The sequence below is a fragment of the Artemia sp. Qi Xiang Cuo genome, chromosome 2 (genome assembly GCF_049724085.1).
Source record: "Artemia sp. Qi Xiang Cuo chromosome 2, ASM4972408v1, whole genome shotgun sequence".
Taxonomy (NCBI): domain Eukaryota; kingdom Metazoa; phylum Arthropoda; class Branchiopoda; order Anostraca; family Artemiidae; genus Artemia; species Artemia sp. Qi Xiang Cuo.
Genome location: NC_142795.1, coordinates 8,839,614 through 8,983,792, shown reverse-complemented (window position 1 = coordinate 8,983,792; position 144,179 = coordinate 8,839,614). Strand labels below are relative to the sequence as shown.

The following is a 144,179-nucleotide window of genomic DNA, read 5'->3' as shown; positions in this document are numbered from 1 at the left end:
TTCTTTTGGTCCTTTTTTTTCCATTGCTGAAGAATTCAGAATTGAAGCTGAAGCATTCAGACCTACACTATAATTAGTAATGTTTTATTTTTTATTTTTGTGTTATTCATTGGAAAATTAAAAAAAAAATTCTAAAAGTTTTATTTCTTTTTAATTGCTCAGCAATTACTGGCATTTTAATGCTATAAGAGAGAGAACCTGTGTGGGGTCACTATAATACATAAGTACCTTTCTGGCTATTAAAAGAATCAACATATCAATATTTTTCCTGTGTGTCGGTTTCATTTTTAAGTGATTTACCTACTGGGCTTGGAAAGTGTCGCATAGGCAAGCGGGTGAGATTCTCCAAAAGATTTGGGAAAGTAATCTTAGACACCTGGACACCATTGAGGAAGGCTCATCTACAAATGGAACAAAAAACGATAGCCGGACGAAAGAACAAGCTTTACGGAGGTTGAGGAAATCATCTCAATATGGATGATGATTAGTATCGGTGAACCTTTGATAGAAAAAGACGTCCATTGTATTACACATATTGGCTGAGATATCTTGCGTAAAATTGCTCTCTGTCAAGACATTTTGTCACTAGAGTGAAGGGGATCTGATTAAGTTCGTTGGTTGGGACGGAAAAATGACCACGGGAAAGGAGAAGGTGACAAACGACACTAACCTAGATTGCCTGGTCTTTGTACCAGGAGATACACATCCAATGAAAGCTTTTGTGTGAAGGATACCTTGTTTGGGCCCGACGCCGGAAAGGCTATTTAGCTTTACGGTCTCCTGTTCAAGTTCCTTGGGAAGTTCAGTTCAGTTAATTTAATTATGATTTTACATAACAGATACCCTCAATCCAAGTGGTCGTCAAAGAAAGATATGAAAGCATTTGGAATGAGACTAAAGTATAACCAAGTCTCAAGTCAAGGGAAATGGGAGATTTAATAACTTCGCCACTGATTTGACACTAGTTGAAGAAATTGAGAAGTCTGCTTTCTGGCCCAATTGTGATAAGGGGATATATGTTTCTCAAACTGGTTAAAAAAAAGGAGCAAACCCTTCTTGCACAAAAAAAGTTATGACTTTCACCCCCTCCTCCCCTCTGGGAATGGGACAATGAATGCTGGCAAATCAATCATTCATCATTCTCGGACCATCGAATAAAAAAATTCTTTTTCTATGTGACTCAAAAGCAAAAAAATCTTAAAGGAGAAATAAAGAAAACAATTTGGCTCACCTTTACCTAATAACACAGGTGAAACCAAGGAAGACCCACATACAGAGGTGAAAACACTTGCTTTCAGTCAAGCAGCCCCGCTGACAGTAATCGAGAAAGGTGAGGAAATTAATGGTTGATGGACTTCTGAGTTAAATGACAGAAGAAAAATCTTTCAAAGCTAATGAGAATTGCAACCCAAACAATCTACACAGGAAATTGGCAGATATATCTGGAAGGTCCAAAACTCTATAAGAAAAGAAATAAGAAGAGTAACGAGAATCTAATTAAGGAATTTTCTTGAAAACATAGACCTGAAAGAAGTTAGTATCAAGCTAGAGAAGACTAAAGTAGAAAGGAGGGTGCTACTCGTGACCCTACACCATATATGGGCATGGACAGGGAGAATGATTGCATAATCGAAGTGGCTCAATGACCTAAATTTCCAAAGGTCGATTTATTTGTTGTTGTTGTTGTTTGGCCAAGTGCACGCTCGGGGCGAATGTTAAGATCCAGGAATGATTGCGTAATCGAAGGGAGAGAATTCCCAAGAAATTGATTACATAATCGGTAGAACACTAACAGGAGCTCGTGACGGGAATCCATTTATGGACATAGAATGACGTAATCGACTATGACAAATGGATTTCTGAGAAATTGATTACATAATCGGTAGAACCCCATCAGGAGGTCGTGACGGGGGTCCATATATGGACATATAATGACGTAATCGACTAGGACAAATGAATTTCTGAGAAATTGATTACATAATTGGTAGAACCCTATCAGAAGGTCAAGACGGGAGTCCATATATGGGCATAGAATGACGTAATCGACTAGGACAGTTGGATTTCTGAGAAATTGATTACATAATCGGTAGAACCCTATCAGGAGGTCATGACGGGGGTCCATATATGGGCATATAATGACTTAATCGACTAGGACAAATGGATTTCTGAGAAATTGATTACATAATCAGTAGAACCCTATCAGAAGGTCATGACGGGAGTCCATATATGGGCATAGAATGACGTAATCGACTAGGACTAGAGTTTTTGTTAGAGTTCTAGTTTATTTTAGTTTTAGTTAAGAGTTTAGAGTTTTTAGCTTAGAGTCTTAGCTTAGAGTTTTTGTTGAAGTTCTAGTTTCGTTTAGTTTTTATGGTTTTTGTCAGTGAGAATGAAAAAACAGGATTTTTCTCACTTTGATGGATGTTTTCTGGATGGTTATGTGTGTTGGTCAATTTATTTGTTGTTTTTCATGGATGTCAACATCAATTTATGTCTGTTTTTATGGTTTTTGTCAGTGAGAATGAAAAAAACAGGTTTTTTTTCACTTTGATGGATGTTTCTTGGATTGTTATGAGTGTCGGGCAATTTATTTGTTGTTTTCTTGGATGACAACATCAATTTATGTCTGTTTTAAGGTTTTTGTCAATTGATTACATAATATCTCCGACAAGTACAGTAATTTATGGATGTTGAAAGGTCGATTTATTTGTTGTTGTTGTTGTTGTTTGGCCAAGTGCACGCTAGGGGAGAATGTTATGATCCAGGAATAGGAAAAAGGATCACGTGTATCCTTCTAAACCAATCAGAGACTCGGTTACATCTCCTTCTTGACCAATCAGAGGCTTGCTTACATATTAGCGGCGGAGGATTGCAGAGAATATAAGGAAAGGATTTTTGCTATAGTTTTTATTAGTCTGTGAATAGAATTCAAAGGAGTGAAAACAGTTTGACTTTACTCATTTGGATATTTGTTTCTAAACTTTTATATTTTTATCCTATTTTGTTTTATTTCACTAGCATTAACCAAACTTCACTTCTTGCATGTTCCCCAGATATTAGAACAGTACCTTTTTTTCCTGAATTGCTTTAGTATAACAGTGTGACATCCTTTTCACTAATAAATATCCATAATTTTCTGAAGGCCTATAGGATATATGCTCTGAAAATTCAATCAATTATTATTATTGTTGCTGGTTTGCCCGTGAGTCCAGGCAATTTGATGTTCATATGTTAGTCCTAAAACTCAGCTGCCCTTGCATGAGACTATAGGCAGGCAGACCTTATGTCACTTGTTCACCTGCAAATCCAGGCAACTTGTTGGGTCAACCAATTTTGAATGAATTTTTTTTAGTGTAACTGTCTGAGCTTATAAACTGGGTTGCCTGTCTAAGACTTTAGGCGGGTAGACCCTATGCCACTTGTTTGCACACAAGGCCAGGCAACTTTTCAGTCAACCAATTTTCAATTAATTCTGTTTTAGTGTAACTGTCTTGGCTTATAGATTGGGTTTTCTGACTGAGGACTGCAAGTCCAGGTGACTTAGTTGTCATGTTAATCCTAAAACTTCGTCAAAAGGCCTTAGACTCTAGGCGGACAGGCCTACTTGGAATGTCTACTTGAATTACAATAGAGGTGACTAAGATTTTTGGGCTGACTCACAACAGACAATGTCCATGTTTATCATTCTCCATGTTTAAAGGAAACACAATATTGCCTATTGTTTTGATTTTTGTTTAACTCTTAACAAAGTTAGGTGTATGGTTAGGTTAGGCTAGATTAATTTAGGTTAGGTTAGGTTAGCCTACGTACGCGCGCGTACGTAGGCTAACCTAACCTAACTTAACCTAACCCAACTTAACCTAACCTAACTTAATCTAACCTAACCTAACATAGCCATACACCAAACTTTGCCTGTCTCTCACCTAACCTAACCTAAGTGAACTTAAAATAACCTAACCTTTTGCCTGTTTCTCACTATTAGTTTGTTACATAGTAGGGCTGTTGTCTTCTATGAAAACAGTAAATAAGGTTGTAGCTATAACGATCACACTATAAGCTCGCTTTTACATTTGAAGTTATCTCTGTGTGTGTGTCGTCTCTGTGTGTGTGTCATCACATTGTGTGTGTCGTCTCTCTGTGTGTGCTGTATCTCTGTGTGTGTCATCTCTATGTGTTTTTCGTATCTGTGTGTGTGTGTGTGTAAGTTTGTGTGTGTGTGTGTAAGTTTTTGTGTGTGTCTGTGTAAGTTTTGTGTGTGTGTGTAAGTTTTTGTGTGTGTGTGTGTGTGTGTAAGTTTTTGTGTGTGTGTGTGTAAGTTTTTGTGTGTGTAAGTTTTTGTGTGTGTGTAAGTTTTTGTGTGTGTAAGTTTTTGTGTGTGTAAGTTTTTGTGTGTTTGTGTGTAAGTTTTAGTGTGTGTGTAAGATTTTTTGTGTGTGTGTAAGTTTTTTTTGTGTGTGTTAGTTTCTGTGTGTGTGTGTGTAATTTTTGGTGAGTTTTTAAGTTTTTTTTGTGTGCTTATTTGTTTGGGTGTGTGTAAGTTTTTTTGCTTTCTTTAGTTCTTGTGTGTTTGTAAGATTCATTGTTTGTGTAAGTTTTTGTGTGTGTGTAATTTTTTGTGATAGTGTTTTTTTTTATGTGTGTTTGTGTGTGTGTGTAAGTTTTTGTGTGTGTGTAATTTTTTGTGTGTGTGTAAGTTTTTTTGTGTGTGTGTGTGTGTGTAAGTTCTTATGTGTCTGTGTAAGTTTTTGTGTGTGTGTCAGTTTTTGTGTGTGTGTGTAAGTTTTTGTGAGTGTGTAATTTTTTGTGTGTGTGTGCGTGTAAGTTTTTGTTTGAGTGTATGTTTTTGTGTGTGTGTCAGTTTTTGTGTGTGTGTGTAAGTTTTTTTTTGTGTTTTTAAGTTTGTTTTTGTGTGTGTGTTAGTTTTTGTGTGTGTGTAATTTTGTTTGTTTGTGTAAGTTTTTTTGTTTTGATGTTATTTTGTTTGTGTGTGTAAGTTTTTGTGTGTGTGTGTAAGTATTTGTGTGTGTGTGTGTGTGTGTGTGTGTGTGTGTGTAAGTTTTTTGTGTGTGTGTGTGTAAGTTTTTGTGCGTGTGCTCTAAACTTTTAACTAAAACTAAAATTAACTAGAACTTCAACCAAAACTCTAAGCTGAGACTCTAATCTATGACTTTTCACTATAACTAAACTTCAACTCTAACTAAAACTCTAAGCTAAGACTCTAGGCTAAAACTCTAAGCTAAGACTTTAGGCTATAATTATAAACTATTAACTATCACTAAACTAAACTTCAACTCTAACTAAAACTCGAAGCTAAGACTCTAAGCTAAAACTCTAAAGTCTTAACTAAAACTAAACTAAACTTCAACTCTAACTAAAACTCTAAGTTATGACTCTAAGCTAAAAACTCTAAACTCTTAAGTAAAACTAAACTAAACTAGAACTCTAACAAAACTCTAAGCTATGTTTCTAAGCTAAAAACTCTAAACTAAAACTAAAGTAAACTTCAACTCTAACTAAAACTTTAAGATAAGACTCTAAGGTAAAACTCTAAACTTTTAACTATAACTAAACTAAACTAGAACTCTAACAAAACTCTAAGCTATGTCTCTAAGCTGAAACTCTAAACTCTAAACTAAAACTAAAGTAAACTTCAACTCTAACTAAAACTTTAAGCTAAGACTCTAAGGTAAGGTTTTTGTGTGTGTAAGTTTTTGTGTGTTTGTGTGTAAGTTTTAGTGTGTGTGTAAGATTTTTTGAGTGTGTGTAAGTTTTTTTTGTGTGTGTAAGTTTTTATTTGTGTGTGTGTAAGTTTTTGTGAGTGTGTAAGTTTTTTTTTGTGTGTGTTAGTTTTTGTGTGCGTGTAAGTTTTTGTGTGTGTGTAATTTTTTGTTTGTGTGTAAGTTTTTGTGTGTGTGTAAGTTTTTTTGTGTGTGTGTATGTTTTTGTGTGTGTGTATGTTTTTATGTGTGTTTGTGTGTGTGTGTATGTTTTTGTGTGTGTGTTAGTTTTTGTGTGTGTGTAAGTTTTTTTTTGTGTGTGTGTGTGTAAGTTCTTATGTGTCTGTGTAAGTTTTTGTGTGTGTGTAAGTTTTTGTGTGTTTGTGTAAGTTTTTGTGTGTGTTTAAGTTTTTGTGTGTGTATGTAAGTTTTTGTTTGAGTGTTAGTTTTTGTGTGTGTGTTAGTTTTTTTGTGTGTGTGTTAGTTTTTGTGTGTGTGTAAGTTTTGTGTGTGTGTGTGTGTGTAAGTTTGTGTGTGTGTGTAAATTTTTGTGTGTGTGTATGTTTTTTTGTGTGTGTGTAAGTTTTTGTGTGTGTGTAAGTTTTTGTGTGTGTGTGTAATTATTTGTGTGTGTGTGTGTGTGTGTGTGTGTGTAAGTTTTTGTGTGTGTGTGTAAGTTTTTGTGTGTGTACTCTAAACTCTTAACTAAAACTAAACTAAACTAGAACTTCAACAAAAACTCTAAGCTGAGACTCTAAGCTAAGACTCTTAACTATAACTAAACTTCAACTCTAACTAAAACTCTAAGCTAAGACTCTAGGCTAAAAGTCTAAGCTAAGACTCTAGGCTATAATTATAAACTATTAACTGTTACTAAACTAAACTTCAACTCTAACTAAAACTCTAAGCTAAGACTCTAAGCTAAAACTCTAAAGTCTTAACAAAAAATAAACTAAACTTCAACTCTAACTAAAACTCTAAGTTAAGACTCTAAGCTAAAAACTCTAAACTCTTAAGTAAAACTAAACTAAACTAGAACTCTAACAAAACTCTAAGCTATGTCTCTAAGCCAAAACTCTAAACTAAAACTAAAGTAAACTTCAACTCTAGCTTAAACTTTAAGCTAAGACTCTAAGGTAAAACTCTAAACTTTTAACTAAAGCTAAAATAAACTAGAACTATAAAAAAACACTAAGCTATGACTAAACTTAAACTCTAAACTCTTAACTATAACTAAAGTAAACTTCAACCCTAGAAAAAACTCTAGTCTAGCACTATAATTTAAAACTCTAAACTCTCAACTATAACTAAAAAAGAACAGAACTCTAACAACAACTATATTCTAAGACTCTAATGTAAAAACTCTATACTCTTAACTATATCTAAAATAAACTTCCACTCCATCTAAAACTCTAATATAAGAATCTCAGTTAAAACTCTAAATTCCTAACTAAAACTAAACTAAACTAGAACTTCAACAAAAACTCTAAGCTAAGACTCTAAGCTAAAACTATGTTTTTATTTTTTAGTTTTTACTTATTTCCACTTGATTTGGGAAAATTGGCTCACACTTTTCCCCCCAGGCTTTTGACGAAATTAAGCTATTGGCAGCTTATGAGGCTATTTCTTGTTTTGTTAGATTGAAAAGGGACAAAACTGAATTACAATATCAATATGATCAAGAATTGTTTATAAGTCAGGTTGGCTGAGTGGTTAAGGCACTAGACTTAAGATCTGGTCCCCATACGGGGTCGTGGGTTCGAACCCCACACCTGACAATTTTTTTTATGTACTTTTTTTTCTTGCATCATGTCTTATGATTTCACTAAATAACTTCTTTAAAAGGATTTATGCAGAACCTAATTTGTTATGGCCTTTAATAGATTAAATAAAAAAAAACAGTTTTTTAACTGAAAGTAAGAAGCGACGGGGGCTCGGGTGACTCTTTGGGGCCCAGGGGCACTTGGGGGTCGAAGGGGGGCCGGTGGACCATTTGGGGGGGGGGGGGTTGGGGCCCTAGCTAACCTAACCTGAAAGTGTGATTTCAGAGATATTCTTTAACCATTTAGGGTTAACTTACCTTTTTAGGGATGAGCATTTAGGGTTCTCCTACATGCTGAACCTGAAAGTGTGTTCCCTGACATACTGGATCTGAAAGTGTAATTTAAGAAAAATTCTTTAACCTTTTAGGGTTAACTTACCTTTTTATGGATGACTATTTAGGGTTTTCCAACATGCTGAACTTGAAAGTGTGTTCCCTGGCATGTTGAATCTGAAAGTCTAATTTTCATGGCGATGGACTATTCTAAAGAATAAAAACGTCTCAGGCTTAAGGTATTTATTGCTTAAACATATTTTAAAACATATGAAAAAATACATAATGACTTATTTTAAAAAAAAACTTAATCCAGTTGATATGACGAAGAGCAAGTTTAGGTCTTTGGATATCTGATGCATTTTTCCATGTCAGGCATCTTTTCCGGTATCCATTGAGCGAAATATCTAACTTCATCTTCTGGTTCATGTACTGAATGCAGGTATTTCTCACATTTGAAGTTTTCTAAATTTGATAATGCTATGTTTTATCACATTTTTCTAGTAAGCGTTTATCAGTTGGCACGTGTCCCTTAACATAAACAGCTTTCCAACCGAAAAAACTACTTATTTCCTGAATTTCCTCTTGTACGTGTTTTATTTAATAGCCATTTTCATTATGTGGTCTTATGGTTTTAACGTAAATGCCGTTTTGAATTATAAAATTTAGTGTTGGACTCCATCTGTTTTTCTCGTACTTATACATATTGTATCTGACGTTCCATTTATAGCTATGAATTTCACTTCGTTGATTGTCTAGGAGTAAGAAAGCTGCTTCGAAAATAATGCCAGTTGAGGAATATTTCAGACCAATACATTCTGTATCAATCAAGCCAAACATTATTATATCTGAAAAAAAGGGCTTAAATTAAATAAATATGTAATGTTTCTGAAACTCTAACAAATACAGCTCACTTTCTTAGAATAAACTGTGAAGGAGGGAGTGTGTTCGAAGATCCCAACTTGAAAACTGTGAAAGTGATGGACAAATAAGTAACGTTTTACATTTCAGCATCCGCCCCTCTGAGTAAATATTTGGAGGGGTCAATTTTCTGAGGATTAAATCAACGCATTGTTATACAAACATTCAGTTTGAATACGTAAAAAGGGATTGAAGCAGGCTGTAGTAGCTTCTATCACATTAAGAAAGGTCATGGATTAATCACCTTGTGGAAATTTGCCGTAAGTAAAGAGAAATCGTTGTCGAAAGCAACCTAAACTCTGAAAATCATAGTTTGATTATAATAAATTAAAATTTTCTCAGAAATAACTCAAAGCATTATTATACGAACGTTCAGTTTGAGTAATATTAACACATGAAAAAGTTGTTCAATTTTGGAAATTGGATATAGGTTAATAATGATGGAAGTTATATATTGAAATTCAACGCGTGAAATTCAGGCTATAGTCACAATCTAGAAAATGCGAATATTCTAATTTTTCCTACGAATTTCGAAGCACTTATACAGTTACTTATTCTGTACATAAGTAACTCTAATATCTAAAGTCATGTTTTACCCAGCTTAATGAAGGGGTCCCTAAATGAAGACCATGTAATGATAAAAGGGTTCAAAGATGCATGAGTTCTGTTCTATAGGTGGGATTGCTCCTGTAATCAAATGTTTTTCCAGATAAATTGAGCTTAATTTTAGTACCCCCCCTAAACTTACGTCATTGCATTCTACCCTTCTATTTCAAACTTAAAGTACCAAGGACACCTAAAATGAAAACTAATTCATTAAATTGGTCAAGTGCAAACTTACACAGCCATATACGTCTTAAATTAGTGTGAAAAACCAATAATTCACTTTTTAAGGAAGAAGATTACATGTTTACATAATGTGGTCAAATACGAAAGTTCGTGGACATTTTCAAAAATACACAAAATGCACTATTAAACATCTAACAGTGAGCAAAAAATAAAAAAATCGTCATATAGCTTGAGAAAGTGTAGTCTTCTGGCATGTTCTGGTAAATCAGAAATCGGAACCTAGTTCAGCAAAGCTCTTTTCTTTGAAAAATACTTTTAAGGAATACTTCTTGAAAAGAGCTTGGCTAGACTTGGCCTATCTTTATGTTACTAGGATTTTTGGCATTCCAGGATCTTTTAACCATGAAGCAGTGTAAAGGTAAACATTAATGATTCTAAAAGAAAGTATCAATATATAGGCTACCCTACTGGTAGTTTTGCAGACCTAATGACTTCCACTGATAGCCTACCGTATGTATGCTAAGGTAAGACACCTAGTAGGCTGTATGATTTTCTTGAATATTTTGATATAAATCTACCTCATAGTTACTATATAATAGTAGCATATACCTTTTATGCTTTTTTTATATTAGAAATACAAATTATTTGGGTGAGCACTGCTTGACTTGGCCTATTAAAGTCATTGGTTCTTTATACTCTAAGCAACAAATATTGTCATTTACTCTTATATACAAAGCACTATAAAATCAAAACAATAGGCAATATTCTGTTTCCTTTAAACATGGAGAATGATAAACATGGACATTGTCTGTTGTGAGTCAGCCCAAAAATCTTAGTCATCTCTATTGTAGTTCAAGTAGACTTTCCAAGTAGGCCTGTCCGCCTAGAGTCTAAAGCATTTTGACCAAGTTTTAGGATTAACATGACCACTAAGTCACCTGGACTTGCAGTCCTCAGTCAGAAAACCCAATCTATAAGCCAAGACAGTTACACTAAAACAGAATTAATTGAAAATTGGTTGACTGAAAAGTGTCCTGGCCTTGTGTGCAAATAAGTGGCATAGGGTCTACCTTCCTAAAGTCTTAGACAGGCAACCCAGTTTATAAGCTCAGACAGTTACACTAACACAAAATTCATTCAAAATTGGTTGACCCAACAAGTTGCCTGGATTTGCTGGTGAACAAGTGACATAAGGTCTGCCTGCCTATAGTCTCATGCAAGGGCAGCTGAGTTTTAGGACTAACATATGAACATGAAATTGCCTGGACTAACAGGCAAACCAGCAACAATAATAATAATTGATTGAATTTTCAGAACATATATCCTGTAGGCCTTCAAAAAATTATGGGTATTTATTAGTGAAAAGGATGTCACACTGTTATACTAAAGCAATGCACGAAAAAAGGTACTGTTCTAATATCAGGGGAGCATGCGAGAAGTGAAGTTTGGTTAATGCTAGTGAAATAAAACAAAATAGGATAAAAATATAAAAGTTTAGAAACAAATATCCAAATGAGTAAAGTCAAACTGTTCTCACTCCTTTGAATTCTATTCACAGACTAATAAAAACTGTAGCAAAAATCCTTTCCTTATATTCTCTGCAATCCTCCGCCGCTAATATGTAAGCAAGCCTCTGATTGGTCTAGAAGGAGATGTAACCGAGTCTCTGATTGGTTTAGAAGGATACATGTGATCCTTTTTCCTATTCCTGGATCATAACATTCTCCCCAAGCGTGCACTTGGCCAAACAACAACAACAACAACAAATAAATCGACCTTGGAACATCCATAAATTACTGTACTTGTCGGAGATATTATGTAATCAATTGACAAAAACCTTAAAACAGACATAAATTGATGTTGTCATCCAAGAAAAACAACAAATAAATTGCCCGACACTCATAACCATCCAAAAAACATCCATCAAAGTGAGAAAAATCCCGTTTTTTTTATTCTCACTGACAAAAACCGTAAAAACAGACATAAATTGATGTTGACATCCATGAAAAACAACAAATGAATTGACCAACACACATAACCATCCAGAACACATCCATCAAAGTGAGAAAAGCCCTGTTTTTTCATTCTCATTGACAAAAACCATAAAAACTAAACTAAACTAGAACTTCAACAAAAACTCTAAGCTAAGACTCTATGCTACAAACTCTAAACTCTTAACTAAAACTAAAATAGACTATAACTCTAACAAAAACTCTAGTCCTAGTCGATTACGTCATTCTACGCCCATATATGGACTCCCGTCATGACCTTCTGATAGGGTTCTACTGATTATGTAATCAATTTCTCAGAAATCCATTTGTCCTAGTCGATTACGTCATTCTATGCCCAAATATGGACCCCCCTCATGACCTCCTGATAGGGTTCTACCGATTATGTAATCAATTTCTCAGAAATCAAACTGTCCTAGCCGATTACGTCATTCTATTCCCATATATGGAGTCCCGTCATGATCTCCTGATAGGGTTCTACCGATTATGTAATCAATTTCTTATAAATCCATTTATACTAATCGATTACGTCATTCTGTGCCCATTAATGGATTCCCGTCACAAGCTCCTGATAGGTTTCTACCGTTTATGTAATCAATTTCTTGGGAACTCTCTCCCTTCGATTACGCAATCATTCCTGGATCTTAACATTCGCCCCGAGCGTGCACTTGGCCAAACAACAACAACAACAAATAAATCGACCTTTGGAAATTTAGGTCATTGAGCCACTTCGATTATGTAATCATTCTCCCTGGGGATTCCATGCCCATATATGGTGTAGGGTCACGAGTAGCACCCTCCTTTCTACTGACTAAAAAAAGGACACCCGGGTTTGCATAGATAGTGTCTCGAGGGAAGATCGCACTCCCAAACTGAGCCCAGAAGAAACCCTGGACCGTAAACCTAGTAGTTATTAGCCCTAATCCAAGGTATCACAGGTTTTAAGGGTTGATTGAATCAAAAAGCTATGTATGTTTTCCAACCTCTCCAAGGCTCAGGTGCTCAAAGGATTTATCTCATCATGCTCCAAAAAGAATGGAAAATATAGAAATGCATTGAATCGCAAGTAGAAGAAGGAGTACCAGAACTAGGGGGAGTCCATACATGGGAATTGACCTACTAATGGGAGTGACGCAACACGCTCAGTGAATACAACCGGGGCAAGATCTTTGACCTCCAATCAAAGGACTAGAATCCTTGTACGAACACGATCAACGACCAGGACATGTAACATCCTCAGATAAGGAAATTTCACTTCGTGAACATTCTTAACAGGAAGTTAGAAATACTGACGGGACACGATATCGGTTTGACTCAATGTCTCTATGAAACATGTTTATAAATTGGGAACGTGTCATAGGAATTTAAAATGTATCTTTGCACAGTTGCTAGAACATAGGAAACGTCAGAGATAAATTAACATTTTATGGGATTTGAAAGTAGAAACGAAAAAAGTAAGGCATCTCAGGGAATGCTAACTCTATTAAGAGACACATTTTTTTTTTTATTTGGAGGTATGTATTGAGAATAATCATTTTAAATATCTGAAACTTTGGTAGCCTTGATGTAGCATTCTCCTTCCCAGCCTTTTACCAAGGACATTAAATCTCGTCCAGGCTTTACCCAAGGACAATAAATCTCGTCCAGGCTTTTACCAAGGACATTAAATCTCGTCCAGACTTGTACCAAGGACATTAAATATCGTCCAGACTTTTACCAAGGACATTAAATCTCCTTCCCAGTTTTTTACCAAGGACATTAAATCTCGTCCAGACTTTTACCAAGGACATTAAATGTCGTCCAGGCTTTTACCAAGGACATTAAATCTCGTCCAGGCTTTTAACAAGAAAATTAAATCTCGTCCATGCTTTTACCAAGGACATTAAATCTCCTTCCCAGGCTTTTACCAAAGACATTAAATCTCGTCCAGGCTATTAACAAGGACAATAAATCTTGTCCAGGCTTTTACCAAGGACATTAAATCTCGTCCAGGCTTTTACCAAGGACAATAAATTTCGACCAGCCTTTTAACAAGGACATTAAATCTCGTCCAGGCTTTCACCAAGGATATTAAATCTCCTTCCCCGGCTTTTACCAAGAACATTAAATCTCGTCCAAGCTTTAACCAAGGACATTAAATGTCGTCCTGATTTTTACCAGGGACATTAAATCTCATCCAGGCTTATACCAAGGACATTAAATCTCGTCCAGGCTTTTACCAACGACATTAAATCTTGTCCTTCCTTCTAAACTAACTACAATAGCAACATTTAACCTTATATTATTAGTATTTTCAAGGGTTTTTGGTATCCTTGATGGAGCATTTTCCTTCTAATCTAGTTACAATAGCATCATTTTACCCTATATTATTAGTATTTTCAAGGGTTTTGGTAGCCTTGAGTGAGCATTCTCCTTCTAAACTAGCTACAATAGCAATATTTTACCCTATATATTAGTATTTTCAAGGGTTTTGGTAGCCGTGATGGAGCATTTTCCTACTAAACTAGCTACAATAACAACATTTTACCCTATACTATTAGTATATCCAAGGGTTTTGGTAATCTTTTTTCACTCCCAACATTACTTTACGACTTTTTGCATACCCCAACACCAAGAAATACTTTTCAAAAGACTTCATTATATTATTTCAGAACAAGTTCTTTTCGTAATATTCCTCCTAAACCTGTTTTAAAAGTTGAAGTACTCATCTTTTTTCACTACCAACATTACTTTACTACTTTTTGCAACCCCCAACACCAAGCGATACTTTTCAAAAGGCTTTATTATATTATTTCAGAACAAGCTCTTTTCTTAATATTTCTCCGAAGTCTGTTTTACAAATTGAGCTACTCATCCTTTTTCACCCTTAACATTGCCTTACGACTTTTTCGCATGCCCCAACACCAACACATTCTTTTCAAAAAGCATGGTTGTATTGTTTCAGATCAAGTTCTTTTCTTAATATTCCTCATACTCCGCGATACTCCGCGATGAAGTACGCATCTTTTTTTACTCCCAACATTACTTTACTACTTTTTGCATGCCCCAACACCAAGCGATACTTTTCAAAAGACTTTATTATATTATTTCAGAACAAGTTCTTTTCGTAATATTCCTCCTAAACCTGTTTTACAAGTTGAAGTACTCATCCTTTTTCACCCCCAACATTACTTTACGACTATTTTGCATACCCTAACACCAAGAAATTCTTTTCAAAAGGCTTTATTATATTATTTCAGATCAAGTTCTTTTCTTAATATTCCTCCTAAGCTTGTTTTAAAAATTAAAGTACTCATCTTTTTTCACTCCCAACATTACTTTACGACTTTTTTTTTAATAAAGCTGGGTTTTAGTTTTCAGAAATGAGAACGTCCGCGTTTAAAATGCATCTGGTTTTATTAATAATATTTGATTTTCTAATAAAGTTGGGTTTTAGTTTTCAGAAATAAGAACAACCATGTTTAAAATATATACTTTTTGCATGCCCCAACACCAAGCGATACTTTTCAAAAGGCTTTATTATATTAATCCAGAACAAGTTCTTTTCTTAATATCCCTCCTAAACCAGTTTTACAAGTTGAAGTACTCATCCTTTTTCACCCCCAACATTACCTTACGACTATTTTGCATACCCCAACACGTACAAATACTTTCCAAAAGGCATGATTATATTGTTTCAGATCAAGTTCTTTTCTTATATTTCCGCCTAGGGCTGTTTTACAACTTAAAGTGCTCATCTTTTTTCACTCCCAACCGTACTTTACGAATTTTTTTTTAATAGAGTTGGGTTTTAGTTCTCAGAGATAAGAACGTTCACGTTTAAAATACATCTGGTTTTATTAATAATATTTGATTTTCTAATAAAGTTGGGTTTTAGTTTTCAGAAATAAGAACAACCATGTTTAAAATATATCAGATTTATTAATTATCAGATTTATCTCATCCGGACTTTTACCAAGGACATTAAATCTCGTCCAGGCTTTTACAAAGAACATTAAATCTCGTCCTTCCTTCTAAACTAACTACAATAGCAACATTTTACCTTGTATTATTAGTATTTTCATGGACTTTTTGGTAGCCTTGATTGATCACTCTTCTTTTAAACTAGCTATAATAGCAACATTTTACCCTATATTATTAGTATTTTCAAGGTTTTTTGGTAGCCTAGATGGAGATTCTCCTTCTAAACTAGCTACAATAGCAGCATTTTACCCTATATTATTAGTATTTTCAATGGTTTTTGGTAGTCTTGATGGAGCCTTCTCCTTCTAAACTAGCTACAATAGCAACATTTTACCCTATATTATTAGTATTTTCAGGGGTTTTTGATAGCCTTGATTGGAGCATTTTCCTTCTAAACTAGCTATAATAGCAGCATTTTACCCTATACTATTAGTATGTTCAAGGGTTTTGATAGCCTTGATGGACCCTTCTTCTTCTAAACTAGCTGCAATAGCAACATTTTACCCTGTGTTATTAGTATTTTCAAGGGTTTTGGTAGCCTTGATGGAGCATTCTCCTTCTAAATTATCTACAATAGCAAAATTTTACCCCATATTATTAGTTTTTTCAAGGGTTTTTGGTAGCCTTGACGGAGCATTCTCCATCTAAACTAGCTACAACAGCAATATTATACCCTATATTATTAGTATTTTCAAGGGTTTTGGTAGCCTTGATGGAGCATTTTCCTTCGAAACTAGCTACAATAGCAACATTTTACCCTATACTATTAGTATATCCAAGTGTTTTGGAAATCTTTTTCATTCCCAACATTACTTTACGACTTTTTGCATGCCTTAAAACCAAGCATTACATTTCAAGAGGCTTTATTATACCATTTCAGTACAGTTTCTTTTCTTAGTATTCATCCTAAACCTGTTTTAAAAGTTGAAGTTCTCATCTTTTTTCACTACCAACATTACTTTACTACTTTTTGCATGCCCCAACACCAAGCGATACTTTTCAAAAGGCTTTATTATATTATTTCAGAACAAGTTCTTTTCTTAATATTCCTCCTAAACCTGTTTTACAAGTTGAAGTACTCATCCTTTTTCACCCTCAACATTGCTTTACGACTTTTTTGCATACCCCAACACCAACAAATTCTTTTCAAAAGGCTTGATTATATTATTTCAGATCAATTTCTTTTCTTAATTTTCCTCGTAAACCTGTTTTACAACTTAAAGTACTCATCTTTTTTCACTCACAACATTATTTTACGAATTTTTTTTTATTAAAGTTGTGTTTTAGTTCTCAGAAATGAGAAAGTTCACGTTTAAAATACATCTGGTTTTATTAATAATATTTGATTTTCTAATAAAGTTGCGTTTTAGTTTTCAGAAATAAGAACAACCATGTTTAAAATATATCAGATTTATTAATAATATTTTATTCTTTTTAATTAAGTTGGATTTTAATTTCCAGAAATACGAACATCCCCGTTTAAAATAAATCTGATTTTATTAATAATATTTGAGTTTTTTAAAATTAAGTTTGGTTTTAGTTTTCAGAAATATGACCAACCCCGTTTAAAATACATGCGATTTTATTAATATCTTCTGAATTTTCTCAATGAAAAAAAGAAGTTACAGATCAATTCTTGATTTTCTCAGACATAAAAAATTTAAAGTTCTGTTCTTAATTTTTCCATAGAAGATAGAAAAAAGTTATACTTTGATTGTGAATATTTACCATGAAGATAAAAAGTTCCGCTTTAATTTTAAGTTTTCTCAACGAAGTGAAGAAAAGTTCAATTCTCTTCTAAATTTTCTCAATGAAAAGAAATAAGTTACAGATCAATTCTATTTTTTTCCAGAGAAATAACAAGTTCCAGTTTAATTCTAAGTTGTCTCAACGAAGTGAAGAAAAGTTCAAGTTTTCGTCTGGATTTTCTCAATGAAAAGAAATAAGTTACAGTTGAATTCTAATTTTCTAAAATAAAAAGATTCCACTTCATTTCTGATTTTTCTCAAAGAAATGAAAAACAAATTTAAGTTCTGTTCTAAATTTTTCTGTTGAAGATAGAAAAACTCATACTTTGATTGTGAATATTCTCCATCAAGACAAAAAGTTCCACTTTAAATCTGAGTTTTCTCAATGAAGGAAAGAAAAGTTCAAGTTCTCTTCTGAAAAAATTTCTCAATGAAAAAAGATACGGATCAATTCTAATTGATCCAAATATAAAAGGGTTCCTCTTTTCTTTTCTGAATATTCTCAAAAAAAAGTTACGGATCAATTCTAATTTTTTCCAATGAAAATAAAAATGTTCCACTTCAGTTCTGATTTTTCAAAAAGAGAGGAAAAAAATTTAAAGTTTTGTTCCAAATTTCTCGTAAAAGATGGAAAAGAGCTATACTTTGATTGCGAATATTTGCCATGGAGATAAAGAGTTCCACTTTAATTATAAGATTTCTCAAAGAAAAGAAAAAAAGTTTCAGTTTAATTATAATTTTTTCCAAAGAAAAAAGGTTCCACTTCAATCCTTAATTTTCTACAGACGTAAAAAATTTAAAGTTCTGTTCTAAATTTTTCAATAGAAGATAGAAAAAAGTTGTACTTTGATTGTGAATAACATTGGAGGTGATCTCTTACTAGGTTGCTAGCTACCGCTGCAACCCGAATATTCTCCTTGAAGATAAAAAGTTCCACTTTAATTCTAAGTTTTCTCAACGAAGTTAAGAAAATTTCAAATTCTCTTCTGAATTTTCTCAATGAAAAATAATAAGTTACAGATCAATTCTATTTTTTCCAAAGAAAAGAAAAAGATTCCACTTCAGTTCTGATTTTTCTCAAAGAGTTGAAAACAAAATTTAAAGTTTTGTTCTAAATTTCTTATTAAAGATAGAAAAAGTTATGCTATGATTGTGAATTTTCGCCATGAAGATAAAGAGTTCCAATTTAATTCTGAGTTTTCTCAAAGAAGTGAAGAAAAGTTCAAGTTCTCGTCTGAAGATAAAAAGTTCCACTTTAATTCTGAGTTTTCTCAATAAAGTGAAGAAAAGTTCAAGTTCTCTTCTTCATTTTCTCGAAGAAAAAATTAAGTTACAGATCAATTCTAATTTTTCTAGAGAAACTAAAAAGGTTCCACTTCAATTCTTAATTTTCTCAAAGACGTAAAAATTTAAAGTTCTGTTCTAAATTTTTCCATAGAATATAGAAAAAAGTTGTATTTTGATTGTGAATATTCTCCTTGAAACTAAAAAGTTCTACTTTAATTATACGTTTTCCTAACGAAGTGAAGAAAAGTTCAAGTTCTCTTCTGAATTTTCGCAGTGAAAAAAAATAAGTTACAGATCAATTCTATTTTTTCCAAATAAAATAAAAAGTTTTCACTTCAGTTTTGTTTTTTCTCAAAGAGGTGAATAAAAATTTAAGTTCTGTTCAAAATTTCTTATTAAAGAAAGAAAAAGTTATACTTTAATTGTGAATATTCGCAATGTAAATAAAGAGTTCCGCTTTAATTCTGATTTTTCTCAAATAAGTCCAAAAATTTTCAAGTTCTCTACTGAATTTTCTTAAAGAAAAGAAAAAAGTTAGCTCAATTCTGAATTTTACCAAAGAAGAGAAAAAGTTCCACTTCACTTCTTAATTTCCTCAGATATGAAACAAATTTAAAATTTCTGTTCAAGATTTCTCCGTAGAAGATAGAAAAGAAGTTACAGTTGAATTCTGTATATTCTCCATGAAGATAGAAAAAGTTCCACTTTAATTCTGAGTTTTCTCAGAGAGGTGAAGAAAAGTACACTATGGGGATGGAAAGGCTAGCGTACAAGAGGGAGCGATCAACAAGATAAGAGATATCTTATCCAATTTATGTCTAATACAATGGACGTCTTTTTCTATCAAACTTTCACCGATACTAATCATCATCCTGATTGAGATGATTTCCTCAACCTCTGTAAAGCTTGTTCTTTCGTCCGGCTATCGTTTTTTGTTCCATTTGTAGATGAGCCTTCCTCAATGGTGTCCAGGTGTCTAAGATTACTTTCCCAAATCTTTTGGAGAATCCCACCCGCTTGACTATGTTACACTTTCCAAGCCCGGTAGGTAAATCACTTAAAAATGGAACCGACCCGCAGGAAAAACATTGATATGTTGATTCTTTTAATAGCCAGAAGGGTACTTGTGTATTATAGCGACCCCACACAGTTACACTGATCAGATCTGTCTGCATTAAACAGGTTTGTTTGTTTGCATTCGGAGATATTTAGCTTAGGCTGAGTGAGGCGAACTACTGCATAGGTAGCCTATATTTTAATTTGTACTTGTGCAGGTAAATGTGCATTATATGGTACAGACGAAAGAAGTCAAGTTTGTTTAATGCTAATGAAATACAATAAAATAGGATGAATATATAATAGTTCAGAAAAAAATTTGGGCTATATATTTGCACATTAGGACGGGGGGGGGTAAAGCATAGCATATATTAAGTACGTAACCTAACCTAACCTAGGTAACTTTACCCCCCCCCCCCCTCCTAAACCCCAAAAAACAACAGTTTAAATATTGTAAACGTAAAGACAAACCAAGCTTTGCCATCCATTTATCTCTTGCAAATACCCGTTGGACGGGTTCCCATTAGTAGTTCTTTGTACAGTATATGGCGTTGTGTACCATAAAATGCACAAGTACCCTTGTGCATTATATCCAACACACGAAAGAAGTCAAGTTTGGTTAATTCTATTGAAATAAAATATTTTGGTTAGGTATCTAAAATAAGACTTTCTAGGCGGCCTGCTGAAGACTTCCATTATTCTTTGTTGTATTTTCCAAAATTTTGTTATTATATTTTTTTTAAATATTTTTATTATATTTAGGTATATTTCATTAGGATTAACCTAAAACCACTTCTTGAGTGGGGTGTACAATACCTGCAAAAAAGTCTTTAGTTTATTTTTCGTTTTCCCGAGTTCAAGTAATTACTTATCTTGGTTTCATTTATGTAATCGATTGCTTTTTGTTGCCTCATTCTATATTATTCGAAGTTAAAAAAAATATACAAAGTTTAATTCTAGTTTTGTTATTTATCTTAAGCAAATACAAGACTTGTTCTGACTTTCTGATCAAAAACATGACCTGAAACATCCTTGTAAAGCGAACTCGATTAAATTTGGAAGTTATTAGATTTAAAACACTGCCAGGAAATTAACATTAAGATGCCTAGATATAACAATAATTAATCACTACATCTTGTTTAAGTTTTAGCTGACGCTCGATTTCAGAATTAACATTCGTCAAGCTAGTCAGCTTTTCAAAAATTGTATTTGTAACTAGTAAATTTATAAGTAATATTGAATTCTGAATTTATCATCTTTGTAGACTAAATAATTCTAAATTTTATTCTGTATTTTAAAATTGGCAATACTCATGATAATTTTTGAAAAGCATTCCGCAGGACAATCATAATCGATAAAATGTTTTCTAATTTATTTTAATATGAGTTTTGGCTAAAATTTAAACATAATAGATATAAAACACATATAATATTAAAATAAATAGCCTACCCAATCAAGGAGCTCAATCATAGATCATCACGGTACTAAGATGCTAATTAAGTCATATGCAATGAGTGTTAACTTAGGATCTAGTTTGTGAAAATGGAACATGATCAAATAAACAAAAGAACGGCAGAGTTGGTTGCCTAAAAAAAAGTTTTACTTTTAATTTCATTTTTGTTCTTCTTTCATTAATGAATCAAAACCCAAATTAAATGGATTATCTCAATAAAATAAACATAAACAAGTATGGAAATATCCATCATTTTATTGAAGTTGGCACACAATGTTTTATCGGAGTAGGGCAGATCAAAGGTGATTCAAGGAGAGGGAAAGAGAGGGCACTTGACCCTGGCGCATATAGTTTAAAAGGAATTACGCCTAACAGTGTAAGCTTCTGGTGAAGTTTATCTTTTAATTTTGTTGAATTTTGTTGCATTTAAGTTTGTATGCATTTTATGGAGATTCTTGATTCTTTTAAACATTCAATCTGCATTTTATTTATTGATTTCATTTTAAATAAAATTTAGCTATGAGTTTAAAGTAACTCAAAAAAGGGGGCAGTAGAAAAGGGGCAAAAGGGAGTAGAAAAGGGGCATTAGTAAATAAAAATATCTTTCTAGAATTTCTGACTAAATTCCAAGTTCGTATTTTACTGATTCCGGCCAAAACCCTTAGGATTTGTGGCAGCCAACTTTTTATAGTTAAAGACAATTAGTTTGCATGAGTATGATCAGTCTTATTGTTTTAAATTTATTCAGGGTTTCACTTATTCTGAGAATTTGTTTCTGCTTATTTTAAGTTTTAATACTAGGCCTACTCTTTACTTTTACTCAATCTTTAAAATGGATCTTTTTAAATTAATTGCAGCCTATGAAATAATTAAGACAATAATTTTTAGGAGAGTGAGCATAAGAGTGTGTATTCTTTTAATGTAAAATATTAAAATTACTGAAATGGATGGTGGGGGCTGTTTACCCCCACCCTGTGAAGTGGCTTCAACTGATGGGATCGGAAAAGTAATTTCCAGGGGTTTTTTACTTTTCTTTAAATGCCTTTGTTCAATTAAGCAGTTTATTCTGTTTTTTTCTTTTGGTCCTTTTTTTTCCATTGGTGAAGAATTCAGAATTGAAGCTGAAGCATTCAGACCTACACTATAATTAGTAATTATTTTTTTGTATTTTTTGATTATCTATTGGAAAATTAAAAAAAAATTCTAAAAGTTTTATTTCTTTTTAATTGCTCAGCAATTACTGGCATTTTAATGCTATAAGAGAGAGAACCTGTGTGGGGTCGCTATAATACATAAGTACCTTTCTGGCTATTAAAAGAATCAACATATCAATGTTTTTCCTGCGGGTCGGTTCCATTTTTAAGTGATTTACCTACCGGGCTTGGAAAGTGTCACATAATCCAGCGGGTGGGACTCTCCAAAAGATTTGGGAAAGTAATCTTAGACACCTGGACACCATTGAGGAAGGCTCATCTAGAAATGGATCAAAAAACGATAGCCGGACGAAAGAACAAGCTTTACGGAGGTTGAGGAAATCATCTCAATATGGATGATGATTAGTATCGGTGAAAGTTTGATAGAAAAAGACGTCCATTGTATTACACATACATTGGATAAGATATCTTGCGTAAAACTGCTCTCTGTCAAGACATTTTGTCACTAGAGTGAAGGGGATCTGATTAAGTTCCTTGGTTGGGACGGAAAAATTACCATGGGAAAGGAGGTGGTGACAAACGACACTAACCTAGAATGCCTGGTCTTTGTACCAGGAGATGCACATCTGATGAAAGCTTTTGTGAGAAGGATACCTTGATTGGGCCCGACGCCGGAAAGGCTAGTTAGCTTTACGGTCTCCTGTTCAAGTTCCTTGGTATGTTCAGTTCAGTTAATTTAATTATGATTTTACATAGCAGATACTATCAATCCAAGTGGCCGTTAAAGAAAGATATGAAAGCATTTGGAATGAGACTAAAGTATAACCAAGTCTCAAGTCAAGGGAAATGGGAGATTTAATAACTTCTCCACTGATTTGACACTAGTTGAAGAAATTGAGAAGTGTACTTTCTGCCCCAATTGGGATAAGGGGATATATATTTCTCAAACTGGTTAAAAAAAGGCAGCAAAGCCTTCTTGCACAAAAAAAGTTATGACTTTCGCCCCTCCTCCCCTCTGGGAATGGGACAATGAATGCTGGCAAATCAATCATTCATCATTCTCGGACCATCGAATAAAAAAATTCTTTTTCTGTGTCTCAAAAGCAAAAAAATCTTAAAGGAGAAATAAAGAAAACAATTTGGCTCACCCGCAATGAAACAGTGGCCAGAAAGTATGACAGTTTACCTAATAACACAGGTGAAACCAAGGAAGACCCACATACAGAGGTGAGAACACTTGTTTTCAGTCAAGCAGCCCCGCTGACACTAATCGAGAAAGGTGAGGAAATAAATGGTTGATGGAATTCTGAGTTAAATGACAGAAGAAAAATCTATCAAAGCTAATGAGAATTGCAATCCAAACAATCTACCCAGGAAATTGGCAGATATATCTAGAAGGTCCAAAACTCTTTAAAAAAAGAAATGAGGAGAGTAACGAGAATCTAATTAAAGAATTTCCTTGAAAACATAGACCTGAAAGAAGTTAGTATCAAGCTAGAGAAGACTAAGAAAAAGGACGCCCGGGTCTGCATAGATAGTGTCTTGAAGGAAGATTGCACTCCTAAACTGAGCCCAGAAGAAACCCTGGACCGTAAACCTAGTAGTTATTAGCCCTAATCCCAAGTATCTCAGGTTTTAAGGGTTGACTGAATCAAAAAGCTATGTATGTTTTCCAACCTCTCCAAGGCTCAGGTGCTCAAAGGATTTATCTCATCATGCTCCAAAAAGAATGGAAAATATAGAAATGCATTGAATCGCAAGTAGAAGAAGGAGTACCAGCACTAGGGGGAGTCCATATATGGGAATTGACCTACTAATGGGAGTGACGCAACACGCTCAGTGAATACAACCGGGGCAAGATCTTTGACCTCCAATCAAAGGACTAGAATCCGTGTACGAACAAGATCAACGACCAGGAAATGTAACATCATCAGATGAGAAAATTTCACTTCGTGAACATTCTTATCAGGGAGTTAGAAATACTGACAGGACAAGATATCGGTTTGACACAATTTCTCTATGAAACATGTTTGTAAATTTGGAACGTTTCATAGGAATTTAAAATGTATCTGTGCGCAGTTGCCAGAACATAGGAAACGTCAGAGATAAATTAACATTTTATGAGATTTGGAAGTAGAAACGAAAAAAGCAAGGCATCTCAGGGAATGCTAACTCTATTAAGAGATACATTTTTTTTAATTTGGAGGTATGTATTGAAACTAATTATTTTAAATTTCTGAAACTTTGGTAGCCTTGAAGTAGCATTCTTCCTCACAGGCTTTTACCAAGGACATTAAATCTCGTCTAGGTTTTTACCAAGGATATTAAATCTCGTCCAGGCTTTTACCAAGGACATTAAATCTCGTCCAGACTTGTACCAAAGACATTAAATATCGTGTTGGCTTTTACCAAGGACATTAAATCCCATTCCAGGCTTTTACCAAAGACATTAAATCTCGTCCAGGCTTTTACCAAGGACATTAAATATCGTCCTGGCTTTTACCAAGGACATTAGATATCGTCCAGGCTTTTACCAAAGACATTAAATCTCATCCAGAACTTTACCAAGGACATTAAATATCGTCCGGGCTTATACCAAGGACATTAAATCTAGTCCAGACTTTTACCAAGTACATTAAATGTCGTCCAGACTTTTACCAAGGACATTAAATCTCGTCCAGGCTTTTACCAAGGACAATAAATCTCGTCAATGCTTTTACTATGGAGATTAAATATCCTTCCCAGTCTTTTAACAATGACATTAAATCTCGTACAGTCTTTTACCAAGGACATTAAATCTCGTCCATGCTTTTACCAAGGACATTAAATCTCCTTCCCAGGCCTTTACCAAGGACATTATATCTCGTTCAAGCTTTTACCAAGGACATTAAATCTCGTCCAGGCTTTTACCAAGGCAATTAAATCTCGTCCAGGCTTTTACCAAGGACATTAAATCTCGTCCAGGCTTTTACCAAGGACATTAAATCTCGTCCCGGCTTTTACCAAGGACATTAAATCGCGTCCCGGCTTTTACCGAATAACATTAAATCTCGCCCAGGCTTTTACCAAGGACATTAAATCTCGTCCAGGCTTTTACCAAGGACATTAAATCGCGTCCCGGCTTTTACCGAAGAACATTAAATCTCGTCCATGCTTTTACAAAGGACATGAAATCTCGTCCAGCCTTTTACCAAGGACATTAAATCTCGTCCAGACTTTTACCAAGGACATTAAATCTCGTCCAGGCTTTTACAAAGGACATTAAATCTCGTCCTTCCTTCTAAACTAACTACAATTGCAACATTTAACCCTATATTATTAGTATTTTCGAGGGTTGTTTGATAGCATTGACGGAGCATTTTTCCTCTAAACTAGCTACAATAGAATCATTTTACCCTATATTATTACTATTTTCAAGGGTTTTTGGTAGCCTAGATGGAGATTCTCCTTCTAAACTAGCTACAATGGCAGCATTTTACCCTATATTATTAGTATTTTCAATGGTTTTTGGTAGCCTTGATGGAGCATTTTCCTTCTAAACTAGCTACAATAGCAACATTTTACCCTATATTATTAGTATTTTCAAGGGTTTTTGATAGCCTTTGTGGAGCATTTTCCTTCTAAACTAGCTATAATTGCAGCATTTTACCCTATACAATTAGTATTTTCAAGGGTTTTGATAGCCTTGATGGAGCATTCTCCTTCTAAACTAGCTACAATAGCAATATTTTACCGTATATTATTAGTATTTTCAAGGGTTTTGGTAGCCTTGATGGAGCATTCTCCTTCTAAATTATCTACAATAGCAAAATTTTACCCCATATTATTAGTATTTTCAAGGGTTTTTTGTAGCCTTGACGGATCATTTTCCATCTAAACTAGCTACAATAGCAATATTATACCCTATATTTTTAGTATTTTCAAGGGTTTTGGTAGCCTTGATGGAGCATTTTCCTACGAAACTAGCTACAATAACAATACTTTACCCTATATTATTAGTATTTCAAGGGTTTTGGTAATCTTTTTTCACTCCCAACATTACTTTACGACTTTTTGCATACCCAAAAAACAAGAAATACCTTTCAAAAGACTTTATTATATTATTTCAGAACAAGTTCTTTTCGTAATATTCCTCATAAACCTGTTTTACAAGTTGAAGTACTCATCTTTTTTAACTCCCAACATTACTTTACTTCCTTTTGCATACCCCAACACCAAGCAATACTTTTCAAGGCTTTATTTTATTATTTCAGAACAAGTTCTTTTCTTAATATTCCTCCTAAACCTGTTTTTCAAGTTGAAGTACCCATCCTTTTTCACCCCCAACATTACTTTACGACTTTTTTGCATACCCTAACACCAAGAAATTCTTTTCAAAAGGCTTTATTAAATTATTTCAGATCAAGTTCTTTTCTTAATATTCTTCTTGAACCTGTTTTACAAGTTAAAGTACTCATCTTTTTTTTACTCCTAACATTACTTTACGACTTTTTCTTATTGAAGTTGGGTTTTACTTTTCAGAAATAAGAACGTCCACGTTTAAAATACATCTGGTTTTATTAATAATATTTGATTTTATAATACAGTTGGGTTTTAATTTTCAGAAATAAGAACATCAATGTTTAAAATACATCAGATTTATTAATAATATTTTATTCTTTTTAATAAAGTTGGGTTTTAATTTTCAGAAAAACAAACATCCCCGTTTAAAATAAATCTGATTTTATTAATAATATTTGAGTTTTTTTAAATTAAGTTTGGTTTTAGTTTTTAGAAATAAAACCACCCCCGTTTAAAATACATGTGATTTTATTAATATCTTCTGAATTTTCTCAATGAAAAAAAAATAAGTTACAGATCAATTCTTGATTTTCTCAGACATAAAAAATTTAAAGTTCTGTTCTAAATTTTTTCATAGAAGATAGAAAAAAGTTAAAATTTGATTGTAAATACTTGCCTTGTAGATAAAAATTTCCGCTTTATTTTTAAGTTTTCTCAACGAAGTGAAGAAAAGTTCAAGTTCTCTTCTGAATTTTCTCAATGAAAAGAAATAAGTTACAGATCAATTCTATTTTTTTCCAGAGAAATAACAAGTTCCAGTTTAATCCTAAGTTGTCTCAACGAAGTGAAGAAAAGTTCAAGTTTTCGTCTGGATTTTCTCAATGAAAAGAAATAAGTTACAGTTCAATTCTAATTTTCTCCAAAGAAAATAAAAAGATTCCACTTCATTTCTGATTTTTCTCAAAGAAATGAAAAACAAATTTAAGTTCTGTTCTAAATTTTTCTTTCGAAGAAAGAAAAAGTCATACTTTGATTGTGAATATTCTCCATCAAGACAAAAAGTTCAACTTTAAATCTGAGTTTTCTCAAAGAAGGAAAGAAAAGGTCAAGTTCTCTTCTGAAAAAATTTCTCAATGAAAAAAGTTACGGATCAATTCTAATTGATTCAAATATAAAAGGGTTCCTCTTTTCTTTTCTGAATATTCTCAAAAAAAAGTTACAGATCAATTCTAATTTTTTCCAATGAAAATAAAAATGTTCCACTTCAGTTCTGATTTTTCAAAAAGAGAGGAAAAAAATTTAAAGTTCTGTTCCAAATTTTTCATAAAAGATAGAGAAGAGTTATTCTTCGATTGCGAATAACCGCTATGAAGATAAAGATTTCCACTTTCATTCTACGATTTTTCAAAGAGAAGAAAAAATTTACAGTTCAATTCTAATTTTTTCCAAATAAAGTCAAACAGGTTCCACTTCAATCCTTAATTTTCTACAGACGTAAAAAATTTAAAGTTCTGTTCTAAATTTTTCAATAGAAGATAGAAAAAACTTGTACTTTGATTGTGAATAACATTGGAGGTGATCTCTTACTAGGTTGCTAGCTACCGCTGCAACCCGGATATTCTCCTTGAAGATAAAAAGTTCCACTTTAATTCTAAGTTTTCTCAACGAAGTGAAGAAAATTTCAAATTCTCTTCTGAATTTTCTCAATGAAAAATAATTAGTTACAGATCAATTCTATTTTTTCCAAAGAAAATAAAAAGATTCCACTTTAGTTCTGATTTTTTCTCAAAGAGGTGAAAAAATTTAAAGTTCTTTTCTAAATTTCTTATTGAAAATAGAAAAACTTTATACTATAATTGTGAATATTCGAAATGAAGATAAAGAGCTCCACTTTATTTCTGAGTTTCCTCAAAGAACTGAAGAAAAGTTCAAGTTCTCCTCTGAAGATGAAAAGTTTCATTTTAATTTTATGTATTCTCAATAAAGTGTAGAAAAGTTCAAGTTCTCTTCTGAATTTTCTCGAAGAAAAAATTATGTTACAGATCAATTCTAATTTTTCTAGATAAAATAAAAAGGTTCCACTTCAATTCTTAATTTTCTCAAAGACGTAAAAATTTAAAGTTCTGTTCTAAATTTTTCCATAGAATATAAAAAAAAGTTGTATTTTGATTGTGAATATTCGCCATGAAGATAAAAAGTTCCAGTTTAATTCTAAGTTTTCTCAAAGAAGTGAAGAAAAGTTCAAGCTCTCTTCTGAATTGTCTCAATAAAAAAATAAGCTACAGATCAATTCTAATTCTTTCTAGAGAAAATAAAAAGGTTCCACTTCACTTCTGATTTTTCTCAAAGAGGTGAATAAAATTTAAAGTTTTGTTCTAAATTTCTTATCAAAGATAGAAAAAGTTATACTTTGATTGTGAATATTCGCCATGAAAATAAAGAGTTCCGCTTTAATTCTGATTTTTCTCAAATAAGTCCAAAAATTTTTAAGTTCTCTTCTGAATTTTCATAAAGAAAAGAAAAAAGTTAGCTCAATTCCGAATTTTACCAAGGAAGAGAAAAAAGTTCTACTTAAGTTCTGAATTTTCCCAGATATGAAACAAATTTGAAATTTCTGTTCTAAATTTCCCCGTAGAAGATAGAAAAGAAGTTACAGTTGAATTCTGTATATTCTCCATGAAGATAGAAAAAGTTCCACTTTAGTTCTGATTTTTCTCAGAGAGGTGAAGAAAAGTACACTATGGGGATGGAAAGGCAGACTTTTAACCTGTTTTACAAGTTAAAGTATTCAACTTTTTTCACTCCCAACATTACTTTACGACTTTTTTTTAATATAGCTGGGTTTTAGTTTTCAGAAATGAGAACGCCACGTTTAAAATACATCTGGTTTTATTGATAATATTTGATTTTCTAATAAAGTTGGGTTTTAGTTTTCAGAGATAAGAACAACCATGTTTAAAATACATCAGATTTTATTAATAATATTTGATTCTTTCTAATAAAGTTGGATTTTAATTTCCAGAAATGCGAACATCCCCGTCTCAAATAAATCTGATTTATTAATAATATTTAATTTTTTTGTAATAAAGTCGGGTTTTAGTTTTCAGAAATATGAACAACCAAGTTTAAAATATATGTGATTTTATTAATCTCTTCTGAACTTTCTCAATGAAAAGAAAGAAGTTACAGATCAATTCTTGATTTTCTCAGACATAAAAAATTTAAAATTCTGTTCTTAATTTTTTCATAGAAGATAGAAAAAAGTTATACTTTGATTGTGAATATTTGCCATGAAGATAAAAAGTTCCACTTTAATTTTAAGTTTTCTCAACGAAGTGAAGAAAAGTTCAAGTTCTCTTCTGAATTTTCTCAATGAAAAGAAATAAGTTACAGATCAATTCCATGTTTTTACAGAGAAATAAGAAGTTCAAGTTTAATTCTAAGTTTTCTCAACGAAGTGAAGAAAAGTTCAAGTTTTCGTCTGGATTTTCTCAATGAAAAGAAATAAGTTACAGTTCAATTCTAATTTTCTCCAAAGAAAATAAAAATATTCTACTTCAGTTCTGAGTTTTATCAAAGAGATGAAAAAAATTTTTAAGTTCTGTTCTAAATTTTTCTTTCGAAGAAAGAAAAACTCATACTTTGATTGTGAATATTCTCCATCAAGATAAAAAGTTCCACTTTAAATCTAAGTTTTCTCAACGAAGTGAAGAAAAGTTCAAGTTCTCTTCTAAATTTTCTCAATAAAAAGAAATAATCTACATATCAATTCTAATTTTTTCCAAAGAAAATCAAAAGATACCACTTCAGTTCTGATTTTTCTAAAAGAGATGAATAAAAATTTAAGTTCTGTTCTAAATTTCTTATCAAAGATAGAAAAAGTTAAACTATGATTGTGAATATTCGCCATGAAAATAAAGAGTTCCGCTTTAATTCTGATTTTTCTCAAATAATTCCAAAAATTTTTAATTTCTCTTCTGAATTTTCTTAAAGAAAAGAAAAAAGTTAGCTCAATTCTGAATTTTACCAAAGAAGAGAAAGAAGTTCTACTTAAGTTCTGAATTTTCCCAGATATGAAAAAAATTTGAAATTTCTGTTCTAAATTTCCCCGTAGAAGATAGAAAAGAAGTTACAGTTGAATTCTGTATATTCTCCATGAAGATAGAAAAAGTTCCACTTTAGTTCTGATTTTTCTCAGAGAGGTGAAGAAAAGTACACTATGGGGATGGAAAGGCAGACTTTTAACCTGTTTTACAAGTTAAAGTATTCAACTTTTTTCACTCCCAACATTACTTTACGACTTTTTTTTAATAAAGCTGGGTTTTAGTTTTCAGAAATGAGAACGTCCACGTTTAAAATATATCTGGTTTTATTTATAATATTTGATTTTCTAATAAAGTTGGGTTTTAGTTTTCAGAGATAAGAACAACCATGTTTAAAATACATCAGATTTTATTAATAATATTTGATTCTTTCTAATAAAGTTGGATTTTAATTTCCAGAAATGCGAACATCCCCGTCTCAAATAAATCTGATTTATTAATAATATTTAATTTTTTTGTAATAAAGTCGGGTTTTAGTTTTCAGAAATATGAACAACCAAGTTTAAAATATATGTGATTTTATTAATCTCTTCTGAACTTTCTCAATGAACAGAAATAAGTTACAGATCAATTCTTGATTTTCTCAGACATAAAAAATTTAAAATTCTGTTCTTAATTTTTTCATAGAAGATAGAAAAAAGTTATACTTTGATTGTGAATATTTGCCATGAAGATAAAAAGTTCCACTTTAATTTTAAGTTTTCTCAACGAAGTGAAGAAAAGTTCAAGTTCTCTTCTGAATTTTCTCAATGAAAAGAAATAAGTTACAGATCAATTCCATGTTTTTACAGAGAAATAAGAAGTTCAAGTTTAATTCTAAGTTTTCTCAACGAAGTGAAGAAAAGTTCAAGTTTTCGTCTGGATTTTCTCAATGAAAAGAAATAAGTTACAGTTCAATTCTAATTTTCTCCAAAGAAAATAAAAATATTCTACTTCAGTTCTGAGTTTTATCAAAGAGATGAAAAAAATTTTTAAGTTCTGTTCTAAATTTTTCTTTCGAAGAAAGAAAAACTCATACTTTGATTGTGAATATTCTCCATCAAGATAAAAAGTTCCACTTTAAATCTGAGTTTTCTCAATGAAGGAAAGAAAAGTTCAAGTTCTCTTCTGAAAAATTTCTCAATGAAAAAAGTTACGGATCAATTCTAATTTTTTCAAATATAAAAGGGCTCCTCTTTTCTTTTCTGAATTTTCTAAAAAAAATTACAGATCAATTCTAATTTTTTCCAATGAAAATAAAAATGTTCCACTTCAGTTCCGATTTTTCAAAAAGAGAGGAAAAAAATTTTAAGTTTTGTTCTAAATTTCTCGTAAAAGATGGAAAAAAGCTATACTTTGATTGCGAATATTTGCCATGAAGATAAAGAGTTCCACTTTAATTACAAGATTTCTCAAAGAAAAGAAAAAAGATACACTTCAATTCTAATTTTTTCCAAAGAAAATCAAAAAGGTTCCACTTAAATTCTTAATTTTCTCAAACACGTAAATAATTTAAACTTCTGTTCTAATTTTTTCCATAGAAGATATTTTCAACGAAGTGAAGAAAATTTCAAGTTCTATTCTGAATTTTCTCAATGAAAAGAAATAAGTTACACATCAATTCTATTTTTTCCAAAGAAAATAAAAAGATTCCACTTCAGTTCTGATTTTTCTGAAAGAGATGAAAAAAAAATAAAGTTCTGTTCTAAATTTCTTATTAAAGATAGAAAAAAGTTATACTGTTATTGTGAACCTTCACGATGAATATAAAGAGTTCCACTTTAATTCTAAGGTTTTTAAAAGAAGTGAAGAAAAGTTCAAGTTCTCTTGTGAAGATAAAAAGTTCCACTTTAGTTGTTATTTTTTTCAATAAAGTGAAGAAAAGTTCAAGTTCCCTTCTTAATTTTATTAAAGAAAAAAAATAAGTTACAAATCAATACTAATTTCTCTAGAGAAAATAAATAGGTTCCACTTCAATTCTCAATTTTCTCAAAGACGTAACAAATTTAAAGTTATATTCTAAATTTTTCCATAGAAGATAGAAAAAAGTTGTATTTTGATTGTTAATATTCTCCTTGAAGCTAAAAAGTTCTACTTTAATTCTAAGTTTTCTCAACGAAGTGAAGAAAAGTTCAAGTTCTCTTCTAAATTTTCTCAATAAAAAAAAATAAGCTACATATCAATTGTATTTTTTACAAAGAAAATAAAAAGATACCACTTAAGTTCTGATTCTCCTCAAAGAGGTGAAAAAAAAATTTAAGTTCTGTTCAAAATTTCTTATAGAAGATAGAAAAAAGTTATACTATTATTGTTAATATTCACCATGAATATAAAGAGTTGCTCTTTAATTCTGAGTTTTCTATAAGAAGTGAAGAAAATTTGAAGTTCTCTTCTGAATATAAAAAGTTCCACTTTAATTCAGAGTTTTCTCAATAAAGTGAATAAAAGTTCAAGTTCTATTCTGAATTTTCTCAAAGAAAAAAATCAATTCTAGTTTTTCTAGATAGAATAAAAAGGTTCCACTTCAGTTCTGATTTTTCTCAAAGAGGTGAAAAAAATTTAAAGTTATGTTCTAAATTTCTCGCAAAAGATTGAAAAAAGTTATACTATGATTGCTAATATTCACAATGAAGATAAAGAGTTCCACTTTAATTCTGAGTTTTCTCAAAGAAGTGCAAAAATGTTCCATATCTCTTCCGAAGATAAAAAAGTTAGCTCAATTCCGAATTTTACCAAAGAAGAGAAAATAGTTCCACTTCAGTTCTGAGTTTTCTCAGATGTGAAAAAAAATTAAAATTTCTGTTCTACATTTCTCCGTAGAAGATAGAAAAGAAGTTTAAGTTGGATTCTGCATATTGTCAATGAAGATAGAAAAAGTTCCACTTTAATTCTGAGTTTTCTCAGAGAGGTGAAGAAAAGTACACTATGGGGGTGGAAAGGGTAGCGTACAAGAGGGATTGATCAACAAGATTAGAGATATTAGAAAACTGAATGATATTAACGGCATTAAACGAATTTTCGATGTGGTTTGCTCTTTACTAAATTTCTAATGGGCCTTGGAACATGGGCGTAGGAAGGGGGACAGGGGGGGGGTAGCTGCCCCCCTAGACCTTCAAATTTACATTAGATATGGCTGAAAAAGCAGATGGTTTGGAAAAAGCAGTTGATAAAACTCCATCACACTATTGACTGCCCCCTCCCTAGACAATATGCTGCCTAATGCTGCCTACGCCCATGCCTTGGAAGGTTGCACTGAAAATGAGGGACTGTAAATCACTGATTATTGATTTTCAACCATTTAGATTTCTATAGTAACCTTTTTATACTTCTCGGACTTTGTACTCCAAATTGCATTACAAAATGTAATTTATTTTGCCACACGGTACTTTCCTATGGAGTAATCAAGATTAACTAACCAAGATCATGTAAAAATGACCAAGAGCTAATGAGCCATTGAACATATCTCTACAATGCTGTAGTAGCTTGCTAAGTGTGCTAGTCAGTCCACGATTTTTGATACTTACTATGGGGGTGGAAAGGGGAGCATATAAGAGGGAGGGTTGCAAAACTCAGGATCAAGATGTTTGACCATGCATATTATGACTGCACCCTTTTCATATTTCTGAAACTTTACAATGCAAATACAGCAACGAAAAGTACCATTTTTGGTGCCATATGGCACTTAATGTCGGTGTTACCAGGAAAAATTTATGAAAAATGTGTAGATATAAAAATTGGCTTTCAAAAGACCATTAACAGCTCCTTTTGATCTTGCAGTAGCCTGCTATTTATGTTAGTCAGTAGTCGATTTAAAAGAAATATTAATGGCGTTTCGAGGGAAAATATACAAGATGATAATTGTAAACCTTTAGGGTTTGGCATCCGCTTTATTCTTTCCAGCCACTCCACCACAGAAATACCACCCAAGTTTGATATTTTGTGACAGTATTGCCAAGTCAAATCTTACAATTCTATTTAAACATCTTTTTATGATATTCCGGTGTCTGGCTAGTGGCGGCAAAAACAAACAAACAAAAAAAAGAAGAAACATCGGTGGTAACCACCAACGAAAAAAAAGTGACGAAAAAAAAGAAGAAACATCGGTGGTAACCAAACAAAAAAGGGGTTAACCTTGTTGTTGAGCTTGGAGGGCTATAGTTTACCAGTAAAATATCAGAGGCAGCGCTATAGCGTTGCCTTTAGTAAGGGCCATAATGCTTCAAAGTATTTTTTTTACCAGAGTCAGTTCATATGGAAGAGGTGGTCGTATAGACTTTGGAGGGGGCTCGCTCATGAAATTGGAAATCAGAAATTCTAGTGATCCATCTAAGAGTACAAAGTGATTGGAGGTCAACTAGCTCTCCCCCTCCCACGCTCTTTTTTCCATATTTATTATAACATAATTTTGAGATATCAATTTTTTTTAAATAGTTCAATTATCAGATAATGAAAACTCTGGGGTTGGTACAACCCCCCAGAGCATGGGGGCATGTGTTGTAAGCTATGCACCGGGGACATATAAAGTTTCTGTCGAAGGGATGGTCGTATAATCTACAAAGAGGGTTCATTCCATTGGAAATGTAAAGTCTTAGTTCCCTATTTAATATTCAAAAGTGCCAGGGGGGCAGCTAGACCCCATGCCATCTTTTACCCGAATGCATCTTATCGATTTTTTTAAATAGCCGTTTTGTTACGAATAGACCAAAGATCTAATAACAAAAACTCCAGGGCTGAAACAACCCCCTCCCCTTCCCCAAGCCCGGCACAAGTGTTTTAAAATATATCCCGGGAGTGGTAAAGTTTTTATGGGAGGGGTGGACGAATAAACTTCAGAGGGAGGTCGTTTGACTGGAAATCAAAAGTTGTAGTTACCTGTTTTAAGAGTCAAAAATGATCAGAGAGCAACATGCCTCCCAACGTCCTCTTTTCTCAAAATGCATCTGGTCAGAAATTTGAGATAGCCATTTAGTTCAAAATAGTCCAAAGATTCTATAACATTCCCTTCGGGGTTGACACAAGTAGAGAGCTATCTTATACTCCGGACAGGACATAATTTATGCATGTTTTTATGGTTTTTGTCAGTGAGAATTTGAAAAACAGGAACTTTGTCACATTTATGGATGGTTTTATGGATTTTGTCAGTGAGTGTGAAATAACAGGAACTTTGTCACATTTATGTCTGTTTTCATTGGATGGTTATGTGTGCTTGTCAATTTATGGATAGTTTTATGGATTTTGTCAGTGAGAATGTAAAAACAGGAACTTTATCACTTCCTTCTTGTTATTGTTCAAGCCAGATGTTATGAGTTTCTGGGAAACAGTATTTGTTATTGTTGTTTTGAGCACACGATAGAGTCATAAGGGGGAACACGTGGTTAATGGGGTCAATGTGATTGTTGTTGTTTTGGGCACGCTCACAGCGAATACCAAGGTCCATGTTGTGATTGTTTCCGAACCAACTTTCTTTTCTGGTCAGTCTAAAGTTGGCAGTCAGAGTGAAAGGATTGAAAAATGAATAAATTTGAGAAAGAGAGAATGAGATCAAATCTACTATTTATAGAAAAACATTTGATTTTGGATAATGATTTTCTCACCGTTTGGAATAACCCCCATGAGACTATTGTATGAAACTTTTAAAATGTGACTCAAATGCATATACTCATTTTATTGATATATTAATTAGAACCAAGTAAAATCCTATTGTGGATAAACTTTTGAAATCATTGTCGATGTAGATGATTCCTCCTCTGAATAAGGTAGCGTTACAAAGGTACTCCTATCCCATTTCCTACACTTTGAATTTATGGCGCGAGGACAATCAGTTTTGTTCTAGCTGTGAGAGAGTTGACATCGGAAACCAAAATGTTCTATATATGCCCATTGTGCATGTATACTCTTGGCAGTTGGACTCAATGCGAGAATTGTACAATTATTGATGACTATAATGAAAAGTGTTAATTATGCAATCCTCGCAAATTACATAGAAGCTATGCAGTACAAATTAAAGGATGTAATTCATGTCTTGAGGAGGTGTGTAACTCTCATCCTAGCGGGCACCTCTGCTTCAATTGTCACAATGATAAATGCGATCAGTGGGAGAATACTTACCCCGGTATGATTGGAAACAATCCTAAACGCGATTTTAGTTTATTTCTACGGGATTGGTATCGTCCTGGATTTAAATTATTCTGGGAGGAGGAATCTGGTCTATGATTCAACTGTTGGGGTAACAAGACAATCTGGTTTCTACTTAATCGCTGTGACGACACTGCTTACTATGTTTATAAACCAAGCGATTTTTATTTGGCAGTCACCGAATGTGATTCACCACTTGAAAACACAGTATGTAATATTTCTTCAAATAGACAGATTGAAACTCGTGAATTTCATAATATGAATGCAAATAGTATCATTGACTATACAAAGAGATATGACAAGAGTGAAGATGCATTGTACTGCCGAAAATATGACCCTGACTTTGTACTCAATCAAGATTAATATACAGTGAATCCAAATGATTTACCAGCATTAGTGGTTCACGACAATTGCCTAAACATCGATGAAGAAATCTAAAAGTGAAGATTTGAAGACATTGTTGTATATATGCATTTTATTAATAAACAAATTCACAAACATTTTTTAAGCACTTTACTCTTAGGGCACTGAAATCAATATTAAATACACTTGTAAGAATATTTTCCACTAGAAAGTCGTTCAGACGCGGATTGTCACCATAAATATGGAGAAACTGCTTGTAAGTATAGCCCCGACATCGGAACACAAAATATAGTAGCGCATGGAAGCCACAGCTTTTAGTCGTTAGATCCTGCACCCTCTTTCGATTTTGAATAATAGTTTTCCTACTGCTCTCAATATAGTTGCTGATGTGGGGTGTGTAGAATGTATAGGGTAGGCAAAGAGGATCAGAAAATTCGATATTCTTCAATGTTTGATAGATACACAGCCAATGACCCGTCAGCACAGTCGATGGACTGCTATTAACAATAGTTGAGGTAGTGTTCGCACTTTGAATTTTTCCTAGATAGTCTGAGGGTAGACAATAGGATTTGTACTGGGACATGTAGGGATCCATATTAAATACATTGATTATTTGACTGGTGTTCATGGCGCCAAGTCTAGTAGAACGCTGCCGTTAAGAGTGATTTCCTAATAGGTTTCATATTGATTTAGTGAGATTAGGGCAATACTCTCATCCAGTGGGTTGGCAAATGTACACTCTAAGCGCACAGTCCCCATGCGTACTATACTCATATCCTGTGCACCAGACAAATCTAATACAATGATATCATGTGTTTTAGCAAACATATCTTCGGTTATACCATTTTCAAATAGTTGCGAATCATGATCTAGGGTTTGCATGGTCAACTCATACAATGTTCTATAGGATTTATCAAAAGATAGATTGTAGAGTGGGATACCGTTTACTTTGCACACAAGAGATGTTACTTTGCACATCTCGAATTTATGTGGGCATTCAGTCCAGGATCCTATTGCACTACCACTCTTTACAAATGCCAAAGCCAATTTTGATGGTATTTCGCCATTGATAAAGGATGAATCGGTGAAGGTACGTGACCCCATGGCAATATGACGTTGATTGGTGATTGTATGAGGAACAAGTAGTTTAATATTATTTCCATTGGCTCTCAGTTTTTCCACGGCCAAAGCAACAGAACTCATAACCTGCTGTTTGCGTACATGAAGTATTGCTGAGGTGAGGGAGAGGCTTACATCGGGATTGGCGGCAAGTTCCTTTCTCAATATGAAATTGGATGGTGCAAGCGTCAATTTTATATCCACTTTAATATTGGGTGGTAGCCATTGGGGTATATTAAATATTTCATGATATATTTTTCCAACTAGATGTAATTCACTAGTTGTAGCATTTTTAAGTGCATCTGTACTATCAGTATTAGTAATATATTCATATCCATTGTAGGCGCCTCTCAATTCCTTGTATGACTTGGGTGTCATCAGCATGAATTGGATATAACTTGCATAATTGGAGAGATTGTTGCTTGTGCTCACCAGCGTGCCATTGATGTAGACGCTAATTTGACGAAATAAATTATGTAGAATACAGTTTTCATAGGATATCCCATTGACTCGAATTGGCATTGTATTGTCGGATTTCCTGACTTTTATTTGTGAATCTATTAATGTCGAAGATATGTCCATAAATTAGTCTTTATTATAATAAATTTGAAATTGGATATTATCGGAGAGGGGTTGTAGCGGATAGAATTGTTCATAGTATCCATGCTTGACACTCACATCAACATTTTCAGCATTGAATAGATTCAATGAGGCTGTGATTGAAGGTTGAGAATCCTTATTTGGTAGGTAGGACATCTTAAGAGAAGAAATCAAGTTTCGATCTAACAATTTTCTTCCTGGGCCTTCTGGTTACACTACGTATCGGCTTTTTCCTTCTTTTCTGTGACAAAAGGGATGTCTTTCGTTTCCGACCTGAGTAGAGACTGATGAGTTATGCATTGTTTCTTGACCTTTTTAAACCTTTACCATTTTGTTTTAATCCCTCGCCAAGGGTTCGCGCACTGGACCTAAGATTTTCCGTAGCACTTTTTTTAAAATCCTTGCCAGAGCCCCAATCGTATAGTGTAGAGGATGCAAAATCTGTCACAGCCGGTACAAGATATTTTCTAGCCAGTGGTAGTGAAGAGCGAAACAGCTTAGCAAACCAGCTACCATGACCATAGCCAGACATTGACGAGCGACCCTTGTAATAGTCCATTCCATTGCCCTGTTGTCTTGGACCAAGAGTATTAACATAGCAGTCTATATCAGGACAAGTGAATACCACTTTTCTATTAGACATCTTGCTGTTGAACGATGGGACGAAAATGACATGTAATCACAGCCAAACCTTTTGAAATTGCTATGGGATCACCTAATTCAGTTCTTAGTGTTAACTGACAGAGTTCCAAATAGGAAGTGTTTACGGGGATATACTGAAGATGCTTTATATTGTAGTGATGAATATGTTCTCGATTGTTTTTTCATTCAAGAACTCGTAGGAGGGGAACATTTGAATTACCAACCCAAGATTTTTTCACAAATGAGGCGTAGAGAAATATACAAGTGTCTGTCGAGAAAGCAGGTAGATTGTCAGAAAAAATAAAATTTGCGTTTACAGTCCTTTTACCGTTGATTATTCTGAGCTTAAAGCCAAGAACATCCCTTAGATTATCATTGAGAATAACATTTTCGCTGGCAATAGGTGAACTAATGCAGACCTTGCCCTCCTCCTTTGAATAGTTGAAATGAAAAGCTCCTTTTTTACGGGCGGAAATTCTTTTATTGATAGAACGACATAAATCATTCATACAGGTGAGTTCCTCGTAGGGTAATTCAATATATTGATAATCCAACCAATTGTTTTTTTGAATTTGTTCTTAATCACCTGGTGGCGGTGGCCAATCAAAGGGTTTAATTTTTATTTCAAATTCACGATCTTTTCTCAGGATGTCATAAGTATTTTTGAGAATACAGTCGACAAGAGCCACTTCATACTTTCCGTCAAATTTAATGATGGGGGAGAGTTTTGTCCAAAAATCACTTGTTCTATTCAAATCGTTGTAGAGAGGATCAGAAAAATTGTACAGGAAGGTTACATATAAATCATTAGATATTGTCAATGTAATCCGCACTAACCCAAGAATCAAAATTTGAGTTGTATACTATCCAGCGAAAATGTACCTGTTTCTTGCCCAACTGAGTACGACTCTTTAATATCTTTTCAATTTGATAAATGTCACTAGTTTTTCTAACTTTTTGCATTTCATATTCATAAAAGCCGCCAATAATCTCATCATCTTTGGTATATCGCAGCCCATAAGTTATTATTATAGTATGGATAATTTCTGACGGTTTAAAAATTTCGGTGCTTCGTAAATAATTCCCCTTTTAAAAAACACCGCTAGTTCTATTAATTCAAACAGTATCACCAACAATGAATTTCTTTTTCTTCTCATTGCAATTGGAGTATTGCTTTAGAAAAGCATCAAATGTATTCTCACTGTAGTGAACATCCCGAGAGCTAGAGTTGGACAGAGATCGATGTGGTCGATGGTTGTATATCTGAATGATTTTATCTAAATCATGAATAAAAGCCGGTGTATTTTTCAATGTACAATATCTTGAAATTAATAGACGAATCGTTCTTATTAATTGTTCAGCCAATGCAGCCTTTATCGGACTGTCACTATGATAGAGTGTCGTATTATATTTGAAAAGAACCTTTTGCACAAGAGGATTAACAAATTCACTGCCACGATCTGATCGAATTTTTCTATACGAATCCTGTTCGAGAATAATGTCAATGGCCCGAGCAAATTCAACACCTCTCTTTGATCGCTGCGGGATGGCATTTGCATAGCGACTAAAGATACTGATTGCCATCAGAATATATTTGTAGGGTGCATTGTGACGCCGTTGAACTGCGTCTAAAGTTAAAAGATCCATTTGCATTATATGCAGAGGGAAAAAGGCTTTAGTTTGTCGATATTGTTTACTGAGAAGTCTATGATTCCGATGTAGTGTGTAACTCGGTTCATTTTCTAGATACTCTTTTGCATTTTTCAATCTGGTGCCGGAGACAACTTTAGAAAGCGTTTTGGGAGAACTTAAACTTCTCGCCTCACCAATATTTTCATAGACACCTTTCAAAACTTCATCCATTTTGAACGCAAACACGTAGTGTAAAGTCCACTCCCCTTTTGCACACTGGAGGGCGAACCAATTCGTCTTCGCTTTTGACTAGCAGCCACAGGTGTTGTAAAATCAGTGGTGCTAGTATCTTCAAATATTGAATCTTCTTCTTTTTTAAATGGTGTTGTTGGAGGACTATCTTCTCTTAGTTTCTTTAGAATTTGCTTATTGCCAATAAGACTTTTGGGAAAGTTTGATACACTTAGAAAGGTGTATAGATTATCGTCAAAGGTTAAAAGTCCTTTACGATTCGTTACCATATCACAAATTAAATCAACTAGATTATAACTTTTTCCCCGAATTATAATTCGTTTCCCTATGCTGTCGACTTGAACTTGATCACCAGTTTACAACACGAGATAAGATAATACTCTTTTACTCTGTTCTCGATACGACAATGGCAATAGATTTCCAATTTTTAATACAATCGAATTCAATTCTTTCTCCTTTAATTGTACAGAATCTTGAGATGTTTCTTGTTTAGAGGGATCGGCGACGGATCTCTCACGATAAGGTTTATGTTTGTCCATACGTCGCAAAGCATCTTGGAGTAAAAGCAGTTTTTTATCATCGGCAGTATTCTCATCATTAATGAATTTGTTTAGATTGTCTTCAAAATGCTTCGCTGGCGAGAGGATAAGTTGTTATGGAGTCAATTTATAATTATTTGCCATCGAGAGAAAACGGATTAAAAGACCCACAATTGTCGATAGTAGAAGCGTGAAGAAACTACCAACCGCCTGAAGGAGTCGCGTCCTCTTTAAATTTTTTCCCATGTTTTGAAAAGCCCTGGTACGTTCCATGGAACGCTGGTTCTTTTTCCGGTTTCTAACACCTTCTTGCAGTTTGACATTTCCCGCAGTTAAATTTAAAAAAAGTTCAGATATTAGATTAATGAAATCATTGTCGACACCATGTTTGAGTATGGCCTTCCTAAGCAAGGGTTTTGAAGTGCTTAAAACGGAAAATAAATGCCGTTGTTCGTGTAGTTTCTTCAGTGTCATGATAGCGACTAATAGCCTTTTCCACTGTTCACCGGAAAATATACTGTAATTTCATTATCGAAAATGTCGGTGACTACACGAAGATCCTCTGGCGTGCTCTGATTAAGATCCAATAAAATGTAACCGTAGGGCTTGCTAGTCGCTTGAGTGTACGCTGACAACATATTTTTTGGTGTGCGGGGTTTTATGTTTTTATTGAGTGTTATGAGCGAGCTATAAACGTGCACGACTCGATAGATAATATATATAATACAATTCAAAGCAAGGGTTTACATGCATTTGCTCTAATGAAAGATATTATGTAGAACCATGGTTATAGAAATGTTCTCATGATGAGATCAGACATTGAACGATTGCAACCTTTCCTGTGAGAAGTGTTCAATGGATTCAGCCAAATCATCAATAAACAGCCATGAGTTCGGTTGAATACTATTGAAAACATCAAGTCCTCTAATGAATTGTATTGGTATGGTTGCGGTAATAGCATTTGTTTTATCATAGGACTCTTGCCAAATACTATGGCAATAGTAGATTTTTTTCTGTTTTTCCAAAAACATTTTATCACAATTTTGAATTATTCTAGCTAAAAGTGTTGTGTTCCCCGACATTGAGGGTCCACAGAGAAATGATCTGAAGGGTGTTTTAAATTTATACATGTTGTTGACAACAGTCAGACTATGACTAACTGTAAATCATATGTGCCCAATGAATAAGTAGTAATTTTCCCATAGATCTATCTATTCAAGAACAACAAAAACAATATTTCATGGCAACATTTATTACAGCAAATATGATAACACTTGTTCAACATGACACTTGGTCAACCTGAAAACTCTTTTTTTTCATCATGAACTCGGCAATGATAACACTTTTTAATTAACACTTTTCTGTACAACACTTTTGTACATTAACACTTTTCTGTACAACACTTTTGTCCATCTACAGCACTTTTCTGTACAATACTTTTCTATACAACAACAAAATACACTTGGAACTAGCACAGTTGAAAATTAGAGTGAATGGTGGCCCCCCACCCCCGGGCGCCGGCCGTGGGGAGGGCCCCCCACCCCCCGGGCGCCGCGATGGAAAAACAATAGTTGTCGTCACTGCTACGGGTTAGTGGATGGGTTAGTGCTTGGGTTAGATTAGTTGGATAGGTTAATTTATGAAAGGTTGAGTGGTGGTGGTTAGTGCTTGGGTTAGATTAGTTTATCCAGACCAAGTTGATTACGATAGTCTACGCATTCAACTCGATCTGAAATACGATAGTGACCATGAGGCAGGACACTCACACCATTCTCGAGCACATAGACCTTGTCGGATATACACGACATTTTTTTCCACTCTCACAGCATAATTTCTATACTGTAGAGAGCGAATTGCAAGCACTTTTGCTATTGGCACTAGGCTACTTTCTACACAGTCTCTGTACACGCTCATGCTGAAATTGCTCTTTACAAAGTGTGTAGGCACCCCTTTACATGTCTTCTGTTCATCCCCACTATGTGTTTCCACGCAATAAACTTTGGGACCCGGGAACACCCCCCTGGATATCAAATCACTCCCCGTCTCTGATTTTAATTTTAATAGTTGGTTGGGGGCTTGACGTTTCAGCAGCTCGGGGTAGAGTGATGGATTCCAGTTGGTGAAATCCATCCGCGAGCTGATGTGCACCCCATTTTTCAAATCAGCCAATAAATATTCAGTCCCATTTACCATTAACAGCGAAGAAACTGTATCTCCAGAGTAAACTTGAACCTCCCCTTCCCGTGGCCAGTGCACCTTGCATACATTGTAAAAGAACGACAACATTAGCTTTTTGGAAATTTCTAGTACTGAACTACCTCCTGCGATATTCTTGTTCAGTACTACATTTCGCTTTTTCCTGTGTAGAAGAACCATGCCGGCCTCTATGCTCGTGAATGATGTAAAATTGGGGTCGGCAATAATTCGTGCACACTCTAGAGGGTCAGTTACGACGTCGCAGCGAGATCTGCTGCGTACGCTTTCACACATTTTGCCAAACGCTGAATTTAGAATGAGCTTGTACAATTCCTTCTCTACCTTTGAATTTGCCCTAGAACGTTTATCGACAAAAGTATCGATAAACGTTTTCAAATAAGGTTTCTGATTGAACTGCAGGACCCTGTGTATTTTGGTGACTTTGAAACCGTTGTTCACTATCCAGTGCAAACTCACATGGTGAACAACGATAGTCTCCTTAGGGTCCAAATCAACAATGAGTTTCTGTTTGGAGGGGGTCCACTACATCCCCATCTCTTCAACCACTGATCGGGGGTTAGGGATCAATGAGTCCCTGGTCAATGGTCAACTCATACATGGAAAAGCAAAATCGTTGACAGACTCGTGCAGTGCCAGCAGAATTTGACCGTAAATTTCAAAGAAACATTCTTGTGGCCCATTCTCCTCGATGGTGTTAATGTGGGGGAACTCAAAAGGATTCTCAAACCATTGATAGTTCCCATATGGTAAAGAGTAGTGAGACATTGCCGAGGGGTACAACGAGTTCATGTCCAAGAACACTGTATTTGACTTTACACCGGTGCTTTGTCCACTCGGATCGATTGATAAGACGCGGTCCCCATGAAAAACATACCCTCCCCTCATTGAACGCTCTACAAAATGGTGTTGATCTACATCTGTGATTAGGCCTATTTCCTCCCTGCTAATTTTTTAAAATTAAATCCATTACTAAATGTGGTGTAGAAAAATAATATCCTATATCTAACCCGAACTCTGAATAGATCTGGTCTGTATTCTTACAGACTATATCCAACAGAGTTAGAACGTCACTGGCCAAGTACTTTCTACAATAATCCCACCCATTTTTACAATCCCCCTTAGCCCACACCTTCTTGGCAAACTCGTACTCCTCGACTGTGCATTCACTGTTGGTCAGTGAATAGTGAAAAGCTTCGATTGGAGGAAGTTTCTCCTCGCTTAAGTGAATACTAGAGCAGTAATAATTATATGAATAGATATCTGTGCTGGTTAATAGGTTTTACATTTCACTGTCTGGAAAGTGCTGTTTAAGAAAGAGAAATCTATAAAATTTGTTGCTTTTCTGCACTTGAATTAGTTGACTTAAGGATTTGGGGAAAAAACTAAAAGAATCTAAAGACCTAATTTTATTCCAGCACGTACGCTCATTATCCACTACCTGCCATTTCAGTTCGAGAAGCAATAACTTCTCGGCCGATTTGGGAATAATGTTATAGATAAATGAATTATTTACCCATGGGCTTCTGCTCCCCCTCCCTCCCTATGCATACGTGCCAGTGCTGATAAAATAAATTTTAAGTCATAGTAAGAATTATGAATAAAAAGAGGAATAAAAAACTGCTGGCTAACATTTAAATTACATGATTGATGCGCTACCCCCCTAAAATTACTACCCCCGATGATATTTCCTGCCACAAGTGAGCATGGTCTCTGACTTTCCCCCGCCCCCCTCTTTTGCCTTTAGTCCCCTTATCCTCCTCTACAAACTCCCCCTTACTAACCCAACATATTTTTTGATTTTTAATTGCGAGACGATCCTCTGCAGACAGCGCCATTGGATAAGGCGTATTTCTCAAACAAAAAATAGCGCCAGTAGCCGTGTCAATTAGTTTAGTTAGTGCATTGGCCATGAACTCGTCTCCCTCATCCAATGTCTCAACTATTCCTAACAACCGCATGGTGTTAGAACTATCTCTTTGCGCATGTGCATAGGACACTGCAATGGCCTGGTGTTCTTTGATACGGTTTGGATATGGTGGGTCATTCACCTCCACCAGCTTAGCTTCACAATCCAAAGATATTTTGTTGCATTGGAGAAGGGTATTTTGAAAATTTTTAAAGCGTAAAATTGCCCTATCCCCTGAAACCGTTTCCACTGTCTGGTACCCATGCCGTCTACAATGTCTCATATGATTTTGCAACTTTAGTTCAGTCCAAAATCGAGACAGGCATGTTGGACAGTAAAAACATACCCCCTTATGCTTACCACCCCCAGACGTCTCCTCATGTCAGTTAAGAACTCTAGGGTTAAAATGACCGATTGTGTTCGGTTGACTAGGTGGCGTGTATAGCAACCAAACCCAGTGTTTAACCAAATCAACTGACGGGCCCCTTATTGGGAATACCACCCCCTTCTTTTTGAACGAGTCCCATCTTCATATTCAGTTTCGTACTGTACCAGAGTAACACCTATATTTAAATGGGCATTGGCTCTTTCAAACATATCAATAGATTTCAGCGTTACTGGATATTTTCCTTCTAGGCATGAGAAATCTACAACTGGGAAATCGGACCCGTCCTTCCCATGTACTGCCCAGTGATCTAAATTTTTCTTAGTAGGGTCACGTGCTAAACGCTCGAATGCTGATGTGAGGAAAGCATACCAGAAACACTTTTGACCTGTTTCATAACAGATCCGCTAGACACCCTTACATCCCTCTAGATCTTGATTACATTGTAAAATTATCTCACTTTACCACCCCCCACTTAAAATACAATATTTATTACTTTTGAAAATATTAACGCTTAAATTTTCAACAAATCAAACTACTGAGCCGCTCCCTTTTTCATTATAGTTATCGAGATGCGCTATAAATTGTCCTAGCCACTCACAAAAAACACCCTAAAAATTTTCCAAATTTGGATAAATAATGCGCATCTCGGAATGTATGAAATGATAGTAAACCTCGCTTTTCCCCTCATTCAAATAAAAAATCTTTAAAACAATTAAAACCTTAATTGAATCCCTACCCCCCCACAACTGAATTTGGTTCTCCAGCAGTGCACGAATTTTATCTACATAGGCATGCACTATTTCTACAGGATCAAAAACAAAATTTCCCCCCATAAGTGTACTAAAGGGATCCCCAAACGTTGCAGTGAAAACAACTATATTATTGTGTTGGATAATTGAAAATCGGGGGAAGATGTACCCCCTCCCCCTAGTTGTTCAACAATATTCGGGCCATGTTCCACTTCAGTTGTTTGAAGTGGAAGTAGGTAATCAGTGGGGGATAGAGGAGGGTTCCCAGTGAAATCATCTAAAAGCTGCAAAGTGTTCGGGCTCAAGTCCCCCAGCTCAACTGTACTAGCTTCTACATTAAAAAAAATCATCTAAAAACTTATCAATATTAGCTGGTATTTCAATGATATCATCCCATGTTTCATTGTCTTGAAACTCCATTGCCTCTTCTTCCCCTTCTTCACTGGACGGTGAATATGGGACCAATGCACCAACCTATAAATGAAAAATAGATTATTTTCAAATCATCCCTACTGTTAAAATTATTATTGCTTAAAAGCATTTGGTTAATTCAACTTAAGATAATCTAAGATATGACATAGAAGGTTTTTTTTTTTTTTTTTTTTTTTCGTGGCGCACCTCCTGCGGGGGGCATCCTGTGACACTTTCCTGACCCGCGGCACATCCCCGCAGCGCTTCATGCAGCGCCTCCCACAGCTCTTCCCAGTCCCCTTTACATAATGCCCATCAAAATTTTTCTCTAATTCTCGCGCGAGTGTTCCAGGCTGGAACCGTTAGCTTGAATTCCCCCTCACTAAAATAGAAATATTCAGTGTAAATTAGAACGTCAATATGTGACAAATGGAATAATCTCTCTTAAAACTATGTGAATGGAAATTAAAAGTTCTAGTGCGCTTTTTAAGTGACCAAAAAGATTCGAGGGCAACTAGGCTCCCCCTTTTCAGCAATGTCATAAATAGCAATTATTATTTTTGGTGGTATAACTTGTTTCGCTCTTACATAGAATTCCAATTTCCTAATTTTGCAGACAATTCACAGCTAATACAATAGAATTATGTTAAAAGCATTGAAAGCCTAGACTTGGTGGCCCAACCATCATTGATGATAGAACAAAACCGGAAATTGAGATGAAACAGATCTATTTATATGCTTGTTCGGAGAGCTTATGTCAAAGATTAAAGCAAGATAATATTCAAACATGAACGGAATAGCATTTTGAGTTTCAATGGTATCTAAACTATATGTGAAGCGATAGCAACAGAAAACAGAGCGGTTTCCTAGCAAAAAATACATTTAGATATGTACTAGGGGTTAATATCTCGCAGAGATAAGTTTATATTGGGATTGAAAAAGAAAAAACATTGGAAGAAATAGATAGGTAGGAAAAAAATGCTTACATTTGCATAATCCGTCTGAGCTTGGGTGCCAGATGGTCCAGGTAACGTGTGTTGGAGGGTAACCTCATGATCTTGTGCAGCTGGGCCAGCAATATCATATGGCTGTGCAGTCGGGACAGCTTCTGAGACCCTTGAAAAAGCTTGCGAAGGTGGGGCTTCGGCATTGAAGCTATTCGCCCACTCTCTCTTTGGTTTTGTGAGGCTGAACTTGGGCAGGCAGCGTGGAGTTAGCGGGTTTTGCCCAGCGACCATAGTGCATGACAGTAGCCTTCGCAGGGGGCACATTATTACCCCTTGATTTCTTAGCGGGTGGCGGCGAGGAGCATTCTTCGATATTTGCACCAGACATAGGTCTCATCAATGTAGGGCCCGCAAATTCTTCATAATTTGCCTTAAAGAAGAGAAGAAAAATTAGTATTAAAATAATTTCCCCCTTTTTACAGAAAGAAAGTTATTAACCATAATTTTGTTTAGAAAAGCATTTTATCTCATTTTAGCAAAGCAAAAAACCCATATTCTCCCCCCCTAAATTTAGGAAAATTAACCCATCCTATGTCTACCCTCTCATTGAGTTAATCATGCGTTTTATTCAAGCGAAATGCATATCTTATTACCTTTTATTCAAATGTTATAGCTAAAATCACTAAATGACGAAGAAACAATTATCTTTTCTATTTTGTCACTAATAAAAGCGCTAACCCCCTCCCACAACAAAAATCCTGGATTCGCATCCGGGAATATAAAGGAAACTTTATTGAAAGCTTGAAAAAATTAAAAACATGGCTAGATACGAAACACATATATTTAAAAATTAGTTTTATTTTCAATGGGTGCACATGTATACACACCGAATCCCCCCCCCTTACTTTTAATGCGAAGAAATAGTTTGTTTTCATTTTACAGCGAAGCTGTTAGAATTGATGGCATTGCCCCCCTTCCTTTTACGTAAGGCACTTTACAGCGAAGCTGTTAGAATTGAAGGCATTGCCATCCCCCCTTTTACGTAATATTGTTAGTCTTAATTTGAAAATAATCTGTTTCTCTACTTCTATACAGGCTACGAATCCACAATCTAATTATTGCCTAAAATCGTTTTAATTTGACAATCAAAACAAACCTTTGGCTAGACCGATACCGTGAACACACCGGAAGAGGGGATGACAAGCTAATTATAGCTTCATACTGGAACCTTATGTCAAAACATAGCGGGTTAATAGTTAAGAGATAGGCAGAAGTTAATAAGGCTTACAGAAAGGCTAAATTTACCGAAAAATTATTTCTATCGCAAGGGTATTTGAGTGTAAAAGAATATATTTTATGTTTTCTATCAAATATAAAGATTGCATGGTTTGTTGGAGGGGGGGGGGGTTGAGGGTAAAGGAATATATTTACGTTTTGTATTGAAAATAAAGATTGCATGGTTTGGGGGGGGGTTGAGGGTAAAGGAATATATTTACGTTTTAGCTGAATATAAAGATTGTATGGTTTGTTGGGGGGGGGGGGATTTAGCTGGAAATATAGAGGGAAGGAATTTATCGAAAAAGTATTTCTTTTTGCGAGAATTTGGGGTTGTAAGACAATGGGGGGGGGGATATTGTTAGACCCTAATTTGAAAATAACTTGTTTCTCTACTTCCATACAGGTTGTGTAGGCCTAGCTTAATTATTGCATCATTGTGTTTTAATTTTGACGGAAGAATAGTTCCGTTGACCGCGTTTGTAAACCGGAAAGGGTGTCAGCTAATAATAGGCCTCGTGCTGGAGATTGTGTCAAAACAGAACGGGATTTTCATTAAAAATTGACAGAAGTCAGTGGTCGCTTTAGCTGGAAAATAAAAAGTGGAATTTAACGAAAAGGTATTTCTATTGGCAAGAATTGTACTTGTAAAAACAGTGTGGGGGGGGGGGGGTTAGGTTTTGAGGGTAAAGGAATATATTCACGTTTTCTAGTGACTATAAAGATTGCATGGTTTGGGGGGGGGGGGGCTTTGAGGGTATAGGAATATATTTACGTTTTGCATTGAGTATGGTTTGTGGGGGGGGGGTTTGAGGGTAAAGGAATATATTTACGTTTTGCATTGAGTATAAAGATTGTTTGGTGGTTAGGTTTGTTGGGGGGGGGGGTGTGAGGGTATAGGAATATATTTACGTTTTGCATTGAGTATGGTTTGTGGGGGGGGGGGGTTGAGGGTAAAGGAATATATTCACGTTTTCTAGTGACTATAAAGATTGCATGGTTTGGGGGGGGGGGGTTTGAGGGTATAGGAATATATTTACGTTTTGCATTGAGTATGGTTTGTGGGGGGGGGGTTTGAGGGTAAAGGAATATATTTACGTTTTGCATTGAGTATAAAGATTGTTTGGTGGTTAGGTTTGTTGGGGGGGGGGGGTTTGAGGGTATAGGAATATATTTACGTTTTGCATTGAGTATGGTTTGTGGGGGGGGGGGGTTTGAGGGTAAAGGAAAATATTTAAGTTTTATCTGAATATAATGGAGGGTGACCAAGGAAAAATCCTTTTAAAATAAAAATTCAATGAAATTGATAATTGCGACTGCCAAGGCCTCAAGCTCATCAATTATGTCAATTGTTCTATCCATTGTGTCACAATACTTTCTGATAATTGAATCACATTGCATGCCCGTTATATACGAAATCTCAAGGTCAAATTGTTATGTAAACAAAGCCCTCTGATTGGCTGAGAATCGGGGATCTAACTGTTACCATGGAAACTCACAACATTTGGCTTGAACAACAACAACAAATACTGTTTCCCGGAAGCTCGTAACATCTGGCTTGAAAAATAACAAGAAGAGAGTGACAAAGTTCCTGTTTTTCCATTCTCACTGACAAAATCCATAAAACCATCCATAAATCGACAAACACACATAACCATCCATGAAAACAGACATAAATGTGACAAAGTTACTGTTATTTCACACTCACTGACAAAATCCATAAAACCATCCATAAATGTGACAAAGATCCTGTTTTTCAAATTCTCAGTGACAAAAACCATAAAAACATGCATAAATTATGTCCTGTTCGGAGCATAAGATAGCTCTCTACTGACACAACCCCCCAAAGCCATGGGGAAATGGTTTTAAGTTATACCCCGGGGTATAAATATTTTTATTGAAAGGGTAGCCATGTAAACTTTGGAGAGGCTCATCTGATTGGAAGTTTAATTACCCTTTTAAATAGTCAATAGTTATTGGAGGGCAAATAGCTGCCCCCATACCCTCTTTCTCCCAAATTCTTCTGATACATCTTTTGAGCTTGCCCTTTTGTTCAAAATGGTCCAATGAAAATAGTCTAATGCTTTTAGGGTTGAAACAACATCCAGAGCCTGGAGGCAAGGGTTCGAAGTTATGCCTCATGACCATATCATCTTTTTATTGAATTGATGGTCGTACAACCTTTTTAGGAAGCTTATTTGATTTGAACTTGAAAATAGTAGTTCCTTTTAGAATCAAAAGTAGTTGGAGGGCAACTACCCCCCCCCTCCAACCCCCTGCTTTCTCCAAACGCATATGATAAAAATTTTGAGATAGTTATTTTGCTCAAAATTGTCCAAAGATCATATAGTAATGCCTTCGAGATTTCCACAACCCTGCAGAGCCCGGGATATATAAGTTATAACCCCGGGGGCATTCAAGGTAATCGGACAGTAGCCAGACCCTCTCCCCTTCACACCCATTTTACCTAAATGCTTCCGATCAAAATTTGAGCTGGCCATTGTGTTCAAAATAGTCTAAATTTCCAATAGCTATGGTTCCTGGTTTAACCCAATCCCCAACTCTCGGGGAAAGGGCTATAGATTGAGCTAGTTGCCCATCGTTAACATATAAAGTTTTATGGAAAGTGTGGTTGTATAAACTTTGGAGGAGCTTTATCTCACAACTTTTTTTCCCCAAATACTTCCAATCAAAATTTTGAAATGCAAATTTTGGTCAAAAAAGTCCAAAGGCCTAAAAACTGTGCTTCAGATATTTCGCTTTTAACCAAAATTACCAATGATATTTCACTTGGTAATGTTGCTTTTACGTTGTTGTTTGACTAGACTCACCTTTCTTTTTCAGTCCTTACTTTAATCATAAAGTTATCTTGCAAGTAATGTGTTGCAACTGTACCAAAAATTTTTACGTGATAAAAAACTAAAGATATTTTATGTTTTCGGCTTGTGGCTGCTACTAGTATACCCCAGCGCATCAATGGGAATAAGCTATATTAAGTTCTAAAAGTTAATGAAAAGAGATCACAGCTGTTTAACCATTATGAAGCATAAATCTGCAGCTACAAACAGATGAAATTTGGCGGATCGCGCAAAATCGTTGTTTTTCCCTGAAAGCAGAGCAGGCTGAACCAAGGGTAAGCAAGCAAGGTCAAAGCAAGGTTAGATTAGGGGCAAAACTTTGTCTGACTTTAGCACGAACGAACTATCTTAGCAGTATTTCATCATATGTAGCACTGTAGCCCGTGCTTCAATTTTTAGCACTTTCGTGATACAATTTTTTATTTTTGTCATGGAAAAAATTATATGGATTTTGCAAAAAAGCAGAGGAATTGACAGAAAGTGGGGATCATATTTTTCCACATTTGTTTCGAAAGATTTGCACGAGGTTTGGTTTAACCAGGACCACCTTTTTGCCATTTTTGTTTCAAAAGATTGGCGCTAAGTTCGAAATAACCGAATATAAAAAGAGAAAAAATTGATCTAAAACTAATCCAACTACAATTAGCGGGCCATGCGCTTTTAGCGGCTCAGGCCACGACACGGTGTCCGGGTTGCAGCGGTGGCTAGGAACCTAGTAAAAGACGATCACCTCCAACACTCAGTAATATAATAACCCATAACTCCTAAAAATAGAGTTAGATCAAAACAAGAAGTAGCCTACACTATTAGAACCACCTTTTTCGAAATCCTGGTATATAAAATTTACCGTCCCTTGGCTTGAATAACAAGAAAAATACATTGTTTTGAAAATCAAAAAGTGGCTGCAACCAGGATATTCTGCATCGAGGGCATCTTTTTTTTTCTTTTTTTTTCGTTTTACATAATTCGTTGTACGTTTTATATTGGTGTGTAGGGGGAAGGGTATGGCTGCTGTCCGAATACTTTTGACTTAAAAATAAAGCAAGAACTTTCAATTTCTCCATAATTTATACAGCCACGCTTTCCATAAAAACCTTATATGCCCCCGGGATCATAGTTTATAATTGCCGGGTTCTGCAGGGTTGTGTCAAACTCAAAGGCATTGCTATATGATCTTTGGACAATTTTGAGCAAAATGTCTATCTAAAAAATTGGATCATATGCATTTGGAGAAAAGAGGGTGTGTGTGTGGGGGGGGGGTTAGTTGCCCTCCGACCACTTTTGATACTAAAAGGAACTACTTTTTTCAAGTTCAAATCAAATAAGCTTCCTCCAAAGTTTGTACGACCATCAATTCAGTAAAAACATGGTATGGCCAAAGGCATAACTTCGAACCCTTGCCTCCAGGCTCTGGATATTGTGTCAATCCTGAAAGCATTGTATTTTCTTTGGATTATTTTGAACAAAAGGGCTATCTCAAAAAATAGATCCGAAGAATTTGCGAAAAAGATGGCATGGGGGCAGCTATTTGCCCTCCAATCACTTTTGACGCTTTAAAAGGATAATAAAACTTCCAATGAGATGAGCTCCCTCCAAAGTTTATATGGCTACCTTTTCCATAGAACCTTTATGCCCCGGGGCATAACTTAAAACCCTTTCCCTATGGCTCTGGGGTGTTGTGTCAACCCCGAAGGGATTGTTATTTAATCTTTGGACTATTTTGAACAAAATGGCTATCTCAAATTTCCGATCAGATGTATTTTGAGAAAAGAGGACGTTGGGAAGAATGTTGCCCTCTGATCATTTTTGACTCTTAAAACGGGTAACTAAAACTTTTGATTTCCAGTCAACATGCCCCCCGCCGAAGGTTATTCGTCCACTCCTCCCATAAAAACTTTATCTGCTCCCGGGATACAACTAAAAACACTTGCCCCGGGCTCGGGGGAGGGGAAGGTAGGGGGGCTGTGTCAGCCCCGGAGTTTTTGTTCTAAGATCTTTGGTATATTTGCAACAAAATGGCTATCTAAAAAATTCAATCGGATGCATTTTGGTAAAAGAGGGCATGGGGCTCTAGCTGCTCCTTGGTCACTGTGATTATTAAATAGGGAACTAAAACTGTCAGTTTCCAATTGAATGAACCCCCTTTGTAGCTAATAAGACCATCCCTTCTATAGAAACCTCATATGTCTCCGGTGAATATCCTACAAAACTTGCCCCCCATGCTCTGGGGGGTTGTATCGACCCCTGAGTTTTCACAATCTAATAATTAAACTTTTTAACAAAATACCTATCTCAAAATTTTGTTATGATACATTTGGGGATAAAAGAGCGTGGGAGGGGGTGGGGGGCTAGTTGATCTCCAATCACTTTTGACTCTTAAATAAAGTACTAGAGCTTCTGATTTCCAATTGCATGAGCGAGCCCCCTCCAAAGCCTATACCACCATCCCTTCCGTATGATGTGCCTCTGGTGAAAAAAAAACAAAATATTGAAGCATTGTGGCCTTTACTATAGGCGACGCTATAGCGTTGCCTCTAATCTTTTACCAATAAACTACCGCCCCCCAGCCTCAACAACAAGGGAAACCCCTTTTTTGTTTGGTTACCAACGATGTGTCTTTTTTTTTTTTTTTTTTTTCGGCACTAGCCAGACACCGGAATATTATAAAGAGATGTTTAAAGAGCATTGTAAAATTTGACTTGGCAATACTATCACAAAGTGTCAAACTTGGGTGGTATTTCTGTAGTGGAGTGGCTGGAAAGAATGAGGTGGATGCCAAATCCTATGGGTCGTACCCCACTCCCCACGGCTGGCTGGTCTCCAATCACTTTTGACTTATAAAAAAAGGACTTGAACTCACAATATCTGATCTAATGACCACCGTACGAATTTACTGCGACCAAGAGGCGGAGGTGCGGATGAGGAAAGGGCAATCCCCTTTCTACACTGAATAAATTCTTCTCATTTGGGGGTTTAATATTACTCTTAACTTTCATATGAACAGTATGGACCTGAAATATTCCCAGAAATCATAAGGGAGTAGATATCAATTTTAAATTTTTGATATGTTTTTGTAAAGTTTCTTTTGTACACCCCCCCCCAAAAAAAAATCCTGGTTACGGCCTTTGGTATTATACATCGTTTTCTACTTCCACCCTCCCCTTGTCTCTCACTTAGAACAAATTCTATATTTATCTGATGGCTCAAAGAGAGCTGGAATGTTTTGTTATTAAAACGCACCCTTTGAGGTATCACTCTCCCTCCCAAACTACAAAACAATCAGAAAATCCCAATGTAGAAGTTAAGTGCCTTTTTAAGTTTTCAAATATGTCCATTTCTTACAGTATTTGCTATTGAGATACCTACGGAATTTTTGCGGGGGAGTCATCTGCAGGGATGGGGGGAGGGGTTGTCAGGGGAATTTTCAGTGTGGATTAAATTTTCCTGTCAGTTAGGATGTAAATTCTTGGGTTATTTTGCGGGGGGTTATTTTGTGGGGGGGGGGGGGTAAACGCCTAAAACCAAAGGATTTAGATATGACAATTTTAAGCTGTCATACTGACAACATATGCCTTCAAAGCATTGGTATACATTTCAAAAAATCATTTAGAAGATCAATTTGAAATTTTAGGAACATGCTGCATATTATCAAGTAAATGTTTTGTCCTTTAAGTATCTTAAAGCTATATCAAGAACTGTCAAGGGGTGCATTGTCAAAAAAGCTACCATACTTGGTAAGACTACAGAATAGGAAATCTAATGATACTACTTATTGTATTAACTAGCTTATTTTATTTCCTTGAAAGGAGCTTACCTCTACAATGTTACCAAATAAACGAACATGCAACCATGACCATCCTTCTTGCAAAATATAACAAATTTCGTAGTTTCGGTGATAGAGAATCAAACCCTGTTCGTCAAGGTTCTCCGCTCTGCTGAATTGAAGTTAAAATTTTGATGAACAATTCCCCTCCCGAAGAAAAGCAATGCCTTAGTATTGTCAATCGGTCTAAATCTCAAGCATCACCTTATTACCAAGGCCGTATCCAGGGGGGGAGGGTTACCCGGTTTGAAGCCCCCCCCCCCCGAAATTTTTGACCGAGTCGAAAATAAGTCGAAAATTAGTAAAACCTAGGTAAAAATCAGTACAATTAGTCGAAAACTGAGTCGAAAATTAGTAACCACACCCCCCCGAAAAAAATCCTGGATCCGCCCTTGCTTAGTACAGTACAGTACTTGCTTAGAAAACAAGCATATCTGGCAACACTGCTGGTGAGAGTAAACTGATTTCTATTTTCTACATAAAAAAAACTCACCTTCCCTAAACTAATGACATTAGCATTATGTTGAAAGGATTGACCTCTTTTATCACAAACTAGGAAGGAATGTATTATATAAATTAGGTTGTTATTATCAGATTATCTATAAGAAAAATTCAGGTATATTTGAATATCTATGAGAAATTAAAATGTGCATTTGAATAGGAAATGCCACCTTAAGAAAATGTGTTTCATGTCTAATATTAAGTTTTATAATGGAGTAATTTTACCAACAAAAAATTCATAAATTTCTTGAATTCGAGCTTTTACTTCCCGTCAGGTTAAAATTCAATGTCTCATTCTGGTAGGAGTTGGTGTTTAAACTCCAGGAAGCCTCAAAACAAGCCTTTATGGCCAGAATTTTTTAACTTTTCTTGAGAAGTCCTTGGCTCAAAATAAAGAGGATGGAGCAAATTCCTCATCCGCAGCTCCATCTCATGGTCACAAAAACTTCGGAGGGTGCTCATTCGAGCAGAAATTGAGAGTTCTAGTCCTGTTTTTATAAGTCAAAAGTGGCTGGAGACCAGCCAGCCACGCTGGTTTTTTTTTTAGGTTGGGGTGGGGGGGGGGGTATTAACCCCCTGTAAAATAACTCCCCCCCCCCAGCGTTTAGCCTCCCATGGAAAATACCCTTCCCCCAGCATTTACCCCCCGGAAACTACTCCCCTGAAAACATTATAGCGGATTTGCATGCAAAATGTGTTAGGTACAATTATTCTCAATATTATGAAGTACGAATTTTTTTTTACTTCAAACTGTCCAACTATTTTATCCCCCCCCTTATGTGCAAATGTATATCCCAAATTACATATTTATATATTTCCCATCTATTCTGTCACTTGTCTTTGTCTTGTCTCACGCTAAGCTGAAAGAAACAAACGAAGAACCAGTTTGTTTTCGAGTTTTACACAGCGTAAACTTGAGTGAGTGGCGTATAATACACAAGTACCAAAATTCCTTCCACCTACGGAAAACAAAAACTCAAATAAAATTCTCAAATTTGAAAAGCCTTGTTTTCCATGAAGGGTATTTTCCGGGGAGGGGGGTAATTATCATGGGTATTTTACGTGGGGGGGTGTTTCCCATGGGGCAGGAGTATTTTTTGTTTAAACTCCGGGGGGACTTCTCAGGTATAAATTTCCCCTCTCTCCTGAAAATACATTTTTTAATATCTTTTGCTTCCATTTCCTTCAGAATCGTTCCTCCCATAGATTTTGCAGGGGGAGGGTATTTTCTGGGGGGGGGGGAGAATTTTCCATGGGGCAGGGGTATTTTTCGTGTAAAATCCGGGGGGACTTCTCAGGTACAAATTTCCCCTCTTTCCTGAAAATACATTTTTCAATATCTTTTGCTTCCATTTCCTTCAGAATCGTTTCTCCCATAGATTTTGCATCTTTTACGTTTACAGATGATGAAGCACGGACACCAGGGGCTCAATGTATCGAACTATCTTTTCGAAGTCCACTAGATCTCTAGTTCTCCTCGAATATATCGCTTCTGCGGGATTTTCAATATTCAACTCATCGTTAACGAGAACCAAAGTAGGCATAGGAGAATTTCAAATTGTCCACTGCCATTCAGTCCTGCTTTTAGCTCTCGTCAGACTGCCAATCGTGTTTATACTTCTCGTTGAAGTCTGTTCGATCACCAAATCGAAACAAATTGCCACCCAGTAGTTGTCAATTATTCGGATGAACATATTCTCCTGTAAAGTTCTGTACTAACCTGGGTTGTCTTTCCTCCATTGAAACATTGACAGCATGAACAGCCCTGTCGTTGAGCTCTCAGGCACTTTCTAAGGATTCCAAGTAGGTCCAAATTCTGAAACTAAAGTTTTGGACTCAGTTTATCGTTCTTCTGCACTTTGAACTCTTTCACTGATAAGCTCTGGTGCTTCCGACAGCTACTCTTCCTCAATGGTATCAACTTCAAGGAGCGACTCGTGTGCCTGTTTTGCCTTTCCAAGAGATTCTAGTAGCATGCCATTGTCATCAAACTCTCTTGTATCCAGTTTTTATGATAAAAGGTTCATATAAGGGGCAGTAGAGATGACCCTATAACTCGTGTCACGCACCCCTGCTGCCACCTACAACTTTTTTACATAATTTATGCATGTTTTTATGTCTGTTCGTTGTCAGTGAGAATGAAAAAAACAGGATTTTTCTCACTTTGATGGAGGTTTTTTTGGACGGTTATGTGTGTTGGTCAATTTATTTGATGTTTTTCATGGATGTCAACATCAATTCATGTCTGTTTTATGGTTTTTGTCAGTGAGAATGAAAAAACAGGAATTTTGTCACATTTATGGATGGTTTTATGGATTTTGTCAGTGAGAATGAAAAAACAGAAAGTTTGTCACATTTATGGATGGTTTCATGGATGGTTATGTGTATTGATTATTTGATGGTTTTATGGATTTTGTCAGTGAGAATGAAAAAACAGAAACTTTCTCACTTGGAAAACCATAAACCACGTGGTCCTGTCACGAGTAGCACCTGTGCTGTCGACCTCAATTCACCTATCGTGAATCAATAATTCCCCTTAGAAACATTGTCAGTGAGAATGGAAAAACAGGAACTTTCTCACTTGGAAAACCATAAACCACGTAGTCCTGTCACGAGTAGCACCTGTGCTGTCGACCTCATTTCACCTATCGTGAATCAATAATTCCCCTTAGAAACAACAAATTAATTCCCATTTCTTGACAGATCAATCAACCAATGACATCATCTGTCAGACTTTAAAAATTTTCGCCTAGAAACGATTCTCCAGGAATAGATCCAAGTCATTAATGTCTTTGCCTCGGAAACAACTCTTTTGGGCGAACTCCAAAGGATATTAATAACCAAACGCCATGGAAACAATTCTCAAAGAAACATCTTAGCGATGAATTGTTTTAGCGCAGGAATCAGGTTTCTTATTAATTTGAAATGCATTAGCGCAGAGAAGCCAAAAACAAAAGGAACACGCTGAATTACGTTTAGAGATAATTTTGGCGAAACCGTTTTAGACAGGCTATGGAACTATTTCGGCGAAACAGTTAGAGACATTTTAAAAGAAGATTTTAGGAAAGGTTTTAGAAGAGAATTTGAGGGTCAAACTCTGTGGTCGTTATAATACACAAGTTTAATTTTAAGTGTTGTGAGGTCCTCTACCCCAACCCCAAAGGGTTCCGATCCCTCTACCTCAACCCCGAAGGAAGCCCCCTGTCCTCAAAGGTCCCCCCAAGCTCCCAAAGAGCCCCCACACCCCCAAACGCCCTCCTCAGACCCCCAAAGGCCCTCCCCGGGCCCCCCAAAGGTCCCCAAAGCTCCCAAAAGACCAACGGGGTCCCAAAGTCCCTCCACCAGTCCCCAAATGTCCCCCAGGCTTCCAAAGGCCCACCCAGACCCCCAAAGGCCCTCCCCGGGCCCCCCAAAGCCCCATCGAGCTCCCAAAAGACCAACGGGGTCCCAAAGGCCCTCCACCAGTCCCCAAATGTCCCCCAGGCTCCCAAAGGCCCACCCAGACCCCCAAAGGCCCTCCCTGGGCCCCCCAAAGACCCATCGAGCTCCCAAAAGACCAACGGGGTCCCAAAGGTCCTCCACCAGTCCCCAAATTTCCCCCCAGGCTCCCAACTGACCCCCCGGACTCCCAAAGGCCCTCCCCCGGCCCCCAAAGGCCCATCGAGCTCCCAAAAGACCAACGGGGTCCCAAAGGCCCTTCACCGGTCCCCAAATGCCCCCCAGGCTCCCAACTGGCCCCCGGACCCCCAAAGGCCCTCCCCCGGCCCCCAAAGGTCCACCGGGCTCCCAAAGGACCAATCGGTTCTCAAGTGCCCCCCAAACCCCCAAAGGCCCTGCCTGTACCCCAAAGACCCTCCCCCGGTCCCCCAAGGTCCCCCGGGCCCGAGAAGCGCCGCGGGCCAGGAAAGCGCCGCAGGGGGATGCGCCGCGGGGTCAGAGGATGCGCCGCGGGGATGCGCTGCAGGGATGCGCTGCAGGGATGCGCCGCAGGGATGCGCCGTAGGTCAGGAAAGCGCCGCGGGATGTGTCGCAGGGATGCGCCGCGGGTCAAGGACGCGCCGCTTGGGAATGCGCCGCAGGGATGCGCCGCAAAAAGTAAACTAAAAAGTAAAAATTTCGAAATGTTCCCCCTCAAACAACAGCCCTGAGCCCCCCCCAACGCCCACACTCCATTTTTTTAATACTTTTTATGGGGTTAGTATAGCTTGTCTGAACATGTTCAAGCACTAATTTAAGTAATAAACCCCAAGTTAAAATATTAAAGAGCACCCTCCCTACTAAATCAATACTTTCTTAAATTTTTTAACATGGTATTTTTTTTAAACTTTTTTACGTATCTTAAAATGACATGAAATATGCTTACGGCTCCACCAATCGTACTCTGTGCTTGTTCATGGACACGACGCGGCCTTTCCACTGGTACTCTGTGGCAGGTTATCGACACTACCGAGTTTATTGCATGCATGAAATCAGTATTTCTTACGCAGTGGAAGGATCAACACACAATTTATATCTGTAAAAAGTGAAGATGAATTATTCGACGAAAGTATGTACACATGAAAAAATCATTGTCGTGTTGAACGCAGACAAGGAGAAATACCTGAACTATGAAACGAGTGCAAGCGGAGATCTTATTGGCAATGTATGCATACGTTGTCATAACAGCGAGAAGTTAAATTTCTTTGGAGTACCCAAGAATTTCAATCGTGTAAACGGCGGATATGCAAGAGTAACATTACCAGAGAAATTAGTGCTCAAAGAGAATGCAAACTTAAAAATAATTGTCGATGATCGGGGACAACTCCTTGCTACGTCTTCTGGTAACACATTACCTGTTGATAAATCCTATCATCCTCTTTCCGGTATTAGCATTTTAAAGAGAACAAGAAGAAGACAAGCATACCCCTGCACCAACATCATAAATCATATCTTGTCAATGTGTCAAAACTGCCATCTATGTAAAAATAATGTGACAATAGACAGTGAAATCGCAGGCAGAATAAAAAGGGCATTAGCAGACAATATCATCAATGAATATAAAGATGAATTGACGGAAAGTGAAACGCAAGTGTACTAATAATGTGTAATAATGTATTTAACGTATTTTTATATTAATATTCTACATGTCCTTATTACATTAAAAATATCATTTGCATTATTTTGTTAAGTGTTCATTATTTTAGGGTATGCTAGAACGTCAAACGTTAAGAATATCTAAAAAGGTCAGAGATGAAAGAAAAAGAATTTTTAGAGATAGAGAGACTGCTAGCAGACTCAATTTTCTCAATGAAGTGAAGAAAAGTTCAAGTTCTCTTCTGAATTTTACCAAAGAACACACTTCAATTCTAATTTCTCCAGAGAAAACTAAAATTTTCCACTTTAGTTCAGATCTGTCTCGAAGAGATGAAAAATTTAAAACACTGTTCCAAATTTTCTCAACGAAGCAAAGAAAGATCAAGGTCTCTTTCGAAAGGTACCAGATAACAAGCTTCATTTCGAAGTTCCCCAGAGAAAACTAAATCTCACACTGCAGTTCCAAATTTCATAAAGACAGACAGAAATTTAAATTTCATTACTAGTTTTTTGGTTGGAAGATAGAAAAAGTAATACTCTACCTGTGAATATTTTTATTTAAGATGAAAAGTTCTAGCTCAATTTTAAATTTTCTTAACGAAGTGAAGAAAAAGTTCAAGTTCTCTTCGGAATTTTACCAAAGAACACAATTCAATTCTAATTTCGCCAAAGAAAACAAAAATCTTCCACTTGATTTCTTTATTTCACAAAGACATAAAGAAATTTAAAGTTCAATTCTAATTTTTCGGCGGAAGATAGAAAAATTAATACCGTTCTTGTGAATATTTTCATCGAAGATAAAAAGTTCTAGTTCAATTTAAAATTTTCTTAACGAAGTGAAGACGAATTCAAGTTCTCTTCTGAATTTTACCAAAGAACACACTTCAATTCTAATTTCGCCAAATACAATAAAATATTCCACTTAATTTATATATTTAACATAGAAATAAATAAATTTTAAGTTCAATTCTATATTTTTCGGTTGGAAGATAGAAAATGAAATACCAGACTTGTGAATATTTTCACAGACGATAAAAAGGTCTCGTTCAATTTTAAATTTTCTCAACGAAATGAAGAAAAGTTCAAGTTCTCTTCTGAACTTTACCAAAGAACACACTTCAATTCTAATTTTTTCAAAGAAAAGAAAAATCTTCCACTTCAGTTCTATATTTCATGAAGACATAAAGAAATTTAAAGTTAAATTCTAAATTTTTCGGTGGAAGATAGAAAAATTAATAACATACTTGTGAATATTTTCACGGAAGATAAAAAGTTCTAGTCCAATTTAAAATTTTCTCAATAAAGTGAAGAAAAGTTCAAGTTCTCTTCTGAACTTTACCAAAGAACACACTTCAATTCTAATTTCTCCAGAGAAAACTAAATTTTCCACTTAAGTTCTATATTTCACAAATACATAAAGAAATTTAAAGTTCAATTCTAAATTTTTTGCTTGAAGATGGAAAAAGCAATACCATACTTGTGAATATTTTCATGGAAGATAAAAAGTTCTAGCTCAATTTTAAATTTTCTCAACGAAGTGAAGAAAAGTTAAAGTTTTCTTCTGAACTTTACCAAAGAACACACTTCAATTCTAATTTCTCCAGAGAAAACTAAAATTTTCCACTTTAGTTCAGATCTGTCTCGAAGAGATGAAAAATTTAAAACACTGTTCCAAATTTTCACAACGAAGTCAAGGAAAGTTCAATTTCTCTTCGGAATTTTACCAGCCAACCGCTATAATTCTAATTTCCCCAGAGAAAACTAAATGTTCCACTTCAGTTCTTTATTTCACAAATACATAAAAAATTTTAAAGTTCAATTCTAATTTTTCGGTTGGAAGATAGAAAAAGTAATACTATACTTGTGAATATTTTCATGGAATATAAAAATTTCTAGCACAATTCAAAATTTTCTTAACGAAGTGAAGAAAAATTCAAGTTCTCTTCTGAATTTTACCAAAGAACACACTTCAATTCTAATTTCGCCAACTAAAACAAAAATCTTCCACTTGATTTCTTTATTTCACAAAGACATAAAGAAATTTAAAGTTCAATTCTAATTTTTCGGTTGGAAGATAGAAAAAGTAATACCATACTTGTGAATATTTTCATGGAAGATAAAAAGTTCTAGTTCAATTTTTAATTTTCTCAACGAAGTGAAGAAAAGTTCAAGTTCTCTACTGAATTTTACCAAAGAACACAATACATTTCTAATTTTGCCAAAGAAAACTACATCTTTCACTTTATTTCTATATTTCACAAAGAAAGAAAGAAATTTCAAGTTCAATTCTAAATTTTTCGATTGGAAGATAGAAAAAGCATTACCATACATATGAAATATTTTCATGGAAGATAAAAAGTTCTAGTTCAATTTAAAATTTTCTCAACGAAGTCAAGGAAAGTTCAAGTTCTCTACTGAATTTTACCAAAGATCACGCTTAGATTCTAATTTCTCAGAGAAAACAAAAATCTTCCTCTTCAGTTCTTTATTTCACAAAGACATAAAGAAATTTAAAGTTCAATTCTAATTTTTCGGTGGAAGATAGAAAAATTAATAACATACTTGTGAATATTTTAATGGAAGATAAAAAGTACTAGTTTAATTTAAAATTTTGTCAATGAAGTGAAGAAAAGTTCAAGTTCTCTTCGGAGTTTTACCAAAGAACACGCTACAATTCTAATTTCTCCAGAGAAAACTAAAATCTTCCACTTCAGTTCTTTATTTCACAAAGACATAAAGAAATTTAAAGTTCAATTCTAATTTTTCGCTTGGAAGATAGAAAAAGTAATACTATACTTGTGAATATTTTCACGGAAGATGAAAAGCCATAGTTCAATTTTAAATTTTCTTAACGAAGTGAAGAAAAAGTTCAAGTTTTCTTCTGAATTTTACCAAAGAACACAATTCAATTCTAATTTCTCCAGAGAAAACTAAATTTTCCATTTTAGTTCAGATCTGTCTCGAAGAGATGAAAAATTTAAAACACTCTTCCAAAATTTTACACAGAAGATAAAAAAGTTCAAGTTCTCTTCGGGATTTTACCATAGAACACAATTCCATTCTAATTTCTCAGAGAAAACAAAAATCTTCCACTTCAGTTCTTTATTTCACAAAGACATAAAGAAATTTAATGTTCAATTCTAATTTTTCGGTGGAAGATAGAAAAATTAATACCATACTTGTGAATATTTTCATGGAAGATAAAAAGTTCTAGTTCAATTTAAAATTTTCATAATGAAGTTAAGAAGAATTCAAGTTCTCTTCAGAATTTTACTAAAGAACACACTTCAATTCTAATTTCGCCAAAGAAAACAAAAATCTTACACGTTATGTAAAAATTTCACAAATAAATAAAGAAATTTAAAGTTCATTTCTAAATTTTTCGGTGGAAGATCAGAAAATGCAATACAACATTTGTGAATATTTTCATGGAAAATAAAAAAGTTCTAGTTCAATTTTAAATTTTCTCAACGAAGTGAAGAAAAGTTCAAGTTCTCTACTGAATTTTACCAAAGAACACAATACAATTCTAATTTCTCCAGAGAAAACTGAATTTTTCTCTTTAGTTCAGATCTGTCTCGAAGAGAGGAAAAATTTTAAACACTGTTCCAAATTTTTCACAGAAGATAAAAAAGTTCAAGTTCTCTTCGGAATTTTACCAAAGAACACAATTCAATTCTAATTTCTCCAGAGAAAACAAAAATCTTCCACTTCAATTCTTTATTTCACTAAGGCATAAAGAAATTTAAAGTTCCATTCTAAATTTTTCGGTGAGAGATAGAAAAATTAATACCATACTTGTGAATATTTTCACAGAAGATAAATACAATACATTTGAATATTTTCCCGGAAGATAAAAAGTTCTAGTTCAATTTAAAATTTTCTCAACGAAGTCAAGGAAAGTTCAAGTTCTCTACTGAATTTTACCAAAGAACACGCTTCAATTCTAATTTCTCCAAGTATGGTTAGGTTAGGCTAGATTAGATTAAGTTAGGTTAGATTTAAGTTAGGTTAGGTTAGCCCACGTACGCGTCACTTAGGTTAGCTTAGGTTAGGTGAGAGACAGGCAAAAAGTTAGGTGTATGATTAGGTTAGGTTAAGTTAGGTTAGGCTAGGTTAGCTTACGTTACGTGCGCGTTACGTTAGGCTAGGCTAGGTTAGCCTACGTAACGCTAACCTAACGTAGGCTAACCTAACCTAATCTAACCTAACCTAACCTAATCATACACCTAACTTTTTGCCTGTCTCTCACCTAACCTAAGCTAACCTAAGTGACGCGTACGTGAACTAACCTAACCTAACCTAATCTAACCTAACTTAATCTAGCCTAACCTAACCTAACCAAACTTGGAGAAATTAGAATTGAAGCGTGTTCTTTGGTAAAATTCAGTAGAGAACTTGAACTTTCCTTGACTTCGTTGAGAAAATTTAAAATTGAACTAGAACTTTTTATCTTCCGGGAAAATATTCAAACGTATTGTATTTATCTTCTGTGAAAATATTCACAAGTATGGTATTAATTTTTCTATCACTCACTGAAAAATTTAGAATGGAACTTTAAATTTCTTTATGCCTTTGTGAAATATAGAATTGAAGTGGAAGATTTTTGTTTTCTCTGGAGAAATTAGAATTGAATTGTGTTCTTTGGGAAAATCCGAAGAGAACTTGAACTTTTTTATCTTCTATGAAAAATTTGGAACAGTGTTTTAAATTTTTCCTCTCTTCGAGACAGATCTGAACTAAAGTGAAAAATTCAGTTTTCTCTGGAGAAATTATAATTGTATTGTGTTATTTGGTAAAATTCAGTAGAGAACTTGAACTTTTCTTCACTTCGTTAAGAAAATTTAAAATTGAACTAGAACTTTTTATCTTCCATGAAAATATTCACAAGTGTGGTATTGCTTTTTCTTATCTTCCACCGAAAAATTAGAAATGAACTTTAAATTTCTTTATGTCTTTGTGAAATATAGAAATCAAGTGGAAGATTTTTGTTTTCTTTGGCGAAATTAGAATTGAAGTTTATTCTTTAGTAAAATTCTGAAGAGAACTTGAATTCTTCTTCACTTCGTTATGAAAATTTAAAATTGAACTAGAACTTTTTATCTTCCATGAAAATATTCACAAGTATAGTATTACTTTTTCTATCTTCCAACCGAAAAATTAGAATGGAACTTTAAATTTCTTTATGCCCTTGTGAAATAAAGAACTGAAGTGAAAGATTTTTGTTTTCTCTGAGAAATTAGAATTGAATTGTGTTCTTTGGTAAAATCCCGAAGAGAACTTGACCTTTTTTATCTTCTGTGTGAAATTTTGGAAGAGTGTTTTAAATTTTTCATCTCTTCGAGACAGATCTGAACTAAAATGGAAAATTTAGTTTACTCTGGAGAAATTAGAATTGAAGTGTGATCTTTGGTACAGTTCAGAAGAGAACTTGAACTTTTTCTTCACTTCGTTAAGAAAATTTAAAATTGAACTATAACTTTTTATCTTCCATGAAAATATTCACAAGTGTAGTATTACTTTTTCTATCTTCCAAGCGAAAAATTAGAATTTAACTTTAAATTTCTTTATGTCTTTGTGAAATAAAGAACTGAAGTAAAAGATTTTAGTTTTCTCTGGAGAAATTAGAATTGTAGCGTGTTCTTTGGTAAAACTCCGAAGAGAACTTGAACTTTCCTTGACTTCATTGAGAAAATTTTAAATTGAACTAGTACTTTTTATTTTCCATGAAAATATTCACAAGTATGTTATTGATTTTTCTATCTTCCACTGAAAAATTAGAATTGAACTTTAAATTTCTTTATGTCTTTGTGAAATAAAGAACTTAAGTGGAAGATTTTGGTTTTCTCTGAGAAATTAGAATTTAAGCGTGTTCTTTGGTAGAATTCAGTAGAGAACTTGAACTTTCCTTGACTTCGTTGAGAAAATTTTAAATTGAACTAGAACTTTTTATCTTCCGTGAAAATATTTCATAAGTATGGTATTGCTTTTTCTATCTTCCAACCGAAAAATTTAGAATTGAACTTTAAATTTCTTTATGTCTTTGTGAAATATAGAAATAAAGTGGAAGATGTTTTTTTTCTTTGGCAAAATTAGAAATGTATTGTGTTCTTTGGTAAAATTCAGTAGAGAACTTGAACTTTTCTTCACTTCGTTGAGAAAATTAAAAATTGAACTAGAACTTTTTATCTTCCATGAAAATATTCACAAGTATGGTATTACTTTTTCTATCTTCCAACCGAAAAATTAGAATTGAACTTTAAATTTCTTTATGTCTTTGTGAAATAAAGAAATCAAGTGGAAGATTTTTGTTTTCTTTGGAGAAATTAGAATTGTAGTGTGTTCTTTGGTAAAGCTCCGAAGAGAACTTGAATTTTTCTTCACTTCGTTAAGATAATTTTAAATTGAGCTAGAACTTTTTATCTTTCATGAAAATATTCACAAGTATAGTATTACTTTTTCTATCTTCCAACCGAAAAATTAGAATGGAACTTTAAATTTTTTTATGTCTTTGTGAAATAAAGAACTGAAGTGGAAGATTTAGTTTTTTCTGGGGAAAGTAGAATTATAGCGTGTTGGCAGGTAAAAATCCGAAGAGAAATTGAACTTTCCTTGACTTCGTTGAGAAAATTTGGAACAGTGTTTTAAATTTTTCATCTCTTCGAGACAGATCTGAACTAAAGTGGAAAATTTTAGTTTTCTCTGGAGAAATTAGAATTGAAGTGTGTTCTTTGGTAAAGTTCAGAAGAAAACTTGAACTTTTCTTCACTTCGTTGAGAAAATTTAAATTTGAGCTAGAAATTTTTATCGTCCATTAAAATATTCACAGTTATTGTTTTGCTTTTTCCATCTTACAGCGAAAAATTTAGAATTTTACTTTAAATTTATTTATGTCTCTTTGAAATATATATCTTAAGTGTAAAATTTAGTTTTCTTTGGCGAAATTAGAATATAAGTATGATCTTGGGTGAAGTTCAGAAGATAACTTGAACTTTTCTTCACTTCATTGAGAAAATTTTAAATTGAACTAGAACTTTTTATCTTGCATGAAAATAATCACAAGTATGTTATTAATTTTTCTATCTTCCACCGAAAAATTAGAATTGAACTTTAAATTTCTTTATTTCTTCATTAAATATAGAACTGAAGTGGAAGATTTTTGTTTTCTCTGGAAAAATTAGAATTGTAGTGTGTTCTTTTGTAAAGTTCAGAAGAGAACTTGAACTTTCCTTGACTTCGTTTAGAAAATTTAAAATTGAACTAGAACATTTTATCTTCTGTGAAAATATTCACACGTATGGTATTGCTTTTTCTATCTTCCACCCGAAAAATTTAGAATTGAACTTAAAATTTCTTTATGTCTTTGTGAAATATAGAAATTAAGTGGAAGATTTTATTTTATTTGGCGAAATTATAAATCTAGTGTGCTCTTTTGTAAAGTTCATAAGATAACTTTAATTCGTCTTCTCATAGAAATTAAAATCTAAAAATTAGCTAAAAAATATTCTAGTAGGTTTAAATACTCTAAATTATGGTATTAATTTTCCATAGTCCGAAGACAAATTAAAAATAAACTTTAGATTTATGAATGTATGTTTAAAATATATAAATCAAGTGGAAGATTTTAGTTTTCTGTGTAGAAATTAGACTTGAAGTGCGTTCTTTGGTAAATTTCAGAAGAGAACTTGAACTTTTTCTTCACTTCGTTAAGAAAATTTAAAATTGAGCTAGAACTTTTTATCTTCCATAAAAATATTCACAAGTATAGTATTACTTTTTCTATCTTCAACCGAAAAATTAGAATTGAACTTTAAATTTCTTTATGTCTTTGTGAAATAAAAAACTGAAGTGTAAGATTTTAGTTTTCTCTGGAGAAATTAGAATTGTAGCGTGTTCTCTGGTAAAATTCGAAAGAGAACTTGAACTTTCCTTGACTTCGTTGAGAAAATTTGGAACAGTGTTTTAAATTTTTCATCTCTTCGAGACAGATCTGAACTAAAGTGGAAAATTTTAGTTTTCTCTGGAGAAATTAGAATTGAAGTGTGTTCTTTGGTAAAGTTCAGAAGAGAACTTGAACTTTTCTTCACTTCATTGAGAAAATTGAGTCTTCTAGTAGTATCTCTATCTCTAAAAATTCTTTTTCTTTCATCTCTGACCTTTTTAGATATTCTTAACGTTTGACGTTCTAGCATACCCTAAAATAATGAACACTTAACAAAATAATGCAAATGATATTTTTAATGTAATAAGGACATGTAGAATATTAATATAAAAATACGTTAAATACATTATTACACATTATTAGTACACTTGCGTTTCACTTTCCGTCAATTCATCTTTATATTCATTGATGATATTGTCTGCTAATGCCCTTTTTATTCTGCCTGCGATTTCACTGTCTATTGTCACATTATTTTTACATAGATGGCAGTTTTGACACATTGACAAGATATGATTTATGATGTTGGTGCAGGGGTATGCTTGTCTTCTTCTTGTTCTCTTTAAAATGCTAATACCGGAAAGAGGATGATAGGATTTATCAACAGGTAATGTGTTACCAGAAGACGTAGCAAGGAGTTGTCCCCGATCATCGACAATTATTTTTAAGTTTGCATTCTCTTTGAGCACTAATTTCTCTGGTAATGTTACTCTTGCATATCCGCCGTTTACACGATTGAAATTCTTGGGTACTCCAAAGAAATTTAACTTCTCGCTGTTATGACAACGTATGCATACATTGCCAATAAGATCTCCACTTGCACTCGTTTCATAGTTCAGGTATTTCTCCTTGTCTGCGTTCAACACGACAATGATTTTTTCATGTGCACATACTTTCGTCGAATAATTCATCTTCACTTTTTACAGATATAAATTGTGTGTTGATCCTTCCACTGCGTAAGAAATACTGATTTCATGCATGCAATAAACTCGGTAGTGTCGATAACCTGCCACAGAGTACCAGTGGAAAAGCCGCGTCGTGTCCATGAACAAGCACAGAGTACGATTGGTGGAGCCGTAAGCATATTTCATGTCATTTTAAGATACGTAAAAAGTTAAAAAAAAATACCATGTTAAAAAATTTAAGAAAATATTTATGAATTGGGGAGGGGACTCTTTAAGGTTGGAAAATGGGTTTAGGAATGACATTATGAATGGAACTTGTTCAGAAAAGATATAATAAAGCCATAAAAAGTATTAAAAAAATGGCGCGGGGGCTCTTTGGGGGGCCCGGGGAGGGCGTTTGGGGGATAACATTTCGAAATTTTACTTTTTAGTTTACTTTTTGCGGCGCATCCCTGCGGCGCATCCCTGCGGCGCATTCCCAAGCGGCGCTTCCTTGGCCCGTGGCGCATCCCTGCGACACATCCCGCGGCGCTTTCCTGACCTGCGGCGCATCCCCTGCGGCGCATCCCTGCAGCGCATCCCTGCAGCGCATCCCCGCGGCGCATCCTCTGACCCCGCGGCGCATCCCCTGCGGCGCATCCCCATGCGGCGCTTTCCTGGCCCGCGGCGCTTCTCGGGCCCGGGGGACCTTTGGGGACCGGGGGAGGGTCTTTGGGGTACAGGCAGGGCCTTTGGGGGTTTGGGGGGCACTTGAGAACCGATTGGTCCTTTGGGAGCCCGGTGGACCTTTGGGGGCCGGGGGAGGGCCGTTGGGGGTCCGGGGGGCCAGTTGGGAGCCTGGGGGGCATTTGGGGACCGGTGAAGGGCCTTTGGGACCCCGTTGGTCTTTTGGGAGCTCGATGGGCCTTTGGGGGCCGGGGGAGGGCCTTTGGGAGTCCGGGGGGTCAGTTGGGAGCCTGGGGGGAAATTTGGGGACTGGTGGAGGACCTTTGGGACCCCGTTGGTCTTTTGGGAGCTAGATGGGCCTTTGGGGGGCCCGGGGAGGGCCTTTGGGGGTCTGGGTGGGCCTTCGGGAGCCTGAGGGACATTTGGGGACTGGTGGAGGGCCTTTGGGACCCCGTTGGTCTTTTGGGAGCTCGATGGGGCTTGGGGGGGCCGGGGGAGGGCCTTGGGGGGGGGGGGGGGGCCTTTGGGAGCCTGGGGGACCTTTGGGGAGGGGTGGAGGGCCTTTGGGACCCCGTTGGTCTTTTGGGTACTTTGGGGACCTTTGGGGGGCCCGGGGTGGGCCTTTGGGGGTCTGAGGAGGGCGTTTGGGGGTGTGGGGGCTCTTTGGGAGCTTGGGGGGGACCTTTGAGGACCGGGGGCTTCCTTCGGGGTTGAGGTAGAGGGATCGGAACCCTTTGGGGTTGGGGTAGAGGACCTCACAACACTTAAAATTAAACTTGTGTATTATAACGACCACAGAGTTTGACCCTCAAATTCTCTTCTAAAACCTTTCCTAAAATCTTCTTTTAAAATGTCTCTAACTGTTTCGCCGAAATAGTTCCATAGCCTGTCTAAAACGGTTTCGCCAAAATTATCTCTAAACGTAATTCAGCGTGTTCCTTTTGTTTTTGGCTTCTCTGCGCTAATGCATTTCAAATTAATAAGAAACCTGATTCCCGCGCTAAAACAATTCATCGCTAAGATGTTTCTTTGAGAATTGTTTCCATGGCGTTTGGTTATTAATATCCTTTGGAGTTCGCCCAAAAGAGTTGTTTCCGAGGCAAAGACATTAATGACTTGGATCTATTCCTGGAGAATCGTTTCTAGGCGAAAATTTTTAAAGTCTGACAGATGATGTCATTGGTTGATTGATCTGTCAAGAAATGGGAATTAATTTGTTGTTTCTAAGGGGAATTATTGATTCACGATAGGTGAAATGAGGTCGACAGCACAGGTGCTACTCGTGACAGGACTACGTGGTTTATGGTTTTCCAAGTGAGAAAGTTCCTGTTTTTCCATTCTCACTGACAATGTTTCTAAGGGAAATTATTGATTCACGATAGGTGAATTGAGGTCGACAGCACAGGTGCTACTCGTGACAGGACCACGTGGTTTATGGTTTTCCAAGTGAGAAAGTTCCTGTTTTTCCATTCTCACTGACAAAATCCATAAAACCATCAAATAATCAATACACATAACCATCCATGAAACCATCCATAAATGTGACAAACTTTCTGTTTTTTCATTCTCACTGACAAAATCCATAAAACCATCCATAAATGTGACAAAATTCCTGTTTTTTCATTCTCACTGACAAAAACCATAAAACAGACATGAATTGATGTTGACATCCATGAAAAACATCAAATAAATTGACCAACACACATAACCGTCCAAAAAAACCTCCATCAAAGTGAGAAAAATCCTGTTTTTTTCATTCTCACTGACAACAAACAGACATAAAAACATGCATAAATTATGTAAAAAAGTTGTAGGTGGCAGCAGGGGTGCGTGACACGAGTTATAGGGTCATCTCTACTAGGGGATATCTCCACTAGACCATGGCTTCACTCAGTACGAGAAACAAATTTGCCTTGTAACACACAACGCCAAGTGTTGGGTAAGTATACTTGACTTAGGATTCCTGGAGTAGCCGAGTCAGCCATAAGAAGGCCAATGGCTCATAGAAAATTCATGCACTTATAAAATCCACCAAGGATAGTTATAGCATTTGTTAAAGCACTTGTTGTAGACTCTGTATCGATGGTACACTTCGCCTTTCAGTAAAGCGGTTGCTCAAAGGCAATGACTAGAGATTTTCCAACTCGACCAGAATATTCTTTATCCTGCATAGGTGTAGAATAAACACAGGAGATATCTCTTGGGTTGTGGCTAATCATTGGCTAAAAACGAATATTCAACTTTCCTGCATCAGGTGGCTTTTGCAAGTTGGCCTGGATGAGGTGATGAAGTGGCCTGAATGAGAAGGCTAACCAACTCATGTATGAATTTTTGAAAAATCCAAAGGTGCATCAAAGCATTTCAACCTCCCGTTCATTGTCATGAGTGTCACCACGGTTTGTTAAACAAAAAAGAGTCCTTCGTTACGACTGGGTAGGTTTTTGGGAAGTGTTGAATTGTACGGTGCCGATTTACTTCATCTCATCTCCACTTACTTGTTTTTCGTACTGAAAGCTCCGTTGCCGGGCAACTCACGTGTAGACACTTCAATAAGTCCCATTCCATGAAAGGTATTCAGCTTGTCAATAGTAGCAACATCATGATCGACATTGTCTCTTATGTAATTGAAAAAAAATGTGCTTACTGTTCGGATTCTCCCAGCAACGTTTGATTTCATAGTGCAGATCTCACAAATTTTTTACCTCTGAGTGCGAAGATGATAAGCCGACTTTGTGTAGTGTGTCAAATGAAAATATGGATAAAAAATGGTGATGCAGCTGCGAAGCCGGCCCTTCTACATTTTTGCAAATTGGTGTCTCTGTCTTTATTATCTTTACTTGTCAAAGTTTGAGAAGGGAGACACTAAACCCTTTCATTTATTTTTTCAAGTCTTAACTCGTTAGAGGCCTCCTCTTTAGGGGTCAACTGGGGGTCTTACTTTAACAAACACGCTAGTTTTTCTTTTAGAATTAGAATTTCAAATTAAATCAAATGAATTTATACAATTGTTCCTTGTGTCTTTGATCATAGCAATTTATAAGAAAGTATTTGAAAAAGTCTCTTAAAAATTAGAACTATGAATTAATTCTCAAAGATATCTTGCTATTTTCCATGAGATTTTTGAAATTCCCAGGGGACAGAATCAGGTCAAAACTAGCTGTAAGAGCAATGAGGATTTACTAGATAATGTCAGACGAGCTATGATGTCTTTTTAAAATTGTACTTTCATTTTACCTAAGGAAAAGATATACATGGTAGCCAATATGAATCTAGAGCAAAATCCTGGGGGGAGAAGCAATGTGACAGGGGTGCCAATAAATCACCAACTAACAAGTTTATTGAAAAAGAAATGAAAAACAGAAAAAAAACGGAATGAGGACACCAGAAATATATTGAGGCAGGGAGAGGGGTGGGGATAACCTGTTTCTGCCTGTGCATAGTGGTACATTTCTAATTATGGAAGGCTGAGTTTTGATTTTTGTTTGTTCTGTAACATTTGGCTATTGTCAGTTGAATAATTTTTTGGCTTATCTTCGACTTTTACACACTGAACTGTTTACTTATCTATTTCCCCTGTATGGTAGGAGCGAGGCTCAAGGTCCTTTCTAGCAATAACGTATACTTGAACAACTGTAGAAGACCGCTTTACTCCATCCATAACAGCTCTTGCAGCAATTTTTGACGGTATGTGTCCAATCGGTGATCTTGTCACCCCTTCTAAGTGGCTCAAGTACTTTTATCTTTAAAACAACATCATTATTTTAGCTTCACTGTCTCTATATCATTACTACTATTACTAACAACTCACTTCAGCACCAAGCTGCCTGAAAAAACACAGAAACACGCGCTCTTCTTCCATCTCAGTTCATTTAAATCTTCCCTCTTTTCATCCTCCTAAGATGTTCCAATTTCCTTTAAATCCTTTCTTTCAACCTCTTCACACCCCATTCAGGGTATAACCAGATATTCGTTTAACTCTAGATGAATGGCCGAAAGGGACGATCCTTGCCATTCTGTTTACTTCACCTGCAAAGATGTGTCCTATCCATCTTGAGATGTGTCCTATCCATTTCAAACTTTGGCTCACTGTGGCCCTAGTACAGTCAATCTAGCGTCAAATAGGACTCGACCGCAAAGAAATTGCAACAGAAATGATTTTTACACCATCTTGTAGAGAAAAAAAAAACTGTACAACATATCAAAAGTTGAGAAACCCAGTGGGGTGCAAAATAAGTGTTTTTTAGCGTTTTCCGTTTGTTTTTTGTTGTTTTTAGTGGAAATTTTCTGTTATCCTAGAGCTTAGCATGTACTTCATGGGAGACATGTTTCTGAACTAGTTTTGTGTGCTGAATTCGAATATCACATCAGATTCAATTTATGTCCCACCGTTAGTGTTTCACATTCATCACCAAACAAGAAATTCGTATTTCGTGGCCATAATTCCCTTTTTTCGTCCTTTGGGGCGAATGAAGTCAGGAATAACGTCACCCTATCGACTGAATACTATATTTTTGGAAAGTTCCGTACATTCTAAGATTGTCGTTGTTGGAACCCTTGGTTCCAGTTTTGTCAGATAAATCTCCCTCCCAGATTCATTTCTTTGGGCCCCTTAATTATTTTCCTTCCTTTTGTAATAAATGTTAATTTTCCTATTATTTTTTGACGCCATTTTGGGTCCTCTTAACTGCGTACGTGTTTAATTCACCACGAGAGAAAAAGTGCGCAATTAGGGAGATTGGCCAGTATATTAGGAGCCCTGGGATTGGTTGGAAAGATTCATTTACCGCCCCTAGTAACCCCCACCGCGTGCTGCGGTTAGCGGGCTGGGAGAATTTGTCCTTTTTCAGTTCAGTTCTTTTTATACGTGTAACTGTGAAAATAGTAAGAATTTTTCTATGTACCTATTTTACTTTTCAGCTTAGGCCAAGACTAAAGGGTTAATTAGAAAATCTTATCGGTAAACTTTGGCTTTAAATGTGGCCATAGACCACCCGATCACGTTAGTATAAAGGAAACGTTGGGGTAAGAGCGGGAATCTCACTAACATTTGGGCCGACAAGGGGTTCTCCCCTTCGAGTAAGTGGCATAGCAACCTTTTTTGCACCATTTTTGCCTTTAAAAGTGGTGACCCCGCACATACACCCCAATAAGTGGTGCCAGCGGTAATTAGCACTACGAACATTGGTGGCAGCAAGAACAGGAATTATTAACAGAGTTGATAATAGAAGAATTTTGCGCTTTCGAAGAGACAAGTAATTTAGCCTACAAAAGTAGCCTATTGTGGTTACAGAGGCTATATATAAAAAAATCGCAAAGAGAAATTTTTATCTGAGCTGTGCTTAGACGGCTAATAATAAGTAATAAAATTTACGAATCAATATATCACGCAACTAATTAGTATTCAAAAATGTAAGGCTAAAATTGCTGCGTGTTCTCTTCCGGTTCTCTCGCGGAAAATTGTTTTACAATTTTCCGAGAGAGAACCGGAAGTTCGAGCGAGAGGAACGGAATAATTTTCATTTAGACTGAAGAGGTAATTTGAAGTTAACGGAATTTTGAAATTATGTCGGACAGAGATGAGATTAACTCTAGACCGAAAAGGGCGAGTGAAGCCCATAGAAAAAGTAGGAAAATAGAAAGAAAGGCTAATATGGAGGCCATATTAGAACGGAAAAGATCTCAGGCCATAGACCACCCGATCACGTTAGTATAAAGGAACCGTTGGAGTAACCGTGGAAATCCCACTAATTTGGGGCCAAAGAGGGACCGTCCCCCCTCCAGTAAGTGGCATAGCAACTCTTTGCGCCATTTTTGCCTTTAAAAGTGGTGACCCCGCACAAAGAACCTCCAATAGTCGTCATTAAGGTTTAACAGCATATACGGCCATCTAGCGGAAAATTTCGTAGCGTATTTCGCTAAGGTCGGTATGACCGGCAGAATAGCATCTTGTGAATTTGAGAGTACAGCGTAGGTGAGTAAATTTCCTACTTGCAATTTAGAACAGCCTACTACTGATAGTAAAAAACAACTAATTAAACTGAAGCCAATTTCTATTACAATAAAAGGTTACAGACATTTTCTTTTTTTTTGTACAGCTTCATCTTCGAGTAAAGATTAATAAGATGATCAGACGACGAGATGGCACTTTGCAAACATAGGTTTAAACTTCTGTCTGTATTTCTATTCCAGGTCTATGGCGACTGAAAACGAGCGCTGTTTGATATGTCTCAAAGAGATTTTCGAAGAAGATGAGTATACTACACTCACAGAGACTGGGGCTGCCGCTATCAATGGGTCCAGTCGCTTGCGGAAAACCACCCTCGTTGCAAATGCTGGAGAAAAAGCCCAGATCGTTTGCAGACGGAATTAAAACCACCGATTCTACATCGAAAGGGACAACAAAATTCGTAAAGAAGAGTGGCTTGCACAGATCTCGTCCGAAAAGTGTGCTCTAAGATTTGACACTTCCACATTCATGTTTAAGGACTGTTGCTTTTTTTGTGGGACGGTAATTGACTTTCCGGCCACACACAGGAAAAACCGTGAGATCTTTTCCGTCCGAACAGTCGACTTCAATGAAAAACTAAAAGAAATCTGTGAAATGAGAAGTGACGAATGGGCAGTCGAAGTGTTTCGCAGAATATGCACAGTGTCAGATCTCCATGCAGCTGATGCAGTTTACCATCAGATCTGCAGTACAAATTTTCGAACAATGCGTGCTCGTCCGAGCAAATTCGATGCAAGTGGCAACGAGCCTGAGCGTAAGAAAAGGAGATCTGGCAGGCCAGAAGATAATGTCAAAACAGAAGCATTTTTAAAGGCTATGGTGTACTTAGAAGTGAATGATGAGGAGCAAATAACGATTAGTGAATTAGTTGAAAAGATGCGCGAGAATATGTATGAAGATCTGGAACCTTACAGTAAGGTTTACATGAAGAAGAAGGTCGGCGAGCACTTTGGATCTTGAATTGTATTTTCAACTGTAAACGGCAAACCAGATGTTGTTACTCTTAGAGAAAATGCAGCAGATATTCTGCAACAGTATTATGCCAAGTCGAAATCTGGAGATTTGAAGGGGCAAAAAGAACAAATTCTGATTGCTGCAGCAAAGCTGATGAAAAGCGACGTAAAAGATATTCCGACGAACAAAGAAAGTTATGACCTTTTGGAAAGGGTGTCGTCAGTTTCTGATGCTATAGAATCTGTAGAATTTGTACCTGACAGTCTCAGAATTGTGCTTCGTGAACTTTTTGTTGGGAATAGCTTAGATCTGAAAATTGCTACGATCGGCCATGCCATTGTCCAAGCAATTCGACCGCGAGTGCTGATCGCACCATTGCAATTGGGTCTTGGTGTCCAAATGCACCACCATTTTTCATCGCGATACCTCATTGACACTTTAAACTCACTTGGGCTTTGTTCTTCATACTCAGAAGTAACGATGTTTAAAAGAAGTTCAGCGGTTCATGCAGTAACTGACCTGGATGGAATGATGTCTCAGGGATTCATCCACCACATCGCTGACAACGTTGACCATGACATTTGCACCATTGACGGCAGTAACACCTTCCATGGCATGGGGATCATCGCCTCAATAACCCCCGCGCCCAAGTATTTGCCGAGGAAAATTCTCCGAACAAGTCCGTCAGCGGCAGACATAAGAGACGCATACAAAATCCGTGTGCTTCATGTCAGATGTGACAGACAGTGTTCTTTCAAAAATCAGATACGTTCGTATTCCTGACTTCACTGCATTGGATCCCAGTGCTAGTCTCGATACTCTCTGGCTTTCGTCGTGGTATCTGAAGACTCCAAGGTCGGGATGGAATGGGACACATCAGACTGTCATGGTTGGAAACCATCCGGGGAAAGCGTCTGTAATATTTCTCCCGATGATTGATCTGTCTGCCAGTGATGACACCTGTGTGTACTCTACCTTGATGTTCATCGCAGACCAAGCTAAACGCCATGGATTCGCCCCAGTCGTGACCTTTGATCAGCCATTGTGGTGGAAAGCTATGAATCGCTATTGGGCCGGCTTGTCGATGGATCTAGTTATTGAACAAGAGCTTATGCGCTCGTTGAAAACAGCAGGCGGACTGACTATGGGTACGGGCATGACCGAAACCCAGAGGTCGCTGTGGGTTTTAGCACGCCCAGCCTGCTCTGCTGTTAACCTCCTAATGAAAGATCTGACGCAAATTCTCTAAGGGACAAGCGAGCAGCACAAGGAGAACGCAGGCCCCAGACAAGAACAAGACTTCAAGGATACGCAGGTGATGGTCACGTACTTTGAAAATGGCTCACCATTCGGAGGGGATACCCAGCTTAGAAGCATTGCTACCGGTTTGACTTCATATGAATCTGCAAACGTTGACTGTGCGAAGGCTGTCGGGCTAAAAATCCTTGATGCTATGACTGGAAAAGTGGCGAAGGATTTTGTCTTCCGAAGAAAGGAACAGGCAGTCCAGATAACAACAAAGCAAACAGCTGGAGGAGATTGCAAGTGACTGGATCCAGCTTTGCTATTCCAACGCTTCATTGCGTTAGCCAAAATTACAAGACTTCCTGAATCAGAGTGCTTCCGGTATGAACTTTGTTCGTATCCCGCTGCTCTGTTTGACAGCTCATTTATGCCGAGAGTGCCGAACAAGGCCGAATTCACCAAGGCCATTGCACTTGCATGCAAACTCGAAGAAATTCCGTGTGTGCTGAACGACGGGACACACTACTTACTTGACGGTGGATCTCTATTGCACCGAGTCCCATGGATAAAAAATAACACGTAAGCGGGTATCATACAGAGCTACTCTCTGTATATTTCGCGGAAGTACCCTGGCGCAACTGTTGTTTTCGATGGGTTTGATAGTGGACCTTCCATCAAAGATATGGCCCATTCGCATCGTAATCGAACGATTGGTCGCGAGATTTTCTTCACGAATGACATGCGTCTGAAAGTTAAGAAAGAAGAATTTCTCGGGAACAAGAAAAACAAGTCAAGATTCATTAGTGCGCTTGTAGTTCATCTCCGGCAAAAAGGCTATTTTGTAGTCCAAGCCCCCAATGATGCAGACGTGCCTATTGTAAAAGCTGCTATCGAATCAGCTAAACAGAAGGTAACTGCCGTTATTGGAGAAGATACGGATCTTCTGGTCCTTCTCTGGTACCACTGTGATGTCTCCACTAACAAGGTGTACTTCGCCCCAGAGCCAAAGAAAAATAAAGAGCGAAGGTGCTGGGATGTTCATGAAATGAAAAAAAGATTAGGCCAAGAAGTATGTGGTCTGATCCTCTTTGCCCATGCATTCCTTGGATGTGATTCTACATCACGTGTCCACAACATCGGAAAAGGTTTTACCCTGAAAAAAGTGATAGAAGACGAAAGTTTCCGAGAATCTGCCAAGGTCTTTATGAAGAAGGCAGTGACAAAAATCGAAGTCAAGGAAGCCGGAGAAGACACACTTCTTATAATATATGGTGGAAAGAAGGGGGGAAATCTGAACGAGCTTCGAAAGCAGCTCTTCGAAAGAAAGCTCGTCACAGCAACGGCTTTTGTTCCCCCAGAGCGGCTACCTCCCACGTCCAACTCTGCAGCATTTCACAGCTAGAGAGTTTACTTTCAGGTACACGTCTGGAATGACGACCGTAATCTAGAATTGGACCCTCAAGAGTGGGGCTGGAAGGACCGAAATGGTACATTATACCCTGTGATGACGGTCCTACCCCCAGCACCTCCCCAACTTCTTAAGATTGTTAAGTGTTCCTGCCGTTCAAACTGCACCTCTGCTCGGTGCACTTGTGTCAGAAACGGCATGTCTTGCACTCTCGCGTGCAAAACTTGTCAGGGAGCAGAATGTGATAATTTTCCCAAATCAGAAGATCTCATCGACGATCTCGACGACGAAGTTTCAAACTACACTGCCAGTGATTAATGTCGCAAGTCATTTGAAAAATTGCCTGCCTTTTACGAATGTGATTTTTGTTACCTGTGATTTTAGTCAGTTAATACATTAAGAGATGATTGATTATTTTGAAGAAACCTTTTGGTGGTGAATGTAAAACACTGTCGGTTGAACATATCCTTGATCTGATGTGATATTCGAGTTCATCGCATAAAACTACTCAAGAAATGTGGTCAAACGACTATGTTATAATAGAATCGCGAATTTCGTGAATGGTGATGAATGTGAAACACTTTTGGTTCACCGTATCTTAAATCTGATGTAATATTCGAGTTCAGCACATAAAACTACATCAGAAAAGTGTTTCCCATGAAGTAAACTCTAAGCCTTGAGAAAATCAAAAATTTAGGCTTAAAAACGAAAAATAAAACACAAAATGCTAAAAAACACTAATTTTGCACCCCGCTAGGTTTCTCAACTTTTGATATGTTGTACAGTTTTTTTTTTCTACAAGATGGTGTAAAAATCATTTCTGTTGCAATTTGTTTGCGGTCAAACCTTATATTGACTGTACTACCCAGGAAAGAGGGGTAGATGAACGATCTTCGTACAGCTTAGTGTCTGAAACACAAGTAGTTAAACGGGTACCTAGAACAACCTGTAGACAATTCCACTGGAAAATTCCTAACAAATCATCCTTTGTAACCCCAAGTGTCCATATTTTAGAACCATACTTGATCACTGTCGTCGTTGTAACTTCCAAAATTCTAATCTGGGTTTGCAGACTTATCTTCGTATCCTTCCACATTTTTTCTCTGCTATGAAAAAAAATCCATGGCTTTGGCTATTCTACTGTTAAATCTACCATGCATCCACCATCTTTACTATTAATACTACCTAGGTAAGTGAAGTTATCCACCTGATCCATCTTTATCTTAACCAACATAAACTCTTCGTCTTCATTTATTCCTAGTCTTAGAAACTTAACCTTAACTTTCAGACCTAATCTCGGACCGTTAACTCTCAAAATTTCCAAAAAAATCATTCACTTTTACAAATATTTTCATCTAGGACATTCTAATCATCAGCATAATTGGCGTCTGAGGGGGAAACTTGAGGGGGCAGAAGCCCTCTTGTACCTTGAAGTACAGAAGTTTACCGGAGTCTTTTTGAACTGCCTGACTTATATTGCAGTTACCAGTTTTTGTGCTTGAACGAAATTCTTTGAGACAAATGGAAATGGCTTGACTTTTCTTGCTTCGAAAACTGGTTTTGGAATGTGGAGATTTCGATTCCTGGATATCAGAAAAAGCCAAGAATTTGGATGTGTTTTTGTTTAAGCTGTTTCATTCGTAATCATATCTCAGCTTTTGGAGTGTCTTGTAAGTCCCAAAAATCAGTGCAAGTGCCCTATAAATCAACAAACTTTTTGTTTGAAGTTTCTCTGATAAACAATTTATAATGACTAACACTTTTTTCATTGCGTGTAAAGTTGAGACAAAAGAGGCGAGCTGATTTTGTTCTGTAGCCCTTTCGCTTCCCACGCTGCCTCGCCATCAGAACTATCAAAGACTGTGGCTAGCACAGCAGCAATACAGTCAAATCTGGCATACACCTTGGACATAGAATGGATTACGTAAAACAACAATTCCAGAAGGTCCTCTGAAACTCCAAAACTTTTACCCACTAATATGTTGAGATTCCGCAAAAATTCATTTGAATTGTTGTTACATGATATAAATACTATTACCACTAGTAACTACTCACCGCAGCACCAGGCCACCCAAGGCCAACACAGCTGCACACGCTCCTCCTCCATCCCCATCTATCCGTAGTCTCCCTTTTTACACCCTCCTAAGAAGTTCCCATTTCTTTTAAATCTTTTTTCATGACGTCATCCCACCCAAGACGTGGACGACCTGATCTCCGTTTAGCCCTAGATGGTCGGCCGAAAAGGACAATCTGTCATCCTTCGTCTGCACAACGTGCTCTAGCCATCTTAACCTTTCTCTCATTATAGCCCTTGAAAGAGGGGTTGAACCACATTTTTCGTACAGCCTACTGTTTGAAATATGGTCAGTTAGCTGGGTACGCAGAACAATCTGTAGGGAATTTCTCTGGAAAACGTCTAGCAAATTTTCATCCACTTTTCGGAGCGCCCATGCTTCAGAGCCATATTTGACAACTGTCATCACTGTAGCTTCTAATATTCTAATCTTGGTAGGAGACTTATCTTCCTATTCTTCCAAACTTTTTTTAACTCTGAAAAAAACACCATACGCCTTGGCTATTCTATTATTAACATCTTCACAGCTCCCACCGTCTTTACTAATAATACAACCAAGGGAAGTGAAGCTGCCCATCTGATCAATCTTTTCGTTACCCAATATCACCTTTTCATTTTCACTTATTCCTAGCCTTAGTGACGTAGTCTTCTTAACATCAATTTTCAAACCTATTCTAGCACCCTGAACTGGCAAAACCTCTAAAAATTCATTCATTTTGCTCACACTTTCATTAAAGATGCTTAAATCATCAATATAGTCTATGTCCAGAAGAGTCCCCCCCCCCGTTTGATTCTGTGGTCTGCCATTGCCTTTCCTATTCTCCTTAAGACAAAGTCCATCAAAATGATCCATGAGGGGGATAGAACACAACCCTGCTTAATTCCTGATTTAATACAAAAGTAGCTGCTAACCTCATTTCCTACCTTAACCGCAGAAGTGTTGTTCTCGTACATAGCACTACTTTAATGTATTTGTTGGATATACCATACAAGTATAAGACCTTTGCTAAAGCTCTTCTATCAACAAAATCGAACGCTTGCTCACAAATCTAAAAAACTGAGGACCAAAAGTTTTGACAACTCAGACACTTCTCAATTATTAACCTAAAAGTGAAAATTCGGTCAACACATCCTTTACCTTTTCTAAAACCGCACTGTTCTTCTCTTAAAACTTTGTCTAGAGCATCTCTCAGTCTAAAAAGTATCTACACCAAATTTAACTAGGCTAGGATACCATTTATCCCTATTTCTACCGACCTGGGTGTTAAAATCTCCAAGTAAAAACATCATATTTCTACCTGGGACCAAGTAAAATTCATCTGAGTCACTAGTAAATCCGTAAGTCGGTTCTACAGGAGAATATACTACTATAACTGATACCTTGAGGTTTTTAGTTATAACATGAGCAATTACTATTCTATTATTAATACCTTCCCAGCCTAAACAAGACTTAGCAGCTTCCTTATTTATCATGAGCCCTACTCCCTGTCTATGCAGCCCTTCCTTCTTGCCTGCGTAAACAAATTCTATATCACCTAATTTCATGTTTCCTACCCCTGGGATATGAGTTTCTGAAACTCCTAATAAGTCCAGTTCTAATCGTCTGAATTCGTCGGTCAAAATGTTGATACGATAGTCATTTTTTAACGTCGTAACATTCCAAGTTTCAATTTTCATGTTCTTTAAATCATGGAATTTATTTTGGCCTCAGGAAAAGCAACGATCCCGGATACCAGTGCAGGATGGGGATCACATATCTTCTCAAGTCTACACCGAAGCACTTAAGCCTGTTTAAAACCAGAGAGCAAGAAGTTCCTGGGACCTCCAAGATGAAGAATGGAGGCTCTGTGCTATCCTGGGTCCATCTTGGTCACAACATGGTTTTCAGCACTTGGCGATGCTCTTCTATCAAGAAGAGTCGAAATCCTGCACAGACAGTCTCAAGCCTATTACCTCCGACTCATTATATATTCATGCCTACAAATATTATGCTACTTCGGGGTCACAGTCCATAGTAGATAAATTAGCTAGGAAGAGGATTTTCAGCCTGAAAACGCCCGTCAAAACAGACCAAGTTCAGAAGAATTATCCATTAATCAGAATGCAGTGCGAATCCACACTAAGATTTTCTAAAGTTTCACAATTTGAGGTGGATTAATACTCTTTAGATTAATAGTTTTACAAGAATGGGACCGACGGGACTTTTCAAAATAAGGCCATCAAAAAGTAACAAGATTATTTGATTGCTGTCAAACAACTAGGCACAGGGGTGACAAATAAAAACAGCTAGCTAGCCCATCTCGCTGGTTTAATATAACAGACAGCTAAAATAGAAAATAGTAATGATTTAGAAATATAGCCCCAACTTTCAAACATATAGAGAGGATGTCCCCCCCCCCCCCAAATTATTGCCTGGATAATTCTAATACTAGTACTACTACTTCTGAAAGCCTCTTGCAACACAAATCTGATAAAACGATTGCGTACGCTTCTCCCCCCCCCCATGTTAAAAGTCACTTTTTTAATCTGTAACACTAATTTTGTACTTCCTTTATATATTTTGTTATAACGCTCTCCCCATTCTACCCACTTTATTTGCTCATCTCATCGTTAAGGTTTGACCTAAACTACATTACTATAATTATTATTGTTATCATATTGCTATATTACAAGAAAACTGAATTACCGATTATTATATTTTTTACAATCTATCACTACTATTTGTATAGCCTATGGTCTATTACTATTACTCTGCTATCTCTACTATTACTATTATTCTACTATTACTATTTTTATAGGCTATGGTCTCTCGCTCGTTTAATTTGACTTAGCCATCATTATTTTAATTTGTTGAAGCCTAACCCTAGATAGTGGTAAAGCAGATGTTTCTTAGAGCTTATTATTTAGGTATTTAGTTGCTCTGACGATTGCTTAAGACTATCCTTAGATGATTCCTCTGGAAAGTGCTTAGCATTTCATCTTCAAATTTCCAGAGCACTCGCTTCCCAGTGTCTTCATTAAATTTCTTGAGCGGGGATGGGGAGGCATGCGCCACCGGGAGAATTGTTTCAAACGAGATTTGAAGAATATTCCTCATTGTCGTATTTATATACTTTTTTATATCTTTTGATTCCTACATTTCCACCAAGCCTCTTTTCCCCATGGAAGAAATCCCTATAAAAAGATTTTTTTCCATCAACTCACTTTGAAAAATATCCCCAGAAAAGGGTAACGACCTTGATAGATATTATGCAATGAAATTCAACATACATGAGAACCCTAAGGCCATCATGAACAAAATATGAAATTTATTTTAATTTTCCAGAGATGAATGGTCACTCAAGTGACCATCAACAGTCCGTATTCGTGGATTATTAACAGATAAATTATAAAATTAATTTGTTCATCATTGAAGGGCAGTGCGGTCTAAGAAAAGAATACCTAATTTAAGGTGCTACGTCGAAAATACGTAGTATATATGGGGAAATGAGACCAACTCACTAAACAACTATAAACTCAACATTTCGTTTGCAACTAGAAAACACGGAAGGCTTTGCCACCTTCACTGGAAATTTGTTTTACTGAGGGGCAAGATTAAAGAAGGAAATTTACATCAAGACTTGGAATGAAATTATGTCATTGAACTCTCTCTGACAATAATCTAGCAAATAATCCAGAAGCTCATTATTTTTTAAATGACCCGAAAAGTTATTTATTTTATTCTGTTTAAATATGCTAGTTTCAATTTTAGTATTTCTACTGATGATGGTCGCTTTATCGAAATATCTGGTCTTTTATACCTTTTTTTTCACTGTCTAAATAAATAGATTTATCCCCATTTGAATGTTTATTTGTTCGTTATAGAACAGCCGTGTGGTCTAAGAAAAGGATACTCAAATTAAGGTGTTACGTCGAAAACACCTCTCAAAAGAAATTCTGGATACGGCCCTGATACGCAGGTATACGAATTTAAACATTTAACGAATTTTAATCGTATACACAGTAAAATAAAATTGTATTATTATGTCCACAGTAATACGATTAAGTGAGCTAGGTGTTCACTCAATCTGGGCCAATCTCTCAATACTAACCTATATAAATCAATTACTGAAATGTACAAAAAAAAAACAATAAATGAAAATATGATATATTTATTCTTGAAGAAAAAACGTTGATTTAAACGAACAGTGTTACAAAAAAAGTTTACAGAGCACTTGTACTTGAAACACAAATGTGCGTTGAGTTTGTTCTCCTTTTCGTGAAGTGAACATAATCTGTGCTTGGTTTGGAGTGAAGTCTATCTTTAGTACGCTTCTTGGCAAGTCGTTAAAATCCACTAGGAACTATATAAAGAAACTCTTACAGTCGAATGGAGAAATTTGAAACATTATACATTATTGAGATATCTTGGTGTGCACATTCACAACTAACTTGATGAGCTCTTGTGATTGTCCTGGATGGCCATTCAAGAAAAACAAAAGTGGAATTTATAATAAGAAGCCTTTAGGTTATGTCCGGTAATTGTGTTTATCTTAAAATCTATAACTCAAATTACCAAACATACCCAAATATAAGGCAACTTGAGGCACTCGGAAAAATGGAACTGATACAGTTGTGAAAATGTGCGCTTGATGACTCGCAGCCCTTTCAATAGAATAGCGATAGTATATATGACGCTTACCAGCTTCTGCGTCAATATCAATTTTATCTAGACTATTATAAAAGTCAATGCTACCGGCACATGAATATCGACCAAGAAGAGTGGCGTGGGTTGTAAAAACAGTAGACACTTTTATATTCCATAGTCGAGTCATTACAAGTCCAATTCCCGAGAGCCACTATTCAAAATGGCAAACAATGTTTGGGGGTATCTCAATGTCTTTACTAGTGAAATGGCTAAAGTTTCCATTGGAGTCTGTATCACTATTAGGATGCGAAATCACGCTTTGGTCAAACCGTTCCTGCTTATGTTTGTTCAAGTTATAGGATATGGAAGCAATATCAAATAATAATACCAAAGGGTTACCATCCACTAATCAACTGTCCGTATGAATTTTAAAACCATTATCTCTCAGCTTTATGACAGCGTCGTATAATGGGTTCGGAGGAAACTCGAACTCCTCGACTTCTGTTCACCACTTTCATTGATGATCTCCACTTTGTATTATTGGGCGGAGGCAGATAGGTGTTCCGGAACTGCCCGATATGTAATAGAATTGTGAAAATCTAAAAAAGAAACAAATTAGAATTAATCAAAGCAAAGAGTATTAAAGACCCGGTAAAGTCATATAAAACATTCAAAACCTTAAAATTGAGTAATATAATTCCACTCAAACATCTTATTATCAGAGGCAACACTATAGCAATGCATATAGTAAAGGCCACACGGCAACAATGTTTTATTATTATTTATTTATTTATTATTTTTTTTATCAGAGAAACTTCATAGTAGAAGGGCCTTATTGACTCCGATCCCTCACCCCTGCTGCCACCTATAACCTTTTTTTTACATAGTTTATGGATGGTTATGTGTGTAGGTCGATTTATTTGATGTTTTATGGATTTTGTCAGTGAGAATGAAAAAACAGGAAGTTTGTCACATTTATGTCTGTTTTCATGGATGGTTATGTGTGTTGCTCGATTTATGTCTGTTTTTATGGATGGTTATGTGTGTTGATTATTTGATGGTTTTATGGATTTTGTCAGTGAGAATTGAAAAACATGAACTTTGTCACTTTCATGGACTATAGAGTCATTAGGGAGAACACATGGTTAATGAGATCAATGTTTTTGTTGTTGTTTTGGGCACGCGATAGAGTCATTAGGGAGAGCATGTGGTTAATGGGGTCAATGTTGTTGTTGTTGTTTTGTGCACGCGATAGAGTCATAATGGTGAACAGGTGGTTAATCGGGTCAATGTTGTTATTGTTGTTTTGGGTACGCGATAGATTCATTAGGGGGAACACGTGGTTAATGAGGTCAATGTTGTTGTTGTTTTTTGGGCACGCGATAGAGTCATTAGGGAGAACACGTGGTTAATGGGGTCAATGTTTTTGCTGTTTTTTTTAGCACGCGATAGAGTCATTAGGGAGAACACGTGGTTAATGGGGTCAATGTTGTTGTTGTTGTTCAATGCAGATGTTATGAGTTTCCGGGAGATCGCGTGTTTCCAATATTTGTTGTTCGAGCCAAATGTTACGAGTTCCCGGGAAACAGTCAGATCGCATGTTTCCAATATTTGTTGTTCAATGCAAATGATATGAGTTTCCGAGAGATCGCGTGTTTCCAATATTTGTTGTTCGAGCCAAATGTTATGAGTTCCGGGAAACAGTTAATTAATGTCTGACAGATAACGTAAAGTTAATTAATGTCTTTGGATTTTGAACAGAAATGTTTCCGAGAAACAGTTAGATCACACATGATGTCATGATTGTTTGAATTGTCTCCGGCGCGAAGTTTATTAATGTCTGGAGTTCTTCCAGAATAATCGTTTCCGAGCAAATGTTTTGATCTTAGAGCGCGAAACGGTTTCCAAATAATTGAAATAAGCCAGCGCAGGGATGCTAAACAAAAGGAACATGCTGAAATTCCGTTTGGGGATAATTTTGTCGAAACTGTTTTAGCTATTTTATGGAACTATTTCGACAAAACAGTTAAAGACATTATAAAATATGATTTTTGAAGAGATTTTAGAAGAGGATTTAATGGTGAAACTCTGTGGTCGTTATAATACACAAGTTCCATTTGAACAGTGTTGTGAGATCCCACTACCCCAACCCCAAAGGGCTCCAATCCCCCTACCCCAATCCCAAAGGGTTCCAATCCCCCTACCTCAACCCCGAAGAAAGCCCCCGGTCCTCAAGGGTCCCCCCAAGCTCCCAAAGGGCCCCCACACCCCCAAAGGCTCACCCCGGGCCCCCAAAGGCCCTCCCCCGGTCCCCAAAGGTCCACCGGGCTCCCAAAGGACCATTCGACCCTCAAGGGTTCCCCAGACCCCCAATGGCCCTCCACCCGTCCCCAAAGGTCCCCCGGACCCCCAAAGGCCCTCCCCGATCCTCAAAGGCCCCCCAGACACCCAAAAGGCCCCCGAACCCCCAAAACCCTCCCCCGGTCCCCAAAGGTCCACCGGGCTCCCAAAGGGCCCCCGGACCCCAAAGACTCCTGAGCCCCACATTATAATACTTTTTTAAGGCTTTATTATATCTTTTCAGAACAAATTATTATTTTAGGGAATTATTTCGGCGAAACAGTTAGAAACATTTTAAAATATGATTTATGAAGAGATTTTAGAAGAGGATTTGAGGGTCAAACTCCGTGGTCGTTATAATACACAAGTTCCATTTGAATAGTGTTGTGAGGTCCTCTACCACAACCCCAAAGGGCTCCGATCCCCCTACCCCAACCCAAAGGATTCCGATCCCCCTACCCCAACCCCAAAGGATTCCAATCCCCCTACCTCAACCCCGAAGGAAGCCCTCCGTCCGCAAGGGCCCCCCCACCAAGCTCCCAAAGAGCCCCCAGACCCCAAAGACTCCACGGGCTCCCAAAGGCCCTTCCCCTGTCCCCACAGGTCCACCAGGGCTCCCAAAGGACCATTGGTCGCTCAAGGGCCCCCCAGACCCCAAAAGGCCCTACTCAGGCCTCCCCAGGCCAACCCCAGTCTGCAAGGGCCCCCCACACCTCCCCACGCTCAACTCGGGCCCCCCAAGGTCCTCCCCCGGTCCCCAAAGGGATCCTGGGCTCCCCAACTAACCCCCCAACCTCAACGGCCCCGGCTCCCCAAACACCTTCCCTGGGCCCCCAAGACCCCCCCCCGGTCCCCAAAGGTCCCCCGGGCTCCCAGAAGACCACCCAATCCCAAAGGGTCCCCGGATCCCCAAAGACTTCTGAGCCCCCCATTATAATACTTTTTTAAGGCTATATTATATCTTTTCTGAACAAGTTCCTTTCATAATGTCATTCCTAAACCCATTTTCCAACCTCAAAGAGTCACCTCCCCATTTCGTAAATACTTTCTTGAATTTTTTAACATGGTATTTTTTTAACTTTTTTACGTATCTTAAAATGACATGAACACAAAAAACTCACACACACACGCACAAAAACTTACACACACACACACAAAAAACTTGCACACACACACACGAAAACTTACACACACACGCCAAAACTTACACACACAAAAACTTACACACACAAACAAAAACTTACACACACACACACACACTTACACACACAAAAACTTACACACACACACAAAACTTACACACACTACAAAACTTACACACACACACACACACACACACACACACACACACACACACACACAAACTTACACCACACACACAAAATCTTAGACACACAAAAACTTACACACACACACACAAAAACTTACACCACACACGCAAAAACTTACGTGCACACAAAAACTTACATGCACACAAAAACTTACACACACACACAAACTTACACACACGCACAAAAACTTACACACACACACACACACACAAACTTACACACACACACGAAAACTTACACACACACACGAAAACTTACACACACACGCCACACACACTTACACACACACACAAAACTTACACACACACAAACACACACACACATACACACACACACACACACACAACTTACACATGCACACAAAAACTTAAATGCACACAAAAACTTACATGCACACAAAAACTTACACACACACACACAATTAGACAAAAAAATTACGATATTTATGCACAGTTATGTCTAAGCAATAAATATCTTAAGCCTCAACCGTTTTTATTCTTTAGAATAGTCCATCGCAATGAAAATTATACTTTCAGATTCAACATGTCAAGGAACAAACTTTCAGGTTCAGCATGTAAGAGAACCCTAAATACTCATCCCAAAAAAGGTAAGTTAACCCTAAACGCTCAAAGAATTTCTCTGAAATTACACTTTCAGGTTCAGCATGTAAGAGAACCCTAAATGCTCATCCCAAAAAAGGTAAGTTAACCCTAAACGCTTAAGGAATTTCGTCACAAAACTTACACACACACACAAGAAAACTTGCACACACACGCCAAAACTTACACACACAAAAACTTACACACACACACACAAAATAACAAACACACAAAAAAAACTAACACACACAAAAAAAAGATTACACAAGCAAAAACTTACACACACACACAAAAACTTACACCCACATTCAAAAACTTACATGCACACAAAAACTTACATGCACACAAAAACTTACACACACACACAAAAACTTACACTTACACACATTAAACCTAAGGAAATTTATGTATTTGGAATCAACGTATAAAGCCAATCATTTTCATGTATCTATAATTACTAAAATTCTGTTTTTTAGAGTTATGGTTACTTTCGGACCAGTTGTACTTTAATTTCAACTTGTTTCCCAAAAATTGTTTAAAATTTAGCTTTTTTTTAGCTGTTTTCGTTTTTTCTTTATTATTCGACTTGATAGGAATTGTGCAACAGGATGGTCGTTGAAATTTCTTAATGACTGAAGATTTTTTTAACAAGAAATGACTGAAAAGTGTTTTGGGGGGAGATGGATTGATTGGCAGAAGGATCTATTAGGATAGTTATAGTGGAGGCAGAGCTGCTAGCGAAAAACCCGCGTGGATGAGTTGAAATAAAAAATATTAACAAGAAATGGCTGAAAAGTGTTTTGGGGGAGATGGGCTGATTGGCAGAAGGAGTTATTAGCGAATTTATAGCGGATGGTAAGTTGTTAGCGAAAAATCAAAGCTGATTGTACTTAAATTATTTCAAGATATACACATTTGAACTATAAATGTAAATTTGAGTCTTTCAGAGAACTTTCAGGAATGCGTCTACATGCTAATCAGTTCATGATAAAAATATGACCCCCCCACCTCCGTGCCACGGGGACTGAAAGCATGATACGAGTGAGACCCTCACCATCAAGGTCAGGTTAGATTAGGTTAGGTCACCTAACATTTCTAGGTTAACTTACATCTGGTTAAGTAGCGCGCCACTTAACCTGATGTAAGTTAACCTAGAAATGTTAGGTGACCTAACCTAATGCACACAAAAACTTACATGCACACAAAAACTTACACACACCATTAGACAAAAAATTACGATGTTTATGCACAGTTATGTTTAAGCAATAAATATCTTAAGCCTCAACCGTTTTAATTCTTTAGAATAGTCCATCGCCATGAAAATTATACTTTCAGATTCAACATGTCAGGGAACAAACTTTCAGGTTCAGCATGTAAGAGAACCCTAATTGCTCATCCCAAAAAAGAGGTAAGTTAACCCTAAACGCCCAAAGAATTTCTCTGAAATTACACTTTCAGGTTCAGCATGTAAGAGAACCCTAAATGCTCATCCCAAAAAAAGGTAAGTTAACCGTAAACGCCCAAAGAATTTCTCAGTAATTACACTTTCAGGTTCAGCATGTAGGAGAACCCTAAAAGATCATCCCAAAAAAAAGTAAGTTAACCCTAAAGGCTTAAAGAATTTCCTCACAAAAGCTTACACAGACACAAAAACTTACACACACACACAGCACACACACAAACATACACACACACACACACACACACACACACACACACACACACACACACAAACTTACACCCACACACACACACACACACAAAAACTTACACACACACACACACGCCAAAACTTACACACACAAAAACGTACACACACACACACACACAAAAAGTTACACACACACACACACGAAACACACACACACACGAAAACTTACACACACGCGAAACACACACACACACACACACACACACACACACACACAAAAACATACACAGGCACACGAAAACTTAAATGCACACAAAAACTTCCATGCACACAAAAACTGTGTGTGTGTAAGTTTTTGTGTGCATATATCTTTTAGTGTGCATATAAGTGTTTGCGTATGAGTGTAAGTTTTTGTGTGTGTGTGTAATTTTTTGTGTGTGTAAGATTTTGTTTGTGGTTGTAAATGTTGTTTATGTGCTTGTAAGTTTGTGTGTGTGTGTGTGTGTAAGTTTTTGTGTGTGTAAGTTTTCGTGTGTGTGTGTGTAAGTTTTGTAACGAAATTCTTTAAGCGTTTTTGGGTTAACTTACCTTTTTTGGGATGAGCATTTAGGGTTCTCTTACATGCTGAACCTGAAAGTATAATTTCAGAGAAATTCTTTGAGCGTTTAGGGTTAACTTACCTTTTTTGGGATGAGTATTTAGGGTTCTCTTACATGCTGAACCTGAAAGTTTGTTCCCTGACATGTTGAATCTGAAAGTATAATTTTCATGGCGATGGACTATTCTAAAGAATAAAAACGGTTGAGGCTTAAGATATTTATTGCTTAGACATTAGTGTGCGTAAATATAGTATTTTTTTTGTCTAATTGTGCGTGTGTGTAAGTTTTTGTGTGCATTTCTGTTTTTGTGGGCCTGTAAGTTTCCGTGTGCATGTGTTAGTTTGTGTGTGTGTGTGTGTAAGTTTTTGTGTGTGTGTGTGTGTAATCTTTGGCGTGTGTGTGTGTAAGTTTTCGTGTGTGTGTGTATATTTTCGTGTGTGTGTGTGTGTAATTGTTTGTTTGTGCGTTTAATATTTTCTGCGTGTGTTTAAGTTTTTGTGTGTGTGTGTGTGTGTAAGTTTTTGTGTGTGTGTGTAAGTGTTTGTGTGTGTGTGTGTTTGTTTTCAGTTGTGTAAGTATGTGTTTGCATGTATTTTTGTGTGTGCTTTTTTTTTTGTGCGTGTTGGTTTAAGTATTTGTGTGTGTGTGTATGTTTTTTCGTGTCTATGCTGGATTGTGTTTGTGCAATATTTTGTGTGCGGTTGCTTGTGTAAGTTTGTGTGTGTGTGTGTGTGTGTACGTTTTTGTGTGTGTAATTTTGTGAGTGTTTTCTTTAGTTTTTGTGTGTTTGTAAGATTTTGTGGCTAAATTCTTTAATAGTTTCTGGTTAATATACCTTTTTGAAATACTAATTTATTGGTCTCTTAAAAATTAAAAATGAAAGTGCAATTTCAGAGAAATTCTTTGAGTATTTAGGGTTAAGTTACCTCTTTTTTGGGATGAGCATTTAGGGTTCTCTTACATGCTGAGCCTGAAAGTTTGTTCCCTGACATGTTGAATCTGAAAGTATAATTTTCATGGCGATGGACTATTCTAAAGAATAAAAACGGTTGAGGCTTCAGATATTTATTGCTTAGACATAACTGTGCATAAATATCGTAATTTTTTTGTCTTATTGTGTGTGTGTGTAAGTTTTTGTGTGCTTATAAGTTTTTGTGTGCATGTAATTTTCCGTGTGCATGTGTAAGTTTTTGTGTGTGTGTGTGTGTGTGTGTAATTTTTTGTGTGTGTGTAAGTTTTGGAGTGTGTGTGTAATTTTTCGTGTGTGTGTAAGTTTTCATGTGTGTGTAAGTTTTTGTGTGTGTGTGTGTGTAAGTTTTTGTGAGTGTGTTTAAGTTTTTGTGTGTGTGTAAGTTTTTGTGTGCATGTAAGTTTTTGAGTGTGTGTGTAAGCTTTTGTGTGTGTGTATAAGTTTTTGTGTGTGTGTGTGTGTGTGTGTGTAAGTTTGTGTGTGTGTGTGTGTTTGTGTACGTTTTTGTGTATGTAAGTTTTGGCGTGTGTGTGTAAGTTTTTGTGTGTGTGTAAGCTTTTGTGACGAAATTCTTTAAGCGTTTAGGGTTAACATACTTTTTTTGGGATTAGCATGTATGGTTCTCTTACATGCTAAACCTGAAAGTGTAATTTCCGAGAAATTCTTTTAGCGTTTAGGGTTAATTTACCTCTTTTTTGGGATGAGCATTTAGGGTTCTCTTACATGCTGAGCCTGAAAGTTTGTTCCCTGACATGTTGAATCTGAAAGTATAATTTTCATGGCAATGGACTATTCTAAAGAATAAAAACGGTTGAGGCTTAATATATTTATTGCTTAGACATAGCTGTGCATAAATATCGTAATTTTTTTGTCTAATTGTGTATGTGTGTAAGTTTTTGTGTGCATGTAAGTTTTTGTGTGCATGTAAGTTTTCGTGTGAATGTGTAAGTTTTTGTGTGTGTGTGTGTGTGTGTGTGTTTAAGTTTTTGTGTGTGTGTAAGTTTTGGCTTTTGTGTTTAATTTTTCTTGTGTGTGTGTGTTAGTTTTCGTGTGTGTGTAAGTTTTGTGTGTGTGTGTGTGTAAGTTTTTGTGCGTGTGTGTAAGTTTTTGTGTGTGTGTGTGTGTGTGAATGTTTTTGTGTGTGCATGTAAGTTTTTGTGTGTGGGTGTAAGTTTTTGTGTGCAGTGTAAGTTTTTGTGTGTGGGTGTAAGTTTTTGTGTGTGTGTGTAAGTTTTTGTGTGTGTGTGTAAGTTTTTGTGTGTGTAAGCTTTTGTGTGTGTGTGTAAGTTTTTGTGTGTGTGTGTGTAAGTTTGTGTGTGTGTGTGTGTGTGTACGTTTTTGTGTGTGTAAGTTTTGGCGTGGTTGTGTAAGTTTTTGTGTGTGTGTAAGCTTTTGTGACGAAATTCTTTAAGCGTTTAGGGTTAACATACCTTTTTTGGGATTAGCATGTATGGTTCTCTTACATGCTAAACCTGAAAGTGTAATTTCAGAGAAATTCTTTGAGCTTTTAGGGTTAACTTACCTCTTTTTTGGGATGAGCATTTAGGGTTCTCTTACATGCTGAGCCTGAAAGTTTGTTGCCTGACATGTTGAATCTGAAAGTATAATTTTCATGGCGATGGACTATTCTAAAGAATAAAAACGGTTGAGGCTTCAGATATTTATCGCTTAGACATAACTCTGCATAAATATCGTAATTTTTTTTGTCTTATTGTGTGTGTGTGTAAGTTTTTGTGTGCATGTAAGTTTTGGTGTGCATGTAAGTTTTCGTGTGCTTGTGTATGTTTTTGCGTGTGTGTGTGTGTGTGTGTGTGTGTGTAAGTTTGTGTGTGTGTGTTTGTTTTGGCGTGTGTGTGTTTGTTTTCGTGTGTGTGTGTAAGTTTTTATGTGTGTGTGTAAGTTTTTGTGTGTGTGTGTGTGTAAGTTTTTGTGTGTGTGTGTAAGTTTTTGTGTGTGTGTAAGTTTTTGTGTGCATGTAAGTTTTTGTGCGCATGTAAGTTTTTGCGTGTGGGTGTAAGTTTTTGTGTGTGTGTGTAAGTTTTTGTGTGTGTGTGTTGTGTGTGTGTGTTAGTTTGTGTGTGTGTGTGTGTGTGTGTACGTTTTTGTGTGTGTAAGTTTTGGCGTGTGTTGTGTCAGTTTTTGTGTGTGTGTAAGCTTTTGTGACGAATTTCTTTAAGCTTTTAGGGTTAACTTACCTTTTTTGGGATGAGCATGTATGGTTTTCTTACATGTTAAACCTGAAAGTGCAATTTCGGAGAAATTCTTTGAGCGTTTAAGGTTAACTTACCTCTTTTTTGAGATCAGCATGTATTGTTCTCTTACATGCTGAGCATGATAACTTGTTCCCTTACATGTTGAATCTGACAGTATAATTTTCATTGCGATGGGCTATTCTAAAGAATAAAAACGGTTGAGGCTTCAGATATTTATCGCTTAGACATAACTCTGCATAAATATCGTAATTTTTTTTGTCTTATTGTGTGTGTGTGTAAGTTTTTGTGTGCATGTAAGTTTTTGTGTGCATGTAAGTTTTCGTGTGCATGTGTAAGTTTTTGTGTGTGTGTGTGTGTGTGTGTGTAAGTTTTGGTGTTTGTGTAATTTTTGGCTTGTTTGTGTTAGTTTTAGTGTGTGTGTGTTAGTTTTAGTGTGTGTGTAATTTTTTGTGTGTGTGTGTGTTTTAGTTTTTGTGCGTGTGTGTAAGTTTTTATGTGTGTGTAAGTTTTTGTGTGCATGTAAGTTTTTGCGTGCGAATGTAAGTTTTTGCGTGTGTGTGTAAGCTTTTGTGTGTGGGTGTTAGTTTGTGTGTGTGTGTGTGTGTGTGTGTGTGTAAGTGTGTGTGTGTGTGTGTGTGTGTGTGTAAGTTTTTGTGTGTGTAAGTTTTGGCGTGGTTGTGTAAGTTTTTGTGTGTGTGTAAGCTTTTGTGACGAAATTCTTTAAGCGTTTAGGGTTAACATACCTTTTTTGGGATTAGCATGTATGGTTCTCTTACATGCTGAACCTGAAAGTGTAATTTCCGAGAAATTCTTTGAGCGTTTAGGGTTAACTTACCTCTTTTTTGGGATGAGCATTTAGGGTTCTCTTACATGCTGAGCCTGAAAGTTTGTTCCCTCACATGTTGAATCTGAAAGTATAATTTTCATGGCGATGGACTATTCTAAAGAATAAAAACGGTTGAGGCTTCAGATATTTATCGCTTAGACATAACTCTGCATAAATATCGTAATTTTTTTTGTCTTATTGTGTGTGTGTGTAAGTTTTTGTGTGCATGTAAGTTTTTGTGTGCATGTAAGTTTTCGTGTTCATGTGTTAGTTTTTGTGTGTGTGTGTGTGTGTGTGTGTAAGTGTGTGTGTGTGTGTAATTTTTGGCGTGTGTGTGTAAGTTTTAGTGTGTGTGTGTAAGTTTTCGTGTGTGTGTAAGTTTTTGTGTGTGTGTGTGTGTAAGTTTTTGTGAGTGTGTGTAAGTTTTTGTGTGTGTGTAAGTTTTTTTGTGAATGTAAGTTTTTGTGTGAATGTTAGTTTTTGCGTGTGGGTGTTAGTTTTTGTGTGTGGGTGTAAGTTTTTTTGTGTGTGTGTGTGTGTGTGTCAGTTTGTGTGTGTGTGTGTGTGTGTACGTTTGTGTGTGTGTAAGTTTTGGCGTGGTTGTGTAAGTTTTTGTGTGTGTGTAAGCGTTTGTGACGAAATTCTTTAAGCTTTTAGGGTTAACTTACCTTTTTGGGATTAGCATTTATGGTTCTCTTACATGCTGAACCTGAAAGTGTAATTTCAGAGAAATTCTTTGAGCGTTTAGGGTTAACTTACCTCTTTTTGGGATGAGCATTTAGGGTTCTCTTACATGCTGAGCCTGAAAGTTTGTTCCCTGACATGTTGAATCTGAAAGTATAATTTTCATGGCGATGGACTATTCTAAAGAATAAAAACGGTTGAGGCTTCAGATATTTATCGCTTAGACATAACTCTGCATAAATATCGTAATTTTTTTTGTCTTATTGTGTGTGTGTGTAAGTTTTTGTGTGCATGTAAGTTTTTGTGTGCTTGTAAGTTTTAGTGTGCATGTGTTAGTTTTTTTGTGTGTGTGTGTATGTGTGTGTGTGTGTACTTTTTTGTGTGTGTGTAAGTTTTGGGTTGTGTGTTTATGTTTTCGTGTGTTTGTGTTAGTTTTCGTGTTGTTGAGTAAGTTTTTGTGTGTGTGTGTGTGTAACTTTTTGTGCGTGTTTGTAAGTTTTAGTGTGTGCGTCATTTTTAGTTTAAATTTTTGTTTTTGCATGTGTGTGTAAGTTTGTGCGTGTGTGTGTTAGTTTTTTTGTGTGTGTGTGTGTGTGTGTAAGTTTGTGTGTGTGTGTGTGTGTGTGTAAGTTTTTGTGTGTGTAAGTTTTGGCGTGGTTGTGTAAGTTTTTGTGTGTGTGTAATCTTTTGTGACGAAATTCTTTAAGCTTTTAGGGTTAACATACCTTTTTTGGGATTAGCATTTAGGGTTCTCTTACATGCTGAACCTGAAAGTGCAATTTCAGAGAAATTCTTTGAGTGTTTAGGGTTAACTTACCTCTTTTTTGGGATGAGCATTTAGGGTTCTCTTACATGCTGAGCCTGAAAGTTTGTTCCCTGACATGTTGAATCTGAAAGTATAATTTTCATGGCGATGGACTATTCTAAAGAATAAAAACGGTTGAGGCTTCAGATATTTATCGCTTAGACATAACTCTGCATAAATATCGTAATTTTTTTTGTCTTATTGTGTGTGTGTGTAAGTTTTTGTGTGCATGTAAGTTTTGGTGTGCATGTAAGTTTTCGTGTGGATGTGTTAGTTTTTGTGTGTGTGTGTGAGTGTGTAAGTTTTTGTGTGTGTGTAATTTTTTGATTGTGTGTGTAAGTTTTTGTGTGTGTGTGTAAGTTTTAGTGTGTGTGTAAGTTTTTGTGTGTGTGTGTGTGTAAGTTTTTGTGCGTGTGTGTAAGTTTTTGTGTGTGTGTAAGTTTTTGTGTGAATGTAAGTTTTTGTGTGAATGTAATTTTTTGATTGTGGGTGTAAGTTTTTGTGTGTGTGTGTGTAAGTTTTTGTGTGTCTAAGCTTTTGTTTGTGGGTGTTAGTTTATTGTGTGTGTGTGTGTAAGTTTTTGTGTGTGTAAGTTTTTTTTGTGTGTGTGTGTTTAAGTTTGTGTGTGTGTGTGTGTAAGTTTTTTTGTGTGTAAGTTTTGGTGTGTGTGTGTAATTTTTCGTGTGTGTGTGTGTAAGTTTTGTGTGTGTGGGTGTAAGTTTTTGTGCGTGTGTGTGTGAGTTTTTTTGTGTTCATGTCATTTTAAGATACGTAAAAAAGTTAAAAAAATACCATGTTAAAAAATTCAAGAAAGTATTTACGAAATGTGGAGGTGACTCTTTGAGGTTTGAAAATGGGTTTAGGAATGACATTATGAAAGGAACTTGTTCAGAAAAGATATAATAAAGCCTTAAAAAAGTATTATAATGGGGGGCTCAGGAGTCTTTGGGGATCCGGGGGCCCTTTGGGATTGGGTGGTCTTTTGGGAGCCCGGGGTACCTTTGGGGACCGGGGGGCCTTTGGGGCCCAGGGAAGGCGTTTGGGGATCCGGGGCCCTTGAGGATTGGGTGGTCTTTTGGGAGCCCAGTGGACCTTTGGGGACCGGGGGAGGACCTTTGGGGGCCCGGGGAGAGTCTTTGGGGGTCTGGGGGGGCCCTTGAGGACCGGGGTGGGCCTTTGGGGGCTCGGGTAGGGCCTTTTGGGGTCAGGGGGCCCTTGAGCGCCAATTGGTCTTTTGGCAGCCCGGTGGACCTTTGGGGACAGGGGAAGGGCCTTTGGGAGCCCGGGGAGTCTTTGGGGTCTGGGGGTTCTTTGGGTGCTTGGGGGGGCCCTAGAGGACCGGGGGCTTCCTTCGGGGTTGAGGTAGGGGGATTGGAACCCTTGGGGGGTGGGGGAGGGGGATCGGAGCCCTTTGGGGTTGTGGCAGAGGACCTCACAACACTATTCAAATGGAAATTGTGTATTATAACGACCACGGAGTTTGACCCTCAAATCCTCTTCTAAAATCTCTTCATAAATCATATTTTAAAATGTCTCTAACTGTTTCGCTGAAATAATTCCCTAAAATAATAATTTGTTCTGAAAAGATATAATAAAGCCTTAAAAAAGTATTATAATGTGAGGCTCAGGAGTCTTTGGGGGTCCGGGGGCCCTTTGGGAACCCGGTGGACCTTTGGGGACCGGCGGAGGGTTTTTGGGGGTTCGGAGGGCCTTTTGGGTGTCTGGGGGGCCTTTGAGGATAGGGGAGGGCCTTTGGGGGTCCGGGGGACCTTTGGGGACTGGGGGAGGGCCTTTGGGGGTCTGGGGGACCCTTGAGGGTCGAATGGTCCTTTGGGAGCCCGGTGGACCTTTGGAGACCGGGGGAGGGCCTTTGGGGGCCCGGGGAGATCCTTTGGGGGTGTGGGGGCCCTTTGGGAGCTTGGGGGGACCCTTGAGGACCGGGGGCTTCCTTCGGGGTTGAGGTAGGGGGATTGGAACCGTTGGGGGTGGGGGTCGGGGGATTGGTGCCCTTTGGGGTTGGGGTAGTGGGATCTCACAACACTGTTCAAATGGAACTTGTGTATTATAACGACCACAGAGTTTTACCATTAAATTCTCTTCTAAAATCTCTTCAAAAATCATATTTTATAATGTCTCTAACTGTTTCGTCGAAATAGTTCCATAAAATAGCTAAAACGGTTTCGCCAAAATTATCCCCAAACGGAATTTCAGCGTGTTCCTTTTGTTTGGCATCCCTGCGCTGGCCTATTTCAATTATTTGGAAACCTTTTCGCGCGCTAAGATCAAAACATTTGCTCAGAAACGATTCTTCTGGAAGAACTCCAGACATTAATAAACTTCGCGCCGGAGACAATTCAAACAATCATGACATCATGTGTGATCTAACTGTTTCTCGGCAACATTTCTGTTCGAAATCCAAATACATTAATTAACTTTACGTTATCTGCCAGACATTAATTAACTGTTTCCCGGGAACTCGTAACATTTGGTTCGAACAACAAATATTGGAAACACGCGATCTCTCGGAAACTCATATCATTTGCATTGAACAACAAATATTGGAAACACGCGGTCTGACTGTTTCCCGGGCACTCGTAACATTTGGCTCGAACAACAAATATTAGAAACACGCGATCTCCCGGAAACTCATAACATCTGCATTGAACAACAACAACAACATTGACCCCATTAGCCACGTGTTCTCCCTAATGACTCTATCTCGTGCTAAAAACAACAGCAATAACATTGACCCCATTAACCACGTGTTCTCACTAATGACTCTATCGCGTGCCCAAAACAACAACAACAACATTGACCCCATTAACCACGTGTTCCCTCTTATGACTCTATCGCGTGCCCAAAACAACAACAACAACATTGACCCCATTAACCACGTGTTCACCCTTATGACTCGATCGCGTGCCCAAAACAACAACAACAACATTGACCCCATTAACCACGTGTTCTCTCTTATGACTCTATCGTTTGCCCAAAACCACAACAATAACATTGACCCCATTAACCACGTGTTCTCCCTAATGACTCTATAGTCCATGAAAGTGAAAAAGTTCCTGTTTTTCAATTCTCACTGACAAAATCCATAAAACCATCAAATAATCAACACACATAACCATCCATAAAAACAGACATAAATCGACCAACACACATAACCATCCATGAATTCAGACATAAATGTGACAAACTTCCTGTTTTTTCATTCTCACTGACAAAATCCATAAAACATCAAATAAATCGACCTACACACATAACCATCCATAAACTATGTAAAAAAAAGTTATAGGTGGCAGCAGGGGTGAGGGATTGGAGTCAATAAGGCCCTTCTACTCTTCATATGGAAGAGGACGTCGTAGAAACTTCAAAGGGGGCTCATTCGATTGGAAATCAAGAGTTCTAGAGCCCTTTAAATAGTCGAAAGTGATTGGAGGGCAACTAGTCCCCCCACGCCCATCATCCCCCCAAACACATCAAATCAAAATTTTTGAGATAGCCATTTTGTTCAGCGTAGTTAATTTCCAGACAGAAAATATGTTTTTGAGGGGGACACTCCCCCACAACCCTTAGGGCAAGGGTTGTAAGTTATGCCCCGGGGGTATATAAGGTTCGTATAGAAGGCGTTGTCGTAGAAACTTCAAAAAAGGTTCATTTGACTGGGAATTGAAAGGGATAGTGCCCTTTTTAATAGTCGAAAGTGATTGGAGGGCAACTAAACCCCCTTCACGCCCACCTTTTCTCCAAACACATCCAATCAAAATTTTTAGATAGCCATTTTTTTCAACGTAGTTTTAAGTTCTTTAAATTAGGTCTTTTAGGATGACAACCCCCCCCCCCAGTCCTCAGGGCCAGGGTTGTAAGTTATACCCTGGGGGTATATAAGGTTTCTATAGAACGTCTTGTCGTAGAAACTTCAAAAAGGGCTCCTTCGATTGGAAACTGAAATGGCTAGTACTCTTTTTAATAGTCGAAAATAATTGGAAGGCAAGTAACATCCCTTCCACGTCCACCATTTCCCCAAACACATCCAATCAAAATTTTGAGATAGTCATTTTGCTAAACGTAGTTTTAAGTTCTGGAAATTAAGTCTTTGAGGATGACAACTCCCCTACAACCCTCAGGACAAGGATTGTAAGTTATGCCCTGGGGGCATATAAGGTTTTGTATAGACAACGTCATCGTAGGAACTTCAGAAAGAGCTCATTCTATTAGAAATTTAAATGAATAGTTCCCTTTTTAATAGTCGAAAGTGATTTTAAGTCAACTGGCACCCCTTCCACGCCCACTATTTCCCCAAACACATCCAATCAAAATTTTGATATAGACATTTTGTTCAACGTAATTGAAAGTTCTGGAAATTATAAGTTTGAGCAGGACAATCCCCCCCACAGTCTTCAGGGGCAAGGGTTATAAGTAATGCCCTGGGGGCTTATATGGTTCTTATGGAAGGAAAGCTCGTATAAACTTCAGACAGGGCTCATTTGATTAGAAATTGAAAGTTCTAGTTCACTTTTTAGCGTCAAAAGATACTGGAGGGTAACCAGCTTCCCCCTCCCAAACCCTTTTTTCCCAAATGCATCCAATAAAAATTTTAAGATAGCTGTTTTGTTAAAATTAGTTCAAAGATCATATAACAAAAATTCCGGTGTCGACACAACCCCCCAGGGCCCGGGGCAGGTGTTTTATGTTATGCCCTGGGGGCATATATGGGTCTCATGGAAGGGATGCTCGTGTCAGCTTCAAAGAAGGCTCATTTGATTGGAATTTGAAAGTTCTAGTTTACTTTTTAAGAGTCAAAAGAGATTGGAGGGAACCTAGCCCCCCCCCTCCACGCCCTTTTTCCGCAAACCCATCCGATAAGAACTTTGAGATATTTTTTTTTAAATAGTTCAAAGACCATATAACGAAAACTCAAGGGTCAACACAGCCCCCCAGGGCCCGGGGGCAGGTGTTTCATTTTATTCCCCGGGGAAATATATGGTTCTTACTGAAAGGATGCTCGTAAAAAATTCAGAGATGGCTCATTTGATGTGAAATTGAAAGTTCTAGTTCAGTTTTTTAGAGTCAAAAGAGATTGGACGGCAACTAGCCTCCTCCCCCCACGCCCCCTCTTCCACAAATGCATCCAATTCAAATTTTGAGATATCCATTAAGTTAAAAATTGCTCAAAAGTCAGATAACAAAACTCAGGTGTTGTCACGACCCCCAGGGCCAAGGGGCAGGCGTTGTAAGTTATGCCCTGGGGCATAGGCTATATTGTTTGTATGAAAGGGATGTTTGTATGAACTTCAGAGAGGGCTCATTTGATTGAATATTGAAAGTTCAAGCTCACTTATTAATAGTCAAAAGAGATCCGAGGGCAGCTAGCCCCCCCCCCCCAATGCCTTCTTTTTCAAAACCCATTTGATGAAAATTTTGAGATAGTCATTTTGTTAAAAATAGTTCAAAGGTCGGATAAGAAAAAATCCTATGTCAATAAAACCTCCCAGGGCACAGGGGAAGGAGTTCTAAGTTATACCCTAAGGGCAAGTATGGTTCTTATGAAAGGGATGCTCTTATAAACTTCATAGAGGGCTCATCTGATTGGAAATTGAAAGTTCTAGTTCACTTTTTAAGTGTCAAGAGAGTTAAACTAGCCCTCCCCCCCGCTTTTCCCCCCCAAACTCCTCCGCTACAAATTTTGAGATAGCGAGTGTTTTGGAAATTGATCACAAATTAGATAACAAAAACTCCCCCTAGAGCCCGGGGGATAGGTGTTGTAAATGTTGTCCTAGGGGCGTATATGGTTCTTATGAAAGGGGTCTCGTATAAACTTCAGAGGGGGCTCATTTGATTGGAAATTGAAGTTCTAGTTCACTTTTTAAGAGTCAAGAGAGTTAAACTAGCCCCCCCCCCCGCTCTTTTTCCCCAAACCCGTCCGCTACAAATTTTGAGATAGCGAGTGTTTTGGAAATTGATCGAAAATTAGATAACAAAAACTCCCCCCAGAGCCCGGAGGATAGGCGTTGTAAGTGTTGTCCTAAGGGCGTATATGGTTCTTATGAAAGGGATGCTCGTATAAGCTTCAGAGGCTCATTTGATTGGAAATTGAAAGTTCTACTTCAATTTTTAGGAGTCAAAAGATATCCGAGGGCAACTAGTCCCCCCACGCACCCGTTTTCCCCCAACCCCATCCGATAAAATGTTTATAATAGCCATTTCATTCAAAATAGTTCAAAGGTCAAATAAGAAAAATTCCTGTGTCGACGGAAACCGCCAGGGCCCGGAGGCAGGCGTTATGAGTAATGCTCTAGGGCTAATTTGATTGGAAATTGAAAGTTCTTTTTCAGAATCAAAAGAGATCGGAGTGCAACTAGCCCCCCCCCCCCTCCTCCACGCCCTAAATACGTCAGATAATAATTTTGAGATAGACATTTTTTTTTAAAATAGCACAAAGTTCTGATTAAAAAAACTACGGTGTTGACACAGCCCTTCAGGGCTCTGGGGTAGGCGTTTTAAGTTATGCCCCGGGGGCATATATGATTTTTATGGAAGGAATAGTCGTATAAACTTCCTAGAGGGCTCATTTAATTGGAAATTGAAAGTTGGAATTCACTTTTTAAGAGTCAAAAGTGATTGAAGGGCAGCTAGCCTCCCCCCACACTCCATTTGGTTTTTCCCCAGAGACACTTGATATAAAAGGGGTCGTCGTATAAACTTCGAAGGGGGCTCATTTGATTGGAAATTGAGAGTTCTAGTGCCCCTTTTAAGAGTCAAAAGTGATCAAAAGGCAACTGGCCCCCCAAGCCCTTTTTCCCTAAATACATCTGATAAAAATTTCAGGTAGCCATTTTTTTAAAGATAGATCAAAGATCATATAATAAAAACTCCTTTACGTATTGTCATTTCATTCAAAATAGTTCGAAGGTCAGATAAGAAAAACTCCTGTGTCGACACAACCCCCCAGGGCCGGGGCAGGCGTTTTAAGTATTGCTCTGGGGGCATATATGGTTCTTATAGAAGGTATGCTCGTATAAACTTCAGAGAGGGTTCATTTGAATGGAAATTAAAAGTTGTAGTTCATTTTCTTAGAGTGAAAAAAATCGGAGGGCAACAAGCCCCTTTCGTCATCCAATCCTTTGGATTTATCGGATGGATAAACCCACCCGATAAAAATTTGAGGTAACTATTTTGTTAGAAATAGTTCAACCATCAGATATTAAAACTCCAGGGTCGACAGAACCCCCGGGGCCCAGGGTCAGGCGTTGTAAGCTATACTCTGGGGATATATATGGTTCTTATAGAAGAGATACTCGTATAAACTTCAGAGAGGGTTCATTTGATTGAACATAGAAAGTTCTAGTTTACTTTTAAAGAGTCAAAAGAGACCAAAGCATAATCTTGTTCCCCCACGCCCTTTACAAAAAAAAATTAAACAAGGAAACGGGTTTTAATTTCTATAAAGCAGTGAATACAAAACACTTAATTAAAAAAAAAAATACTCCGAATATTTCGGCCCCACATCCGGGAGCCTTTCTCAACGGAAAAAAAAACCATAAAAATCTCTTATATTTTTTCTTTTGTTTGTTTAGTATGTTTTTTATGTTGATGTAAGAAATTTTTGTTTTTTTTTCCGTTGAGAAAGGCTCCCGGATGTGGGGCCGAAATATTCAGAGTATTTTTTGTTTAATTAAGTGTTTTGTATTCACTGCTTTATAGAAATTAAAACCCGTTTTTCTTGTTAATTTTTTTTTTTTGTAAATGGAAAAGCAGTGTGGTCTAAGAAATTATTTACGTCTAGCCTACGCATGGCAAAAGACCAATTCAATTTTATTATTTTTGAATTTAGCAAAAAAACATGCCAATATAATTACACAACAAAAGTTTTTAGAAAAGTGCAAAGTAAATAAAATAATTATAAAATCATTCTGTTTTAATTATCATTTAAATACATATAATGAAGAAAAGCACACGAGAAAGGTAAATTTACTAAACTTAAACCATGTGCTGAAAGATAAACGTTTCCAGAGATCACAAGTTGTAAAAGAAAGATTTTTTAAAACGTAGCCTTGGTGATTTTCTTAATACAAATGATTTCCAACAAATTATATCAATCTTTAAAAAATTCTTTTGAACATGTTCTAAAATTATCCAGGGAAAGACTAAACCAAAAATTTTTGCAGTTAAAAAGGAAACAAGAAAAACAAAAAATATCAATGAATAAACATAAATATTTCCCAGGCCCTGGGGTGATTAATTTAAGCAAAAAGGAGTTAACCAAACAACAAAAGGAAATCCTTGAGAAATGTATAAAATTTCAACTAAATCCTAAAAAAGTACCGATAGAGGAAATTATTTCAAAGATTGAAACAGGGATTCATAAGTTTCCAAAAGATATAAATAATGTAGATGAGTTAAGACTAGGGGTCGTGAATATTTTAACAAATTTTGGTAGTTATCAAGAAAACGTTAAGAACAAAGATATAAAAGTTTTAAAAGATTTAAAAAAAGATGATTCTCAAATAATAACGAAAGCGGATAAGAGCAATACAGTAGTAATCCTAGAAAAAGATGATTATGATAGTAAAATAGAAACAATTCTAAGTGATACTTCAACATATAAAAAACTTAACTCAGACCCAACTGAATTGTATGTTAAAAAATTAAGAAAGGATTTAGAAGACCTTAAAACAAATGGAAGTATCACACCACAGATGTATTATAAGTTCTTTCCAAGGGGATCAGTCAGCCCAAGAATATATGGTTTGCCAAAAATACATAAAACAGGTATCCCTTTATGACCTATTGTTTCAACAACAAATTCACCAACGGTAAAAATCAAGAAATGGGCAGCAATGACACTTAAACCATTATTATATCTCCAAAATTCGTATATAAAAACTTGGAATTTTTAAAAGATAAACTTATAAGTGTAGAAATATCAGAAGAATCTAGATTGTTCAGTTTTGATATAAAATCCATGTATACGTATATTCCTTTCGATAAATTGTTTAGTATTTTATCCAAAAAACTTGAGGAACGTAAAAATGAGATAGAAGAATTATCTTCGGGAATTGAACTGGAAACTATATTAAATTTAGTCACAATAACTAGCAGGTATGCTAATTACTTCACGTTTAGAGATAATTTTTACCATCAAATAAGGGGATTGGCAATGGGAGGGCCTTTAAGGCCGTTGTTAGCAAATATTTATGTAGAGTATGTAGAAAATTTAGCTATAGAAACATATTTTTTAAAACCTAAATTTTTGGGCAGATATATGGATGATATTTTAGTTATTTGGAATTATGGGGAATCACAAATTGAAGGTTTTTTGGAACATTTAAATAATCTGAGAGGAGAATTAATTTTTACAATTGAAAAGGAAACAGAGAATAAGTTACCGTTTCTAGGTATTTTGATCCATAGAAATAATAACGAACTAGCGTTTTCAATTTACTGTAAACTAACTAATAACAACCGGTATTCGTCTCTCGCATCAAATCATCCGGTCCAGGTGAATAGCGGATTGGTTATTACTTGAGCTAATATGATATTAAAATTAGCACCACGAGAAGATATAAGTAATGAACTAATTTTCATTAGGGATATTCTAATAGATCATGGATACCCTGAAAAGATGATTTCCCAAATAATTGAAAAAAGGAAAAAAAAGTTGACGGAACCAAAAATATTAGAAAAAGATGGGTCAATTCAAGAAACAATTTACATAACTTTATCTTTTGTCCCAATATTGTCACAAAAATTAAGAGAAGAATTAAAAAACATAATATAAATACAGCATTTAAATCAGTTAAATAAAGGGAAAGACAAGGTACCGAGAAATTTGCAAAAGGGAGTATACAAAATTCCATGCTCTTGTGGTAAATTTTATGTGGGAAGAACACAACGGATTTTAGAAAATAGGCTACAGCAAGACAAGAATGCCATAGATTACGCTCTAAAACAAAACAAAACACCAGAAACGTTTGAGTCAGCTGCTGCAGAACATCTTTATAATTTTCCTCATCACAGTATTTTATTTGATCAAACAAAAATAGTAGATACGTCCGTAGGACTTTTACAAAGCTTCAGGGAAATTATAGAAATAAAAAAGATAATATTTGGGGGTATTAGTATCAATAGAGATGAAGGGAATCTTAGGATCTATTTGATTTTTAACAATTTCGTTAAAAATCAGGCTAAATTTTCATCCAGAGATATTTATAATAATAGTTCAGATACGAATGATGACCTTGAGGGCAAAGGCCAGACTGGGTTAATCATTGCGACAGATAAAAAAGCGATAGCTAAGATTGCAAGCAAACGAATCTCTTCAATTTATAATTCAAACATTTGGTGATGAACCTGTGAGATCTATTTAAGGGTTATGGGCCGGGGGTTAGCTGACCTTTTTTGTTTTAGTTTAAGTATAAATATATTTTCATTTTTTGATAGATTTCCATTTATATTCTGTGAGAAGGCGTGTTCCAATCAATATAAGCATTCGATTTTGTTTATACGCCAGTGAATGGAATTTTTGATTTAATATGTGAGTTTTCTTTTCCTATTTATTTATATTTTTTATTTTGTTTGTTTAGTATTTTTTTTATGTTGATGTAAGAAAATTTTTTTTCCGTTGAGAAAGGCTCCCGGATGTGGGGCCGAAATATTCGGAGTATTTTTTGTTTAATTAAGTGTTTTGTATTCACTGCTTTATAGAAATTAAAACCCGTTTTTCTTGCTTAAATTTTTTTTTTGTAAATGGAAAAGCAGTGTGGTCTAAGAAATCATCCACGCCCTTTTTCCCCAAACCCATCCGATAAAAATTTTGAGAGAGCAATTTTCTTAAAAATAGTTCAAACATCAGATAATAAAAACTCCGAGGTTGACACAAATCCATTTTTTCACTTTGATATTGTTCCTTTGATATCAGTTTTGATACTTTGATGAATATTTGATATTTTTTTTTAAGTTTGATTTTGAAATAAGGAATTTTTATAAACTTAAAATTTTTTGCAATCAAAAACGAACAAAAATTAATTTAAAAAACTTGCCGAAAAATAAGTTTTTCAAAGAAAAGTAAAGGCCATTTTAAACTTAAGCTCGGCTGATAGAAATACCCTTTAAAATTCAAACTCAATACGACCAGAAATTACTATTAAAGAATAGATGAAACCCAAAACGAACAGAAATTAAATAAACAATCATAGCAAAAACATAAAACAAGTAATAATATAGATGAACAAATAGATCTTAAAGCGAGTAATGCTTATATTGAATATGAAAATCAAGCTTAAGACGAAAAAAATATTTTCCTATTGAAGCACAAATGAGACTTAAAACGAACAGAAATTAAATAAGCAATCAATGCAGACAAACATATAATGGATATTAATAGAAATTAATAAATAAATCTTAAAACGAGTGAAAGTTAAATTGAATTTGCAAATCAAGCTTGAAACGAACAAAAATCACCACAAACAAGATTTTGGGTATGACCTCCTTCTCTCACTGTAAAAGTCTAAAACTTACTGCGTCATTGGTGTTTTCTTGAAAACTATACGTGTCTTGAACAGTCTTTTAAAGTATAAGCAACGTCAAATTGAATATTTGATGTATAATGATATTAACTGTTGAAAGATCCATCTGTTGAAGAATTTATTTCACTGTAGTTGTATTATTTTTTTTTTTCAATGCTGTAAGAACTGGAAAACAAAATATTTGTAATATAATCCGTTTTCTGTCAAGCGCCAATGATGCAGTAGGCTTTTGGTTTTTATTTACAGTTAGGAAAGGAGGCAGTATCCAAACACTTGTTTCTAGTGAAACTATATTCGTCTTCAGCAACTTTAAACAAAGTAATAAATTAAACTGAATATTTGACGTATAATGATATTAATTGCTGAAAGCTCATCAGTTCAAGATGTTACTATAATTTAAATGTTTATTTTCAATATTAAGTACAAAAGAAAATATTTGTCACAAAATTGGTTTTCAAGTGGTTTTCAAAACTGGTTTTCAATTGGTTTTCAGTGAATAAATTCTTGAACTGATGGATTTTTCAACATTTAATATCATTATACATCAAATATTCAATTTGATGTTGTTTATACTTTTCAAGACTGTTCAAGATGCATATAGTTTTCAGTAAAGGGTCAATGACGCAGTAGGTTTTAGACTTTTACAGTGAGAGAAGGAGGCGATACCCAAACTCTTGTTTGTAGTTATTTTTGTTCGTTTCAAGCTCGATTTGTATATTCAATTTAAGTTTCAGTCTTTTTAAGATTTATTAATTAATTTACATCAATATCTGTTGTGTGTCTGTTTGCATTAATTGCTTATTTAATTTCTGTTCGTTTTAAGTTTCATCTGTACTTCAATAGGAAAATATTTTTTTCGTCTTAAGCTTGATTTTCATATTTAATCTAAGCATCACTTGCTTTAAGATCTATTTATTCATTTATATTATTACTTGTTTTTTTTTTTTGCTATGATTGTTTATTTATTTTCTTTTCGTTTTCGGTTTCATTTATTCTTTAATAGTAGTTTCTGGTCGTTTTGTGTTTGAATTTTAAAAGATATTTTTATCTGCTGAGCTTAATTTTAAAATGTCCTTTACTTTTATTTTAAAAACTTATTTTTCGGAATTTTTTTTTTAATTAACATCAAGAAAGTGCCAGTTGAGAGTAGAAATAGGTATTTACATACTAAACTTTACATCCATATACGGGCATTGAAGAGATTGAATGTCCTCGGTAAAAGCCTAGACAAGATTTAATGTCCTTGATAAAAGCCTGGACGAGATTTATTGTCCTTGGTAAAAGTGTTATTTCTAAACCAATCTTATGGCTAGAACCCTGTACGTACAAGACCATACCTCTTACTAGACCTGTTTGATGGTTATATTGTTTGACGGTTATGTGGTTTGACGATTATATTGTTTGATGGTTATGTGGTTTGATGTTTTTTCATAGTTCTGTTCTGTTTGTTGATAGTTATGTGGTTTGATGTTTCAATGCCTATTGAATACAGGGAGAAATTTACATCATTGCCAGATAAGACCGTCTAATTGGACAGGATCATTGACACCTAATTCTAGGTCAATAGATTTACGTAAGGTTTCTCTTACATCGCAAAAGGATGCCGAAATAAAGGAGCATTAAGAAATTACTTTTAGGGGATTATTTGGGGGAAACAAATTAATCGACATTTTAGGGATTTTTTGGGTGAAACAGTTTGAGACATTTTAGAGGACGATTTGGGATGAAACTCTGTGGTCGCCATAATAGACAAGTACACAATATTGGACTAGTGAGAGAATTATGAGTATGAACCATCAATGACTCTAACCACAATGGACCTCAACCTTCAGGGGCCACCTTTCCCCAACCCCCAATACCCCTTCCCACCCTTCCAACTTTTTTTTGAAGACACCCCCAATTTTCAATATAGAGGCTTAATTAAGAGTTAATAATGTTTAAGAAAAAAATTAGCAGAACGTCAACATTGACCTCATCCTTCAAGATTTAGACAAGCAGATGGTAAGAACATCCAATTCTGTTAGTTTTTACTTCACATTATCAAATATGGCATTTAGAATGTTACCATTTTTTCTAAAAAGTCCCACCCCACCCCCATCCCCCGTGGACAAAAAAAAATGTTTCCTCATTATAACTATTTCTATTTACGAACCTTAGCGCATCAACTATTCATGCAAACATCCGCCAATAAAATCCATATTAAAAGAAATTTTCGTCACAATAAAAATTATGACACAGCGAAACCTATATTTTCAAAGCACATTTTTGACCGATCTGGTAAAATAAATGGCTAGAAACAGTTTGCACACGTTCAAGAAACGTTGAAAAGTTTTCTATAGTTCGGGTGTCATATGAAACGATCTTCTTTATTTCCACCAGAATAGATTGCACTATTAGCGATATCTAATAATGACAAAAATATCATTTTCTTAGGAGTGAAACAAAGCCCCTTTCAAATTAGCTAGTGAAAATATTAAACAATGTAGGCGACTTATGAAAACATTAATATTTTTTTGGGGGGTGGGGGTGATTCAAGGGTTCATTGGGTACATTCTGATGCCAAAAATTAGCTGGTGAAAATATTAAACAATGTAGGTGACTAATGAGAACATTAATATTTTTTAGGGGGTGGGGGGTAATTCAAGGGCTCATTGGGTACATTTTTGTATCACGTCCAGAATTAAGTGCATTATTAGCGATATCTAATAATGATAAAAAGTTATATAATTTTCTTAGGAGTGAAACAAAGCTCTATTCAAATTAGCTAGTGAAAATATTAAACAATATAGGCGACTTATGAAAACTTTAATATTTTTAGGGGGTGGGGGATAATTCAAGGGTTCATCGGGTACATTCTTATGCCCTTCTTTTTCAAAATTAGCTAGTGAGAATATTAAACAATGTAGACGACTTATGAGAACATTAATATTTTTAGGGGGGGGGGGGTGATTCAAGGGCTCATTGGGTACATTTTTGTATCAGGTCCAGAATTAAGTGCATTATTAGCGATAAAAATGATAAAAAACTATATCATTTTCTTAGGAGTGAAACAAAGCTCCTTTCAAATTAGCTAGTGAAAATATTAAACAATGTCGGTGACTTATGAAAACTTTAATATTTTTTAGGGGGGTGGGGGACGATTCAAGGGTTCATTGGGTACATTCTTATACTCTTCTTTTTTCAAAATTAGCTAGTCAAAATATTAAACAATGTAGACGACTTATGAACACATTAATAATTTTTAGGGGGGGGGGGGGGTGATTCGAGGGCTCGTTGGGTACATTCTTATGCCCTTCTTTTTTTCCAAATTAGCTAGTGAAAATATTAAACAATGTAGGTGACCCTGATTTTGTGTGGTTTCGCAAGAAAATAACTCGTATTTAACAAACTTAGCCTTAGCTAATCGAACTGTGTATAAATATCTTCATTTCTAGTCCAATTGTGTAGCTAATAAAGAAACAAAGTTTCCAAATATCGGAAGCAAGGGAGCTTTCATACATGCTACAATTGACTTTAATGAATACTAGGGAATACATTGTTTATGTAATTTCGATAAACCGTAAAACTTTGGGTCAAGAGCTACCCCAGGGATGCATTTTAGGTTACTTTTTTCTCAAAATGGCATGAAATATGCTAGCGGCTGTACTCGTTCACTTTAAGCCTATTTTTTATATTCCTTTATTATTTTTGTGACTCGAGTTCAGAAGGACATTTGAGGTGATGTTTTATTTTTACGGATGTAAGGATTTTTATCGTTCAGCATACAAGCGGGCTATCATTCCAATCAGACACAGACCAATTGATGTTAAGCGGCATAGTATCGTGACAATTTATTTACACATCCAATTTTTAAATCAGATTTTTAATAGGCGTTAACATTGACCTACTTCGAGGGTATTATTTACGGTATCATCCTGAAAAAATGCATACCAAATTAATTTGAGATGTATATTGGACATTAAATTTCTACTGCTAGTTGGGTCCCATACCCCCGCTCAAGAACCCGAAGCACCTCTCCCTTTACTAGGGTACTACCTCGAGTGCAGGCCGCCACCGAGGGAATATCCAATCTACCGTACGGTTTATCTCAACCCTGGCGCAACCCAGGACACATTTTTCAGCAAAAATATCTAAACGTGCAAAGGGGAAAATTCTTGTTCCCACCCACCCTGCACGATGTGGGGGAGTTCGGTCACTGTTTTCTTATTCCAGGGACGGAATCCGAATCATCCCAACGCAATTCAGGGGGGTGTGCTCACTGTTGAATCTTTCCAAGGAGACGGAATCCGGGCTTCTGCTAGATGAGAAAAGAGGCTAAAAACGGTCTCGCTCGAGATAATTTAAAGGTAGTAATAATAAGGAAATTATATTTGAGTTTCTGCACCAAAACTCTAACGGCGGACCTTCCATGTGTGAGAAGAGTAGATGTCCAAACTGATAAAAAAGAGTATACTTATGGTCTAGAGCGGGATGGCGCTACGACACTGTTTTCACACTAGCACCAGCTCTCCACACATCATCCCCCCTTTTGAAAACAGAGAAGCCCCTATTTTTTATCTTTACTATTGTTAGATACTCTAAGCATTTCACCTCACAATGTTACACTATAAATACTCCAAGACATCCCCTCTCATCACCCATCTCCCCAAAAATACTTTTCCGACATTTCTCGCAAAAAAATTTATTTTCAAGTCATTCATTCGGGCTTTCACAAGCAATTCAGCCCGCAGTGTAGCACTATAACTACTCTAAGACATCCCTCTGCCATCACCACATCCACCACAACCACAGACACTTTCTTAGAAGCAGTAATTTTTCGTTATGATGACAGCTTATCTGTTAGAAGTAGCAAGTTTTTTGATACCAAGATACCAAATTCTTTCTTAGAAGTAACACTTTTCGTCAGTCATAAGAATTTTTCTGCCAGAAGTAACAAGTTTTCCTGAACACTAACAAATTTTCTCATCAAAGTAACAACATTTTACCTTAAAACTAACATACTTTTACTTAACACACTCAAATTTCTCTTAGAAATAATATTTTGTGCCAGTGGTAACACGTTTTCTGTTCGAACTAGCAAGGTTTCAGCAACAGATGACAAGTTTTTTATTAGAAGTAACAATTTTTTGATTATAATAACAACTTTTATGTCAGAAGTAGCAAGTTTTCCTTAACAGTAGCAAATCTTGTCTTCAAAGTAAGAAAATCCTGCCTGAGTACTTCCAAAATTTCACCTAGAATCGCCATAGTTTCTCGTCAAAGCCTCAACATTTTTCCTTAATGCTATCATACTTTTACCTAAAAAACTCACATTTCTCTTAGAAATAACACTTTTCGTCATTGATTAAACATTTTCTGCTAGAAGTAGCAAGTTTTCTGTCAAAGATACCAAACATTTTTTCTTAGAAGTAACAATTTTTTTGTTATGATAACAAGTTTTCTGTTCGAACTAGCAAATTTTCGGTCAAAGATACCAAATTTTTCTTAGAAGTAATAATTTTTCGTTATGATAAGAAGTTTTCTGCTAGAAGTAGCAGGTTTTCCTTAACACTAACAAATTTTCTCATCAAAGTAACAACATTTTACCTTAAAACTAATACACTTTAACTTAACACACTTAAATTTCTCTTAGAAATAATATTTTTCGTCAGTGATAACACACTTTTACTTAAGACACTCAAATTTCTCTTAGAAATAATATTTTCGTCAGTGATAACACGGTTTTGTTCCAACTAGCAAGTTTCCTACCAAAGATACCAATTTTTTTCTTAGAAGTAACAATTTTGTGTTTGTGATAATAACTTTTCTGACAGAAGTAGCAAGTTTTCCTTAACACTAACAAATTGTCTAATCGAAGTAAAAACATTCTTCCTTAATACTAATAAACTTTTACTTAACATAAAATTTCTCCTAGAGATAATACGTATTTTCTTAACAGTAACACATTTTTTTTATAACTCCAACTTATCCGTCAAAGATAACAAATCTTGTCTTAAAAGTAACAATTTATAGTCACAGATAACATGATTTCTGCTAAAAACTAGCAAGTTGTCCAGCAAAGATAACAAATTTTTCTTAAAAATAACAAATTTCTTCTAACAGCACCAAGTTTTCCGTCAAAGATAACAAATCTTCTTTTCGAAGTAACAAATTTTTTCCTTAATACTAAAAAGTTTACTTAACACACCCAAATTTCTCTTGGAAGTCACATTTTTTCATCACTGATAACACGTTTTCTGCTTGAGCTTGCGAGTTTTCTCTCAAAGATACCAAATTTTTTCTTAAAAGTAGCAATTTTTGGTATGATGACAAGTTATCTGTTAGAAGTAACAATTTTAAGTCAAACATACCGTTTGCTCTCATCATGAACCCATTTCCATAACCCTAATTCTACACAACCTGCTTCATCAGAGTAAGTATGGTAATTGCCAGGGGTAACTTTTTAACAGGATGGAATTGCACAGAGGTTATTTCTATGGGAAGAGGGATTTTTCCGTGGAGGAGGAGCCATGTATCCTGGCGTTATTTCGAAAACGAGCAGAACTCAGCCATTTTTGCACATTTTTTTAATAAAGTTGGATTTTATTCATTTCTAAGGTTAATTTTTTTGCATAATTTTCTAATGAAGTCATCGGTTTTATTCTTTTTTATGGTTAATCTAGGCTAGGTTCCGCGCGCGCGCGCAACCTAGCCTAAATTAACCTTAAAAATGAATAAAACCGATGAAAAATATGCAAAACGGCTTAACTTCTGCTCGTTTTTGAAATAACGCCAGGATACCTGGCTCCTCCATTACGGAAAAATCTCCCTTCCCATAGAAATAACCTCTGTGCAATTCAATCCTGTTAAAAAATTACCCCAGGCAATTACCATACTTGCTCTGATGAAACAGATTGTGTAGAAATAGGGCTATGGAAATGTGTTCATGATGAGAGTGAACGGTAAACAGTTGTAGCATTTCCTGTGAGAACTGTTCAATTGATTCAGCTAAATCATCAACAATCAGCCAGCTTGCTACTTTTGACAGAAAAATTGTAATCATCAACGAAAAAATTGTTAATTCCAAGAAAAATTTGGTATATTTGACTTAAAACTTGTTACTTCTAACAGATAACTTGCCATCATAACGAAAATTTCTACTTTTAAGAAAAAATTTGGTATACTTTTTAAAGTATAATTTTTTATCGGTTTTGACATCTACTCTTCTCACACATGGATGCTCTGACGTTAGAGTGTTGCTGTAGAAACTCAAAGATAATTTGCTTATTATTACTACCTTTAAATTATCTCTAGCGTGACCGTTTTTAGCCTCTTATCATCTAGCCGAAGCCCAGATTCCGTCTCCTTGGAACGATTCAAAATTGATCAAACCCCCCTAAATAGCTTTGGGATGATCGGATTCCGTCCCTGAAATGAGGCAACACTGACCAAACTCCCCCACATCGCGCGGGGTGGGTGGGAAAAGAATTTTCCCCTTTCCACGTTTTGATATTTTTGCTGAAAAACGTGTCCTGGGTTGCGCCAGGGTTGAGATAAACCGTACGGTGGATTGAATACTCCCTTGGTGGCAGCCTGCGCTCGGGGTGGTACCCTAGTGGAGGGAGGAGTACTTCGGGTTCTGGAGCGGGGAAATGGAACCCAACCATCAGAAGAAATTGTGTGTCCAGTATGCATCTCAAATCATCGTGATATGCATTTTCTCAGGATGATACCGTAAATAATGCCCTCGAAACAGGTCACTGTTAACACCTATCAAAAATCAAATTGAAAAATTGAATGTTCAAATTACTTCCTACGATGCTTTGCTACTTAACATCAATTGCCCTGTGTCTGCTTGGAATGATAGCCCACTTCTCTGGTGAACAATAAAAATCCTTACATCCATAAAAATAAAACATCACCACAAATGTCCTTCTGAACTAAAGTCACAAAAATAATAAAAGAATATGAAAAAAATAGGCTTAAAGTTAACGAGTACAGCCGCTAGCATATTTCATGCCATTTTGAGAAAAAAGTAACTTAAAATGCATTCCTGGAGTAGCCCTTGACCTAAAGTTTTACGGTTTATCGAAATTGAATAAACAATGTATTCCCTAGTATTCATTAAAGTCAGTTGCAGCGTAAATAAAATCCCTTTTGCTTCCGATATTTGGAAAGTTTGTTTGTTTATTAGCTACGCAATTGGACTAAAAATGAAGATATTTATAGACAATTTCGATTAGCTGTGACTAAGTTTGTTAGAGACGAGTTATTTTCTAGCAAAACCACGCAAAATCAGGGTCGCCTACACTGTTTAATATTTTCACTAGCTAATTTTGAAAAAAGAAGGGCATAAGAATGTACCCAATGAACCCTTGAGTTATCCCCCACCCCCTAAAAAATATCAAAGTTTTAATAAGTCTCCTACATTGTTTAATATTTTCACTATCTAATTTGAAAATGATATAACTTTTTAACATTATTAGATGTCGCTAATAATGCACTTAATTCTGGACGTGATACAAAATGTACCCAATGAGCCCTTGAATTACCCCCCACCCCCCTAAAAAATATTAATGTTCTCATAAGTCGCCTATATTGTTTAATATTTTTACTAGCTAATTTTGAAAAAAGAAGGGCATCAGAATGTACCCAATGAACCTTTGAATCAAACCCCACCCCCCTAAAAAATATTAATGTTTTCATAAGTCGCCTATATTGTCTAATATTTTCACTAGCTAATTTTGAAAAGAGCTTTGTTTCACTCCTAAGAAAATGATATAGCTTTTTGTCATTATTAGATATCGCTAATAGTGCAATCTATTCTGGTGGAAATAAAGAAGATCGTTTCATATGACACCCGAACTATAGAAAACTTTTCAACGTTTCTTGAACGTGTGCAAACTGTTTTCTAGCCATGTACCCAATGAGGCTGGAAAAGTTCTGGAAATTAGGTCTTTTAGGATGACAACTCCCTCAGAGCCCTAAGGGCAAGGGTTCTAAGTTATACCTTGGGGGCATATAAGGTTTTTATAGAAAGTGTTGTCGTAGAAACTTCAAAAAGGGCTCATTTGATTGGAAATTAAAAGGGCTAGTACCCTTTCTAATAGTCCAAAGTGAATGGAGAGCAACTCGCACCCCTCTCACGCCCACCATTTCCCAAAACACATTCACTTAAATTTTGAGATAGCCATTTTGTTCAACGTAGTTAAAAGCTCTGGAAATTATGATTTTGAGATGACAAACCCCCCAAACTCCTCAGGGCAAGGGTTGTAAGTTACGGCCTGGGGACATATAAGGTTTTTATAGAAAATGTGTTCGTAGAGACTTCAAAAAATACTCATTCGATTTGAAATTGAAAGGCCTGGTGCCCTTTTTAATAGTCAAAAGTGATTGAAGGGCGACTAGCCCATCTCTCAAGATCACCATTTCCCCAAACATATCCAATCGAAATTTTGAGATAGCCATTTTTTTCAACACAGATGAAAGTTCTGGAAATTAGGTCTTTGAGGATGACACTTCCCCCAGAGCCCTCAGGACTAAGGTTTTATATTATTCCCTGGGGGCATATAATGTTTCTTATAGAAAATGTTGTTGTAGAAACTTCAAAAAAGACTCATTAAATTGGAAATTGAAAGGGCCACTGCCCTTTTTAATAGGCAAGTCGAAACTGATTGGAAGGCAGCTAACCTGCCTCTCACGCCCACCATTTCCCCAAACACATCCAATCAACAGTTTGAGACAGCCATTTTTTTCAACGTAGTTGAAAGTTCTGGATATTATGTCTTTGAGGATGACAACCCTCCCCTCATAGCCCACTTGACAAGGGTTGTAAGTTATGCCCTTGGGGCATATTACGTTTTTATAGGAAGTTTTGTCGTAGAAGCTTCAGAAAGGGCTCATTCGATTGGAAATTGAGAAGACTAGTGCCTTTTTTTATTAGTCTTAAGTGATCAGAGGGCAAATGTCTCCCTCAACGCCTATCATTTCCCCAAACACTTCCAATCAAAATTTAGATATAGCCATTTTGTTAAGCCTATCAAAAAGGTCAGAAAATCATGTCTTTGAGGATAACAAATCCCCCCAGGCGTCAGGGCAAGGGTTGTAATTTGTGTCCTGGGGACATATAGGGTTTTTAAAGAAAGTGTGGCCATATAAACTTCAAAGGGGGCTCATTGGATTGGTAATCAGACGCTCTAGAGCTCTTTTTAAGAGTCAACGTGATCAGAGGGCAGCTATCCTCTCACCCCTACGCACATCTCATATTGTCCCGAAATGCGTCTAATAGAAATTTTGAGATAGCCATTCTATTCAAATAGTCTAAAACTCATATAACAAGGCCTTTGGATTTGAAAAAAACCCCATAGATTAGGGGCAAGGGTTGTAAGTTATGTCCAGGGGGTATTAAAGGTTTTTATGGAAGGTATGGTTGTTTAACTTCAGATGAGGCTCAGTCTTTCTCTGTGAAAAAGACTATGTCAATATAAAACGAACAGAAATTCATACAAAAAAACCTTCCACACAAAATAAGTTTTAAAAAAAAAAGAAAAGAACTCCATTAAACCAAAATTAAACAAAAATAGAATGAAATAATCTACCAAGCATACAACTACCACAAATCAGTATCAATTAATAAATGAAGCCCAAAACAAACGGAAATTAAAATAAGTAAAACTCAAAACGATCAGACATTAATCTGAGTAGGGCTTTTAAACCGTATGCTTTCTAAAAGCCAGAATAAAATCTTTACTTTACTAAAAAAAAAATCTTTTAAATGTTTTCACTTAAAACCTTAAGAAAACAAAACTTAATTCAAATTTTAAGCAATTAATATTAGCATATGTATATTAAACTTGCAATGCACATTATTTTCAGTAAATTTATTTGAATTTTTTTCAGTAAAGTACAATATATATTCTGGCCTTTAGAAAGCATAGGGTTTTTAACCCTACTCAGATTAGTTGCTGCTCGTTTTGGGTTTGACATGTTTGAATTGATCTTTGTTTTGGAGTTAAATTATATATTGACGTCGATTCTTGATGGTAGTTTGCTCTATGGATTATTTCATGCTATTTTTGTTATTTTCCGGTGTAATGGAGTTCTTTACTTTTTTTGAAAAACTTATTTTGTGCAAAAAGTTTTGTTGATTAATTACAATAAATAACAAAGTGAAACTTTAAACGCACAGAAAGAGTCAGAAGAAAGGCTATTGTGTTCTGTGTCTTTTACAGACCAAACATAATTTGCACTTTAATGAAAATAGTTTTTAGTTTGTGTTTTTATTTCTCGTAACATCAACGAAAAAATCACCGAAAAACCAAGCTCACTGAAAAGAACATATGCAATAAATAATTCCTGAAAGTCTAAACCAGTTTGGATTTGTCAAAGTTATAAAAGCTTTTAAACTTTTCAAATTTAATTTGTTATTGGTAAAGTGTAAATTGCGTTAGTAAGTAATCTCAGTTTGTTATAAGTTTGAATCGGGTATCTTTTGTAGCAAAAGACATCTTTAGTGATATATATATACACATATATATACATATATATATATATATATATATATATATATATATATATATATATATATATATATATATATATATATATATATATATATATATATATATATATATATATATATATATATATATATATATATATATATATATATATATATATATATATATATATATATATATGTATATATATATATATATATATATATATATATATATATATATATATATATATATATATATATATATATATATATATATATATATATATATATATATAAGTTAAAATTTGTTTGTATATATGTACTGTATCTTATGAATGCGCTTAAGGGTATATTTTAGCTCTAATTTTCTAAATTTTGGCATTAAGTAATCCCTTATAAGGATATGTAAGCTAAAAAAAGCGCTGATCAAGTCAAGTAAATCTAGTAAATCAAACAGCTCTTAGTAACGAACTATAAGTAAGGAGCGATACGGCTCAATAGTAGCCCTTAACTCTAAAAAATAGAGCCTTGCTAACAAAGGACACATCAAAAGAAACCAAATTTTATGCTTAAGGGGAAAAGGGGAAACACCCTCAAAAAGTCAAGTGATCTCAACAAAATCACACCATCAGATTCAGTATATCAGAGAACCCTGCTTTCAAGCTCTTATATACAAAACCGTTTAATTTTGCATTTTTTTTTCCAGAAGTAAGATCATGGATGCGTGTTTGTTTGTTTTTCCCAGGGGGCAATTGTGTCGAACTAGTAATCCTGGAATATTGAGAGGGGAGTCATTTGATCGGATATCAAAAGTTCTAGTGCCCTTCTTAAGTGACCAAGAATATTGGAGGGCAGATAGCCCCCCTCTCACGCCCTATTTTCTCAAAGGGGTCTAATCAAAATTTCAAGATAGTCGTTTTGTACAACATAGTCAAAAAATTTCATAAAAATGTCTTTGAGGAGGACTTGACTCTCTAGAGACTCCGGGGGAAGGATTCCAAGATATGAACTTCTGCCTATTGTTTACATGTAGTATTGGTTACTGGGAAGTATATAGACATTTTCGGGGAGGAGGGGGGCATTTGGGAGAATTTTTGCATGTAGGGGAGCTGGATTTCCGTGTATTATTTAAAAATGATCCGGAATTAAGTAAAAATAAGAAGTTTTTTTTCAACTGAAAGTAAAGAGCAACATTAAATCTTAAAACGAACAGAAATTATTACACATATTAATGGGTTGGCCCCTCCTCCATAATTCACTCTTTACATTAAAGTTTTTCTTAGAACTTCAAAAAATCTTATTATTCTAATTCAACGGTCCCTGTGTTTCAGGAATCATTCTTAAATAATTGGAACAAAATTTGATACCTTAGCATAAGGAGCGAGGCATTGAGGAGGGGTCAGCCCCTCATATATTCGTAATAATTTCTGCTGTTTTATGTTTTAATATTGCTAGTTACTTTCAGTTGAAAAAACCTGTTTTTCTTTATTTAATTATATATTAGACAAAACATATTTTGCCTTATTCACTCTAATATAACAAGTGTATCATTTCAGCCATTACAAATTGCCACCGACAACTTCGATTGGAAAGAATGTTGACTACGAATATTTTCCAAATCTAGTTAAAGAAGGTTTGTTTTGCTCGAATGTGATTTATGAATCCCCTTAAACAGAAAAAAAAAATGTTCACAAATGTGATTCGAGTTTTGACTGTCATTAATACGAATTAAGTTGTAAAAGTAATTTTTTTTATAGGCATCCAACATGTAAAAACATTTCAAAAATAAACAACTTCATATAATTTTTTTTTGGTAAAATATGTTTCAAAATTATTTTTGTACAACATGACAATATATTTATTTCTGTCAAAATCGACCAGCAAAAAAAGTTTTTATAAGTTTTAACAGCCTCACGTTCCCTAAATTTCCCTTCCCCTTAGCTCAAATCTATTTGTGTCTCTTTTTAATATACATTTAATTAAAAAAGAACAATATTCATCCACGTCATAGCACTACAATAAGATCAAAACAGTACTATCCAAGTATTTCTTTTGAATTTTCTTGAAAAAAAAAACTTTTTCTTGGAACTAGTTATATTTCAATCCAATTTCGATATCACCGGTAATGATCAACTCATGGTAATGTCGTTCATATATGATTGAACCTTTCAACAGCCATTCCTACGAATGAATAACTCTTAACGTTTTTAAATCTATATCTCAGTAACGAAAAGAAGAAGAGGCATAACGGGAGTAGACAGAGAGCTGTTACCAAAAAATAGATGGCAGTAACATGAACCTTCATCTTGATTTTGGATGGGTTGTAAATATAAAAAATGTTGTACTGGTCCAATAAGTGTTTCATCAGGCATAAAACCCCGAAAATAGTGATTAGTGGACTGTAGAATATCGCAACAAAAAACTTCACTAAAATCCAGGGCTACTGAGTTCCATATCTTAGCTCAAATAAACTTATCTTTCGTGCATTGTACATATACTCAGTTTCAAATTTTGATAATGCACGACATACAAATTCAGAAATTCTGATCAAGTCCATCACAGTAACGACAAAGACATGACGACATGAGACTAAGTGAACTTCACAGCTTCGTAAACTACATGAAACATTTTAGTTTACGAAGAAAGCTCCATTGTTGGATAAGAAGACAATCCCATTGGGTTTTTTCATTGACGCTGAACATCCATTGAAAAAAAGGCATCAATGCTCACTAGCCTGAGAGAAGGGAGCAGGAACATCATAAAAAAGGGAAACAAAACATTTTCACCCTTACTGAAATGTTGGCATCTGAAAGCGTCCAGTGAAATTTGGAAGGGTCCAGAGAAATTTGCCGATAGCCGAAAAACGAAGCCGTAGATCTTGTTTAAGCTTTATTTTCCTGCATCGTTACCTCAGCCATTTTTTCATAACTTTGCTTTAACTGTTCGGATTTATTCCAAAAAATGTGTAATTTCACATTGCGTTATAGATACCAAAAACTTATATCGCAGCTTTTCCCCAGTCGTTATATTTTTGCTTTAATTATGTTGTTATTTAAATCAGTAACAACCAGGAGAATGTTCCAATTTAAAGTCCCAGAGGGGTTAATAAGCAATTTTAGTTAAAGTAAGACGTGGATTCAAATCCTCCTTCCTGTTTATCCTTTAAAGACCAGAAAATAACACTTCTGTATTCCATACAAAAAATCTAAAAGTATATCCTTGGATACAACTCTTCCAACTATATTAATCAAACTTTCCAATTATTAGTAAAAGGAGCAAAAGGAGATGGACTATTGTTTCTATGGGCCTGAGTTTGTTCTTTAATGTAGCCCTAATATCACTTAGTGTCCTCTTATTATGTTCAACACCCCTTCAACATTACTTGAGAGCTTCAACTTGATCTTCCGAATTGTTCCTGAGATATTATAGACAAAATCAAAACTTTAAACTAAGATTTTGGAACATGAAAAAAGAAATACTTTCTCAAATTGGCCACCTGGTTTCAGATATTATTCATATTGCCTATGCAAAATAATAACATTTACATAATCTATCATTTTGCCTTATCCCTTTGAGCAACTTTTAAATTATCTTGGCATGATAAATGATGTAAATCTACTTATGCTTGCTGACTATAAATGATAACAAACAAAATCAGGCAACTTCGTAATTTTATAATTTTTTCGCTTTAAGTTTGACCATTTAGTATTTTTTTTTTGTCCTTGGTAAGTCATAGGCTACATTTCTTAAAATGGGGGAAAGCAAAATATTTTCTTAACCTAGAGTAATTAGCTTCAAAAGGTTGTAAACTAAAACAGAAAGACACACAGAAAAATGACAAACAGGCAGAGAAATGACGAAACATACCTGTTTCATTATATCTTCAAATCAGCTTCTTCGCAAGCGGGTGGAAAATTACCTATATTTTATCCTGATTTCGACAAGGTATCTTGAAAAATACCAAATTATTTCAGTAGATCAACATTTTGAATGATAAGCTTAAAGTTCATAACCCCTCACTTTTCCTCGGGAAGCTATGTGTTTGATATCCTTTTTTGCAAATTTTAAATTAACTGGGCACTAGCCTGAGTAGCTGCAGGAAAGTAGATTGTAGATGGAGCAGTAGATTGTAGATGGGCCTGGATGGTCCTGTAAATAAATTTCGTTTTTGAAAACCGTTAAGATCTTATTTTTGTATCGAGACAAGAAAGTGAAAAGGGTAAGTAATCGCTTTCCGGCCCTTTCCTCATTCCGGGCACAAGTACAACCGCTTTTTAACTATGCCATAATAGATAGGTAGCATTAATATTGATAGATCCACCCGTTTTTTAAGCCAAAATCCAATTCAAATAATCATTTCTTTAGTTTTGATGGGTATTAAAATAGTAAAATAATACATAATGAATAATGAACACGCCGTCATTAAATTTTCTTAATTAGGAATGTGTATCGTGAAAATCCCGAGCTATAGAAAAAAAGAAACAATTGGATGAAAAATAAAATCCAAAAAGAAAACAAAATATGCTTTATTAAGTTCTCTATATAATGAGTAGTTTTACCAACAAGCAAAATACAAATATTCAGTACTCATAACAGTTTTTATCAATATAAGAAATTAATAATTTCAACGCACGTTGAAATGATTAAAGAGATTTTGTAAGGGAGGGGGGGGGGGGTCAAATAAAGCAAGAAAAACCAATAGCTCATTAAAAATTTCGAATTTTAATTAATTTTAATGTATTGGGGGTATAAACATGGGTAAATATAGAGAAGAGATACCCAGAGGATTTTTCGGAATCTTTATGTTTTTGTTGAGCCAATGAAACTTTTTTAACGCAGTATTTCCTGGAAAATAATCCGAGAAAATGACTTGGCACATTTCCTGGAAATGATTTAGCAAGAGTATTCTAGTTAAATTGCATTTAAATTCTGTATTCAAGTTTCTGTGGTGAAGTATCAAGTATTTTGTATTGAAAAATACATTTCTGACTCTTATCCCCCCCCCCACACACCCCAAACAAAACAAAAAAATGACACAACAAAATAGGGCTAGGAACAAAAAAGTCTTCTGGCCTGAAGACTTCGACCATAAAATCAACCAATTTTAATATACAACTTAAGTTTTCGTAAGAACTCAAGGAAGTTCAGCTTTTATTAAGGCACTATATTTTCATAATTCTATAAATATAGGAAAATATCTTGGGTTGGTTTATCTAAGCCAATTTTGCAGAATTACATTGTATAAACTGCAAAGCAGTAATTTTTGTTCTTTTTAAATTTCAACTTATCTCTTTACTTCCATCATAATAACTTTTATTTTTTTAAATTAACTTTGTTTCGTTTTTAGCTTTAAAATACACACAATAAAACTTAAAAAAGAATCTTTGTCCAAATCAAGTGAAGAAATTAAACAGTAGAAAAATAGCTTAAGAACTTAATTGAAGAATTTAATTTAAACTTAAAGAAATTAAGTGAAGTAATTATTTCAGTCTACAGGAATTTTTGTTAAAATGGGGCATTCATTATAGGTGTTATTTCTTGCCAAACTTACAATTTCTTTTTTCAAAAAATCTGCAGTTTTGTCACATAGACCATATAAGGGGTACATTATCCTTATTATCTGAGAGGGGTTGTAAATAAGAAACTCAATTTCTTACAAAATTATGTCCTAGACAAAGCTATACAGAATTTAGAGAACTGAAAGGCATCACAAGGCTGAAACAAGAAAATTAAACTGAGGGAAAGCACCCTTCCCCTACATCAAATAACAAACCTGTGTGTGACAAAACCAGGGAACAATTCGAAAAAGTTGGTATGGTTACACATTTTAAAGCTTCTAAGCAGGGCCGCCGTTTGAGGGGGGGGGGGAATTGCTCCCCCAAACAATTTGAAGAAACGTTATTATATAGCCCATGGCCCTTGACTCTCCGGATATGGACCTCTCTTGCTGCCCCTCCCCCCAATAAAATACTGGAGCTACGTCCCTGCTTCTACGATGTGCCATTGCCCCACTAGCATTGAAAAAAAAGACAAGTTAGGATTTTTATTTCTTTTTAATGTCATTTATTGTTTTACCTTTACTGTTAGAATAGACACAAGAAGCATTTATTATTATTCCAGAACAAATAATAATTTTGAGTGTAAAATTTTTTTCACTAGACTACTTTTTTTTCAATCTTATATTTTCATTGTCACATACAAAACGGACTAGGAAGGGGCAGAATTGTAAGGGGAGATTTTAAGCATACGTTTTAGCATTTTAGGCCATAATAAATGCAATGGTATACGACACACAAAAAATACACTTTGCCTTCAAGCAAAATTTATAATAAGCATATACATGTAAGTATTTTACGATTTTGTCGTACCTTTCTTATGGTACTTTTACTATTTTTGGTACCTTTCTTATGCTTACCGGGCGTTTAGCTTCGGAAATGGCACCAATCGTGCCAAATAGGTAATCGTGCTATTTGGCACTTGATGGTGGCGTATTAAAACCATTTTTTACAGAACACCCGTTGCATTAATTTAAAGAGATGTTGTGAAGGGAGGGGAGGATTATGCAGTAAGGATATTCTAAAACCCAAATCTCAGAGTTATTATACCTTAGAAATTATAACGGTGCCCTTAATTTCCAGCTAATCCCCAACCCCCCAGAAAAACACACCAAAAAGGTTGATATCTTTACTATTAAAGTACAGAGAAACATAAAACTCTAAAACAAGCAAAACCTATTTCGTGTTAGAGGCTGCCCATCCCCAGAACCCCTCCTCCCAGAGTCATAGAAACTTTCATATAAACCCATTCCTAGAGCCTCTTTTGACACCTGGTCCTTTTGTAACCCCTTAAAACATCTAATCAACATTTTAAGGTTCTCATTTTGTTCAAAATAGTTGAAAATATTGATAAATTTGTATCCAAGGCTTACATAACCCCCAGATACCCTGGGATAAGGGCCATAAATTATGTGAACTGTCAATTCTGTGTCTGGGAGGAGGGGTGCTGAGGATGGGCAGCCTCTAATACGAAATAGATTTTGCTTGTTTTAGAGTTTAATGCTTCTCTCTACTTTAATAATAAAGATATAGATCAGAAATTTTTCCAAAATCAAAAGGTATTAGGTGTCAATTTATAACCCCCCCCTCGGAAATGGACCTTCCTGAGGCGTTTTTGTGGGGGGGGATTAACTGGAAATTAAGGGCACCGTTATAATTTTTAATGTATAATAACTCTGGGATTTGGGTTTTGGAATCCCCTTATTGCATAATCCCCCCCTTCACAACATCACTTTATTCATTTCAATGGCCGTTCTATAAAAATTGGTTTTAATACGCCGCCATCAGTTGCCAAATAGCACGTTTTCGTGCCATTTCCGAAGCTAAAAGTCCGGTAATCGTACTATTTGGCACTTGATGGTGGTGTATTAAAACCATTTTTTACAGAACACCCGTTGAAATGATTTAAAGAGATGTTGTGAAGGGAGGGGAGGATTATGCAGTAAGGAGATTCCAAAACCCAAATCCCAGAGTTATTATACCTTAAAAATTTTAACGGTGCCCTTAATTTCCAGTTAATCCCCCCCCCACAAAAACACACCAAAAAGGTCCATTTCCGGGGGGAGGGGGTTAGAAATTGACACCTAATACCTTTTGATTTTGGAAAAACTTCTGGTCTATATCTTTATTATTAAAGTAGAGAGAAGCATTAAATTCTAAAACAAGCAAAATCTATTTCGTATTAAAGGCTACCCATCCTCAGCCCCCCCTGCTCCCAGAGTCATAGAAACTTTCGTATAAACCCATTTCCTAGAATCTCTTTTTGATACCTGGTCCTTTTGTAACCCCTTAAAACATCTAATCAACATTTTAAGGTTCCCATTTTGTTCAAAATAGTTGAAAATATTGATACAAATTTTTGTATCCAAGGATTAAAAAACCCCCAGATACCCTGGGATAAGGGCTGTAAATTATGTGAACTGTCAATTCTAAAGATATATTTTAACGTGAAAAAGAGGAGGGAGGGGGTATGTTTATTTTTTGGAGTTCAGTGGCATCAAGCTTTCAGTGATTATTCTTGGATTAAAAAGATCATCAACATTTTGATGTGGACTCCGCCCCCCCCCCCAGGGGGTGGGGGGTCTGACGTCATTTCCAAAGGTATATAGTTATGGGACTTTCCAAATATACGCTGAATCAAATTGTTATCTCAAGATTTTGTGTAGATGTATTTGCCTCCTATCCATACAAGAGCCCTTAACTGACCCCATGATAATTAATGCACTGTCCAGCAAAGGCGTGCGACCTTGAAAATGTGAAATAGATCTCCCTTATGATTTCAGGGAATATTTCTGGTGTCCACTGTTATTATGAAAGTAAAGAATAACATTAAACCCCAAAATGAGCAGAATTTATTCTTTTAAGGAGGGGTTTTGCCCCTTTCTCATTCACACCTCCACCTCAAGGATGCAAAAACTTAGGATGGTGCTTACTAGATCAGAAATTGAGAGTTCTAGGCCTTTCAACGCCGGCCACCCTTTCATTATAACAACGGCATTAAGAAGTTTGCATAAAGAAAGAAAAACGAGCAGAAATGGGGTTTTTTATAGGCCAAATAAAAGTACTTAAAAAAAAAACAAAAAATCGAATATTTCGAGAGGACAAACGCCTCTCTTCTTCAGCGCGAAACGAAATAATGTATCCATAAACAAACGCGGAAAGTCAATGTGAAAAGAAACCAAAAAGCCAAGAAAAAAACCAAAAAATTAAGAGATGAATAAAATTCAATAAAAGCCAAAAATTAAAAGAATTAAAACCAAATACCTAACAACCATAAAAGTGAGCTATTCGCCAACATCCGCGGTTTGCAAAAAATCCAAAAAATTATGAACTGCCATCGACGGATACTAGCGAACAACTGAGAGAGAAAAGAAAACAATTCATTCACTCAAAAATCCTAGAGATTTATCAATTCCTAGAGATTTATCTTACGTTAATTTTAACGTCTTTACGGTAGGTTGCAACACAAAAAAATCTACCAGGACAGCAGGTAAGGATTATTCAAACCAATCAGACAAGAAAGTGGTAACTTATCACATTTTCTTAAAACAACTCTCTTTTCCTCTGCTTGAACGAGAATTTAAAGTAGGCTATAGGAAATTATTATGAAAAATCAGAACTTTTGGGTAAATCAAATAACTACATGGCAGGGCCAGATCTAGGACAAAGATGAAGGGGGCAAGCACACAGGGCGGCAAAACAAGCTAAAATTGTAATATTTACGGGCAAAATTGTAGTATTTTCAGTATTGATAGCGCAGCAAGAAGTGGCAAAGTCTATATTTGCCCCCCTCCTGTTAAAACCGAACTCTGACTCTAGTATGTGGCTAAACCAATAATTTTCAAATCATTTACAGTCTATGTTTAATTCAATAGTAGGAATCAGTTTAAGATTATGCATAAACCCATAATTAGGGCTATCTAGAAGGAAAAATGTTGATTAAACAAGTATTGCTTTATAATATGCAGAAAATTTGTAGTTAACAGATTTTGAAGGCACTTCCACTATACGCCCCCTCCCCCCTAATGTGCAAATATAGAGCCAAAATTATATATTTTCCATTTATTTTTCCGTTTCTTGATTTCTTCAGTGTTGACTTAATTCACGGGTAAAAGAATTGAAACAAGAGTGACGCATAGGGAAATAGATAGTTTAGGGGGAGGGTACATTATTTTAGGGGGGCTCATTTAGTTTGGGGGGCCCCTAATATTTTCAAATTAGGGGGAGGGCACATTAGGGTAAAGTATCAAAGAATTGCAGTCAAAATGTGTTACCTACAATTGTAAAGTAAAAATTGTTTTCTTAATAGATCTCCTTCTATAAAGCTCCAATGCTAGGCTTTTACCTAAGATTCATTTGGTTTAGTGTTAGCATAATTGTCACTAGAATTATCTCAAAAAAATATATTCGTAGGTAGAAGTAGCCTAGAACTACCTCTACATAAATTAGCAGGAATAAAATAAACCAAGAACTAAAATTTACCTGATGAGATGTTTCCTTCACAAAAATTCGAGTCAAACTGGATCAGAAAATTGTACAGACCAAAAAGAAAATTTTTTCATTCAAACAAAGGTCAGAATTTAGATGAGATCACTTCTGTTGCGAAATCAAAGTTCGCCTTGAACTTTAATCCGCTATGTTTGTTGGTCAATATTTTCCTTATAAATTCAAAGACTTATTTTCAATAAAGTAAGGAACGACTTTAAAACTCACCAACGGAAGCTATCATTGACCTGGAAACTACAAGAAAAAAAAGATGATATTAGAATCAAATATTTAGCTAAAGTGAGATGAAATTGATCAAACGAGCCCTCTCCCGATCTTCTAGGATCACAGGTTCTGCGTAATCACCCCTGGAAAAACAAAACAACAAATAAATGCGCATGCGTTATCTTTTTCTGGAAAAGAGACAAATGTCTACAATTTTATACATGAGAGCTTAAAGCCTCTCTAGCAGGGGTTTCTGATTAAGATGACTTGACTTTTTGTGGGGTGTTTCCTCCTTTTTTCGAAAATTAAGCACATTTTCTCAGGTTTGCAACTTTAGATGAGTAATACTAAACTTAATAAACTTTATATATTTGGAATCAGTATAGAAATTCAATTTTTCGGATGAATCTGTTGTTATGAAAGCTCTGTTTTTTAGAGTTTCGGTTACTATTGAGCCGAGTCGTTCCTTCCTTTTAGTTCGTTGCCGCGTATTGTTTGGTACAGATGTTTCTGATGTCTCTGTATATGCTGTTTTTCTTTCCTTTTAACGTTTTTAATGACCCTTGATTATGCGACCGGGATTTTTGAACTGATTTTAATTACATCTGCGTTGCTGAATGATATGAAGTCAGTTTTTGTCTATAATATTTATGTTTTTAGACATATTCATTTATTAACCAATGTTGTGTATTAAATTTCAATTAAGAGTTAGGAATCCCAGCTTGCCTTACTACAATTCATAAAAAAAAATGAATTTTTTAAGTTCTAAAAAATTTCGTAGAAAAGATTGTATATTATTTTCTTATTAAATTGTAAGAAAAGGCTTTTATTGAAGATAATAATTTTTATTCAAATTCTTTTTTTTGGTTTTTCATTTTTATTTCCTTTTTCTTTTGTTTTGGTATTGTCATATTTTTATATTCAACAATAGCGATCATTTTTTTTTTAACTTTAAGTTTAAATTAGAATTCATTAATCAAGTTTGATTCATTGAATTGTATGAAATATTAAAATCAAATTAAAAAAGTGAAATACTTAAAAAACGTAATCACCCAGAAATGCTGAACTGTTTGTTTAGAATAACGAGAAACCTTTTTTTAACAAAGGGCGAACAATCACTATTTGGGTTGTTAAAAACAATTTATTAAGGAATTATGTTAACCTACATATAATTTGTTTTTATTTAGTCTTACATACCCTTCAGCTTTTCCCTGAAAACCTTAACCTAGTACCCTATTCCATTCCTGAGATCTTGCATCTCCGCCATTTTGCCAGCCTGGAAATACTTTATTTAGATTTGTTTTGATTATTATTTTGATTTAGTTTAATAACAATTTGCCGAAGATTGTTCTTTTTGGCCAACCGTCTAGGGCTAAACGGAAAGCAGGTCGTCCTCGTCTGGGATGGGAGGACGTCATAAAGAAAGATTTAAAGGAAATCGGAACTTCGTGGGCGGGTGTCAAACGGGAGGCTTTGAATAGATTGGGATGGAGGAGGAGCCTGCGTAGCTGTGTTGGCCTCAGGTGGCTTGGTTCTGGGTGAGTTGTTAGCAGTAGTAGTAGCAGTAGTAGAATGGTAGCAGTAGCAGTCAAAAGTAGTCACAGTTCCAGTTACAGGTACACACTCGCAGTCAACAGTTTCCCCTTAACGCCCAAAGCCTTTCCAGATATATTGTTGATGTTCCTTTCTAACATCCTTATTTAGTTAAATATTCTTTTTATTATGCTCTGAAAGTTTTAAGTTAATACCTTTATCTGCTCATAAGAAATCGCAAATACGTCATTGTGACAAATTTATATGGACTTAGTGTCTTTTGATCTAGTGCAACGTCCCTAATTACATGGTCTGAATTAGACCCCGACCGCGCCGATGAGGGAAGACCGGCGGCGGTGGGTCCAAAACAGCGCACCACCGCCACGCCACCGGTAAGATGTCGGCGGCGCGCCGCCGGTAATATGTCTGTGGTGCGATCAATGTTGACCGCCAACATTAATGTTTTCATCAGTCTTTCTCAAATCACAGCTTAAATTTACAACGGATTCAAGCTTATTCATGAGTTCGAAAATTCACAAATCGCTGGCTGGAAACTGGTCTTCTTCGTTATTCATCAAGAGAAGTAGAAATCTGGTAGAAACGAAATGGCTGTGGCGTTTCAGAACCTTGCAGAATACGAGTAGTTGAAGTATCTATTACTTACTTAAGGCTCCTGCTGGTGGTCCATTGTAGAGAGAGAAGAGACTCTTTGCCTCCATTCCGAACGATCCTGCGCAAGCGTGACTGCTTCCTGGAGATCAGTACCGATCATGGAGAAGTATTGGGTAAGGCTGTCCCTCCATCTGAACCGGGGTCTTCCACGGGGGCGCTTCCAGCCATGTTGAGGAGGATCAAAATTGAAAAGTATACTGGCGGGTGCTTCTTCTGGCATGCGAATTAAGTGGCCAAACCACCGTAGAGTTATTATGGCGAGCTGACGAGAGTTCGGGATCTGAACCGTTAGTGTCAGCAATCGGGTGTTTGAGACGAAGTCGTACCACTTGATCCCTTCGAGTCGTCTTAGGAAGTTTGTTTGGGCCACATATATGGCATCACGAACAGAAGCAGCTGCCGGCCAAGTTTCAGCACCGTAGAGAAGGACTTGCGTTACGGTCGTGTTGTAGATCCGCATTTTTATTTTTCGGCTAATATTGGGCTTTGACCACAAGGAACGGCATAATCGAGCCATAATAGACGCAGCTTTCGCGATGCGCGACTGGACTTCCATTTCAAGTGAGCCGTTATCCGAGACGACAGATCCAAGGTAAGTAAAAGACTTGACAGTTTTGATAGTGTGCCCTAAAACATTCAAAGATGGTGAGATGGCAGATTTTCCTGCCGGGTCGATGATCATTATTTTTGTTTTCTGCCAGCTAATATGTAGTCCCACTTTCAGGGCTTCTTCCGACAGTGTATTGAGAGCTGCCTCGAGTTCAAAAGTGCATATCAGGGCAATATCATCTGCAAAGTCGCAATCGGCTAGGACTCTATCGCCATATTTCCGTCCGAATTGGAGCCAATTCGTGTTTCGATCCATGACATAATCAATCACCGCGTTGAAAAGTTCAGGAGCACCAACACAGCCTTGCCTTACACCAGTATCTATCTCGAATAGTGGGCGTTGGCAACCATTAACCTGGAAGGATCTTTTTGTACCAGTGTAGAGCACCTTGAACAGGCGGTAATATTTATCAGGGAGTCCCGTTCGTTTTAGTATCAGCCAAAGGGACTCACGGTCGATCAAGTCGAAAGCTGCTTTAAAGTCAACAAATGCAATATATGCTGTGCGCTGAAACTTGCGGGCTTTCTTGATGACCTATCGAATAGTTTATATCTGCTCGGTCGTGGATCTATTGGGCATGAAGCCTGCTTGTTGAATCCGGCAGCACTTTTGAATGAACTGGATACTCTTATCATGCAACGTCATGGTGAATAGTTGCCAGGCACTGACAGGAGGGTGATTCCTCTGTAATTCGAGCAATCGATACGGCTACCTTTCCACTTCCATTGAGGAAGGATTATCCCTTCCTTCCATTTTTCAGGTATCAATTCGGTTGACTAGACGAGAGAGAACAGCATGTGCAGCCAAAGTAGCATTGCCAGTCCTCCAAACTTTAGCAGCTCGACGGTGATCCCGCAGGTTCTTGGTGCCTTGTTGTTCTTCATTCTCCGCAGGGCATTTTGTATATCTTCTACCGAGGGACGATCAGGCTCTAGTAGATGTTTATATGTTGTTTGCTGATTGAATGTAGTTAGGTTGGGGTCAACGACGATTCTTTCGGCGTTTAATAGCTTTGCGAAGTGCTTCCTCCATTGATCAAGTTGCGCGTTTTCATCTTCTAACATTTCACCAGAGACAGTTTTGACTGCGCCTATCTTTGGTGATTTCCCTTCACCAAGATCTCTGACAAGCTCGAAAGGCGACATGACGTCACCATTTCGTGCCGCATCTTCTAGCTCTTCAGCTTTTTTTTTATCAACAAATTGTTGTTTTTCACGGTGAATAACATTGTTTCTAATCCCATTTAGCCCTCTGTAGGAGGGCATATCTCCGACCAACCACACTTTCCGGCACTGTTCAATGATTTGCAGAGCTTCTTGCAATAGCCAGGGCTTCTTTGAATACATCATACGACCGACTGTATTAGTGGCAAGCTCTAGTACATCCTTTTTATAAGTCTGCCAGGACGTGTCCGGGTCAACAAATGTATCTAGGCATTCAAACCTGTTCTGAATTTCAACTGAGTACTTTTGGTGGAATGCCTCAATTTTTAGTGTCTGGGTGTCTAATTTTGGCTGGCGCCGTTCTGAAGGCTAGGCTTTAAGACCCAGGCGGAAGTTCGCAGCAACTAATCGATGGTCTGTATTCCCTATCTCAGCGCCACGATATGTTATACAATTCGTAAGTGATGAACGCCATTTTTGGTTGACTATGATATAGTCAATCATCTTCCACATTTGCCCATCGTTGCTATACCATGTTGGCTTATAGATGTCTTTCCTGTGAAACAGGGTGTTGGCAACGACAAATTCCAGCATAGCGCACAGCTGGAGGAGTCTGGTCCCATTTTCATTCAACAAGTCAGGGGTAACCGGTCCAACTACAGATTTAAAAGCTCCGCTTGGGTTTGATACAGTTGCATTGAAATCGCCCACTACAGCCAAAACATCGTGAGGGGAACTCTGGGATAGAGTAAATGTTAGAGCTGAGTAGAAATTGTCTTTTTCGACTTCTGGGGAGACATTCGTTGGTGCGTAGCACACAATAACCGACATCTTCCCATGCTTGTGGTTGAAGCAAGCAGTGAGTAGTCTGTCCGATATTGGGTTGTAGAATATGAGGCATTTCTTTGCCTTCTTATTCATGAACAGGCCTACACCGCTGCTTCTGCTGGAGGTTTGCCCTGACCGAATCATCCTGTGACCTGTACTGGCGATTTCTTCATCGCCTGTTCCCGTCAAATGTGTTTCTGTCATTCCAAGTATGTCAATCCCACATCTTAACATCTCCAGCCCTAGAAGGTCTTTGGATCCCGGCTTATTCATGGTTAAAACATTCCAGGTGGCTATTCTCAACCCACCTTGGTCAGCAAGGTTCAAAGGATGTTCAGGGGCGTGCCGAGGTCGTAATAAATTAAAACCAATAAGATCCAATGCTTGAGTTTCATTTTTTTTCATTGTAATTATTTTCAGGAGGAGGGTCACAAGCCCAACCGTCCCTAAGCCTGGGCTGTCATTAAGAAACCCTGGGGTGGGCTCCACCCGCACCCATGAGGTTGGGGCGGCCCAATTCGAAGCGATTAGTTAGGAGTTTAAGCCCCATATCCAGTGGCACGTGGTCAGCGAACAAAGTTTGCATCCTTCCGGACGAGCTCCATTAGCTATGTATTTTTATAAATAATTATCCAAATTAGTAGTTTTTTTTATCGATCACAAAACTTCAAATACCGTATCACATAAATTCGTCAGTTATCTGGGTAAAAACTTTGAATATAACTTTGAACTTAGAAGCTTAATTTCATAAGGCTCTTTGCCTATATCTGTTTTGTCACCTTTAAAACAGTTGAAATGGGCGACTTTGATATTGATTGTTTTTTTTTTGCTCTTTTGGATTCCTAAAAAGTCTTTTTGTATTAAAAACATATTTTTAATAACAACTTAAAAAATGCATTTTAAAGTTTTTTTTGGCTTCTTTATAGAATACATGTCATGTAGGCTAAGGCTGAACTGCTGCTTTTTTATTGCTTTTGGCTGCTCTTTTGGATAGTATTCATTTTTTCTTTTGGTGATCCATTCCAAATTATAAACTGATAAATAACTAATATCAGTCAAATTATAAACTGAATCTGAAAGAAGTAAATTTATCAAATTGAAAAATAGATGATGAACACTTCACATGAGAACACTTCAATTACAATGAAACAAAAAACACTTAATGGATTATTCGGTATGAAGAAAAATGAAGTCCTAGCTATTTTCATCCGCTTTGATCAAACAGTTTGTGGTAACGAACTGTAAGTAAATAGCGATCCGGCCCAATGGTAACCGAAACTCTAGAAAATGGGATTGTGATACTAATGAATAAATCAAAAGAATCAGATTTTAATGCTGATTTCAAATATATAAGTTTCATCAAGTTTAATTCTATCCATCAAAAATTATGTGCCTGAGAAAATTTGGCTGATTTTCGAAAAAAGGGGGAAAACCTCCCTAAAAGTTATAGAACCTTAATGAAAATCACACCATCATATTCAGTATATCAGATAACCTTACTGTAGAGGTTTCAAGCTCCTATCTACAAAAATGTGGAATTTTGCATTTTTTGCCAGAAGAAAGATCACGGATGCGTGTTTATTTGTTTTTTTGTTGTTCACAAATAAACTTCATAAGTATATGAAAGAGACTGTCCCCTCCTCAACCCCTATCTCTTTACGCTAAAGTTTGACTTTCTCACAACTCTATTTTTTTTTCAATAAAAAAACTTTAGCGTAAAGAGCGAGGCGTTGAGGAGGGTGACGTTGGGTGATGAAAAGATTGATCAGGTGGGCAGCTTCATTTACCTTGGTAGTATTATTAGTACAGATGGTGGGAGCAGTGAAGATGTTAAAAATAGAATAGCCAAGGCTCATAGTGTTTTTTCACAGTTAAATAAAGGCTGGAAGAATAGGAAGATAAGTCTGTAAATCGTGATTAGAATATTAGAAGCCACAGTGATGACAGTGGTCAAATATGGCTCTGAAGCATGGACGCTCCGAAAAGCGGATGAAGATTTGCTAGATGTTTTCCAGAGAAATTGCTTGAGAATTGTTCTGGGTACCCGGCTGACTGACCGCATTTCAAACAATAGGCTATACGAAATGTGGTTCAATACAGCTCTCTAGGGCTATAATGAAAGAAAGGTTGAGGTGGTTAGGGCACGTTGTGCGGATGAAGAATGACAGATTGCTGGAAATTGTTCTTTTCGGCCAACCATATAGGGCTAAACGGAAATTTGGTCGTTCTCGTGTAAGCTGGGAGGACGTCATAAAGAAAGATTTAAAGGAAATTGGAACTTCCTGGGAGTGTGTAAAAAGGGAGGCTTTGAATAGATTGGGGTGGAGGAGGATCGTGCGTGGCTGTGTTGGCCTCAGGCGGCTTGTTGCTGCGGTGAGTTGTTAGTAGTAGTAGTAATAGTTGAGGAGGGGACAGCCCCTTTCATATACGGAATAATTTCTGTTCGTTTTAAGTTTTAACGTCGTTCCTTACTTTCAGTTAAACAAACTTTTTTTTTTATTTAATCCCCACCCAGGCTCAAATCTTCTGCTATGGTCATATCCATGGAAATCTCCGAAGAGTTTTTTTTTAAAATAGCTTTCAAGCGTAGTTGGGGGTATTTAGCCTTTTTTGCTTTTCTTCAAATCTTTGAAAAAAGTTTTATAATATTCCAAATGTTAGATTTGTTATATTTGTGCATATTTTTGGTAATCATTTGTGGGGTGATCGAATTTTTGAAACCACTGTAGATACGTAAGAACGTTGAAACATCTAGTATCCTGAGGTCATAAGACTGCCAAAGACTCCTCCTTGAACCTCCCAAATTGAAAGCTTTTATTATGACCTGGCCTTTTAATGTAAGTTGGGCACTGGACCAAGAGCGCAATTGTCACTCAAGCGCAACGTTAGGTGGGGATGTCGATATCGCTTTCGTCACACCAGTAGTGTAGTAGTAACAGTTGCAAGCGGGCAGTACTCCCACCATACAAGCGGGCAGTACTCCCGCCATACAAGCGGGCAGTACTCCCACCATACAAGTGGATAGTACTCCTTTATAGTGTCAATTAAAGGTAGCGGACAGATAGAAATCACCACGCAAAAAAAGACATATCTTTGGTTAGTTTTTTATGATGTAATTATAATCAGCATACCATGAAAATTCGTGCTGTTCACAGTACAATGATTTGTATTAAATTTCATGTTTCTAATAGAGTCATGGCTGTTCACATATCATGCATACATCGATGGTTGTTTTCATGGTATGGTTGAATGAAGTTAATGGCTATGAAATTCTGTCTGTTAAACAATATTTTTAGGCGTGTTTTTTTATGTTTGGCCTTGAACACGGGCATAAGAACTCTGACGATGAGTTATTTTATCAGTTTGAAATTGGCATTTAAAATATCATCATGCATTCTAACAAAAGGAATATTGATGAAAGCTACACGCAAGAAGTAAGTTATTCATTTATATTCTTAGTAGGTAAAGAAATTAATTTTAATATAATTGTGATAAGTTCTTCTTTAGTGTCTTGTTTTGAATTTATTACGTGATAGTGCCTTTTTCATGTGTTTTTTTATGTGTGTGTGTATTAATAAAATATGTAGTATTTTTTGTAGTGATGTTTTTATTCTGTAAATAAAAAACATTTATAATTCTTAAAAAAATGTTTTCTTCTTCTTGAATCTGATTAGGGAAATTACTATTATTGTTTATTCAAGGGAATGAGGATGTCTACAGTCAGTCGTGTTTTGACATCGATGCATGTGGGGACTATGTATCAATTTAAAACTCCATTTAGATCGTTTCTTTGCGGATCATGAATTTCCAGCAAAACGACACTTTTAACAAAAAAAATTCAAAATCATGATAAAACGTTTTTAGAAAATCCAAGAAAAATTTACTATTGCTAAAATGTTTGGAAGGCATCCCTTGATAGAATAAAAACTATTGCCCCAGAAACGAAGTTCATACATGGACGTGACATTTTCAACAGTATTGAATCAAACTCTTGGTTGATTATTGACGATCTGGCTGAGTCCGTTGAAGAATGGTCTCAGGAGATGATACAATTGTTCACTGTCCGATCTCATCATCAACATGTTTCCGTATCCCTAGTTCTACACAATTTGTTTCAGAAGAGCAAGTGTATAAGAATACTTGCTTTGAATTGCACCTACTATATCATCTACAGGGCTGTTCGTGATTCCAGTTCCATCATAACGTTAAACAGACAAGTATATACGGGTGAACAGAAATTCCTACTCTCGGCCTACAATCAGGCTACCAACAAACCTTATGACTATATTCTACCGAGACGCAATCAAGACACATCCAAACATTTACGCGCAGCCACCAAAAGTTTTACAATGAGATTACTGTATTTTCTCTGGTGATAACTAAAAAAGGTCACTAGTTGCAGCCATTGAACTGAATAAATTACATGAACATCGACATTTATTAAACCCCCTAGGTAATTCAAAACCATGACTTAGAAAGGTCATACTCAAACATGGTGTCCACAGAAAATTCATTAATCTCGTATCCGAACTTTGTTTAAATCTAACTGAAGCCAAAGATCAACTGCCAGAAGGTGTTAAGCAACACACAAAGTAACATCGTTCCCTTGTAGACTTCCTAGCATCAGCGGTAAGCAAAAATAAAGGAAACGATTTTAAAAGAAAACGACTTCTTCAAGCGGGTGGTAACTTCTTTACACTTTTACTGCCAGTCATTACAGGACTTGTAAAAAGTTTTCTCTGGAGAATGGCCAAACCCTATAAATTGACTCCAATTGAACTCGCTCTTTCGCCAAAGGAACTTTTCGAGGACAATCTCAATAAATTCATTAACAATGAGACAATTGCCAACGATGAAAAATTAATTCTGCTTCAAAATGCACTTTGCCTAGTCGACAAACACAAACCCTATCGTGAGAGACCACTCAAAGTAAATGTCATTGATCACAATAAGGAAATGACTCCATCATCATCATCACCATCAACAATAAAAATACCAAAAGAAGAAGAAGAAGATTGGTCTAAAGTTATTACAAGTGTTGCAGATCTAATACCACATTCCTATCATGAACCGTGTAAAAGACTCTTGACATATCTCAAAGACAGTGAACATGTTCAAATTAATGCTAATGGGAATCAAGTTGTAATCCATGGCAAGACCTATATTCTACTAGATTTATTATCAGATTTGGTCACGAATCGTAAAAGAACTGTTTCATTTGACAGCCATCTGCATACATTTTTAAACTCATCAAACTTTCCCAAAAGCCTTATTGCCAATAAACATGTTTTAACACAATTAAAGGAATTTAGTCAAATATTAAAACATTTTTTTAAATCATTTTCAGAAAATACTAGCACACCAAGTGGGAATGATTTCACAAGAGTTATGAGTGAGAGAGTCAAGCGAAGACGTCTTAATGTCACTGCATCCCCCTCACCATCACCTGTTAGTATGCAAATGGGCAGTGGACATTTCACTACGTGTTTACGTTCAAAATGGTTGAAGCATTGAAACATGTTTATGAGAATATTGGTGCACTGGGAAGTTTAAGTTCACCCACTACACTAGCTCAAGTCACTGGATTTAAAAAAAATCGGGCGGCAGAATATCTACAGAATGAATTAAGTTACACTCTACATCGTAATCTTAGAGTTCGTGGTAATCACTATCGAAAAACTAAAGCCCTTTTCCCATTACAAATACTACAAGCAGATCTTTTGACTCTGGATGAGATTCAACGGCGTCACAATCACTCATACAAGTACATTATACTTGCAATCAGTGTTTTTAGTCGCTATGAATATGCCGTTCCACTGCAGTCAAAGAGCGGCGATGAAGTTGCTAAGGCTCTTGAAATCATCCTTGAACAGGACTGCTATAAGAAGATTCAAACGGATCGGGGTAGGAAATTCGTTAATCCGAATGTAAAGAAGGTTCTACAGAAATATAATACAATCCTCTATCATAGTCATAGTCCAATAAAGGCAGCATTGGCCGAACGGCTGAAAAGAACTATTCGACTTTTAATTTCTAGATATTGCACTTTAAAAAATACTGCTGCTTTTATGAATGATTTGGATAAAATCATGTTGATTTATAATCAACGTCCACATCGATCCCTGTCCAACATAACACCAATAGAAGTTCATCATGATGTCAATACACTTGACACTTTTCTCGAACAATATTCCAATGGTGGTGGTGGTGGTAATGAGAAGAAAAAGAAGAAATTCAATGTTGGTGATACTGTCCGAATCAATTGAA

At 36.1% G+C, this 144,179-nt stretch overlaps 2 protein-coding genes and 1 long non-coding RNA gene across 3 annotated transcripts; all 3 read right to left on the bottom strand.

Moving 5' to 3' along the window:
- Positions 1 to 87,314: 87,314 nt before the first annotated feature.
- LOC148954879 (uncharacterized) lies at positions 87,315 to 126,987 on the bottom strand. The gene is made up of 2 exons (XR_016143711.1): positions 126,709 to 126,987; positions 87,315 to 88,409 (listed from the first exon to the last, which is right to left on the bottom strand). It is a non-coding gene; the product is annotated as an uncharacterized LOC148954879 (long non-coding RNA).
- A 5,255-nt stretch (positions 126,988 to 132,242) lies between these two features.
- LOC148954878 (uncharacterized) lies at positions 132,243 to 135,993 on the bottom strand. The gene is made up of 2 exons (XM_089105500.1): positions 135,510 to 135,993; positions 132,243 to 132,316 (listed from the first exon to the last, which is right to left on the bottom strand). The coding sequence occupies exons 1-2, from the start codon at positions 135,991 to 135,993 to the stop codon at positions 132,243 to 132,245; spliced, it is 558 nt and encodes a 185-aa protein (XP_088961626.1).
- A 1,460-nt stretch (positions 135,994 to 137,453) lies between these two features.
- On the bottom strand, positions 137,454 to 138,185 carry LOC148954877 (protein CFDP2-like). The gene has a single exon (XM_089105489.1). It carries the CDS (start codon positions 138,183 to 138,185, stop codon positions 137,454 to 137,456), a length of 732 nt encoding a protein of 243 aa, XP_088961615.1.
- Positions 138,186 to 144,179: the final 5,994 nt, after the last annotated feature.

Coding starts and splice junctions, on each gene's coding strand:
- LOC148954877 (XM_089105489.1), bottom strand. CDS start 138,185: ATGAATAAGCCGGGATCCAAAGACCTTCTAGGGCTGGAGATGTTAAGA.
- LOC148954878 (XM_089105500.1), bottom strand. CDS start 135,993: ATGATCATCGACCCGGCAGGAAAATCTGCCATCTCACCATCTTTGAAT. Junction 132,317..135,509: donor GCCAGAAGAAGCACCCGCCA/GTATACTTTTCA, acceptor TTTTCCTTCTAG/ATAGCCCTAATTATGGGTTT.